This window comes from Heteronotia binoei, chromosome 21 (genome assembly GCF_032191835.1).
Source record: "Heteronotia binoei isolate CCM8104 ecotype False Entrance Well chromosome 21, APGP_CSIRO_Hbin_v1, whole genome shotgun sequence".
Classification (NCBI taxonomy): Eukaryota; Metazoa; Chordata; class Lepidosauria; order Squamata; family Gekkonidae; genus Heteronotia; species Heteronotia binoei.
In genome coordinates this window covers 144,390,199-144,511,595 of record NC_083243.1, presented here as the reverse complement: position 1 = coordinate 144,511,595, position 121,397 = coordinate 144,390,199, and the positions used below count along the sequence as shown (strand labels likewise).

Sequence of the window (121,397 nt, the reverse complement as noted above, 5' to 3'; positions counted from 1 at the left end):
AGACGAATTAAAAACTAATAAGTCACCAGGTCCGGATGGCATACATCCAAGAGTTCTGAAAAAACTCAAAGGTGAACTTGTGGATCTTCTGACAAAAATATGTAATCTTTCATTGAAATCTGCCTCCGTTCCTGAGGACTGGAAGGTAGCAAATGTCATCCCCATCTTTCAAAAGGGTTCCAGAGGAGATCCGGGAAACCACAGGCCAGTCAGTCTGACTTCAATACCGGGAAAGTTGGTAAAAACCATTATCAAGGACAGAATGAGTAGGCACATTGATGAACACGAGTTATTGAGGAAAACTCAGCATGGGTTCTGTAAGGGAAGATCTTGTCTCACTAACCTGTTACATTTCTTTGAGGGGGTGAACAAACATGTGGGCAAAGGAGACCCGATAGATGTTGTTTACCTTGACTTCCAGAAAGCTTTTGATAAATTTCCTCATCAACGGCTCCTTAGTAAGCTTGAGAGTCATGGAGTAAAAGGACAGGTCCTCTTGTGGATCAAAAACTGGCTAATTAATAGGAAGCAGAGAGTGAGTATAAATGGGCAGTCTTCGCAGTGGAGGACAGTAAGCAGTGGAGTGCCGCAGGGCTCAGTACTGGGTCCCATGCTCTTTAACTTGTTCATAAATGATTTGGAGTTGGGAGTAAGGAGTGAAGTGGCCAAGTTTGCAGATGACACTAAATTGTTCATGGTGGTGAGAACCAGAGAGGATTGTGAGGAACTCCAAAGGGATCTGTTGAGGCTGGGTGAGTGGGCGTCTACCTGGCAGAAGAGGTTCAATGTGGCCAAGTGCAAAGTAATGCACATTGGAGCCAAGAATCCCAGCTACAAATACAAGTTGAGGGGGGTGAACTGGCAGAGACTGACCAAGAGAGAGATCTTGGGGTCGTGGTAGATAATTCACTGAAAATGACGTGTGTGATTACAATAAAAAAGGCCAACGCCATGCTGGGAATTATTAGGAAGGGAATTGAAAACAAATCAGCAAGTATCATAATGTCCCTGTATAAATCGATGGTGAAGTCTCATTTGGAATACTGTGTGCAATTCTGGTCCCGCATCTCTAAAAGGATATTATAGCATTGGAAAAAGTGTAGAAAAGGGCAACTAGAATGATTAAAGATTTGGAACACTTTCCCTATGAAGAAAGGTTAAAATGCTTGGGGCTCTTTAGCTTGGGAAACGTCGACTGCGGGGTGACATGATAGAGGTTTACAAGATTATGCATGGGATGGAGAAGGTAGAGAAAGAAGTACTTTTCTCCCTTTCTCACAATATAAGAACTCGTGGGCATTCAATGAAATCACTGAGCAGTCAGGTTAGAACGGATAAAAGGAGGTACTTCTTCACCCAAAGGGTGATTAACATGTGGAATTCACTGCCACAGGAGGTGGTAGCGGCTACAAGCATAGCCAGCTTCAAGAGGGGGATAGATAAAAATATGGAGCAGAGGTCCTTCAGTGGCTATTAGCCACAGTGTGTGTGTGTGTGTGCGTGTGCGTGTATATATATATTATTCTTGGCCACTGTGTGACACAGAGTGTTGGACTGGATGGGCCATTGGCCTGATCCAACATGGCTTCTCTTATGTTCTTAATGAGATCACTCATACATGTGTGCACGTGATTTTGCCGACGCCTCGGTAAAATTTGGAAGGACAGTGGGCATGCCTAGAGCATGCTTGCTACCCTGCCACGCCCCCCCTCCCACTTTGCTGCGGCCTCCTGAGCCTCGGGAGACATCAGCAAAGTTTGGAATGGTAGTGGGCATGTCTACTCGCTGCCCTGCCATGGCCCCCCATGGGTCCTTGCTGCAGCCTCCTGAGCCTCGGGACACCTTAGGGATGTCAGGACGGCAGCAGCACGGTCGCAGGGTGTGGGGACAGGGGGCACCTCATGGCAGCCCTAGACCAAGTGACACCTCAAGCAGCCACCCACTTGACGTACTCCCATGTGTCGGCCCTGCAACTAGGATTCTGGAAATTAAAAAATTTAATAGAAAAAAATATATAAGTACTGCTTATAGAGAAGCTCCTTAAACATGATTGGGACTTCCCCCAAAATGATGCAAAAAGAAAATGCTCTCCAATTCGTCTGGGAAACAAGTTTCCTACCCAATTTGATCTGCCTGACTACCTCAATGTACTGACTGTTCCAAAAACTTAGGCAAACATACATGATAGCATGCTGTAACACACTACCAACAGCACAGATGATGGGCTGTTTCTTTAAGATACCTTCAGACCAGTGCTTCTGTGACTGCATTTTGACAGACCTCTACTAATTATCCCACATCTTCTTTTACTGCCCAAGGTATGCAGCAGCTTGAGAGAGATTTCTCAGAAAATGGATATGAAAATATCTAACCATTCCTGATACCCAATGAATTTGATTACTTCTCAGCAGGCTCTGTGAAAACTGTATTGTTGATGTAGCAAATTTCAGTTTATTGTGATTCTTAACTCTCAGTTTTTTTAACTAGTGTATGAGCTATGTGTAGAGGAAGCTAAAAAACTATTGATATTGTTTCATGGATGGCAATATCTTTGGGGAAAGGCTTTGGGCTCCTGGAAAAAGTTGGTAAAGCAAGTAGATAGAACGTCTGGTTTCTATCACATATAAAGTTGCCAATCCCCAGGTGGGAAGGACAGAAGCTAAGCCTCCGTGTATACTGTCTAGATACTAATAATAAGAATTTCTTAATCAAGTACAGGCAATAGAAATGGAAAGATTATCCAGAGGTTAGTTGTAGTTCAGAATTGAAACCTTGATGGGAAGTGTAAGAGTTTGAAACACTGGATCGGCTGGAAGTGTACTGACATGTCTTAAAGCTTGGATAAAGCCCTTTCGAGTGAAAGCAAGGTCTAAACTCCCCGGGAGGCCCGTTTAGCTTGCACAGCCTGTACATAGAATATTGGAAATCACTGCACATTGAAGAATCTTCTTTCGGACTGGAGCATATTTTTCTGCATCCTGAAGTCTGTCTTAATATCTTCATAAAGTGGGTGAAGTGAACAGTCAACCTGGAAAAAAAGGGGCTTACCTGTTGAACTATGAATTGTATGAGAATTGACTGTTGCTTTCCCTTTAAAATGTCGCTTTTCCTTTAAAATGAATGCATGCATTTTTGTATGAATGATTTAATAATAGGTATTTAAATTTTTTCTATTTCTATTGTCTGTGCTTGATTAAGAAATTCTTATTAGTAGTATCTAGACATTATACACTGAGGCTTAGTGTCTCTCCTTGCCACTTCTATTTGTGGGTCTCACTCTGGTTGCCAAATCCCCAGGTGGGGGCAGGGGATCCCCCTGTTTGGAGCCCCCCCCCATTTCAGGGTCATCAGAAAGCGGGGGGGAGGGATATTTGCTGGGCATTCCATTATTCCCTATGGAAACCAATTCCCATAGGGCAGGGGTGGCCAAACTGTGGCTTGGGAGTCACATGTGGCACTTTCACACATATTGTGTTGCTCTCAAAGCCTCCCACCCCACTGGCCAATTTGGAGAAGGCATTAAAGTCTCCTTAGATCATTTCTCTAAGCCAAGCCAGCTGGTGGCTTGGATAATTAATTTAAAATTAAAGCTGCTTTATTTCCACCTCCACCTCCCTCCTGTTTGCTTCCTTCCTGTCTTGTGGCTCTCAAACATCTGATGTTTATTCTGTGTGGCTCTTATGTTAAGCAAGTTTGGCCATCCCTGTGATAGGGTATAATGGGTATCTGGGGCTCTGGGGAGCTGTTTTTTGAGGTAGAGGTGCCACGTTTTCAGCATAGTATCTGGTACCTCTCCCTAAAATACCCTCCAAGTTTCAAATGGATTGGACCAGGGGGTCCAATTCTATGAGTCCCAGAAGAAGGTGCCTCTATCCTTCATTATTTTCAATGGAGGGAAGGCATTTAAAAGGTGTGTGGTCCTTTTAAATGTGAGGGCCAGAACTCTCTTTGGAGTTCAATTATGCTTGTCACAACCTTGGACTTGGCTCCACCCCCAAAGTCCCCAGATATTTCTTGAATTGGACTTGCCAACCCTAATCACATTTAATGAACTGATGAGTGAGCCCAGCAAAATAATGTGACAATTAGTTGAGAGATACTCTATTTTTTAACGAGATGTCAAGATGGGACTAATAAAATTTATAGAGCAGTATACAGTTGAAATCTTTGTAACAGAGAAAAGAGTTTTTGCAAACTCCTGTTGGCTGATTAATTCTAAAGTTAATTAGAGCTCTTAATATGCTGTTTATAGCCATTTAACATTTTGCTAATAGCTGAAAAATACTGTTGGTTTAGAATTATAATATGGATTAGGGCTGCCAAATTCCCAGGCCAGGTGAGGGTTCTCCCACTTGGGAGGTTCCCAACTCGTGGGCCCACATTGGGCCGGTGGGAGGATCCTCTCCCAACATCACCAGCACAATGATGTTACCTAGGTTTGGCCTGGCCTGGCCTGTTTCCATGCTCCAGGTGTCCCTCTTCAGTCATCTGTTGCCTGGTTTAGGCAGGCGGCCTGTTCCTTAGCACTTTCCCCTCCCTCTGATGGCTGCAGTCCCTGCAATCCAGGGGAGGGACAGTGGCTTAGGGGGAGAGCATCTGAATGATAAGCAGAAGTTCCCAGGTTCAATCCCCGGCATCTCCAACTAAAAAGGATCCAGGCAAATAGGTGTGAAAAAACTCAGCTTGAGGCCTTGGAGAGCCACTGCCAGTCTGAGTAGACAGTACTGACTTTGATGGATCAAGAGCCTGGTTCAGTATAAGGCAGCTTCATATGTTCATATATAAGTATCCCAGTTCTGGGGCCTTGGGGGAGGGGGGTTGAGTCAAGCATGGGCTTGTGTCTGGACACCTAGCCTCCCATTTTGGGATATTATGAGCCATTAGGAACTTTAGCAGGCCAATTTCATCTTTTCTGTTTTGTTTTAACTTTCAGCTTCCCTCAGCATTTCGTAATTACTGGAACACAATGGATGTGTCTTGGGATTTTTTAAAAGGAGGTATTATTAATTTACCAACTAATATTTCTCTTCGTGGTTAGGGTTCAAGTTCAGCCCAATTAATGTGGTTGCTCTTTTCTCCCATGCTGCCCTTGTAAGGTCCAGAAAAGTAGCAATGTGGATAGAGACTCTATGATGTCCCTGCAGAATCCAGGATGGATTCGAGGTGGCACTTATGCAGCCTGCACTGGACTCAAGTGGTGACATGGAAGAGGGGTAAGCCTCCTCTCATCTATAGAACTGTGGCAAAGTCCAGGATGGATTCCAGAGGGAATATTTTTAAAGGTACTTCATCCCATCCTTCCATTTAAGACAGTGCTCAGTGAAGTTTACTATGATAAAGGATCACAGATTAAATACAGTTACAGCCATTTGATATTAGTTTGTCTTAAGAGCCTGGGATAGCAGGAATTGTCTGGCCCCTAATGGATAGTACAGACAGTGCCAGGATATTATGGCCTTTTCTGCCTTAGGAAGTTGCCCTTGCTTTTGTGATGCCTGTATCCATTAAAAAAATCCACAGCCTCATCTCAGTCCTATTTGCATATAAGGTAATACTCCTAGAGATGCCAGATAAGTGTGAGAAAATACCTGGAGACTTTGGGGGTGGATTTGGGAAAGGGCAGGGTTTGGGGAGGGGCCTCATGCCATAGAGTCCAAAGTTCAAAGTAGCCATTTTCTCCAGGGAAGCTGATCTCTGCCAGCTGTAGATCAGTTGTAAAAGCAGGAGATCTCCAGGCCCCACCTGGAGGCTGGCTACCCTTATATTCCTTGCCATGCCACATATAATAGGCAAGAAAGAGAGGGATTAAAAATTAATGTGAACAAGCAGAAGTAAGCAGCAACCAGTACTGCTACTGTCTAGCACACTGGTTCCCAAAGTGGGTGGTACTGTCTACTAGGGGTTGGTGAGAATACCTGAGAAGGTGCTAAGAGGCAAGGGAGTGAGGCTCCTGATAAGTGACTGCAAACTAGACATTGGGAAACTGGTATAATTTCATCAAGGCCATCCATTGCATCAATAATTTATTGAATAAAGGTAAATAAACTGCGCAAGCACCAGTTGTCCCCCAAGTCGGAATAAAGAGACGGACACAATTAGATTGGTGAAACTATGGGCCACTTTTATTAAAATAACCAGCAACAGCAAGGGCAACCGAACTGCGGCCAGGTCAGGGCCAGGGGTCTCCTCAGACCGCTCCCCTGCCTTTTTCAGCGGGCGAGAGACCCGGCCCCCCGGCCGGAGCTGTGAGCCACAGCTCCCGTTAGGCAGGCCCAGCAGGGAGGCTCGCACTGGAGGGCCCCAAACACCAGACGCGAGTCTCAGCGAAAGGCACCCATCCAATCGAGTCTCCAGGACAGTCTGCATTCACACACCTCGGGCCACACCCAAGGTTGATCCTGCCAGACCCCTAACTCCGCAAAAGGGGGAGGCTAACCGGTCCTCCCCAGGCCGCATGGTGCCATAAACCCCGTAAAACCTGCCCTAAAAAGTGACCAAACTCTACCAAGGCACCAACCCAAAGCCAATTCCTCAATCCACTGAAATGCTATGCAGGGTAGGCAAAAAACACCCCCCAGTCACGTGCCAAATAGGCGGGGAGTAAAAAATTCCTACCCGGCCCCTCCAAACAGAAACGACCAGCAATTGCCTGCATAACAAACAGGGCGGGCGGGTGGGCTGAAAACGCCGGGAAGACTGCCGCGGCGTCAAACGGGGCTTCAGCAACAGTGCTGAAGCCCCGTCCCCTCAGGACACGCTTGGAAGCGCGCCGCAGATTCTGCTCTCCCTCCAGGGGGGCAAAAACTTCCCCTTCAGCCACGCTGTGAAGCAGCGGGCTTCAGGAGGCTTTGTTGCCCCCCAAGTCGGAATAAAGAGACGGACACAATTAGATTGGTGAAACTATGGGCCACTTTTATTAAAATAACCAGCAACGGCAAGGGCAACCGAACTGCGGCCAGGTCAGGGCCAGGGGTCTCCTCAGACCGCTCCCCTGCCCTTTTCAGCGGGCGAGAGACCCGGCCCCCCAGCCGGAGCTGTGAGCCACAGCTCCCGTTAGGCAGGCCCAGCAGGGAGGCTCGCACCGGAGGGCCCAAACACCAGACGCAAGTCTCAGTGAAAGGCACCCATCCAATCGAGTCTCCAGGACAGTCTGCATTCACACACCTCGGGCCACACCCAAGGTTGATCCTGCCAGACCCCTAACTCCGCAAAAGGGGGAGGCTAACCGGTCCTCCCCAGGCCGCATGGTGCCATAAACCCGTAAAACCTGCCACAACTAAGGCCAAGTCTCTACTTAGGGCTTAGCACCCACAGAAAGGCCCAAAACCAACAAAAGCCGTTGCCGCAAATCTCTCAGGAAAAGCATATTACCCTTTTTCGAGAGATGCACACCATCCCCTCTGTAGAGGTCGGGACATTCCTTAGAAATATCCGGATGGGGCAAATAGTGGCCCAAACCACCCTCCAGAATCTTGCGAATTTCCTTATTCACTCGGTAATGAGCCCTTTCTAACCCCGCTGGATTCGCACTGCGCCACACCAAGCGCGGAATCATGGCCGACTAAACTATAATGGTACCAGGCCATCTGTTCCTAATGTACCTGAAATCGTCTTGGGCCTGCAAGATCAACGCCTTGCCCTTAATCAGCCCGAGATCATTCCCTCCCAGGTGAACAATCAATACCTGTGGAGGAGGGCCCCCAGCCCCATGAAACAAAAGGGGAAGCAAGCCAGGCCACTGAAGACCCCGGCGCCCCCTCCATTCTATCGTAACATGTTTGCTGAGCCCCAGCTGAGAGCCAACAGCAGTTCACCGAGCTTGATGTGCCGCCCAAAACACATAACTGTGCCCGCAGATGAGAACTCTGCTCCTCCGGCCAGGAACAACAGCATCTAAAAGGAAGAAACAGACAAGTTATACAACTCGAACCTTAAAATACCCTAGCTCCTAACCAAAACTTATTAGCGGAGCAAAGGGCGAATATAACCTTTGTAAGCCTGAGAATGCCAACGGCCCAGGCGTTGAATGGATGAAGTAGGATAACCCAAGGCAGCAGCCGTAGAGGCTGCACCAATTCTGAAGGAATGGGTACCAAACCTCAATCCAGACAAACCCAACAAGGCTAAAGCCTTTGACGTCATGGCCCAAAATTGATGCTTTGTCAGCGGACTGCCCCCAGCGTGACAAAACAGCAATCCTTCGCAGCCCCCCCACACAGCCAAATAGTCGGCCAATGCGGAAACTGGGCAAAGCTCCACTTCCAAACATGAACCCAACTCTAGCACAGTCCCCGTGCCCTCTTGGTCAGTTTTAGATCGCCGGATAGTAAGGACCGCCTTACCCCCCAGCAACGTAATGTCCTTCAATAACAACGCCCTACCCAAAACATCACTCTTGGAGCTTGCCACCAGTTCACTAACCTTCAGAGCCCCAAAAAAGGCTACTAAAGAGGCTGCGTGGAACAAAACTGCCTCGAAATGAGATGCACACACTGCGCTCCAAACCCCTTTCAAACCCCGAAGAATCTCAGGAGACAAAGGGACCCTAGTAACAGGCATAGGCCCAGCCTCCCTGGACCACCCTTCCAGCATCTTTCGAATACGAAAATCTGCTATTTCCTTTTTAAACCCCAAGGCCTTGCTAGCGAAGGCCAGCGCAGACATGTGTCCCCGAATTGATCGCACGGCCAATCCCTTACCTCTCAAGGAAACACAATAATGGAGCAACTGCTCCAGTGGAAGGGGCCAAACAATGCGATACCCTACCTCAGCCCTAAAGTCCTCAAACTGCCGCACAGCACGCTCATAAGACTTCCTGGTGCTAGGTGCAATGGCTAAGCCTATCGCTCTGCAGGCCTCAGCTCTCCAATCAGCCATAGCTCCTGGGGCATTGGCGCCGCATCCAGATCGGCGTCTGGGGCCAGCTGACGAAACCTCTCCATCTGTTTACGAGAGAGAGCGTCAGCCACCCCGTTATTCACCACAGGAACATGCTTGGCCAAAAACAAAATGTTAAGCCGCAGGCAATGCAGAGTGAAGGCCCTCACCAACCTCATAACCCGCTGCGATTTGGACGAAAGGGAATTAATAACATGAACAACCGCCATGTTATCGCACCAAAAATGAACAGTGCAATTAACCATATCACTCCCCCACAGCCAAACCGCAACTAAAATGGGAAAAAATTCCAAAAACGTGAGGTCCTGGCTCAAACCGACCTGCACCCACGACTCCGGCCACTCTTCCATGCACCAATGTCCACGGAAGTAGACCCCAAAACCCAATGACCCAGCAGCGTCTGACATGATCTGAAGCTCAGCCTCAAGCCTCATGTCCTCTCTCCAAAAAGAAATCCCATTAAAGGATTCCAAAAACTCCTGCCACATCCTGAGATCTTCCCTCATGCTGCTAGTAACCTTGGTCCTGTGCTGTGGCGAACGAAGGCCCGCCATAGCGTCACAGAACCTGCGAAGAAAAGGCCTACCCGGGGCAACCACTTTGCAGGCAAAGTTAAGGTGCCCCACCAGCTGCTGCAGCTCAAGTAATGAAACCTTCTTTCTGCACAGGAAGGAATTAATCCTTTCCTTCAAGTCCTGTAGCCTCTGATCAGGAATCCTAGATGACTGCTCTAAAGTATCTAGCTCGATCCCCAGAAACACAAGGCATTGGGCCGGGCCCTCAGTTTTTTCCTCGGCCAATGGCACACCCAACTCAGCGGCCAACTCAATAAAGCCGGCTAACAACTGAGCGCAATGACCCGAGCCCACAGGGCCCACAAACAGGTAGTCATCCAGATAATGAACGACATCCTGCAAACCCACTTTCTCGCACACAGCCCATTCCAAAAAGGTGCTGAAACACTCGAACGCGGCACATGATACAGAGCAACCCATAGGCAATGCCCTGTCCATGTAAAATTGCCCTGCAAACGAAAAACCCAGCAGCTCAAAATCATCCGGGTGGACAGGGAAAAGGCGAAATGCCGACTTGATATCGCATTTCGCCAACTCAGCCCCCTGACCACAGCGTCGCACGATGCACATGGCCTGATCAAATGAGGTGTACCTAACGGAACATAGCTCCTCGGGTATGCCATCATTGACAGAGGAACCCTTGGGGTAAGAAAGATGGTGAATCAAACGAAATTCGCCAGGTGCTTTCTTTGGCACAACCCCCAACAGGGAAACCCTAAGATTAAACACAGGAGGACTGGCGAAAGGGCCCAAAATCCTGCCCTCCGCCAGCTCCTTAGCAATTTTTGCTTCCACTATGTGCTCTAAACCCACAACTGACTTAAGGTTCCTGGACCAAGTTGGTACTCGAGAACCTTGAAAAGGAATTCTAAAACCCAACGTAAAACCGTTCAACAAATAACAACTGTCTTCCCTACGTGGGTACCTGCGAAGCCACTTCTCAAGAGGCCCCACCTTCATCGGGCTGGGACCTTTTTCCAGTTTGGGAAGGACCCCTGCCTGATCTTTTCTGACCCTTACGTGGTCGAACTCTAGGGCAGTTGTTGAAGGAATGTGGGCCAGCACTCAGGGGGCATTCGTGCTTAATGTGGCAGTCTTTACGACTGCACGCCCCCTGGGACCCATACTCCCAGCAAAGCAAGCGGGGTTGAACTGCCTGCCCCGCAACACTGCGGGAGGAGGAGGACGCACCAGAAGGAGAAGAGGAAGCCCTAGTCACTAGGTGACCACTGTCAGATTGGTCCCCCAAATTGGGCTGAGCAGGTGACATCACCTGCAGCCACAACTGTTGGTGAATCTGATCCCAAGGGAGTGAAGGGTACAAAGCGGCCCTCATCCTGAACTCCTGGTCGTATTGGATCCAGGCCGGGCTGCTGAACATCGTATACCCCTTGTATATGATGTCCATATATTGAATCAATGCGGCGGCCCGCCAGGGCTGCGCACGTGGTATCACTCCTGCATATATGAAAAACCCCGGGAGCCAATTTGCCCAGGTCCGATCAACCTTCCTCTTCCTGAGCTTCTCCTTCTCTTTATCGTCCAGCTCCTCCTTGTCCTTCTTCTCCAATTCCATAAATAAAAGGGAGAATACGTCCACGTATTCCCCTTTTAAGATTTTCTCCCTCGTGGCAGGCAGCAGGTGATCACCCAGCGGCAAAGCCACCTCCCCAAAAGGCATAGCACTAAAGGGGACCGCCCCGTAGGAGATGGGAAACCCCAACCTCCAGGCCAAGTCGCTGCTGATCCCTGCTGCCCCACTCCGGGCCAATTACCAACGGACCGAACTGACCCTGCGGCCACATCCAGTTGCTCTGCTGCTCTAAGCCTAGAGTAGAAGGAGCCCCAGCACCGCCTAATGGAGCACCCGCCCCACCAGGACCAGCAGACCCCCAAGCCCCCCAAGGCCACACAGGCCCAGTATGAGGCAAAGAGCTGTCCCCAGACTTACCAGCAGATAAAGCAGGCACCAAAGCTGATCCAGTACCACCCGCACCAGACGACAGGCCCGCTCCAACATCAGAGCCAGCAGGCCCCACAGCTCCTCCAGCAGCAACCGCAGCAGATCTGCCCTCCAAAAGAGATAAGCGAGTCAATATATCTGCCTGCAAAGCACGCTTGGACAACCGCCTCTTCTTGGGCAACTGAGAAGGTGGAAACCCCGATGCCTGCTCAAGTGCCCGCAGCCTCTGAAAAATGGCTGCATTAACTTCATCGTCCCCTTCATCGTCCGGAGACGAAGTGGGGGGGGGGGGCGGAGGCTTAGAAGGAGGCTTAGGAGCCTTAGGGGCAGGCTGTTTCCCTTTTGACTTTCCACTGTCTTTGCGACCCAACATGTTCGCTAAAGAGCACAGCACAAAGCAGAATTTCTTTAATTAGCTTAGCCAAGCCTGAGGCAAACAAAGGAATAAAGGGGGGGAAACAGCCTTCAAAATGTCCACCACCCCAGTGAACTCTAAAATGGCCACCGCCTAAACACCTCGTAAAATGGCCGCCCCAAGAGCAAGGGTGTGGTGAAGAAGAAGCAAGGTCAAAATGGCCACCAAGCACCAGGGAGAAGTACAGCACCTCAAAATGGCCGCCCCAAGCACAAGGTATGAAGGAGAAGAAGCAAGGCTAAAAATGGCCACCCAGCCTCAGGGAGAAGTACTCTTACCAGCACCCCTGAACTTCAGCCTCTCAAAACGGCCGCCCAGCCCTGCTGTTCCCCACAGTCTTGGTCAAATGGCCACCCAATCCCCTGACAGCACCACAGTCCTGAATAAGGCACCTAAAAAAGTCTGCTGTGAAAACGTTGTGAAAGCAACGTCACCCCAGAGTCGGAAACGACTGGTGCTTGCACAGGGGACCTTTCCTTTCCTCCCATCCAAGTGCTAACCAGGGCTGACCCTTCTTAGCTTCCAAGACTGGGCTAGTCTGGTAGCAAGTAAGAAAAGAGAGGGGGATCCAAATGGACTGCTCTTTACCCCAAAAGGCGATGTTCCTAGAGCCCCTGTAAAAGACCAACCCAGAAGACACTCTGCAACAGCCTTCAAGACAAAATTGCTCCAGGGCACACAGCAAGCCCTGGCAATCAAACTGTTTAAGGGAAAATGCTCCCGCGACGCGCTCCGCTCTTCGCAGCCGATCCACCCGACGCTCCACCGGCTTTACGGCCCAGACAGCCCCGACGCGTCAAGAGCTCACAAACACGCTCTGAGCCCTCCGAAAACGCCGGGAAGACTGCTGCGGCGTCAAACGGGGCTTCAGCAACAGCGCTGAAGCCCCGCCCCCTCAGGACGCGCTTGGAAGCGCGCCGAAGATTCCGCTCTCCCTCCAGGGGGGCAAAAACTTCCCCTTCAGCCACGCTGCGATGCAGCGGGCTTCAGGAGGCTTCGTTATTTCCGACTTTGGGGTGACATTGCATCACAACATTTTCATGGCAGACTTTTTGGGGTTAGTGTGGCTCCGGGGATTTTTCAGAGCATAATGAATTCTCTTCTCAAAGGGATCCCCGGGGTGCAACCGTTTTTTTGATGACGTTTTGATTGCCGCCTCGGACGCTGAGGAGTCCAGCCGTCTGCGTGAGGTACTCCGCCGTTTCCAGGTGGCGGGGCTTAAAGTAAAGCAGGAGAAGTGTTCCCTTGGGTTGTCGAGGGTAGAATTCTTGGGGTTTGCAGTAGACGCTGCAGGGATCCACCCGATGGCCGACAAGACCAGGGGTATTGTCCACGCCCCGGCCCCCACGTGGAAGATGGAGTTACAAAGTTTCTTGGAATTATTAAATTTCTATCATTCATTTTTGCCCCACAAAGCGGCCATCGCAGAACCCCTTCATAGGCTCCTTGATAAAAACGCCCCATGGGTCTGGGGAAAGAAGCAGGCCGCCGCTTTTCAGGCAGTCAAGGACCTACTAGTTTCCAATGATGTGCTCCACCATTTTGACGAATTCTTACCAGTGATTCTGGCTTGCGATGCTTCCCCGTACGGGGTGGGCGCCATTCTGGGGCACCAACTCCTGGACAGGAGGGAGGTTCCTGTGGCCTATTATTCAAGGACCCTGACCCCCGCCGAGCGCAACTATGCGCAGATAGACAAGGAGGCCTTGGCAATAGTGGCGGGTGGGCATAAATTCAACGACTACCTGTACGGTAGGCGTTTCACGATTGCCACGGACCATAAGCCGCTACTGGGCCTCCTCGTCCCTGACTGCCAGACGCCGCAAATTCTGTCACAGCACGTCCTGCGATGGAATCAGTTCCTCAATTCATACACATATGCCTTGGTCCACTGCCCTGGCAAAGCTATGGGACACGCTGATGCCCTCAGCCACCTGCCGCTGCCCTCTATGGACCTGGACCCCGCCCCGGCCCACCATGTGATGCTGATAGAGACTCTACCAGAGAGACCCCTCCACGCCGTCGAGGTAGCTAAGGCTACGGGTAGAGACCGCATCCTCGCCTGTGTTTTAGATTGGGTGAGAAGGGGATGGCCTGTGGGCAAACAGGACGCAGAATTCAGGGCATTTGCATCACGTAGAGAAGAACTGTCCATGCACAAGGGGTGCCTTCTCTGGGGAAGCAGGGTGGTGGTTCCCCCCACATTGTGGAAACAAGTGCTGGAAGCCCTATACGAAACACATCCGGGGATAGTGCGGGTGAAGGCCCTGGCACGTAGCTATGTATGGTGGCCGGGAATGGACGAAGAGATTGAAGGGTGGGTTCGAAGGTGCCAACCCTGCCAAGAGTCCCGGCCTGATCCGCCCAGTGCCCCTGTCCACCGCTGGGAGTCCAATAGGAGGCCGTGGTCCCAGTTACACCTAGACTTTGCGGGGCCATACCAAGGCCAAATATTCTTTATTCTTGTAGATGCATACACCAAGTGGTTGAAAGTTATTCCCGTAGCTTCAACCTTCACTGCAGCAGCAGTCAGAGCCTTGCGTAGGGTCTTTTGCACTCATGGGATCCCCGTTACCCTCGTCACGGACAATGGGATCGCTTTTACCTCCCGGGAATTCTGGGAGTTCTTGAATAGATACCTCATACAGCACATTCGGTCTGCCCCCTTCCATCCGGCCACCAACGGCCAAGCAGAGCGCATGATGCGCACCTCTAAAGAGGCCCTGGGGCACATTGTACAGGGAGATTGGGACCACCGCCTGGCAGCCTTCCTATTTGATAACAGAATCACCCCCAACCCCGTCACCGGGTTAAGCCCTGCCGAGTTACTAATGGGGAGGAAGTTGATCACGAGGCTAGCCAGGTTGCATCCTGACCGGGCCACGGACCTCTGCAGTTCCCCCGAAACCAGGGAAGCCGCTAGGGGGTTCTTTCCAGGGGATCTGGTGTACACTAAGAACTTTGCAAGCGGCCCAGAGTGGCTAGCCGCCCGGGTGCTGCAGGTCACCGGGTCCCGCTCCTACGAGGGGGGCCAGATCCTAAGGAGGCATATCCACCAGCTGCGCCGCCGCACTTTGCCGGAGGAACTGACAGCAATCGGGGGAGGGGGAGCGGGGGAGAACTGACAGCAACACCCCCGGGAACTACCCAGCCTATGCCGGCCGCACCGACTATACGGGCGGAAGAGCACCTCAGCGGTGGGAACGACCCCCCCAGAGAGGAGATTCCGGAAGAGCAACAAGCGGCGGACAGTCCTCTTCCGGCGTCACCCCAACACAAAGAACCAGCTGCCCTGCCAGCCTCGGCGGCCGCTCCAGCTCCCCAAATAACCCCGAGGTCGACCAGGGAACGCAGGGCGCCAGCCTACTTAAAAGACTTTGTGTCCTGAACTAGGGGGGGAGGGGAGGAGTGTTATGTCTTGCATTTCAGTCTTGAAGTTACAACACAGCGAACGCTACAGAGGCGACCACTGGAAGCCCACTGGTCCCCAGATGTAGCTCGCTAATATGCTCCGCCAATCAAGATCTGTGGCGGGAAGTTTAACCGGCCAGGATTGGACCTGGCCAGACGGAGGGTTGTTCCAGCATATGTATATACCGTTAGCAGGAAAGGCCTGTGGCAAATCTTGGAATGTTTAGGATGTCCCCCAAGGTTCCTCAGCATGATCATCCAGCTACATGAAGACCAGCGAGGCCAAGTCAGACACTGCAACGACCTCTCGGAGCCCTTCCCAATAGGCACAGGTGTAAAGCAAGGCTGCGTTCTCGCGCCAACTCTCTTTACATGATGCTTCAAAGAGCCGCAGTTGATCTAGATGATGACGATGGTGTCTACATCCGCTATCGCACTGATGGCAGCCTGTTCAACCTGAGGCGACAAAAGGCTCACTCCAAGACAATGGAAAAACTCATCTGAGAGCTACTATTTGCTGATGATGCTGCACTCGTCTCCCACTCGGTATCAGCTCTGCAGCATATGACGTCCTGCTTTGCAGAGGCTGCCAAGCTATTCGGCCTAGAAGTTAGTCTGAAGAAGACAGAAGTTCTCCACCAGCCTGCACCCCAGGAAGATTATCACCCTCCCTGCATCACTGTGGGTGAATCAGTTCTCAAGACAGTCCAGCAGTTCAGCTACCTGGGGTCCATCATCTCCTCAGATGCCAAGATCGACAAGGAGATTGACAACAGGCTGGCAAAGGCAAACCGTGCATTTGGCCGACTGCACAAAAGAGTGTGGAGCAACAAGCATCTGAAAAAAGGCACAAAGATCAATGTTTACAAAGCGGTTGTGATGACAACCCTCATCTACGGCTCCGAATCGTGGGTTTTATAACGTCATCACCTGCGACTCCTTGAGCGCTTTCATCAGCGCTGCCTTCGCACCATCCTCAACATCCACTGGAGTGACTTTGTGACCAACACTGAAGTCCTCAAGAGGGCGGAGGTTACAAGCATCGAGGCACTGCTGTTGAAGACACAGCTGCGCTGGGCAGGGTATATTTCTAGGATGGAAAACCACCGTCTTCCCAAGATTGCTCTGTATGGCGAACTTTCCACCGGCCATCGAAATAGAGGGGCACCAAAGAAGAGGTACAAGGACTCCTTGAAGAAATCCCTTGGCACCTGTCGTATCAACCATCACCAGTGGTCTGACCTAGCCTCAGATCGCAAAGCATGGAGGCACACCATCCACCAGGCTGTCTCTTCCTTTGAGAACGCACGCATAGCTGGTCTTGAGGACAAAAGGAGATTGAGGAAGAATCGCACTGCTACAGCATCAACCCCAAATCAGACTTTTCCCTGCAGCCACTGTGGCCAGATCTGCTTGTCCCGCATTGGTCTTGTCAGCCACCAGCGAGCCTGCAGCAGACGTGGACTACTGCACCCTTCTTAAATCTTCGTTCGCGAAGTCAAGCCGAGAGAGAGAGAGAGAGAGAGAGAGAGATAATTGGGACCCGGCCCGCGTTTCCTTGCCTTGTGATGTACTCGCCAATAAAGTATGTTGCCTTCAACACGTCTCGTCACTCAGTACATTACAGCCTCCCCAAAAGTTTGGGAAACACTGGGCTAGAAGCTCTAATAGGGATGCAAGGAGGGAGCTGGGGAGAACCAGGGACAGATTCTCCAAGGATTCTCACTCACCTCTAGGCCAAATTATACATATTCCCACCTTTTGATGAACATCTTGCTAATGACTACATGAATGGGTTACAGTGGAGTAACACTGAAAGGGGAAGAAGATAGGTGAAGGAAAATTTCAACAAGAGTCCATAGGGACTGCAAAAAGGATGGACAGTGTAAAGGGAAATATGACACCAATTATAAAGAGGATATGAAATTGGCAGTCCCACTTCCATTTTTTTGAACACATTTTTGTATGCATTCCTACCATTTGGTATTTTGCTAGTAACCTTGCACTTTCTGAGTTTGTGAAAAATGTAAATACCATAGAAATCAATTATATATTAATTTATGTACAATCAATACTTTGTTCTCAATCTGTACTTTCATATAGATTTTAGTCTAATTGATTTTGTTGTCAAATCTCAAGATGAGGAGCAAAGGTTGAACTATAGCACTTTGCAAAGTGTCTGCTCACAAATTGGGGCGGGGGCAAACTCTCTTCAATGTTTGCTGCATAGCCCAGTGATGAGGGTTTCTTTCTGGTGTTTCAGTTGTCATGTTTCTTTGCATGAGACCAGAGGTTGTTGCCAGGCACTAATGCAGACTGTGGAGTTAAAGTAGTTGACCTCTGGGCAGCTAGAAGGGAAACTGACAAGGAAAAGAAGCGCTTCATGGTCACTACCTCATTTCCTGTGGATACACACACTGCCTTAGTATAAAGATCAAAGGAAAAATAGGGATGCTCTCCTCCAAGTGAGACTTGGGGATCCCTTGGAATTACAGCTCATCTCCGGACTATAAAGACCAATTCCCTCAGAGAAAATGGATGCTTTGGAGAGTGCACTCTGTGGCATTGTACCTAGGGTTACCAGCAGTGGTGGGATTCAAATAAATTAACAACAGGTTCTATGTCCTAATGACCATTTTAACTATATCAAAAGATATACCGAAAGGTAGTTTAATAATTCACGCATTAAATACTGCAATAAGAACAGTAAAAGAGGTAAAAACAACTAGATTATGTTTAAAGAAAGATTTATTGAAGATATTTCCATATTGGGAGTTCTGGCCCTCACATTTAAAGGGATGGCACACCTTTTCAATGCCTTCCTTTCATAGGAAATAATGAAGGATAAGGGCACCTTCTTTTGGGGCTCATAGAATTGGACCCCCTGGTCCAATCTTTTTGAAACTGGGAGGGTATTTTGGGGAGAGGCACTACCGTCCTCCACTGCGAAGACTGCCCATTTATACTCACTCTCTCTATTTCCTATTACTCAGCCAGTTTTTGATCCACAAGAGGACCTGTCCTTTTACTCCATGACTCTCAAGCTTTCTAAGGAGCCTTTGATGAGGAACTTTATCAAAAGCTTTCTGGAAGTCAAGGTAAACAACATCTATTGGGTCCCCTTTGTCCACCCCCTCAAAGAACTGTAACAGGTTAGTGAGGCAAGATCTTCCCTTACAGAACCCACCCTGAGTCTTCCTCAATAACCCGTGTTCATCAATGTGCCTGCTCATTCTGTCCTTGATAATGGTTTCTAACAACTTTCCCGGTATTGAAGTCAGACTGACTGGCCTGTAATTTCCCGGAAATCCTCTGGAACCCTTTTTAAAGATGGGGGTGACATTTGCTACCTTCCAGTTTTCAGGAACGGAGGCAGATTTCAATGAAAGATTACATATTTTTGTCAGAAGATCAACAAGTTCAACTTTGAGTTCAGCCCCCAGGTCAGATGGTTGACACCCCGGCTTTGCAGAACGAAGTGTCACTCTGGCAATGTGAGCTTAAAAGGCTGGCCTCCCTAAAAAAGCAGTGTGCCAACCAAAGCTGGTTATACAAGCTTGAGCAAACACGGGTGGAGGACTCACATGTCCAGGCAGAGGGGTTTTTTACCATCACCTGAAAGCTACTACAGTTGGGGCTCCCAAACGCATGCCACAGAACCCATCTGAACAGATCAACCATTGGCTGGGGAAAAGCCCAGCTATCAAGCCTTGTTTTGCATACATGGCAACACGCTCCAATATTTATCTCTCTGCAAAAAAAAAAATCTGTCACCTAATTTGACTGCCATTTGCAAAAAAACCAAACAAGCCCGACGCCCCCACAAGCGTTTGCAGCCCACAGACCTTCGCCTACTCATCCTTCCAGGAATGAAAGTGGGCGGGGCTTCCTGACTCCGCGAGCGCGCACGAGCAAGCGGAGCCCTTCTTTGCCAAGGGGCATGCCGGGTCTGGTAGTCTTTCGAGCCTCCTGCCTGCTGCGCTACCGAGCGCAAGGACTACGAGTCCCAGAAGGCGCCACGGTGGTTAGCTTGAGCTGCTTTTTCCTCGGCGCCTGGGTTTTAATCACACGTGGGAGTGGTGAAGCTGGAAGGGGCTGGAGGGAGTGAGACGCAATTCCTGGCAGGGCGCGCGTCTAACTTGTTCGCTTGGGCTTTTTTGCAGTCTGGTGGGGGAAAGAAACTGGTGAGTTTTAGGCACTTAGAGGGGAAAGTCCCCGTTGATCCGAGGGTGCCCGACCAACAAACGGTTCTATAGAACCGATAGCGCATTAGGTAACGGTTCCATAGAAGTGGTGCGAACCTGCTGAATCCCACCACTGGTTACCAGGCCTGACTCAAGAAATATCTGGGGACTTCGGGAGTGGATCCAGGAGCCTTTGGGGGTAGAGCCAGGAGCAAGCACAATTGAACTCTGAAAGTTCTGGCCATCACATTTAAAGGGACCACACACCTTTTAAATGCCTTCCCTCCGTTTGGAAATAATGAAGGCTAGGGGCACCTTCTTTTGGGGCTCATAGAATTGGACCCCCTGGTCCAATCTTTTTGAAACTTGAGGGTGTTTTGAGGAGAGGTACCAGATGCAATGCTGAAAATGTGGTTACCTCAAAAACCAGCCCCTATAGAGCTCCAGATATTCATGGATCAATTCTCCATATCCTATGGGAATCGGTCTCCATAGAGTATAATGAAGTGTTCAGCAGATATTTCCCTCCCCCCTTCCCACTTTCTGATGACACTGAATGGAAGACCTCCAAACCAGGCGATCCCCTGCCCCCACCTGGGGATTAGGAAAAAGGCTCCGTCCACTATATGCCTGCTATTCAAATGTTCTTTCTTGCAGTACCAATGAAAGAATATTTTCACCAGAAAAAACTGTAAATCAGTTTCTTTACTAATGGCAGAAAACTGATACATCTGGATTTGCACAAAGTATGCAGAGGATACTTCAACAACAGTTCAAAGTACGAACACCAGTCTACAGGCATAACTGGTCTGTATTCCTGTTTTGCATCACTGCTTTGTTCAAGCTTCCGTTTTGTGCCAATATTTTGCTTTTCTCTTCATACTTAGTTCTAATTCTCATCACACTCACTCCAACAATTGCCGATTTACAAATTTTTCTGGTGAAAGTATTCTTTACTGGTACTGCAAGAAAGAACATTTGAATAAGAGACATATAGTGCAGGAAGCTGTTGCCTTTTTCCTGGTCTCCTGTCCGTGTGACTTTTTTCTGCTGTATCCCTAATTGCACCCCACTGAGGTCCCTCTCCTCCCCAGGCTTCATCCCCAAACTTCCAGGAGTTTCCGAACCTGGAGCCGGCAACCTTTCCCAGCTGGTAGCCAGATGGTTCCTGGCAATCTTAGTAGACACAAAGTGCTCAACCCTGTGATATATGCTTTCTTCTCTTCCTGTAAATAAGTTTTGTTCTCTTTCCTACACATATGGTGGCTAACCAACGCCAAGTAAGGAACACCATAAACTCCACCTGTATCACTACGGGCCGGAACGCAGGCCTCTGTGGCTCTTTCCCGCTCTCCCTCCTTTGAGATGAACTACAAATCCCGTGATGCCACTCAGCGGCGGCAAGAGCACAGCGGAAGACGGCGGCCTCCCACTGGCGGCGAAGAGCAGCTCTATCCGGGGCCTTGGCGCGTCTCTCCTCCTTTCGCGCCGCTGGCTGCCGCTGTGGAACGGCGGGTCCATGTGCGCATCTTGCGGCGCTGCTGCCTCTGCCCTCGTCCGCGTAGCCTAGCCGAGCCTGCCCTGACCCCCGGCCATGGACCCCAACACCATCATCGAGGCCCTGCGGGGCACAATGGATCCGGCGCTGCGGGAGGCAGCCGAGAGGCAGCTCAACGAGGTGAGGGCGAAGGCGGCTGCGCGGCCCAGCCTGGGCCGGCTCGGCCTGGGCCGGCAGTACAGTACCCGGTACAGCCCCTATTACAGGGCCGGGCGCTGGTTGCGATAGCCGGCCCTAAACCTGGGCCAGGGATCGGGGAGGCAGCTCTTGGCCGTGGGGTTCGGCGGCAGCTTGGGGGGGGGGGGCGACACACGTGTGGTTTGAGTCTTGTGAGGGGAGCAGCATGAAGGCGACAAGGGAGGTCACCTCCAGGCTTGAAAAGAGCGCAGGGTGGGAGAGGAAAGGGCAAGTGCTGTTGTCTGGGGCAGGTGGCGGTGCGGTGCGTGTGACTCTCCGTTTATAGGCAGGCGTCCGCTGAGGTGGAAGGCCGGGAATGAATCTCCGGCCGTATGGAGGTCCTTTGGAAAGGGAAACGTGGGCAGGAAGAGGGAAGTAGGCGGCAGCGTGAGACAGGAGGCCTTCTAGGTAGGGGTTTACAGGGACGGAAGGGAAGGCCTTGACAATGGCCGATCGCACTGTCAGGCCGCCTTCCCGCTCCCTCAAGCATTGTGTTCAGGCACATGGCACCCGCATCCGCACTAGAAAGCGCGGCAGGAGGAGCAGGGGCTGAAGTTGCCGTCCCATCACCACTTCCGATGTGTTTTGCAGACAGGGAGGGAGTTTAAAACTGCCCTTTTCGAAAAACCGATGGCTAAATATTCCAAAGCAGTAGGCTGGGATGTCATTAGTCCATATATGGTCACAATTTAAGAGTTTTTAGGTTAGCCAGAGTAAAAGTTGGTGGTGGAAGAGATAAAAAAAGAGTGGTAAAGGAGATTTGATTTGTGAATCTGAGGATTATTGTAATTCTTAGTAAAATAGTTCCATAAGTAAGAGTGCAAACTTCTACTACAGTCTCTTAGGGAACTGGTTAAGAGAATTTTGTAGCTTAGAAACTGTTTGAGATCATGTTTATAGCTTTTCCCCTTATGTGGTTTCACCTTTAATTTCAAAATCTCCTGAGGTTTTGGAGAGAATGTTTTATTTATTTTTATTTTATTTTAGTAAATTTCTATTCCGCCCATTCCCCGTAGGGCTCATGGCAGAGTACAACATATAATAAAACAATAAAATACAATAAAAACATTAACATTAACAAAAGCAAGTTGTCTCTGAAGTCTGCTTAAAAGTTAAGAGTCACAGCCGTATTATAGTTATAATTTGCTCCTTAAAGTGAAAAGTATTCACAGAGGATTGTCAGTATGGAATTAAATGTTTTGCATGTTTACAACAATTGACAACAGTTCTGAATAACATTTTTAAATTTAGAATTGTGTGAACTTCAGCCCTTATTGGATAGAACCCTTTGAAAAGTTTGCAGTCTTGAAGCAGACAGTATACAAATGTAACTTGAAAGTTGTGATGCAATGGAAAATAGTTTGAGAGTGATAGATGAAGGTTCACTCCCTGTTTTGTGTTACTTCCTTAAAATGCAAACATGCAAGCAATGCTTTCTCCTTATTTGTTGTTTGTTTGTCCTGTATAGGTTTACCTGTATAGACCACTGCATATGAGGAATAATAAACCACCTGGGAGAGCTGTATTTTAAAGATTAGACCACATGAAGAAACTGTTCAGACTTGGTTGAGGAAATAAGTTATAAAGAAGGCTTATTAGAACAATTCATTTATGCTTGAGTATGATTCTTTACTAGTTTTGCTGTTAAATTTGTATTCACCTAGGAGTATATTTTTAGCTAATAAAATAAAATTTAGCCAAATGAGCTATCTTTCTTTTTAATAGACTAATTATGCCGCTTTATAGCTTTACTCAGGCTGACTTGATGGCATTAGTAACACTGATTTAGGTCGCCATGGCTCAATGGTAGGGTTCATGATTTATATAAAGAAAGTTCTAGGCTTAATCCCTGGCATCTCTAGCTAAAAAAGATCCTGGGTAGCAGTGCTGTGAAAGATCCTTTGGATAGCTCCTGCCAAGCTCAGGAAACAATGCTGGGTTTTAGATCAGTAATTCAGCAATTTGTGCTGGCTTCATATGTGACTGTAAAGTTTCGGTTAGGACATGGGGGTAACTGTTGTCCTATCAGAGGGAGAAGAGTGTCTACTGTGCAGTTAAATACTTGAGTATGCTATATCATCTGAGTCAGAATGGATTATGGTACTTTCATATAAAATAGGTTATTACTTGATGTTTGTGGTGTCTGGAAATGGTAGAATAATGAGTCAACACCATATAAGTGAGTCAGTACAGTTAACAGTTTTAGAGCTCAGAAAATGCAAAAAGTGACATCATTGGGGGTTATATTAGTTGCCAAATCCAGGCTGGAGCTTGGATTTGTCAGCAGATCAATGGAGTGATTGTGTCATGGTTCCAAGAGAAAGTTTATCAGGGAGGTTGACTTCTCTAGATCTCTTATCTTCCAAGTTTTAAAACTCTTAAAGTGTGTAAAAATATTTTCTTGTATTTATTTATTTTAAAAAGATATACATTTTGTCATAGTGTGCTTGGTCAGTCTTAAAATGTGCTTTCACAGTAATACCCAAGCTCAATTTTGTTTCCTGTTTAATAAAATGACAGTTTCATACAATTCTGGGAAATATGCTGATGTACAATATTTTGATATTTCTGGCTTTTTTTGTAACTTTTGATTCTTTTACATTACAGAGTTATATACATTACAGAATTATATATAGTTGTTAATGGATATAATACCAGAAATTTAACATCAGTGTATTAAGCATATTCACTCAGTGGGTAAATAACAGAGCTGTTAGAGGAAATATACAAGGAGTAGAATAATAGTGCTACAGCAGAAATCATGCTGGTTATTAGATTTAAAACTTGCAGTAGAAAGTAGAATAAGCATATTCTGTTTATTTTGAAAGCACAACATATTGTTGTCTGTACATGTCTTAAAACTAAGTTCTCATCTCATGAGCAGTTATACTGAGATGGGGAAAATGTTAAAAATTATTTTCCAATTATGTGCTCCTTTTTTACCTGTTAGGATTTTAGTCCTGATAATTAGTGCTACTGAATCAGGTTATAATTAAGTGGTATATGCACATGATATAGGTGACATCTGAAGAAATGGTGTCATCTTTTATCATGCGTTTAATGCATACTGTATAACAGCTTCTTATGTTTTTTAAAAAAATCTAGGTACTGGTTCTAGTTAATAGCTAAGTGGTGTATATACCAAAGTAGAGTGTTAACTGCATATGCAGTTTGCTTTGTTTTTTTCAGTTTTTATGTAAAGTTTTCTGATGCACCAACATTATTTATGTAGATATTCATCCTCCACATTTCTCTGCAATGAAGACGCAAAGCAACTTATAACATCACTAGTAATAAGGTCTGTTGTGGAGAAAAATACAATGGGCGCTAGAAATTTGCTGTGGGCGAGTATTGTGGTGTTAGTGGAGGGGTGCTGTTGGGAAAGGAAAGGGGTTAGTTTATCAAAGAAGGGGGGTAGATTGAGAAAGAAGAGTTGGGGCAAAAGAGATGGGGGTAAATTGCTTTCTATTTCCTCCTCCTTCTCTGCAGCCTCTACCTAGGAAAAATACAGTCTTTCTCCACCGTGGGGACCAAAGAAGGGGGGTAGATTGAGAAAGAAGGGTTGGGGCAAAAGAGATGGGGGTAGATTGCTTTCTATTTCCTCCCCCTTCTATGCAGCCTCTACATAGAAAAAATATAGTCTTTCTCCACTGGGAATCAAACAGCTTACATCATTCTCCTCTCCCCCTTTTGATCTTCACAGCAACCCGTGAGGCAGGTTAGGCTGAGAAAGTCTGTCATTGGTCCGAAATTACCCAGTCAGTTTCCACAGCAAGAAGCTGACTCTGGCAGATCCTGTTCTGAAGTGCCAGTTCCTACGTCATACTTGCTACCATGAGGTGTGTGTGACCTAAGCAGGGTATAATGACTCAGAGTGTGCCATTTGCTCCAGAGGAACTGATATCTGTCCATCCGGAGAGCAGGTGTAATTCTGAGTGATCTCCAGGCCTCATTTGGAGATTGGCAGCAATAGTTCCCCAGGAGGAAATGGCTGGTTTGGAGGTTGAAGTCTATGGCATTGTACCTATCTGAGGTCCCACTCCTCAAACTCCACCTTCTCCAGGCTCCACATCTCAAATCTCCAGGGTTTTCCTAACCTGGATTTGGCAACCCTCTCTCCTTCTCAGCCAACCACCAGCCTTTATCTATCCCTCCGTCTTTAGCTTTGCATCTCCTCCAACCTCTGTGCAACCTCTGCCTTGAAAAAGAACAGTCTTCCTCTGCAGTGGGGACCAAAGCAGTTTACATCATTTTTCTATCCCCATTTTGATCTTCACAACACCCCTGTGAAGTAGGTTAGACTGAAAGTCTGTAAGTGGTCTGAAATCACCCAGTCAGCTTCCACAGTATGAATCTGGGTCTGGCAGACCGTGCTCTGAAGTGCTGACTGCCACATCATAGTGGCTGTCATGGAGGTCTGCTGCTGAACAGTAGCAAGCAACCAGGTCTAGTTAAGTCATGCCAGTCAGATGACATCAAGTCACCCAGCCAGGCATAGGGTAGAAAACCTCCAGGTGGAGGCTGAAGATCTCCTGATATCACAACTTAACTCCAGACAACAGATCTATTTCCCCCTGGAGACAATAAGTGCTTTGGAGGGTGGCCTCTATGGCATTATTTTTAGTGAGGCCTCTCCCCTCCCCAAAGTCTGACTTCCATAGGCTCCACCACAAAATCTCTAGGAATTTCCCTACCTGGAGCTAGCAACCCTAGTCAGGACTGACCCTTATGAGCTCTCTCTCAAAGGCCAAAATAGGCCTGGAAAGGGCTTCCTCCCTTCATCTTCTACTGACAGAACCAAGGCAGGTCCAACTTAGAGTTGAGGGTTGTCAAGTACAACTAAGAAAATGCCTGGGGACTTTGGGATAGAGCTGGGAGACTTTCCCATTTCCCTCCAAAACAGAAATAAAAATACAGCAGTGCCTTTCCCCTGAATACATTCTTCATTTCCTTGTTCCCCAGCAGCTGGATGCACTTCCACTAAATGAAACTGAACATGTGTGCACGTTTTTGTTATCTCACTAGGGCAATCAAGTCACTGGAGCTGCTGAATGTATTTGCTGTATTTCAACCAACTTCTTCAGACTAAACGGAAAACAAAAGCAGAGCAGCCTGGGGGGTGGAATTTTCCTCCAAACAAACAGAGGGACCCTGCTGCTTTTCTTCCTTTTACACACTAACCAGGAAGACCCAGGTGCCTCTGCTTACTCACCTCACTCATTCAGCTTTCCTCTTGTTATTCCAACCAAGCTGGCTGCATTTCCACCAAATGAAACTGAATACACACTTTTGTGATCTCACTGGGGCATTTGATTCACTGAAGCTTCTAAATGTAACCATCTGCTATATTTCAACCAACTTCTTTAGACTAACAGGAAAACAAAAGCAGAGCAGGCTAGGGGGTGGAGTTTTCCTCCAAACAAACAGAGGGACTCTGCTGCGTCTCTTCCTTTTACACACTCACCCGGAAGACCCAGGTGGCTCTGCTTACTCACCCCACCCATTCAGCTTTTCTCTTGGTCTCCCATCCAAGCCAGCTGCACTCAGCGAATTGACGGAAGGCTTTCTTTATCTCCGCTGTGAAGCAGTGCCAGTTGAGGTAAGGCTTTCTGTGGCAGTTTCCCTTTTTCCATCAGCCAATCAAGGGGAGGCTTTCTTTCTCTCCTGCAAAGCAGTGCCTCAGTCCTCAGCCAATGGAACGCAACAGACCTTGAGTGGTGGTTGACAGGCCAAAGGTTGATGGAGTGCACACCCACAGCCAGTGGGAGAGCTGGAAAGCTCCACTACCATTTTTTAAAATATATAGGATTCTCCCTATTCCATTTTACCTTTATAGCGACAATCCTGTGAGGTAGGTGAGGCTGAGGGAAGGTAACTGACTCAAGGTCTCCCTGTGAGCTTTCAACTTGGGTCTATCAGATTCTTGCTTGGTGCTGACCTCTACATTGGCTCTCGGACATCTGATAGGGCTTTGCTCATTTGTTGAGGACAGTATTTTATTCTAATACACTGATATTAGCAGTGTGTGGTGAGAATTCTGTGTTTTGATGATGGCGTTGTGTGGTGATGCTTGGAAGTAGTAAAGCGAAACTGCAATATATTTCTAGCAAGCCCAGTAATAGCTCTTCAGCTCTCACATACTACTGGGAGCTTAAGTGATATGCTATGTATAGGAATAATGTCCTCTTGACTTTGACCTCATATCATTCTAAATGTTCTGGGGGGTGAAGCAGAGGCTGGAGTGAGATTAGAGATTATAATCTCTGATGAAATCAGAGATTAATTTCTTTTTCTATCTCAGCAAAATGACATGGATGGATGATACTTAAAATACACAGAGAAAATATGCTGTGCGCAATTCCAGTGAATGCCGATAGATGACCTGATACGGGGGGAAAGAATGTGGCAAAAAACGTAGAAGACTTCATATTTCAATTTAAAAAAAAATTAATGAAGTATTGTGTCCCATAATACAAATTATAATGAAGACCATTATTTAGGCATGGCATGGTTGGTTTATTTACTTCTTGTATCCTGCCCCCTCCTTTTTTTTTTAAACCCAGGGACTGAAAGTGTCTTACACAGTATTCTTTGCTTCTCCATTTTATTCTCAAAAATCCCTGTTAGGTAAATTGGGCTAACTGTGTGTGTGGCCCAAAGTCACCCAGCAAGCATCCATGGCAGAGGGGATTTGAATCTGGTTTTCCCAGATCCTTGTCCAACACTAAGCACTCTTATCGCATTGTGTGGCCCTTCTCTTAAAAAAAGAAAAGTTGCTTTTAGTTATGCCTTCCTGTACAAGATCTTTACTGTAGGTGTTCAAAAGCAAAATAATTTCAAATCATAAAAGATTAATTTAATTGCCAAGTTTATAAGAGCTTTACTAAATCTGTTTGCTCTTTCAATATCTATAACCCCATGAAACTGCTGTAGATAATCTGTTCAGCTCAGTCTACCTAATAGCAGCTGACTGGGATGTCAGGTAGAAGTCTTTCACTTCAGTGGCTATCTGATCCTCCTTTAAGGCATCAAACATGGAATCTTCTTCATGCAAAACGTGCCCTGTACCACTGAGTCACAGCTCCTTCTCATCTTTGTGAGGCAACTGGGAACCAAATTTCCGTGTTAACTTTTGATGAACAATGTCCAGTTTACACCATCTCTTCATGGCTGATATCATCATTTTGGGCTCAGCCATGTGACAAAATCATGTATTATGTATGAAAGTGGGAGGCATTTACAGCTGGGGTAGCTACATCTCTTCCCTTTGCAGCCCTTTAGTACCTAACCATAATTCTGTAATATTGCTGTACTACCATGGAAGACCTCTTTCTTTCTGATGTATCAAGTTCCTGCTAAAATATATATATAGAAGAAGACTGCAGATTTATACCCCGCCCTTCTCTCTGAATCAGACTCAGAGCAGCTTACATTCTCCTGTATCTTCTCCCCCCACAACAGACACACTGAGAGGTAGGTGGGGCTGAGAAGGCTCTTCCAGCAGCTGCCCTTTCAAGGACAACTCCTGCGAGAGCTATGGCTGACCCAAGGGCATTCCAGCAGCTGCAAGTGGAGGAGTGAGGAATCAAACCCAGTTCTCCCAGATAAGAGTCCGCACACTTAACCACTACACCAAACTGGCTATAGTTAAAGTAGTACGTTAAATTTGGGTTTTTAATAATGCATCTTGTTAGTAATAGGGCTGAGACCAGACCGCAGACCGAATTTTTCCGCAAATTTTTTTCCCAGTTCATAGTCCATGAGCCCTGACTATGCCATCCCACCTACATCCCACCCTGACCATGCCATCCCATCTATTGTTAGTAATAGGGATGAGACCAGACCACAGACCTAATTTTTCCACAGATAATTTTCCGAGTTCATAGTCCATGAGCCCTGTCCATGCCATCCCACCTACAAAGACTTCCCATGATCCTCCCAGGAGCTTTGTAAAGTCACTGTTGGTGAGACTTGCAAAAACCACTTAAAGGGAACATGTTCCCTTTAAATGGCTGTTGCAAAGCCATGCAGCATAAGAATGAGTGCCACTCAGCTTTGCACAAAGGTCATTTAATTTTAATGGCTTCTGTAAAGCTGTGTGGTATGCAAGTGAAGGCCAACCCATGACTTCACTCACCTGGAAATGGGTGAAGTTGCTATTTGCCTTCACTCACCTGGAAGTGGGTGAAGTTGCTTTCCTTTGCTTGTATGTGGCTTTGCACAAAGGCCATTTAAATTTTAAATGCTTTTGTATGGATCAAACAGACCATAATCCAGTCCATAGAATGTGGAGGCTTGTGGTCTGGGGGTCCATAAACCCCATGGACCTTGATTCTCCACAGTCTTTTTTTCTGGACTATGCGCATCCCTAATTACTAATGTGTTGTGCATGTTTGGAACTAATGCTGAGCTGCCTGGTTATTTAAGACTGTAGAGGGTTATCAAGAAGTGGGGCATTCCTCTGTACATATTTGAGATCAGGCTGTGGTTCTGCATTGTGCTGTGGAAGAGGTTGTAGAATTAGCTTAGAAAAGTTAATGTTTGTGGCAATGGCTTCAAATATATGTTATATATTATGGTAGTTCCCTTGGAACCAGTGACATTGGCATAGGAAGGAATCACTTAATTTGCCCTGTGAATATGGCTCCCATTTATAGTACTGCTGAAATATCATGGATGCAACATGTGGAAAGAGGTAACTATGCTACGCTGGTAACTATGTATTGGACTATGGAGAAACTCAAGATCATATTGTCATCTGCAGAGTGGTATTGTCTTTGTGCAAGTGCAGTCTTTTCATGCAGCAGCTAACTTGTACTGGTTTCAGGATGGTGTCTTGATAGTGATAACACTGTATGTAGTGCTGTAAGCTGTAAAGAGAAAATATTGTGACATTGGCATTCTGTATATGTCTAAAAGGGAGAAATTAACTTAGGAAAGTAATGTGGAATAAACGGTGCTTGTATTCAAGCAAAAAGTACTCATGGCTTCCTGTTGGAATTGTAAGGCAGGCTTCCATACCTAGATATTCTGATAGATGATATCAGTAGGATTGGTAACTGGCCTAAAGAAAAAATGTTCTGCCCCTTTAATAGAGGTGTAATGTGTAGACATGGGCAGCTGAATCTGTTCAATATTTTTTTACACAATAAGTGATTAAGATGTGAAAGTTGCTGCCAGGGAATGTAGTGATGACCACAGGCATTGTCAAATTTAAGAGGGGATTATTAGGCAAATTTTTGGAGGACAGGTCTGTCAGTGGCTACTAGCCATTGTAACTAAAGGGAACCTCAACATCTGGACACAGTGAACCTCTAGGTACTAATATCAGGAGGCAACACTAGGGGAAGACCTTGGCCTCTATGCTCTGTTGTTGGCTCTCCCAACTATCTGGTTGACCAAGATGCTGAACTAGCAGGGCTGTGTTCACAGCATGGAGGTTAAAAATATCATCTGGTAAATAATGTCCTGTTAAGCCTCACTTAAAGAGAAATCGCCCTCACTGCAAGCTCGCCAGGTCAGTGACCAGATCAGGCTTCATGGCTTACAATGGCAGCCATTTTGAGTCAATTTACTCTGCAGGAGCCCCTTCTTAGGAGAGCTGCCTGGAGGCTGCAGTGGTCACCACTGAGTTCCATCCAGGCATTCAGCCAGAGTGCGATCCAGCCTCCCTGTAAGATGACCAACCCAATGTGGGAGGTCCTACCAGTTTCAGCAGTAAGTCCAGCCTTGGTAATGTTAGACCCTCTGGGCCATATCAGTTTGTTCTGGATCTTATGTCTTTTATTAAGCAAGCTATGTGAGAGGAACTTGAGAATATCTGCCAGAGCCTCACTTCTAACCTTACTAGGGGGCTTAGGAGATCCCCCATCGTGCCTGGTTCTCTTCTTCTTCCCCCTCTCGTGACCTGAGGGTAGATATATAATAAAGGCTAGATATAATAAAGGTTTTGGAGGGTAGATATAATAAAGTACCATACTCAAATATAGCATGTAGATGTTCATATGACAAAGCAGAAATCATTGAGCATATGATTATATACAACAAGTTGCAGGCTAATATAATCACCCCTGTACGTAAAAATATGGAATTGCTTGATGCGGGAACCCAGGTGACATGGCTACTATCAGACACAAATGATATTATCCTTTTAGTGACAAAAGTTTTTAGGAGCAATAATTAAATACCAGGGAAATAACATTAAGGCCTTTTCTATTTTAATTTTAATTTCTGCTTAAGACAATAGCTATATGAGCATTACTAGATAGATAGATACCTATATTGCTAACTGGAAGCCCTTTAATGACTTTCTACTTGCAAATGAAAAAAGGGAATTGGTGATCTGGATTTGATGAGTAAAGAGAACTTTAAATTTTAGAAAACTAGGATAATTGGTGGATTGGTTACGAGTAAGTGATTATGTATTTATTGTAAATGTAGCAACAAGTGATTGTATTTGGCTTTGTTGTCAAGACACTTTTTGAGATTTTGGAATCTTTAAGCTATGTCTGATTTCCATTTTCTCTTATTGTTTGTTTTGTTGCTTCCTTTCTGCTTTGTCCTTTTGTTGGGAGCCAGTTTGGTGTAGTGGTTAAGTGCCCGGACTCTTATCTGGGAGAACCAGGTTGGATTCCCCACTCCTGCACTTGCAGCTGCTGGAATGGCCTTGGGTCAGCCATAGTTCTCGTAGGAGTTTTCCTTGAAAGGGCAGCTGCTGTAACAGCTCTCTCAGCCCCACCTACCTTACAGGGTGTCTGTTGTGGGGGGCAGGTATAGTAAAGGAGATTGTGACCTCTCTGAGATTCAGAGTCTAGGGCGGAATATAAATCCAATATCATCATCATTATTATTGGGAAAATCCTCAATAAAAAGTAAAAAAATATGGTAGTATGTCAGACATTTTCACCAACAGGCAAGGGGAGTCGAGATCTTCTAGTCTCCACAAAGAAGCCCTGAAAATAAGGTACCATCTGGTATCTGACCTCACCTTGGATGCACTTGACAGCTTGGAGGTTGAAAGGTACTTTCTATAACTGGGATATAATCCTAATGTGAAGGAGACTCTACTGGCATCCTGAAGATAATCCAGCAACAGAATATGTAATATGGCTTGGAAAGCCTCATATGATGATGCAGAAGAAAGGGGGTTAACCCATTCAAGTCATCACTCACCTCAATTTTAACATTCCTGCAAGAAGGAGGCACTCACACTGAAATAGCAGATAGCTGCCTTAGCAACCATTCTGCCCTGTATCAAAGGAGTACACATTTCTTGTCATCCACACATCATCTGTTTTATTTGAGGCATGGCTCTGAAGGACCTACTGCAAGATCACAGATTTCCTGTGAGGAAACGTCACATCATCCTCTCAGCTCTCGCCAGACCGCCATTTGAATAGTTTTGGGATGTCTCCATCAAATGGCTAAGAATGAAGATTCTATTCCTTGTTGCCATCAGCTCAGCCAGCGGATTGTCTGAAATAGGTTCACTTTCAGTGAAAAATGACCTTTGTGTCTTCCATAAAGTCAAAGTGATTCTTAGACCTGATCCCACATTTATCCCCAAAGTTAATTCTGCATTCTACGGGTCCCAGGAACTGTGCCTACTGTTGTTCTGTCCAGAGCCTAAGCATCCAAAGGAAAAGACTTGGCATACTCTTGACATTAGAAAAGCCCTAAAGTATTAGCTACAGCGAACCAACTTCTTTAGAAAACAAGTTCTATCTTTATCTCCATATCCCCTCCAAACAAGGGCCAAAGAATGTTCAGGTTGGCCATAAGCAACACCATCAAGGCTTGCATCATCAAGGCCTTACAAAGCCCATAATGGAACAAAGTTTGAGTCCAGTGGCTCCTTTAAGACCAACAAAGTTTAATTCTAGGTATAAGCTTTTGTGTGCATGCATACTTCTTCTGATACCACCATAATAAGACCATAATAGTCTGGTTCCTTCAGGGGTTACAGCTCATTCCATCCGGAGTGCTGCCACCAACTCAACCTTTGTTAAGCATGCTACCTTAAAAAACAAACAAACTGTAAAGCATCAGGTTAGTCTTCGCTATCTACCTTCATCAAACATTACAGAATTAACACATATAGTTAAGCCAGTGCTGCCTTCAGTAGAAGAGTGTTGCAGAGCATCATAATTGATGATGACTCTAACCTGCCCAATATTTGAAGATACTGCTCTGGGAGGTCCCTATCAAGAAGTCCTCAGCCTCAGAGGGAGAATGGACCATTGGATACTTGCTGTGAAGGGTCCTTCTCCTCTGAGGAAAGGAGGACATCTTGTCCCTCCTGAAATCATCATCAGACAGTAAATCAAGTTTTTCTTGTTTTAGCCTTTGTTCACTCACCTTGTATATACTTCTGCTGCTGTTCTGTTTTTTTCCCTGCTACTGTAGAGGTAATAGCTTAGTGTCAACTGCTGATAGAGTTGTCAAATTGGAGAGAGTGACTCCCACAAGGCTGAAGACAGGAAGCTGAAAATTAATTCTTGCCTCCCTTTATGGGGTGGTGTACTCCTTTCCTCAGAGGACAAGGCTCCTTCATGGTAAGTATCAAATCGTCTGTTCTGCCAGGTTATAATACATATTTTAGAATATTCTACTACCAAGCTTCATTAATGTGAATTTTGACATTTATCTTATTTAGAGCCAGTTTGGTGTAATGGCTAAATGTGCGGACTCTTATCTGGGAGAACTGGGTTTGATTCTGCACTCCTCCACTTGCGCTTGCTGGAATGGCCTTGGGTCAGCCATAGCTCTTGCAGGGGTTGTCCTTGAAAGGGCAGCTGCTGTGAGAGTCCTCTCAGCCCCACCCACCTCACAGGGTGTTTCTTGTGGGGGAGGAAGATAAAGGAGATTGTGAGCCGCTCTGAGATTCGGAGTGGAGGGTGGGATATAAATCCAATATCATCATCTTCTTATGTATTTGTGTATTATGTTAGCCTAAAATTGGCATGTTCCAGGGTGAGCATGGTGGTCTTCTAAGTGGATAAATTTAGATAAAGATATGTAGATTAAGTTTTGCTTAAAATGTCAAATGTTAGCCTTGGAAGTGAACTCTTATTAATAGCGACTCGTATATTTCAGATAGACTTTTATATCTTGAGAGATGATAATGTCTGCAGATTTTTCTCTTTGTATGTGGTTAATGAGTAAATGGTCCAACATAAATCTTGAGTGATCTTTTATAGGAAATACTTCTATGAAATGCCTTCAGTTGCTGTCAGAGTAGTATAACATTTGTGGACCATTCATGAAAACAGTTAATAAGACTGCATTGGAAATATAGCTCTTGGATGATGTCACTGATTTCTTTGGCTTTTTGACAGCACGGAAGTTGTACCTATGATCTAGCACAGGGTTTCCCAAACTGCCTCAAGCTACAACCAAGCTTGCTTGGTTTCAAGGAAATCTTTTGACAGCTATTTTTCATACTTTCCCTTGACTGAAACACTGGGAAATTGCTGTGAAAGGTAGCAGAGAATTGTACTGCAATTAATGAATTAATTTCAAGTTATATAAAGTTCATACAAGCTTTTCTGCAATTATCCCAAAAAGGATATTTATGAGGGGCTTGCAGCTTTTTACTGACTGTGTTTCCCATGCCTTTAAAAGCAACCTGTTGTGCAGATATTTAGCCAGTGAACTTCTTTCATCCTTTTTAATATCTACAGGAGGAGTTTAATTTTGGTGTCAGACAGCTGTTAAAAGCAGGACCAGTAAAATGGTGCCACGTTCATAGTGCCATCACTTCCAGTGCTGTTGAGATATACAGCAGTAATCTCCAATAATCTCTTTCTGCCCCACACCTCTCACTCTCACTCACTCACACAGAAATCTCATAGAAAGGCCAGCTGGCTACAACTGGGGGTGCCAATTTTTCATTGGCAGAGCTCCTATGTCTGCAGCAATAGTATGATGAACAGAAAAGTTTCATCCAGTAAAAATGGAAGGAAAGAAAGGGAAAGAATGAACATATGAAGCTGCCTTATACTGAATCAGACCCTTGGTCCATCAAAGTCAGTATTGTCTTCTCAGACTGGCAGCGGCTCTCCAGGGTCTCAAGCTGAGGTTTTTCACACCTGTTTGGCTGGACCCTTTTTTGGAGATGCCAGGGATTGAACCTGGGACCTTCTGCTTCCCAAGCAGATGCTCTACCACTGAGCCACCGTCCCTCCCCTAATGAAATGAAATGGAAGGAAAGGAAAAGAAAGACATGGAAAGAAAGAACAAAAGAGAAGCCATGTTGGATCAGACCAGTGAACCATCCAGTCCAAAATTCTCTCATACAATGCCGAAGAAGCAGCAGAATGTCCACCAGTGGGGCCAGGACACTAGAAGCCCTCCCACTGTTGCTTCCCCCCACCCCCAGCACCAAGAATACAGACAGAGCATTCCTTGCAGATAGAAAAAGAAAGAAGAGGGGACAAAGGGGAAAAAAGCCTTACTCGCCATCAGATGACCCCAGCCAGCAATAATTCTGCCCAGGGGTTGTTTGGTAAAAAAATAGCTATTGGAGTGCCCACTCCCCGCCCCTCCCACCTGAAAAACACACACACACCCTTCTTTGCTGCCCAGGCCTCCCGAGAAATCTCCCCAAAAGAACATACTGCAAGGCACATGAAAGCTCATACCTTGAAGAACACTTCATGGATCTAAAGTGCCAATGGACACCAGCTTTTTTCTCAAACACTGGGAGAGAGAGAGAAGGAAGGAGAGGCAGGCCAACTTCTGCACAACATAGATGGGGGAAGGAAGGAAACCAAATGGAGCTTAGGCTTTGCAGCCTGTGTCAGTCTTCAAGGCTAGCTTTTCTCTGCACAACACAGAGATGAGGGAAAGAAGGAAGCAGAGCAGAAGTCATGCTTTGCTGGGGGCAGGGCTAGCTTTTGTTTTTCTTGTGACCTGGTAGTTGTCAGGCGATGGAGACTCAAGGCTGTATTCATTTGAAATAATGTAATACTTTTATTGGAAACTCATAGCTTGAAACAGAAATTGAGACTAATACCTTGGCAGGGGTGTTTCTGTGTCTTATTGAATCTACATCAAAGCAACATCTGAACAAAGGCATTATTCTCAAAACAACAGGGAGTGAAGGTGCAAACTTTCACACGAGAGCCTCTGCTTATCTTCTAGCCTCTGGGAAGATGCTGGCCAGCGGCGGTATCTATTAACGGTCACATTCCTTTGCTCTCTTCACAACCTAAACAAAGTTAACACTTCAAACGTTCCCTTTGATATGTATGGTAACTACAATATCACAGAGGCTAAGGGTTAGTATAGAAAAGTCCATTTGGTTAGTATTGTATAATTTCAGTATTATAGAGTTACAGAGCCTGACAGTAGTGAGGCTTCCGTGGCCTGGTACCGGGTCCCGACCCTGCAAATGGGAAACAATGATCTAGCATATAATGCTGAGAGAAAAACTGTAGGGTAGTTATCTCTGTAACGCTAAGAAAGAAAAGCAGGCTTTAGAATGCATCTGTTAATCTAAGATGTCTAATTTTCTTCTTGTGAACAATATTCCAATATGAAAGTCCTGTCTTTTTACTGATGCCAAACTTTAGAATAATAATAATAATAATAAATTTATTTTTATATCCCGCCCTCCCCCGCCAAAGGCGGGCTCAGGGCGGCTTACAGACATGGCATTCCATGATTCAAATAAAACAATATACACAACAATTTAAATATAATCAGTTACATAAATAATTAAATAAAATAGATAAAATAGATAAAATAGGTGCTATAAATACTATAAGTTATGATGTCCACAAGATGGCTAGGTAACTACACGTCAGTTTAGCCGGGTTCTATTTCAAAGGCAAGCTGGAAAAGAAATGTTTTGCAAGCCCTGCGGAATTGGTTCAGGTCCCGCAGGGCTCGTATCATCTCTGGAAGATGGTTCCACCATCGAGGGGCCATTACGGAGAAGGCTTGCTCCCTGGTAGTCTTCAGTCTAGCCTCTCTTGGCCCAGGGATTGTTAGCAGATTTTGAGAACTGGATCTTAGTGCTCTCTGGGGGATATATGGGGAGAGGCGGTCCCTTAGGTAGGCAGGTCCTTGGCCATATAGGGCATATAAGAATGCTACTTTCTTCCAAGATTTATGTGTTTCATTAATGCTTCTTATAAACATGTCTTTATATAGTATATTGTGTGTTTTCTTTTCTTCTAAAAATTTTATAGTATACTTCTTGGACATGACATGCTACTATAAATAAATACTAGTTTATGTATAGAGCAAGTTTGATTGGACAGAAGATTTTAATAAAGTGGATCCCATAACTGTTCATCACTGTGTGAATTACGATACACTAATTGATTGCCTCCTGAGTACACCATAAAAAAACACATATTTCAGTTTCCCCATTTCCTATTGACTAATAATGAATACACAAGAGTACAAAGAAGAGAAATCCATTTAGAAATATGCTGGGATCTAAAATTCTGGGCAGCAGCTGATATGATTGAACATATTTATTAGGTTAAAAAGGTAGTTCCCCTGGGCAAGCACCAGTTGTTTCCGACTCATTATTAGATTACAGGAGGGGGGGAAAGCTGTGGAAAGTCAAAGATAGTAAAGGAAAAAGAAAATGGGGGTGGGAATAAAGATGTATCCCGTGTTGAAGTCTGGGTTTAAAGTTGGACTGTGGCTCTTAAAAGTTGAAGACACCTGCATTCATACATCCTTCCTCTGCAGGCAGTTTCACCTGTTAATGATGTGCTGTCTTGTAGATGCCAGGCTATGCCTCTGGCTTTATTAATGTTTAATATTGATGGGCTGTGATCTGCTTCTTATCAGTTATTTATTGCATTTTACTTCTGTCTGACTTTGGTTACTGTTTTCGACAGTATTAATGACAGCATAATTTTCTGTTGCGCTAATGATTTTGTAAGCCACTTCAGGGCCTGTTGCAGCAGAAAAGTGAAATAAGTTGACATAGCAAATTTTCATACTGATGTTCCTGAACAGTGGAAGTAAACAGTGTCAGAATGGAAATGGAATGGTTGCTCTCAACTTTTCTTTCTGTTTTCCATTTTCAGGCAGGTATGTGGAGGGGAGGTATGCAAGTTTGCTAAAGGTATTGTGGTTATGCCACTATGTGGCTGAAGTGTCTACATATGAGCTTTAATTCTTAATATAGCTGAGAATGTCATTCTGCCCTATTAAGCATTTTGTAACTCAAGCTTTGTGTACGCTTGACACAAATAGCAGTTGATACAATAAGATATATCACATTTTTTGCTTGAACTGAGTGCATTAATACAACAGTGTCCATGACATGGCATTTTGTACCTTTCCCTAAACATGTTCACTGTTGAGTTTTCCAGTTTTTGTTTTGCAAAGGCATTGTTGCCAAGGACAATTCCAAGAGCCCAGAGTAAAGCAGTACCTTGGAAAAGAAATGTTTCCATTAAGATACAGTTTACAAGCAGTCCCTCATCCTGCCTTGCTATACTTGCACAATCCTGGGTGGATTTGTAACCTGAAAATTCCAGTGGATTTATTGAGGGTGGATACATTTTAAGTGAAAAGCAGAGATACTTTGCATTCAGTCTTCAGCCAAACTTACATCAGTAACTTTACTCTTTTCAGGTTGCATGTTTGAACAAGGATTTAAGCTGTTCTTCAGTCATGCATTTTTGTTGAATATATTTCTTTCTATGTCATGCCTTTATTGCCCATGAAATGAGTCACCAGTGAGCAGAATATTAAGTGCAAATAACTTGAATTGCAATAGGTTCCTAGGATGACTCAGCTTTGTCTGGAGGTATTGGGAAAATATTTTATGAGTTGCCCTAGTTTCTCTACACACATGTGCTCACTTCAGTGAGTTTTAGTGGTGAGTTAGAAGACTTTATGTATCAATATCTCTTTTTAGAAACATTATTGACTGTACAGTAGATTCTTCGTAGTGATCCAAGCATACATTGAGAAGTGCAGGTAACCATGGTTTGTGTATTAGGAAAAGAAACGCAAATAGCGACAAAAGCACAATACCTTTATTAGAACAAAAGTAGTAGGCTAGCTTTAAAGTGTACCACAACTATTCTACCTGGATTAAGCAAAAAGGATTGGGCGAAGGAGCAGGTTCATGAATGTGATGGAAAAGCTCGAGTCTATTGCTTGTAGTAGAAATAAGATGGAACCAGAGATATTGTTGTTCTAGATTACTCTTATCTGCTCTGATTCAGATGTAGGTGTGCATTTAAGAAGCTCTCGGCCGGGGGTGTTAAACTCATATTGTTAGGAGGGCCGGATCTGTAAATGGGACTTTGTGGGGCCAAGCCATGTGTCCTAAAATGTAATGCCAGATAGCAGAGATATAGACTTAATAGAGGACACAAGCCAACATAATTAAAGATATTTTAACTTAAAATACAAACATGCTTAAAACTCTTGCAAGATTTTGTTTAAAACAGAAAGTAATATTATTAAAGAATTTCTGCTTCCATTAAGCATTTAATTAAAACATAACTACTGTATTATTAACATTGACTAAATCAACGATAGTGCTGGTAAATGGATGGTAAATTATAACATCAGTCCTCGTTATGTAGATGAGTCCATAACAGTTTCTTAGCCCCAAAATAAACAAGTCACAGGAAGGGAGTCCCTTCTGAAAAGAAGCTCTTGAACATTTCAACTTCTCACATTTATAAGTTTTTTAAAACATCATCATCTTACAATAGCTGCCAGTTTCACTTGATAAGGGTGTGCTTTCTCAGCTAACTCATAACTTCAAAAACCATACAAAGTTATCTATACTTGAAATGACTTATTAAAATATATTAAAAACATTATTTCATTCTTGCTACTTTTAAAAGAAGTCTTATTTATCAAATTTCTCTTGCTCCCTTTTCCTGAATGGAACTTGAGGTGTCTAACAATGTATAAAATACTCCAGATAAAACTACAAAAAAATCCAGTAAATAAACCTAAAAAATATTAAATGATTAAAATGGTCATGGTTGAAATCTATCAGTTATCAATTTCACAAATTTCTCACATAAATGGCCCTCACATATTTTGGCTCTCAGTCAACATACTTTGAACTATATCTCAGACATTCTTGCTGTACTCAGATGCTTCTGCACTTGGACCTCAACACGCTTAATATCTATTGATATAAATTAGGCAGCGTCTAGTCTACAGAAGGCCATATGATTATGTTACTACCTTGTTTCCTTGCTCCTCTCAAAGCTATTCTGTTCTGGATCTCTGAATTCCTTTTTTGGCATCTTTAATGGCTAGGCGGCCAGGATAGCTTTGTTTTTGTGCAGAGGCATCTTCTGTGATTTCTTTAGTCAAGCCTAGCAGCTGTTCCTCTGTAGTTCTGTAACAATGTTATAAGAGCAAGTTAGACTGGTCCTAAAAAGGTCGGTGATTCCACTGTAGGCTTTTAAGACAAAGAAATTAGGGCTGTTTACCTTTTAATTTATGTATTTTATGTATTTATGTATTTTAACTTAACTGACTGGTTTTTATATGTTTAATTTTAATTGTTAAATTCAAAGTCTTATTATTTATGTTAACGTGTAAGTTGTTGTTAGCCGCCCTGAGCCGCCTAGGCGAGGAGGGCGGGATAGAAATAAAAGTTATTATTATTATTATTTAAAAATATAAGCACCAATGGTTATTTGTGCTATGACTACGACTAATCAGAACCTAAAGCTTCCTTCTTGGCTGACAGCAAGAAAAAGGAACATATGATATTCCTTCATATTAGCAAAGCTGGACATAGATTTTAGGTCATACATTAGTGACAGAATCAATTCAGCTAATTTGGGTAGTATTACCTAATTGCTGGACGGCAAAGTGTTTCCTTCATGGACAAACTACCATAACAAGGTGGCAAAATTGGATTAATCACAGGAATTCCCCCTCCTGGATGGCTAATTCTATAATGCTCAAACAAGAACTGAAAGGAGAAGAAAACTGATCTGTATTTCTTCTAGCTTAGTATAAGCAATAGCTACAGCCTGTTAATTCTAAAAGGATGACCTATCAGTAGCATTTTAAATACACTTGTAGTTGGAAATGTAAAAACCTAGGGGGAAAAAGAGCCTTTCTCCATTTTTTGAAGACTTAAAAAAAAATTCTAGTGGAAAAAAATGAAATTTTTGGAAAGCATTAAAATTGAAATACTTTCAATATGTTGTCGAAGGCTTTCACGGCTGGAGTCCATTGGTTGTTGTAGATTTTCTGGGCTGTTTGGCTGTGGTCTTGCCATTGTGAGACATGACATTTTGCGATCAACTTTGACTGGCATTAGAGGTGTAACCTCAGAGGTGTAACCTAGAAAACTGGAGTTCTCTGGATCAAATTGCAAAGAAGTTGGTAGGCAGAATTTATATCTACTCAGGCAAGTGGGGTAGGACTGAGTCATTATCTTGTGGGTGCTTCCTGGGCTATGACATGCTAATGGAGGAGCTTACCTGCGGGGGTTCTTTATATATATGCACCAGTGTTTCCCATTTGCAGGGTCGTGACCCGGTACTGGGCCATGGAAGCCTCACTACCGGGTCACAAGAAAGTCCATGACCTCTGCTCTGCTTCCTTCCTTCCCCCGTCTCTCTGCCGTGCAGAGAAAAGCTAGCCTTGAAGACTGACACAGGCTGAAAAGCCTGAGCTCCATTTGGCTTCCTTCCTTCTCCTGTCTCTGTGTTGTGCAGAGAAAAGCTAGCCTTGAAGACTGACACAGGCTGCATAGCCTGAGCTCTGTTTGGCTTCCTTCCTTCCCCCGTCTCTGTGTTGTGCAGAGAGAAGCTGGGCTGCCTCTCTTTCCTTCTCCTCACCTCCCAGTGTTTGAGAGAAAAACTGGAGTCCACTGGCACTTTAGACCCATGACGTGTTCTTCAAGGTATGAGCTTTCATGTGTTCTTTTGGGGAGATTTCCTCGGAAGGCCTGGGAGACAAAGAAGGGGTGTGTGTTTTTTTCAGCCAGAAGGAGTGGGAAGGGGGGGGGCTTCTACTGCCCTGGCCCCACTGGTGGACATTCTGCTGCTTTTTGGGCATTGTGTGAGAGAATTTTGGACTGGATGGTCCACTGACCCTGATCCAACATGGCTTCTCTTATGTTCTTTCTTTCCATGTCTTTCTTTTCTTTTCCTTTCCTTCTTTCCTTCCATTTTTACTGGATGAAACTTTTCTATTTATCACACTGTTGTTGCAAACATAGGAGCTCTGCCAATGAAAAATTGGCACCCCCAGTTGTAGCCAGCTGGCCTTTCTATGAGATTTCTGTGTGAGTGAGTGAGAGTGAGAGGTGTGGGGCAGAAAGAGATTATTGGAGATTACTGCTGTATATCTCAACAGCACTGGAAGTGATGGCACTATGAACGTGGCACCATTTTACTGGTCCTGCTTTTAACAGCTGTCTGACACCAAAATTAAACTCCTCCTGTAGATATTAAAAAGGATGAAAGAAGTTCACTGGCTAAATATCTGCACAACAGGTTGCTTTTAAAGGCATGGGAAACACAGTCAGTAAAAAGCTGCAAGCCCCTCATAAATATCCTTTTTGGGATAACTGTAGAAAAGCTTGTATGAACTTTATATAACTTGAAATTAATTCATTAATTGCAGTACAATTCTCTGCTACCTTTCACAGCAATTTCCCAATGTTTTGGTTACGGGAAAGTATGAAAAATAGCTGTCAAAAGGTTTCCTTGAAACCAAGCAAGCTTGGTTGTAGCTTGAGGCAGGGTTCCAGTAGTAGCAGCTGAAGGAAGGGCCTACTAAATGTGTCAGCATATTTTGAGGTACAGCAGCTGGCAGGGCCCAGTGTGCGTGGTACATAGTGCTGGCATTCCTGATAGCAATGGCAGCAGAACTCCCAACTGCATACATTGGCCAGTGCTGTTGAGGAAGGGGTGTGTAGGTGGTGCAGGCAATTGAACATGGGCATTAGGAGTGCTTGCAAGCTGGAGAAGAACACACAAACAGGTGCATGCAGGTGTGGGGGTGGAAAGAGAGGACCCTGGGAATGTATGAAAGTTGCAGACCACCCACTTTTCACCCCCATTTTGGCTCAGCATGAGTTTCAGAGAGATTTTCTGAAAATGAAGTTACTTCAGAAGAAAAGGCAGGTTTGGGGGAGTGGCCTGGAAGTGACATCACAGGAAAAGGTGGAGTTTTGATTCAGTGTGCGCTGGAAGTGACATCACTTAGCCCTTGACCTGGAAGTGACACCACAGGAAATGACATAATTCCTATCTCCTGGCTTCACCCCCAAAGTCTCCTGACTCCACCCCCAAATTTTAGTGGGCCACAAAGGAGAAGTGTAAAAATAACCGGGCCACGGGAAATAAAAATTTGGGAAAGCATGATATATACAATCCATATACAAAAGAACCCCCTCAGGTAAGGTCTAACTTACTTCCTTCCTTCCTTCCTTCCTTCCTTCCTTCCTTCCTTCCTTCCTTCCTTCCTTCCTTCCTTCCTTCCTTCCTTCCTTCCTTCCTTCCTTCCTTCCTTCCTTCCTTCCTTCCTTCCTTCCTTCCTTCCTTCCTTCCTTCCTTCCTTCCTTCCCACAAGAAGGTTCAAGGACAACTAACAAGCTAAAATGGCATCAGTACAACAAAGTACTCAATATAAAACAATAATTAAAACTGTGTAGACCATTGACTAATTGAGGCAATAACATTGGTGCTGTTTCCAGATAGAGTACAGTATCAGAAAGCTAGACAGCGTTCCCATCGTTTCCCACAATTTTCAGAATTACAATGGACTGAGGGAACAACTGGCCCAAAGTCACCCAGCAGGTGTTTTGGCTGAGTGGGAACCCCCAGTTCTTTTTGTCTAGCTTTGGTTGAAGAACATAGGACACCCTAACTTTAGTTGTCATGATTTTCTGAAGATTGTGTTTGTCTTGACCACTTTGCCTATTTTCATTTCACAGGCTCACAAGACAGTGAACTTCGTTTCAACTCTTCTCCAAATCACTATGTCAGAGCAACTTGATTTACCAGTGAGACAGGCAGGTGAGTGTAAACACACATGGCTTTTTATTTGATATTTAGTAATTGAACAAAATATGTAGTAGAAACTAGATGTTGAAAAACAAAACAATCAGCATAATAAATCCTTTACAAGTAAAACTACTATAGTCTCAAAAATGGAGCAAAATAATTTTGCAGTAATGGACAAATAAGTGTAATTTGGATATTGTGTCCAAAATTATCCTTCATTGTGTTTATAATTACATGATAACTCTGCATTCATAATCAGAATTTCCTGAGAAAACATGTTATGGCAGCAGAAATAACTTGCCAGTTAGAAATTGGATGCTGGAGGACAGCAGACTTTCCAAGATATCATTTCTGATGAGTATTTGTTACTAATCCAACAGATTTGGTATTTTGTCATATATAGGGACATTATCAGGTTGGTTCCAAAGTACTGTCAACAGAGCTCTGCTTACTGTGTGTAACATCTGTTGATGCCTTACTCCCAGCACCCTAAAGTCAGTGCAAAAAATAAAATGCTATATAGTCTGAGTTAAGTGGTGCTCATGAAAGTGAACTCCCTCTTTCCAAGGTTGGTGCACTGTTCAATACTGTGTGCCTTGAGCTTTTGGATTGCGACTGAAAATAAAAGTGGCAGAGCTCTAAAGCAGGCTCAGAAAGAAAAATTAAGGCTAATAAATTGGGAAATCAGAGAGACTTTATTAAGGAGAGACTGGGTTACAGGATTATAGTCAGAGCTACATTTATGCACAGTAGCTGGCTCAAGGTTGACTCAACCTTACATCTTTCCGAGGTCAGTGAAATGAGTACCCAGCTTGCTGGGGGTAAAGCGTAGATGACTGGGGAAGGCAATGGCAAACCACCCCGTAAAAAGTTTGCCATGAAAACATCATGATGCAACATCACCCTATGGATTGGTAATGACTCAGTGCTTGCACAGCGGACTTTTACCACACATGAGTCAGTACCAATACCCATTTCTGGCATCCACACAGTAATGCCCTAACAGAACAATGCATACCTCAGAAAATACAAGTTCTGCAAGGAATAAATAGAGAAGGGGAGAAAAGATCTGTTGCCTATATTTTTTCCATATTGAGAAAAGCATTAGAGGTGACTTAGCTGTGTTCAAGACATGCAGACCTGCTATGGCTTAGAGGGAGGTTTAAAGAAGGGTAGTTCAGCAGTGGGATTTAGTGGGCAGTTCAGCAGTAATACCAGATAATAAATCCAAAGAGAAAGCAAGGCTCAGTCTGATTAGTGTGTCAGAACCAAGGGCGCATGGATGGCAAACGAATTATAGGGATCCAAAAACAAACATTGATTTCTGTGGGCTTGCCAGGAGATGGAGGAGTCTGTGGAGATCAAATTTGGCATAGGAGAAAATGCAAGGTGGATTGGGCGGCCTGCTCCTTCAATTGGAGAAAATGAGGAGAGATTGGAAATAGGGGGAAAGTGCCTGCTATCCTGTTGGAATGACAACTGGTACAAAGGAATTTAGGCTGTCTGAAGATGATGAAGGCAACTATTGCCTAGAGTAGACCAGTGTTTCCCATTAGCAGGGTCACGACCTGGTACCGGGCCACGGAAGTCTCCATACCGGGTCACAAGAAAAACCAAAGCTAGCCCCGCCCCCAGCAAAGCCTGAGCTCTGCTCTGCTTCCTTCCTTCCCCCATCTCTGTGTTGTGCAGAGAAAAACTAGCCTTGAAGAGTGACACAAGCAAAACTTGAGGCAGGGTTCCAGTAGTAGCAGCTGAAGGAAGGGCCTACGAAATGTGTCAGCATATTTTGAGGTAGAGGAGCTGCCAGGGCCCAGTGTGGGTGGTACACAGTGCTGGCATTCCTGATAGCAATGGCAGCAGCACTCCCAATTGCATACACTGGCCAGTGCTGTTGAGGAATGGATGTGTAGGTGGTGCAGACCACCCACTTTCCACCCCCATTTTGGCTCAGCATGAGTTTCAGAGAGATTTTTCTGAAAACAAAGTTATTTCAGAAGAAGAGGCAGGTTTGGGGGAGTGCCTTGGAAATGACCTCACAGAAAGAGGTGGAGTTTTGGTTCAGTGTGCTCCAGAAGTGACATTACTTGGCCTGTGACCTGGAAGTGACACTACAGGAAATGACATAATTCCTGTGTCCCATCTCTACCCCCAAAGTCTCCAGGCTCCACCCCTGAATTTTAGTGGGTCACAAAGGAGAAGTGTAAAAATAACTGGGCCACGAGAAAGAAAAGTTTGGGAAACCCTGGCCTAGACAATAGTTTTGATTCCTTGATTAGGTCAAAATATACAATATAAAATCCAAATGTCTGTATATATGGAGTTGGTTCTGATTCTTCTAAATTCTTCTGAAGGTACACATGCCATCCACGCAATAATGCCCTTCCTTGATGATTCATTTGTCATCTCAAGGCAACTCACATGGATTTTACCAGTTCAGAGATTTCTGTAAAATCTGGCATATCATTCTGAATCTGGTCAAGACATTTGGCGGAAATGTCAGCAAAAATAGAGAGTAATTCCAACAAATATTATCCATCACATTTATGTATTATTACATTTATATTTCACCATGTGTCTGATGAATTAATTGCAGATTATATAATGTTTGTCCTATTTATCCTTGTAGCAAGCCAGTGAAACTGTTGAAGGTGAGGTGGGTTAGGCTGCTGGTGACTGGCACAAGGTCATACAGAGAACTTCATGTCTGAATAAGGTTGAAGTGCAGGTCCAAGTCCAAAAAAATCTGCCATGCTGTACTGGTGCACTCAACACAGCAGAGGTGGCAGCAGTTTCTGGGGTATTTTGATCCTAAACCATTTCTCAGTCCACAGATTATGTTTTTGTGTGTGTGTGTGTGTGAGTTTATCTATAAAGCTTCAGAATCAGAAAAATGAAACTGTTGAAGACAAACTTTAGCAAAAGAGTGCAGAACAGGTGGTATTTGATATGGTATCTTCCATGAAAATGGGAGCATCGAAGAGTTTTCAAGGAACAGATTGAGAAATTTTATTAATGTGCAATTGTTGTTCATGTAGTTAATCTGATCAATATTTACATTCTTTATACATATGTTTTGGCTATATTAATATTTAGATGTCTCTTGACAGGTGTTATCTACTTGAAGAATATGATAACTCAGTATTGGCCTGATCGTGATTCTACACCAGGGGACATCCCACCTTATTCAATACCTGAAGAAGATAGACACTGTATTCGTGAGAACATTGTAGAAGCCATTATTCACTCTCCTGAGCTGATTCGGTATGCCTGTTTGAAGTATGGTCACTAAATGTTCTTTCCGTATAGAGGACTTCCTTAGGTTAGGTTTTCATTGTCATTAGAATTTAACATCAATAGGATCTGTATAACTGGAGAAAACGGCAAGTAATTCATCTACTCTCAGACTTCAAGGGATCTGCGTATCTTGCCAGGTGTTAGATATTTGGACTGTTACTGGCCTTTATGTTTCCAGTGCGGGAGTTCCATTTCTTACTTGCTTCCTGAAAACCAGGGGCACATCTTGGCACCAGCACCTTTTAAAATCTGCATGTCTGCTCAGCATTTTGCACAGGATATTCATAAGACCAGGTCTTAAGATCATGACTTGAGACATCTGTACTTCCCCTTTTATTTTTGTCACATCCAGCTTAATGAAGAATTCTGGTGAATTTGAAAGTTTGCATGGTGTTTTGGTTGATCCTAATAAAAGGTTATCTAGACATGGGGTTGCATCTAGATTCAGCTTCCCCCCACTGAGACTCCAGAGCTGGAATACTTACCTGGCTCATGGCTGTCTGACAGAAGAAGAACAGAATAAGATCTGCTGAGGGAGCAACTAAAGGGAGCCTTTTCCTGGTCCCAATGAACAGGCTGCTTAAATTGCCTGAGGCCTGCCAGCAACTGATTAAGGAGGGCCATCTGGCCCAAGGAAACAAGCAAGGTCAGGCTAGACCCAGGTGCAGGGGCCCCTGGGGAAGGGTGGTTGATTGGCTCCTTGAGGGTGGAAGAGGCAAGACAAAGTCAGAAGGGACAAATAAAAGGAGGGCTCCAGAGGGTATAGAGGAAGGAGGCAGCACGGTGCCAGGCAGTGAGGTTGAATACTGCTCCAGGAGAGGAAGGACTTGTGGCATACAGCTGTCGTCCTACTAACCCAATTCTGAGGCCTGAGAGGAACCAGTGTGGAGAATGTGACAGCAGGGAGGATGAACTCTTAAAAGGCAGCACTCAAAAAGGTATTATATAGATGGGGAGGCATTACAGTTGCAATTTTTATGATACTAAGGAGAAAAAGTAGGCCTGTCAGCTTTTAAATTTTAACACCACCCCCTTACATTAGATGATTGAAACTTTCTTGAGTTGTTGCAACCCCCTGCCTTTATTTCAAATACATACAAGCTGCTTCTTCCACACATGAAAGAAATAGCAAAACATGTAACCGCGTGTGTTTTGTATTCTAGAGTACAACTTACTACTTGCATTCACCATATTATCAAGCATGATTATCCCAATCGTTGGACTGCAGTCGTGGAGAAAATTGGTTTTTATCTTCAGTCTGATAATAGTGCTTGTTGGCTTGGAATTCTTCTTTGCCTTTATCAGCTTGTAAAGAACTATGAGTAAGTTCCCTTCTTGTAGTAATCTCCTAGAAGCGCCACAGCAGGGATGTGCTATACTAGTAGCTTATGCAGCTAGTTTCTAAACAATAGGTCTGGATGAGTCACTCATTCTGAATAAGCTACGAGTGGGCCCCTGCTGTGATGATTGTATGGGAATTTGTCAATGTAGAAAAAGCTCCTATCAAGATTTGTGTGCACTGGCATTCTTTTAAACTGCTGTGGAATTCAGAACTTCTTTTTCAAGTTTTAGAATGCTTGTTGTGTAGAAATGTCTACAACTGTGCTCCTTAAGAAGTCACAAGGCTATTTTAACAGCATAATTTTTGGCACAGAGATTAATGACCGTTGTGCTACTGAAGCTGAACAGATGTAGTTTGGATAAAAATCTGTTCAGCAGTCTTCTGTAGGCTGCTCTGAAGTGGAGGGAGAGTAAGCCATAAGGTGAATGATTAAAAAGTTTACATTTCAAAAAATTACTACACTGCTTTTTAAAGTAGTGCTTCTTCTGCTGTGAAGGGGATTTCCCAGAGTTCAGAAAGTCTTGGATAGGGGTTCCCAGTGTGGTTTGTGCCAAATGTTTTTAGAAAGTGGGTGGGGCCATTGAGGCTTTTGCCCAGTCTCATTGCCACTGGAAATGTGATTGGCTACTCAAGCATCTTTACTGTGTGACAAAGGTGAGCTGTGTGTATGCAAGAAAATATTTTTAAACAATATGTTCATTTTAAAAGGCATCCTGTAAAACAGAGCTTCTGCCTGAAAGGTTGAAGAGTTACTGTAGAAGTTACGCATAACCTCAGTCGCTGACATACTATGGTTGGCTTTGACCGATTCCATGTTAGCCTTTGTCCTGGTTTTGTTCTTGGCTCTTGAGTTTGCACAGGGCAGGAAGCAAGCAGGGAACATGCAGACCTGCTCCAGAGTTGCCAATGCAGAATCTGGGAAAAAGAGCCACTGTGAGGAGGAATATTCCCTCTAAACTGCAGAGTCTTCTGAGCAAAAATTCTAGTTTGTGAGCTACTGGCAATTAAAGTTGTGAGCTACTGCATAAATTAGTGTGCTCTGGGGTCACCTTCCTTGAACTAAGACAAAAATGTGTGAGCTGGAGGCTAAAAATCTGTGAGCTAGCAAACTTAGCTTGGGGGGAACACTGGTGAGGAGCCCAGCACAGAAGGGAGGCAAGTCCGAAATGCGAAATCTGTCTCCCATGACAGACGTTTTTTAGTTGCACCCACCAACCTGTCCCAGAATTCTGAAGGTGCCTGCAGGTTGGGGAACTCCTGGTTTTGGGTCTTGCTCCCATATGCCTTCTACTACACCCCCATTTCCAAGTTAAGGGTTTTCTGCCTAGAAATTATCTCTATGCCCTTCCATTATTTATTGTAATGTTAAGTTAGTTCTTGAAACCAAGAAAAAAAAATAACAACTTCCCTCCTATTTTTCATATTCTCCTGAGTACTTCTTTCACACAAACATGGCAGAGCCATGTAATTCTGTATTGTTCTCTAGTTCTTGTTCTGTATTGTTCTCCAGTATTATTCTTGGCTTTGATAAAAAATTTACACTCACTGGGACTGGATATATTTTTTATCCGTAGGTTAGGTAGTGGTATCAAGTTTTAGAAGCATTAAAATCAGACAGCTGGAATGCCTCCAGCTCTGGTGTACATCAAGAAAGTTCTGACCTTAATTTGTATTTATTTTGCACTGTGTGCATGATATAGTGTTTAAAGAGCCAAGTTTTTGATGGATGTGTTAAAGTAACTACATTTTTTGTTATGGAGCAAAAGTGATTTATCTGTTTCCTGGCATATCACAGTTATGATAAATTAATAAATTGCATTGTCTCCAAAGGAATCAGCACAAAAAGACAGTGATAAGTTTTGTGCTTTTTTGGATAAGGACTTCTTCTTGAAACTTCTTGTCTTTTTTTAAAATTAAAGTTGCATTTAAAATCGTTAAAAAATCAGTTCTTCTTATTAAAGGTATAAGAAACCAGAAGAGCGGACACCTTTGATAGCTGCAATGCAACACTTTTTGCCAGTTCTGAAGGACCGTTTTATACAGCTTCTCTCGGATCCTTCTGATCAATCTGTGCTCATCCAGAAACAGATCTTCAAAATCTTCTATGCCCTTGTCCAGGTGTGAATCAGTTTATCTTCTTAAGAGGTAGTATGTGTTAATGATGCTGTCCTGTGCAGAATTACTCCAGTTGATTTCATTGGGCTAAGACTGGAGTTATGCTGTGCAGGATTGTAGGTATTTTCAGAAATTGTTTTCCATCATTGAAACCAGGGGTATATGTGGGGTCTGTAGTGGATTTTATAATCTAGTTTAGTTTTTATGTACCATTTACTTACTTGGAACTCAAGAAAGGAATTTGTTGGATACTTGTACTGTTTCTTTTAATTAAAATTGTGATATTTACCTTAAGCCTTCTTTGCCCTGTTAGCATGGATTGTAAGAGATGAGTTCAGTGCATGTGTAGTGTCTTTTAGTGACAAATACCACTGTCAGTTGTTGAGGAATATTTTTTAAAAAATTAATACAGGTTGGATAAATCTTTGGACTTATCATTCAGTATATATAGCAATGTTGTTACTACTCAAGTGGGCTAACAAAATTAATAAAACAATAAAAAATATAAACTATAAAACTGTAAAAAGACAGCAGTAAAATTATTAATAATAAAGCCCCCCTCCAGATTTTTGGTTGAGGCAAGCGGGCATCCTTACCCTATTGCTTATACCATCTGTTTGCCCTCGCCCACAGTGACTTATCATTTTACCATCCTGACTATTATATCTCGAGCCAGTTTTAATCTGTAAAATGTGTCTGCACTGCCTAAACTGTATTTTTCCTTATTGTTTCTGTTTTGATATTGTTTTATTATTTTATTGCTGGGTTTTAATTGCCATTTATTTATGTCTGTTGTTCACCCTGAGCCCTCCTATGGGAAAGGGTGGAATATAAATCTACTAAAATAATAAAACAGCACAAGTAGCATGAAATAGCAACTGATAGTTCTAGAAGTTATTTAAAATGTCAGGAGTACTCCTGTGGAAAGCAGGACATAAAACAGCCAGCTAAAAATGATGAGAGAAACATTAATGAAATGTCTTTAATACACACAATGTGGAGATCTGTCTTAATGTGCTTTCACTTTGGGTTGATTCTGCTGGTGCTTCGAGGTTCTTCTGTCTTATACTTTGTATTTCCTAGGGCTTAGACACTCCTAGTCAGCCTTCTCCAAATGCCTTCCTCTTTTTAGTCTTCTCTGTTGTTGTATGCTCACTGCCAGTGTCTCAGCTCTCATAGTCCATTGTCTGCTGTGCTGTGGATACCTTTGGAGTCCCATCAAAGCTTGTTCAAAAGAGTTCTTCTTTTCTGCAATATCCATTTCTCTCCAACAGCTTCCCAACTGACTTTTTTTTTAGTTGTCATCCTCCTTGTCTGTCACTCATTCCCCTGGCATTCTGTAGTCTCCTTAGCAACCACAGTCTTCTCAGCCTCTTTCATCTGGCTGTTCCTTATATAAAGTTCATTGCAGATCTTTTTTCTGTTTTCTGAAATTGCCATCTCTGATATCCTAGGTATAAAACAAAATAGTAACGATAGAATTTGATTTAAAAAAAAAACTGAGCTGGTCTTAAGTTATGTATTGCCTATTTATTTAGTCCAGCAAGAAGAACATCATTGCCAATTAATCTGATAGGATAAAAGACTTGCATGGTACAAAGGCCACTTTTTAAGTTGAGTAATAACAAGTAGAGGGTTTATTATTTATTTATTTTTGTACTTATATCCCACCATCCCCGCCGAAGCAGGCTCAGGGCGGCTAACAACATTTTAACATCAAACAATAAAACAGTAAACAAGTAATTACAATAATCAATTATCAATTAAGCAGTTAAAACAATTTAAAGTAGTTTAAAAGAATTAATACAATTTTAAAACAATTTTTGACGCTAAAGTTAATACGGTGCATTCAGTAATGTTGGGCATCTATGTAGCTTGGCTGAGGCCAGTCAAAATAATGTTGTTTTGCAGGCCTTGTGGAACTGGGGGGGGGGGGGGGGGGGTCCTGCAAGGCCCTGACATCTTCTGGGAGTTGGTTCCATCAGTGGGGGGCTGCAATTGAGAAGGCTCTTTCTCTGGTAGCCTTCAATCTCGCCTCCTTCGGCCCGGGGATTGACAGTAGGTTTTGCGATCCAGATCTAAGTACCCTCTGGGGAACATATGACATGAGATACATCCGTTTAAATCAGTACCAAGAGGAAGATACAGGATAGTGCACAGGTATTGCCTCTTTTTTCCAAAGGTGCTGGTGGGAAATCTCAGTGAATCTAAATGGTAATGAAAGAACCTTTTGAGGACAGGAGCTGCAACTCTAAAGAAGGAGCATGCATGTCTTGAAAAGAACTGTGTATGGAGCAAGAGCTTCCACTTCCTACTGTATTTCTGTAGCAGCTTATGTTTATTTGCTATGTAAAACATTTGAACTCTATTTTGGCTTACAGAGTAAAGTTAATGCAGTCACAATAAACTCATCTAGATAAAACATAATAGATAAAAAATTTGTGCCTTTGCAATGAAACAAGCTGCTGGCCATTTAAAAGGGGGTATATTTTCTGCTGCAGTGAAAATAGTAATGGTTTGATTCTTTAATGTGCATGCATATTCCTCCTTTGGGCTATAACTGTGTACTATGTCAATAATGCCATTCTCCGTCATATTTCAAAAAGTCAATAAGGTGCCTAATAAAAGTTTAAGAAGAGATTCAGATGTGTGTGTAATGTTTTGTCTTTAAAACCAGATTAATTTGTATTCTTAATAGTATACATTACCTCTTGAGTTGATCAATCAACAAAACTTAGCAGAGTGGATAGAAATTCTGAAGACTGTTGTGGACCGAGATGTTCCAGCTGTAAGTACTTGTTACTTTTAGTGTGTCTTGTATACAACAGTTGGGTGTTCAGTTCGCTAAATTTTAATAACTTAATATGCTCAATGAGATTTAACTTTGGACTGTAATTGGTGGGCAAGCAAGTGTGGTGTAGTAGTTAAAGCTCTCAACTAAAATGGAAGAGATTGGTCTTCAAATTCCTACCCAACCATCATACTCCATGACATTGGACAGCCTGTCTCTAACCTTCTAGGGTTGGTATAAAAATACTGGAGGGAGGGGGGAGGAATTATGCTGTGTATATTGCCTTAATCTCCTCCAAGGAAGGGTAGGTAAAGTATAATAATTATGAGTATACAAAGGAACCATATTTTGCCTTGATGGATCCTACAAAAACTACGCAAGTTTCTTTTTAACCAATCACTTGTCTTGAAGCTTTTTCAGCCTTGGTACCTAGCTTATCAAAAACTCTCCCCCTGTGGTCTTACTGGCACCTGCTCTCTTGACCTTTGAGTGACTGTCAACTATTTCTATTTGACCAGTCTTTTATATATGCTTCGGCCACCTTTCAGTTATTTTATTCAGTCATTGAAAATTGTGTATGTTAGAGTTTGTATATTTTTCACTGTGTTGGTTGGGCCTGATTTTATGACTATTTCAGTGTTGCTCTGAATTTTTGGGGGGGGAGGGGAAGGGTCTCTTCTGCTGTTTTTTGCAATTTATGCTTGAGCAAAGCTGTTAATGATAGGATGTTTTGGAGGTTTAATAGATAGGTTGCTATAAGTGATTTGGCAGCATATAACACACACACACTTCATTTGGCTGAGATAGGTCATATTTTGTTGTTAATCAGGTGGGTTTGATGTTGATTAATTTTGTTATTTTTTCAGTGTTTTAATTGTTATTGTTACTGCCACCTTGAGAGTTCTCCCTGGAGAGGCAGTAAACCAACGTACTCATAAATTGATGAACTTAACTTTTGTAAATGTACTGTTTATTCTTAAAGGAAACCCTTCAAGTTGATGAAGATGATAGACCTGAATTACCTTGGTGGAAATGTAAAAAGTGGGCATTACACATCTTAGCTAGGCTTTTTGAAAGGTAATGATTTTTCTCAGTATTCCTTTTATTGTAAGAATATAATGGTATGAATAAAATTCTGCAGCATTATCTTGTTTGTTTCTAATAATAATAGGTATGGAAGCCCTGGCAATGTTTCCAAGGAATACAATGAATTTGCTGAAGTTTTCTTAAAGGCATTTGCTGTTGGTGTTCAGCAGGTAAGATATTCTTGACATTGCATGTTTGAGAAGTGTGTTCTGTGTAAGTGTTAGTTAATCCTTTATTGTTGGTATTTAGTAAAAGTTATTTTTGGGTTACCAAGCAGGTCTTTTTAATGACACCCTACATTACGTCTGTATTTTAAACTGATTACTTTTAGCATTTAACATCTTTGCATTCTCTGTACTCAGCACTTTATGCTATATTCTGGTGAAAGTCTATCATCCTATTTAGTTTAAATGTTACTGAGCCATTGATTTATTGGTTATTTTAGTTTAATTAGCATTGCTGTTTAAACTTATAGAACTGAGGGAAAGATGGAGGGACTCAATTTAATTAATTAAATAGTATTGAGGGTGGAATTTAATTAATTAGTGGAACTGAGCTGTTCACCTAAATTGAGACCATTTAATTGCTACTTTATAGATTAGTTAGCTGATTGACTGAGTTTAAATTAATTTGGGAAGGACTTAATCATTTAGATTAAGGGAGGGTTTCTTTGATTCAGAAATTTTTGTATTAATTGACTGTTAAAGGTCATAATCAGTAGTTGGGATCAATTTATTTGTATAAATTATATAATTAATTGGTTCGGTACTAGCTCTAAAAAACTGTGAAGCGATATTGTGGTTGGGCAAAGGCTAGGTGGACCAGTGTGGCCCAATAACATCGTGGCCCAATAGCATCTCCCCACATGTTCCCCAGAGAGCACTGAGGTCAGGAACACAAAATCTCCTCACTATCCCCGGGCCAAAAGAAGCCCGCTTGAAATCCACCAGAGAAAGGACTTTCTCCATTATGGCCCCCACATGGTGGAATCAGCTGCCGGAGGAGGTGAGGGCCCTGCGGGACTTGGTTCAGTTCCGCAGGGCCTGTAAGACGACCCTCTTCCGGCTAGCTTACACCTAGCTAGGATGAAAACTTGATGTAACTTGGCCAGCCATCTGTTTATATGTAATTGAAATGTTATTGGTTTTTAAGGTTTTAATTGCTTAAATATTTAATTGTTTATACTTAAAATTGTTTAATTTTCATGTTTGATCAATTTTGGAAGCCGCCCTGAGCCACTTGTGGGAAGGGCGGGATATAAATCTCGAATAAATAAATCAATCAATCGTGGGAGGGAGGCCGTGATTGGGTCAGGGATCCTGGTCATCTGGGGGCAGGGGAGATATGGCGGTGGGACTAGGTCTCAAGAGATTTGGAAGAAGTCAGAGATATGGGAATGCTCGGACCCCTTCCCACCTACATCCCATCCCAAGGCATGTTGGCTGTGGGGCGAGGATAACCTCGACTCCGTCACTGGTGTTGATTAATGCCAGGTCTACTAATAATAAGACCTATACTCTACGAGATTACTTTGTCGAGCAACAGATAGACCTGGCATGTGTGACTGAGACCTGGGTTCGGAAAGGCGAGACTGTCGCCCTGAACCAGCTTACCTCATCTGGGTTCTCAGTCCTCCACCAATCTCAGACAAGCAGGGGAGGGGGGTGTTGCAATGCTCATTCGTGAATCTTTTTCTTTCAGGGCACTCCCTGCCCCAAACATCACTGGCATTGAATGTGTTGGCCTGGTATGGGAAGCTGAGGAGAGTTTGGGTATCTGGGTGGTGTACCAGCCGCCGAACGCGTCTCCAGAGAGCCTCCCTGCCCTGCTGGATGCGGTGTCAACCTGGGCATTGGACTTTCCTAGGTTGCTGATCCTGGGGGATTTCAGTGTCCATGTTGATGATACAATATCCACGTGGGTGCAGGACCTGGTGTAATCCATGGAGACAGAAGGACTCAGTTTATTTCAGCTCCCACTCACCAGGGCAGCCATACGCTGGATTTGATCTTTGGGGTCGGGATAACTCCGGATCTGATTGCTGTTGATACAGTTCCATGGTCAGATCATTGTGCCCTGAAAGTCCGATTGGACTTGCAGCCCTCCTCCGGTTCAGTGGCAAGCAGAACTGGATCCAGAGCGGCTTCGGGAGGTCTTGCGGGATCTGATACCCCCTGGCAGATCGTTGGATGAGTTAGTGGAGGACTGGTACTCCCGGCTCTCTACAGCCATCGACGATATTGCCCCCCTGGTGCTCCCTCTTCACTGCTGTACCAAAGTGGCTCCATGGTATACCCTAGAGCTGCAGAGGATGAAGCGGCAGCTTAGATGGCTAGATCGAGTGTGGCTGAGATCTTATGACGAGGAGTCTAGAACTTGTTATAGAACGTTTATGAAAGTCTATGAGAAGGCAGTGAAGTCCGCTAAGAAAGATTTCTATACGGCCTCTGTTGCATCTGCGAAATTGTGCCCAGCCCAGTTGTTTAGAACAATTTGATCGTTGATCACGGTGCCGACAACCAACCAAAAAACTGGGGAATTGGACATTGATTGTAAGGCTTTTGCAACTTATTTTGCAGATAAGGTCTTGACTCTCCACCAAAACCTTCCAGCCACAGTTGAGACAGTACAGGAACTGTTGTCCATCTTCAGGTCCCATGTTGGACCACTTCAGCTGCCCCACTCAGGAGGATGTGGACAGGATCTTGACTGCAGTGAAGCCCACCACTTGTCCTCTGGACCCATGCCCATCTTGGCTTGTTAAAGCGGGTGGAGATGGTATCAGGGGTTCCTTGGCTGAGATCGTCAATTTATCCCTGTTATCAGGGATATTTTCCAGCCAAGCTTAAAGAGGCAGCAGTTCACCCGCTTTTGAAGAAGCCATTTTTGGGCTCAAAGGTCCCAGCCAATTACTGCCCAGTCTCGAACTTACCGTTTCTGGGCAAGGTAATTGAGAAAGCGGTGGAAGAGCAGTTCCAAGTCTTCTTGGAAGATAAGTCTGTGCTTGATCCCTTCCAGTCCGGCTTCCGTCCTGGTCACGGGGTGGAGACTGCTATGGTCGCCCTCACGGATGACCTTAGAAGGCATCTGGATCAAGGCGGGTCAGTGCTGCTGCTGCTCTTAGATCTTACAGCAGTGTTTGACACGGTCGATTACAATCTAATGACCCATCGCCTTGCCGACATTGGAGTTTAGGGGGTAGCCTTACAGTGGTTTTCCTCCTTTCTCTGTGCTCGGGGACAAAGAGTGGTGATTGATGAGCAGACCTCCCGGCGTTATCCACTAGAATGTGGTGTTCTGCAGGGAGCTATTCTCTTGCCAGTGATGTTTAACATCTATATGTGATCCCTTGCCCAGATTGCCAGAAGTTTTGGGCTGGGTTGTCACCAGTATACAGATGACACCCAGCTTATCTGCTGATGGACGGCCATTCAGACTCTGCCCCAGACCATTTGACCAGGGTGTTGGAAGCAGTGGCTGGTTGGTTACAGTTGAGCCAGCTGAAGCTTAATCCAGCCAAGATGGAGGTCCTGTATCTGAGCCATGGGGGGCTAAGATCAGGCATCCAACTTCCCACGCTGGATGGTGCACCTCTTGTGCCAGCTCAGAAGGTGAGGAGTTTGGGTGTGATGCTGGATGCCACCCTTTCTATGGAGTCCCAGGTCACAGCAGGTGCTTTTTACCACCTCCGGCAGGTCAAACAACTAGCGTCCTATCTGGCTCCCCGGGACCTAGCCACAGCAATCCATGCAACGGTCACTTCCAGGTTGGATTACTGCAACTCGCTCGACACAGGCTTGCCCTTGGGACTGATCCGGAAACGCCAGTGGGTGCAGAATGCAGCAGCATGATTGCTGACTGAACTGCCTGTACGGGTAGGCAGTTGGCCATTGCTGCACAGTCTGCACTGGCTACCAATCAAGTACCGGATCCATTTCAGGGTTCTAGTATTGACTTTTAAAGCCTTAGGCGGCCTGGGACCAACATACCTGCGGGACTGTCTCTCCCCATACGAGCCCTGAATGTCATGCCTGCACCAGACCCAGCCCTTGCTAACCCAGAGCAGGAGCCACCTGAAACTGATCAGGCCACACCAGGCCCTAGCTCATCCCCTCCTGAAACTGATCAGGCCACACCGGGCCCTAGTGCATCACCTCCTGAATCCCCGCCACCTGTGAGCCAGCTCCGTGAAAGGAGACGGCAGGAGTTCAAAGACAGACGGAAAGAAGCACGCATGCGTGGGAGGAGAGATCTAAGCCCGGAGTACTAACGAGTTAACAAGCCAGCACAGTATATCTGTAGTCCTGGCCTTAGGGCAAACTGTGCTGGCAACGAACGATCCTCCTCGGACGTGACCACGCCCTGCACCCTCTTTCCTGCTGAGAGAACCCATTTGCTCCTGACCCGGCTTGAATCTTGGACTTGGAACTGGACTCTGCTTTTGCTCTGTGGACTGGCTTAGGTACTTTGAATAGATTCGGCTTGCTTCCTCTGGCTTTTGACCCACTGCATTCCTGTGACGACGCGCCCTGCTTCTCCCTTCGGCTGGACTGATTTATGGTAGGGACTAATTAGGACTGCTAGATAATGCTTGTGCTGCTCCTTGAAAGCACCGTAGCCGGCTGCCAGCGTCCTGGCCGATTGCCAGGGCAACAGCAGCCGCCCGTCTCTACCTGAAGGTCCGGGTCGCGACACTGAAGGCCACTACGATTGACCAGCCAACATCTTCTGACTATCCCTGGCCCAAAGGACGTCTGGCTTGCCTCGACCAGGGCTGGGGCCCTTTCGGCCCCGGCCCCTACGTGGTGGAATCAGCTCCCCAAGGAGGTTCAGGCCCTACTGGATCTACTACCATTCCGGAGGGCCTGCAAAGCAGAGCTGTTTCGCCAGGCTTTTGGCTGAGGCAGGCAGGCGTCCTCATACCATCTAATTGGCCTCCCTACACTTACTATCATTCTGATAACCAGGGACCAGGCCGACACTGTTGATAATTGACATCCAAGACACCTATGATTCCTGTGTCTCAATCTGTGAATGATGTTTATATCACCAATGCCGCCTTATTTCATTTTTATCTAATGGTTTTAACTGTTTAATTTTTAACTGTTTTATTGTTCGATTTTAACTGTTTTATTGTGTTGTAATCTGCCCTGAGCCCATCCTGGGAAAGGGCGGACTATAAATTCACTAAAATAAAATAAAGTTATTGGTAGGTTGCTTACATCTTTTTTTGAATCTACTAATCAGAGTTTATCTTCTTAGGTTTTATTGAAAGTATTATATCAATATAAGGAAAAGCAGTACATGGCTCCTAGAGTTTTGCAGCAGACACTGAACTATATCAATCAAGGTGTGTCACATGCAGTCACTTGGAAGAATCTGAAACCTCATATCCAAGTAAGTATTTTGTTTCTTTGTGAATGATACTTATCTGGATGAAATCATCCTGTTGAATAACTGTAGACTACTGAGAGTAATTAACTGAGACCCTTTTGTTATGCTTATTTGTTGTTCAATCGCACAGTCGAGTCCGACTCTTTGCGACCCTATAGACGAAGTCACGCCAGGCCCTCCTGTCTTCCACCATCCTCCACCATACTTATACCTTGAATAAGACTTTGTTGGTCTTAAAGATGCCACTGGAATCAAACTTTGTTAAACAGTTATGGTTCAGGATAAAATAAAGCCATGTCTTCACCATATTTAAGGACTCCCAACTTCAAATTTGCCCATCTTCTTCCTTTCATATATTTCACAATAAGTCTAGAACCCAGTAAATGCTGGATGTTTCTTTGTGCTATGCAGGTGAAATGCACAGAAGCCAAATTAAAGTTAAATAATCTAGAATGCAGTTCCCTTGGCCTCTGTATATTATTCTCCATTATGTTATTGTTCCAGAGGTACACAATAAAATGTAAACTGTTTTCTTATTAAATACAGGGAATTATCCAGGATGTTATTTTCCCATTGATGTGCTACACAGATGCTGATGAAGAATTATGGCAGGAAGATCCTTATGAATATATACGTATGAAGTTTGGTAAGTAATTCAGATTTTTAAATACATATCTGCAGAAAAGCATTTGTTTTTTAATCAGACACTTAAATGAGAAGAAGCTGAATATAATGGTTAGAACCAGTGCAGAATTTTCACTATTGCTTGAGCTCTTGTGGAAGCAAAAACACAAAATAAGACAACAGCAGCTGCTTGTGCTTAGTCTAATGTATTATACCCCCACGTGCAAGATCTTTTGCAACAAGTTTCTGGGCACTATAACAATATACTGTGCAAGCAGAACTTCACTAAGTCTGTTTCTGCTTGCACACTGCTGAATCCCTGCCGGTATAGGGGCAACATTTTGTCCCTTCTGCAGCGGTTGCAAACTGAGGAGAGACTCATGCCAGTGTTTGTTAAGGAATCCTGTTTGAAGTAAGCAAAATAAAACCGATTGATATTCCATGCCTCTAAAGCTAAGGAAATACCTTTCTGGTACTCCTCCTTAGTTATAGCTCATGAAAGGCATACAGTTGTGCACCAAGAACAGATAGTGACTTCTCTTTCTGTCCTGCACTGAAAAACCATTTTGTGCCATTGTTATGCCATTGAAGTCCCCACCCCAATACAGAAGGAGCAGTTCGGACAGAGGTGTGTAGTGATGGAAGCCTAACGTTTAACCCTATGTTTTGTGCAGCAAAACAGGGTTGGGCTTTATGAGAGATCCTCTGTTACATTTACTCAAAAGTAAATTCCACTTTGTTCAGTAAAAGATACAAGGAATGGGCACAAGCCTGTCCATGTCCCAAAATTTGCAACTAAATTTAAAAATAAAATTGCCTGGGTCACGGTTTGCAAGCCAAGGTCTGTGTGATCTTGCTTCAACAACTCTCCACATGGTTTTCAGAGGTTCAGGTGTCTCATGGTGAGGCATGTGAGTAGTGTCTGCAGCGCTGGAGACACCAGTAGTAGCCCTCCAAATCTCAACAGACGGCGCTGGACACCAGTAAGAGAGCTCCCATTCTACTCTATTGGGGCAGAATGATATATACCCCCAACTCACACACAGCCATTGTTTTCTGTCAGAAGTAGGCATGCTATGCTTTAGTTAGAGGCAGAGACAGGGAGGGAAGAGAACTGGAAGTCATTCCTCCTGTGAACACTGGAGTTGAGGGATTTTGGTGCTTACTCCAGGCTCTGAGGCACCTGTCCTACTCACACTGAGCAGAGGGGTTTAGCTTTGTTGGTTCCTCAGCTGAGGACCCACTGGGCTCTGACTACCAGCTCTGGCTGCCTGGGATTGTGTGAGGTGGAGTGGACTCAAGACTCTAGTATGGTTGCTAACCTCCATGTGAAGAAGAGGAGATTGGATTTATATTCTGCTCTTCACTCAGAGTCTCAGAGCAGCTTGCTTTCACTTCCTCTCCACACAGCAGATACCCTATGAGGTTGATGGGGCTGAGAGAGCTCTCAGAGAACTGCTTTTAAGAGAACAGCTCTGTGAGAACTTGTGGCTGACCCAAGGTTACAGCTTCTTGTGGAGGAGTGGGAAATCAAAATTGGTTCTCCCAGATTAGAGTCTGCACACTTAACCACTACACCAGACTGCACCTGGAGATCTCCTATTATGATTGATCTCTTGGCAACCAAGATTACTTCTAGAGAAAATGGCTGCCTTGGATGTTGGATTCTATGGAATTATATCTTGCTGAATTTCCTTCCCTCCCCAAATCCTGCCCTCCCCTGGCTTGACCCCCAAAATCTCCTGGTATTTCTCAATCTAGAGCTGGCAATCATGAATAGAGAGAAGTATAAATGGAAATTCCCAGCAGTATTTAAGTCACTGGTCCTGGTTGCATTACATCTGGTCTCCAGGTTATAGAGATCAGTTCCCCTGGAGAAAATGGCTTTTATAAAGTGGACTCTATGTTGTTATATCCTAGTGAGGTCCCTTCCCAAATCCCATCCTCCCCAGGCTCCACCCTCACAAATCTCCAAGAATTTCCCAACCCAGAGCTGGCAACCTAGCGCTGAGCCACCTGTCTCCCTGCTCATGCTGAGCAGAGGGGCTTAGCTGCTGGTTGTCTTGCCAGAACATCCCCCTCCCCTTCATACTTATTTCTGAACACACCTCCCTGATTAGGGTTGTGTTTGGTGCTGGCCTCTGCCAGAGGGGCTTAGCTTCATTGGTTCCTCAGCTGAGGACATTCCCCCCCCCCTCAGTTGGCAAGGTGGACTCAGGGCTCTGAGCCGCCTGACTCTCTGCTTACACTGGGCACTTCTTCGTGGTCTCTGTGCAGTCCCACACATGGGTCTTGCCGCAGGCAATGGATCCGTACCTCGGAGTCTCTAATAGCTCGCCTAGAGCGCTTTTTGGTGTGCTTCCCACTCGCTCTGGGGAGCAGGCATCGACTGCGCATCCCTGGAGCGAGGGGGAGGCACCATTCCCACTCAGTTTCTTCCTTTCCGCCGCCCGGACAACACCTACCTTGTTGCGTTCCTCCTCTCTGGCTTGTCTCTTCTACTGTTGGTATCATACTTCTTCTCCCTCAGTTTAATCACCACCATGGCTGCAGCCCTTAATATTCCTCTCCCTTCCGATTCTCCCAAGGTCTCAGATATTGTCCATGATCTTGTTCAAGTAGATTTTCCAGCAGGGTCAATTCTACCCATGTTGCCTGTCCACCTTGAGGCTCTACGCGAGTCCTGGGACAAACCTGCCTCCATACCACCTACCTCCAAGCGCCTCGACTCCCTATACAGGGTACACACGCCTGAATGCAAATTTTTAGCCTCTCATCCGGCTCCTAATTCAGTAATTGTCCATTCGGCTACTAAGGCCAAACCATCACGACATCCAACACCACCTGATCGTGAGGGCAGGAAGCTGGACACACTGGCTCGTAAGATCTACAGCCTGGCCTCCACAAATTCCAAACTTAATAATTACCTAGCTTATTTTGCAGCATATACATACAACCTTGCCAACCAAATTACACCCCATATTCCATCTATGTCCAACACCTCCCGGAAAGCTGTTTCTAATCTAGTCTCAGAACTATCACGCGTGTCCAAGCAGCAAATAAATTCCTTGAGACACGCTGTATCCTGCTCGTCCAAAGTTTTTGCCTCATCAGTGGCTCTACGTCGTCACACCTGGCTGAGGTCGACTAACTTACAGCCCAACATCAAGCAAAAGATTGAAGACTTGCCATTTGATGGCCTTGGCCTGTTCAGTGCCTCAACAGATGAGGTCCTTATGTCTGTGGATGACGGTCGTAAGAGGGCAAAACGCCTGGGTGTTTCCCAGCCGGCCTCCCAACCTTTCAACAGACCAAAACCCTGGAGACCATCTTTCCAGTGCCGTCAACGTTCTCCCAGACAACATGATTATTGGAGGAAGAAGCCTCCACAGCAGAAACAACCTTTCCAACAGAGGCCACGCTCTCAACCTGCTAAGAAGTCTGCTCAACCATCCAAGCAGTCTCTTTGACTCCCCCCCGTGTTCCATTCCACAAATGAATCCCCTCTATCGCACACATCTCCTCCCATTTTACCCAACCTGGAGTTCAGTCACCACGGACTCTTGGGTCCTCACCATAATCCGCCTCAGATACACAATCGAGTTTGTTTCACCACCTCACCACCACTACTTCACCGTTACTCCACCCTCCCCTCACCTCCAACAAGAGATTCTGGACCTTCTCCACAAGGCTGCCATAGAACCTGTTCCTCCTCAACATCGTGGGACGGGTCTCTACTCAAGATATTTCCTGGTGCCCAAGAGGGATGGGGGCAAGCGACCCATTCTGGATCTCCGGAGGCTGAACAAGCGGATAGCCTACAGGAAATTCAGAATGATCTCCCTCCAATCCATCCTTCCCCTAATTCCACGGGACTCCTGGATGGCATCCCTGGATCTCTAGGACACTTATTTCCATATGACCATCAGACCTCAGCACCGCAAATATCTTCGATTCGCCATGGGGCATCATCATCACTTCCAGTACCGGTCTCTCCCATTCGGGCTCTCCACCACACCCAGAGTGTTTATGAAGTGCATGGCAGTAGTCGCAGCTGCCCTGCGTCTCCAAAATATTCCAGTGTTCCCGTACATAGACAACTGGTTGCTTATTGCCCCTACAGCGCACCCACTGACGAGAAATCTCAAAACAACTCTCTCTCTCCTCGCCTCCCTGGGCCTTTGTGTGAATGTCACCAAATCGCACCTTACACCAACTCAGGACTTGCAGTTCATAGGTGCTCGTCTATGCACATCTCCTCATCTTGTCTTCCTTCCAGAGGATCGTGCCTGAACCATAATCTCCTTGGCTCAGCTGGTCCGACATACTCCTGTGCAGCCTGCAATCACCATACAACGTCTCCTGGGCCTCATGGCTGCAACCACGTCGGTCCTCCAATTCGCAAGACTGCGCATGCGACACCTCCAACTTTGGTTTGTTCGTGCCTACCATCCACACGTACAACCTCAGAATACTGTTCTCACCGTCCCTCAGAATGCTCTGCTCTCCCTCGTTTGGTGGACAGTACCAGACAATCTGCTTTGCGGGATGCCCTTTGTTCTCCCTCCTCCATCTGTCATTGTAACCACAGACGCCTCTAAGTGGGGATGGGGAGCCCACTTAGAGAACAAAACTGTCAGAGGGCTGTGGACTGCGTCCGAGAGGGCTATGCACATAAACTGCCTAGAACTTATTGCCGTACACAGGGCCCTTCAATCGTTATTTCCATCTGTCAGGGATCGACACGTCCAGATCACTACAGACAATATGGCCACAGTGTTCTATGTGAACAAACAGGGCGGCACCAGATCTCTCCGGTTGTGCCGCATAGCCATACTGCTCTGGGAATGGTGTATCAAAAACAACATCTTCCTGACTGCCATTCACCTCCCAGGCATAGAGAACGTTCTGGCCAACTCTCTCAGCAGAATTCGCATAGACGACCACGAATGGTCTTTCAATCCACTCTACCTGCATCGCATTTTTGTTTGCTTCAGAGCCCCCAAAATAGATGTTTTTGCTTCAAAGGACAATTCGAAATGCCCTCTCTTTTATACCAGGAGAGGCAACGATGCTTTCCTACACATCTGGAGGGGTCCTCTGCATTATCTCTTTCCACCGAACCCCCTTATAACTCGATCACTGCTCAAGATTGCTCGGGACGGCACAGACTGCATTCTGATAGTGCCATGGTGGCCACAGCAACCGTGGTTCACAAGACTTCTTCAGATGTCCTGCCACACTTATCGTCGTCTCCCCCTGGCAGACGATCTCCTGACCCAAGCTCATGGCCAGGTGCTGCACCACAACCTTCAAGTTCTGGCCCTCACAGCTTGGAGAATTCGACCACATCCCTATCTTCAAGAGTGGAGGAGGTTATACTGAATGCAAGAAAACCTTCCACTAGGCGCTCTTACCAGTGCAAGTGGAAGCGCTTCTGTTCTTTTGCATCATCCCACCGCCTCCATCCAGAGTCAGTACCCCTGCCTTCAATTCTGGAATACCTACTGTCCTTGCAAGTGTCAGGCCTCAGCTACTCCTCTTTAAAGGTTCACCTTTCAGCCATTTCTGTTTTCCATGAACCTATTGATGGCCAAACTGTCTTCTCTCATAGACTGTCCAAATCATTCCTAAAGGGCATGTTGCACCTTCACCCTCCTACCAAACCGTTTGTACCAGTTTGGAGTTTGTCGTTAGTGCTCTCACATCTTATGAGACCCCCGTTTGAACCCCTGGCCACTGTGGACCTCAGTTTGCTGTCTTGGAAAACTGCCTTATTGGTTGCTCTCACTTCAGGCAAACGGGCCAGTGACCTGTGTGCCTTTCGTTCTGACTCTCCTTATACAGTCTTTCATAAGGACAAGGTGGTCTTAAGACTGGACCCTTCCTTCTTACCCAAGGTCGTGTCACAATTTCATTTGTCAACCTCCACTTCGTTGCCCACGTTTTATCCTGATCCTAAGGACCCTGGGCAGAGAGCTCTACACGCCCTCGACGTTAGAAGAGCATTGTCCTTTTACCTCTCTCGTACACAACCGTTCCGTAAGGACCCTAACTTGTTTGTGGCCTACGGCAATCCTCACAGAGAACACAAAATTTCTACCCAAAGACTATCTAAGTGGGTATCCAGTGCAATTAGGTTGTGTTACGTTGCTAAGCAACCTTTACCCGAAGGCCTTAAGGCTCACTCTACCAGAGCGGTCTCGACATCTTCGGCCTTCCTGCACGGCGTCTCTCTAGAGGACATCTGCGCTGCTGCATCGTTGTCCTCACCGTCCACATTCGTCTCCCATTATGCCTTGGACGTTCGTGCGAGACGAGACGCCTCCTTCGGCCAAGCGGTCCTCAGATCCATCTTCCATTGAAGTGACTGGTGAGTGCATCCGCTTCTTTCTACCATTTACATGCTGTGACTAACACTTCCTTTTTCTTGCCAGCACTCACCTCCGTGACCTTTTAGCTGGCTAGTCACTCATGTGTGGGACTGCACAGAGACCACGAAGAAGATAAACAGGTTGCTTACCTGTAACTGATGGTCTTCGAGTGGTCATCTGTGCAGTCACACACGCCCACCCAGCCTTCCCCGCTGCTGGCTTCCTCTGCCTAATGTTTACCTCTGTAGAGTGTCAGTGGCGGCTGGAAGAAACTGAGTGGGAATGGCGCCTCCCCCTCGCTTCAGGCATGCGCAGTCCATGCCTGCTCCCCAGAGCGAGTGGGAAGCGTACCAAAAAGCGCTCTAGGCGAGCTATTAGAGACTCCGAGGTACGGATCCGTTGCCTGCGGCAAGACCCATGTGTGTGACTACACAGATGACCACTCGAAGATCATCAGTTACAGGTAAGCAACCTGTTTTTGCCTTGCCAGAACGCCCCCCCCCCCACACTTGTTTCTGAACACCTCTCCCCAGTTAGGGTTGTGTCAATTGAACTCAGGGCTCTGAGCCACCTGTCCTTCTGCTCACACCAGAGGGACTTAGCTACTGAGCTTCTTGGCTGAGGACCCACACCCTCCCTCACTTGGATTTGTGAACACAACTTCCTGGCTGGGGTGGTGTTCAGTGGACTCAGAACTCCGAGTCACCTGTCGTTCTTCTCATACTGAGCAAAGGGGTTCAGCTACTGGTCTCCTTGACTGAGGACCCACACTCTCTCTCATTGGGATTTGTGAACACCACTCCCGGGCCTGAGAAGGGTTGGCCACCCCCAGAATCCATGTTCACCTCCCAGACACGAGGAGGAGCGTGATGGGCCACCCCCCAAAACCCTGTCACCAGGGATATGCAGGCAGGTGACAGTCTCCCCTGGCTACCCCCTCCAACACCCATGTTACCCTGTGGAGAAGGTTTGTCTGTCTGCACCAACAGTGTCTAAGATGAGGATGCGGGCAGTACTCAGCCCCCCCACCAAAAAAGTCAGTCCTCACCAAACTTGGAGGACAGGTAGAAGGGCATTCCAGGAAGGTCTTCTGTGGGTTTGTTTGTTCTAGTTTGCATGAGGTCCATTTGACACACTCCTGAATCTGCAGCTGTAATTTCCCCAGAGGACACTTGCTCTGGAAGGTTGTAGCTCGCCCCCCCAAATCCAGTCCTCACCCGACTTGGAGGGCAGGTAGAGAAGAGTCAGCTGGAGATTCCCTGCAAGTTTGGTGTCTCTAGCCCACAGCAAGGCTGTTCTGCTGCATCACGAACCTCGTGAAATGAACTGGTTCAGTAAATGTGAAGGTTTGTGGCACCCCATGAACGGAAGCAAACCTCCATTTTCCTGGTTCCTGTCCATCCTTAAAAGAGTACTGCCAAAACAGTAGAAATAGAATTAGTTTTAGGAAGTTCTATAGGCAGGTTTTTCCTCCTTCCAGTAGGACAACAGTTATTTTTCCTGTTCGTTTATTTTCCTCTGAAGTTTCCTGGAAAAATAATCAGTTGGAGATGGTGTTGCAATAATCAATGGGTCATTTACTTTATAGGCTGCCTTTCTCACAGAAACCTGTAATGTATTTTTAAAGCACATTATATGAGTACAAATTAAAAATTCCTATAGTAACAAAAATTGGGGAAGGGAGATTGAATTGGTTATGAAGTCTGAATCAATTTATTTTCCATTAGACAAACATTTAGACTATATAATGTGTTTGACAGATGTGTTTGAAGACTTCATCTCCCCCACGACCGCTGCTCAAACATTGTTGTCTACAGCGTGTGGTAAAAGAAAAGAGGTATTTTTAATAATTAATTACTTGTGATCTAGAAATAATAGTTGTTCTTCTTGTTCTATGTGTAAAGTTATATATAGGATTAGTTCTGTATTTATTTGTATAACTTCAATTAGCAATATAAAAATAAGTTTCTAGATTCTGTACATTTTCAAGTTAGTACTTAGGTAACAGTTTGTAGTTCATAGAGCCTTCCTTGATTCTGCTTTCTGGCATTCACTGTAATGTTCATGATTTTAATGTAAGAATACTAAAGTCATATTTATTTATTTCAGTTATACATTGCCTTACTCCCCAGTGAGGACCCAAAGTAGCTTGCATAATTCTTCCCTTCTCTAGTTTATCCTCACGATAACTTTGTGAAGGTAGATTACATTTAGTGTATGTGACTGACATAAGGTCACTCAGCAAACTTCCCTACCCAAGAGGGGACTCAAATCTGAGTCAACCAGATCCTAGCCTGACACCCTCACCATTGCACACAGTGACTCTCCAGTGTGGCTGACAGAGTATAATATTTTAAAATTAGGAAAAAAATAAGATCAAAACTGATATCACTTTGTACACTTTGTAATATTGAGATTATTCTCTGAAATATAAACAATCTCTCTTAATCTCCCACTAGGTTCTACAAAAGACTATGGGCTTTTGTTACCAGATCCTCACAGAACCAAATGCTGATCCTCGTAAAAAAGATGGTACTCTGCATATGATTGGCTCTTTGGCTGAAACACTCTTGAAAGTAAGCATTCTTGGAGCAGATCTTTTGATTATCTTACCCTTTTCTTCTCTATCCCAACTACTAATAAAACTGTATCCAGACATGCACTTCTTAATGACAGTGAGTACAGCTGATTCTCATCTTATGGCAATATCTGTTTTACTGCACAATTTCAAGTGTCCCATTATTTAGTCTACTATATTGTCTGGAGGTGTTACTAAGAGAACAGACTTTATGAATTCCCAGACAAAAGATTTATGCGTTGGTAAGGATGATGGAGTGAGATCACTTTCTCACATAATGCTATAATGCTTTATCTTGTCCAGTACCAACATGAAATTATACAAGGTCCATGTATGTCCTCATAGGCTCTGGGGGGGGGGGGGGTTCTCTATTTTGGCACCAGATATTTTAGAAGCTGAAAGCAGTAAGAAACCGCTTCTTACTCTTTCCAAAGCCTGATGTTGAAGGGTCCACATCCTCAGCATGCCAATAAACTAGAAAGGATTCAGTGCAGAGGAGAGTGTTCAACCAGGGAAGAGGGTCAATAAGAATTACTGGTGCTTTTCTTTGTTTTGGTCACCAGATGTTTGTATCTGAGAATCCTAGTATCTGAGAATCAGTAAGGTCAGTTTATTGACTTCAGTTTAACTAGCATATAATCCCATTTGAAAACTATCTGTATAGCAGAGTTTAAGTCTTACTTCCTTAATAGGGTTGGGGATTGGAAAGAATTCCTATCTGACTAGCTAGTTTTATTTGTGCAAGGTAAGAAAAATCTGACCTGTTGTCTTAATGTTCCAACAGAAAAAAATATACAAAGATCAGATGGAATATATGCTGCAGAATCATGTGTTTCCTCTTTTCAGCAGTGAACTAGGCTACATGAGAGCACGGGTAAGAGCAAAGTTGTTTTTCTGGCTCAGCCTCCCCATCTCTTTTCCCAGTGCTGCTTCCTCTGTGAAGCTACGTTGCCAAAATGCAGACTATGCATATACTGCTTCCTTCACAGGATTAACCGTACAATTACAGAGTTGGAAGGGGCTATACAGGCCATCTAGTCTAAACCCCTGCTCAATGCAGGATCAGCCTAGAGTGTCCCTTACAAGAGCTTATCCAGCTGCTGCTTAAAGACTGCAGTGAGAGGAGCTCGCCACTTCCCTAGGTAGATGATTCCACCATTGAACAACTCTTATTGTAAAAGTTTTTCCTAATATCCAGCTGGTTTCTTCCCGCTCTTAACTTAAACCCATTATTATGAGTCCTCTCCTCTGCTGCCAACAGGAACAGCTCCCTGCTCTCCTCTGAGTGTCAGCCCTTCAAATATCTAAGAGAGCAATCATGTCCCCCCCTCAACCTCCACTTCTCCAGGCTGAACATTCTTAAGTCCCTCAGCCTTTCCTCTTAGGGCTTGGTCTCCAGGCCCCTGATCATCATCATCACTCTCCTCTGCACCTGCTCCATTCTGTCCACATCCTTTTTGTAGTGAGGTCTCCAGAACTGCACACAATACTCCAGGTGTGGCCTGACCAATGCAGTGTACAACAGGACTATAACATAACATCTTGTGATTTGGATGTTATGCTTCTGTTGATACACCCCAAGATGACATTAGCCTTTTTTGTCACTGCATCACACTGGCTGCTCATATTTAACTTATGGTCTACCCATACCCCAAGATCTTGTTCACATGCACTGCTACCAGAAGTGTATCCCCCCATCCAGTATGTGTGTTCCTGTGTAAATTGCTGAATATGTTATAGGTGGCAAGTGATTACTTTGAAGGCATGTGGGGTGAAGCCAGGGTTCTTGTAATAGGCAGGAAATAACATCCTTGGGATGGATCAGTGGTCCCTTCCCTTCTTTAGGTTCCCATTATTTTCAGAAGTCCAGATAAAAAGTGACTTAAGGGCTGGGTAAGGCCAAAATTTTATAGGCAGTGTAACCCCCTGACACTTTGAGTATTTTAACTTTTTTCCTCAGTTTGTCTTTTATAACTTAATTATATTAACAAATTTTTCTGTAACACAGTGAACTGGAAGTGACTTTAGCTATCATCATCTAAAAGAAAAAGTACATTTCTGTCTCTGAGGATGGGGAAAGATTAGTGGATTTTCAATTACAGTAAGGTGAATTTTGGTTAAACATTAGTAACAAATCTCTATCTGTAAGACCAGTTTGGCAGGGAAACCATGTAAGAGATGAAAATTGGTGGTTTTCTGTACAATTTGAATCCCCAAATGATACTTTATTTAAGTGACTATTATGCAGTTGGTCATACAGCTGACATCTTCCCTTTAGGATGAAATAAATGGCTGCAGTCATGTGTGCATAGTTTCTAATCTATGTCTAGTAATACAGTCCATCTGTGTTCTGCATTTAGACTGTATTGCTCACATACAACCTGTGGCCAAAGAGCAACTTGAGATCATAGTACTGGTCTAGTGCTGTTGAAAGACAAGCTTACCACTGACCAGCCTCCAAACTCTCAAACAAATTTTGGGAAAAGAAAATCTACCATTTCCATGCAGTTCAAACACTGATGTTTTGATTCATGCTTTGTTGTGTGGGTTTAGTAATCCCCTAAAGTTATTTACTGTATTTTCCAGGCTTGCTGGGTTCTTCACTATTTCTGTAAAGTTAAGTTTAAGAGTGATCAGAATCTGCAGACAGCCCTTGAGTTGACAAGAAGATGCCTGATTGATGACAGAGAAATGCCTGTGAAGGTGGAAGCTGCTATAGCACTACAGGTTTTGATTAGCAATCAACAGAGAGGTACTTCATCTTGCTCTGAATTACCAAGGGACCTCAGATCTAGTGAAATATAAAGAGTCTAAATCAGGTCTAAGTCTAAAATAATGTACCTGCTGTAGTTCCATTGCTGCAACATGTAGCTAATTCTTCCCTCTATATTATAGTACCCAGAAATTAGTGACACAAGATCTTGTGGAGAGATGTGGAAAGGGTTTAAGGGTGGCTGTTGCCTTCTGAAACAAAAAGGCAGGGACGTACAGTGACACAATAAAGATTCCAGTGGGTATGTGGTTAAAAATATATATATATAGTTCAAGGTCAATAGAAAGATTTTGGATTAACTGAATTTAGCTTGAAACAGCCTTTTCAAAATGTGGTTTTCAAAATATGTTGAAACTTAAACAATGTATTGTTTTGCTATGATTAAGTGTTTTTGTTTCTTGCTTTCCAGCTAAAGAATATATTACTCCATTCATTAGACCTGTCATGCAGGCTCTTCTTCATATTATTAGAGAGACTGAGAATGATGATCTTACCAACGTAATTCAGAAAATGATTTGTGAATATAGTGAAGAGGTTACTCCTATAGCAGTAGAAATGACCCAGCATTTGGTACGTTTACCACAAAATTTTAGCTTTTTCATTGCCTTCTGGTCTCAATATCCTGATGACATGTTCAAGTAGCATTTAATCAGGTTGTTTTGGTACATTAATGGTTAATATGTACACAGTATTCTGTTACGAGTGCAGCAGTTTTGTGCGCTAATGATAGCACTTAGTATTTTTCTGCTCCAATAGTTTCAAAGTGGGTATTGTTTTGGCTAACAATATATTTTGTGTAGTGCGGTAGAAATAGGACTTTAATTTGATTTGACTTGGGAGGTAATGACACATTGTTCATAGTCATATCCCTGACATCCAGTTGTGATGCACACACCATCAGTGTCAAGAGCTGAGTCCCCAGCCTAATTTAAGAGACTCAACAGCCAGAGATCCAAGTAAGTTGATCCAGAGATTCCTTTATTGCCACCAGTGACAGGAGGAAAAGCAACACTCCCTCTCTGTACCAATATCCTTCCTGCGTTTTTCCTCAGCTTTCCTTTACAAAACATAGCATATTTATACAATTTTGATAACAAAGCAGGTCTAGTTGATTGGTTACAAAGTTCTCGCTTTTGGCCTTTTAGCTCAGTTTATTGGCTTAAAGAAACCAGTCTCTTTCAGGATGAGATGATTCCTTGGGGATTTCTTTGATCTGTACTCCCAGTCTCCTGCTTTCCTGGCATCTAGCATCTGGATGGAACTCTGTGGTTAGGTGTTCCTCTAAGAATGTACAGATGGCCAAGGGATGTTGTTTTTAGATTTTGGACTTGATTCTAGAAAACGTGTCAGTAAGCAGAATCTCTACTGCGTGGGGGTCATTTTGTACTCCAAGCCGGGCTTTAACTTGGTGGTAGGAGAATTGTTTACTTTCTCCTAGAAGATGTTTACAAAACATACTCTGATAACATATTCTTGCTAGAGAAAAATGGCTTCCTTTTGATATCCAATGTGCTTTGCAAAGATTCTAATAAGCTATATTTTTCTTTGTTCCCAAAATCACTAGGCCTAAAGGTGCTATTTTGAAAGGTGCTATTTTGTATATTTTAAGACAGGTTCTGTGATCAGAATTAGTGCAAATATGTTCTATGATTAGAGTTAGTGCAGATCTATCTGGCACTCTGCGCATGTTCTAGTGCAAATCTGAATCTACATTCTACAGTCGTGTACATCAAATTCTGTTATGTGTACATTTTTTTTAAATGCCTGGTACTATGTAGGTGAATGCTTTTTGTTGTAATGACTTAGCTCAGGGGTGTCAAATGTCTGGCCTGTCCAGGACTTGAATTGGACTGCAGCTCTTTTCTCCCCCCTCCTTCCCCTCCTGTCCTCACCCTTTGAAGCTCCAAGGCTGCCAGAGTTCCCAGCTCCTTCTGCCTTGTCTTTGCCTGATCACAGGAAGCTTTTCTGGGCTTGCAAAGCTGCAAAGAAAATGCAAAATGGATTTTCCATTGAAGTCTTTGTGCCCAGATAGATAGTCTGTCTGGACCCAGAGACTTTAGTGGAAAATTCATTCCACATTTTCTTTGCAAGTTTGTGCTGCAATGTGTTTCAGTGGAGTGGAGCTCAGTTTCACTTTCCAGCTTTCCTATGGCCGTTGAAGCTGTTGCTTCCTGGTGTTGTGTCCTTGCAAAGAAAGGGTTGACGTTTTGAGCCAGCTTGTGTCTGCTGAATTGTGCCTAGTGAGGAGAAGTTTGTAATGCCCAGTCATTTCATGTTTTCCCAGTCTCAGAGCATTTTATATTTTTAGTTTCTGCTGTGATCCTTGTGTTTTTTCTTGATGTTTTATTTTAAAAATTGTATTGCCAAATCCAACTATTCCCACACCTTTCTATTTTAAACAAAATTTTGCAAGAGTTTTATGCATGCTTGTATTTTAAGTAAAACAATATATTTAATTGTGTTTGTGTCCTTTATTAAGTTTATATCTCTACTACCTGGCATTACATTTTATGACATGCGTGGGCTGGCCCCACAAAGTCCCATTTATGTCAGATCTGTCCCTTGAAACAAATAAGTTTGATACTCCTGACTTAGCTTAATTAAAGCTTTCTTTTAAAAATTAGAATTTATTTGTTACTGTTTCAGCATTTTTAGGAAGCAGATTTTTGGCTCTCTTCGTCTCTCCCCCCCCCCCCCACAGCACCCTCAGTGTTGTCAGTTACTGATTGCATTTTTTCAGGTGGAGAATTGAAATGGTGTTTTTGTCCTAGACCATCTGCAAAGTCCTTAATTTACTAGGAATTACACAGGCTTAAAAAATGAAATAAGCCCATAATTCTTATGTTGGTAATATCTCCAAAAAATCCCCTTCCCCAAAACCAGTAATGTTTATTTGTAATATGGTCTTGAAAACTGGGCCAGTTTTCTTCACTCTATATTTCTTTGACCTTTATTGAGCATAACAGATACTTTATTCTTCCTGTGTGTAGGCAATGACGTTTAACCAAGTGATTCAAACAGGACCAGATGAAGAAGGTAGTGATGATAAAGCAGTAACAGCAATGGGCATCTTGAATACCATTGATACACTTCTCAGTGTAGTTGAAGATCACAAAGAGGTAAAGTCTTTTTGTTTGCCTTAAGTGCTTAATTACAAGAAATTCTATAGGAAGCCAACATATATAAAGCATAAGTACCATTGGGTTCATTCAACAAATTATTCTTCGAAGAAGCTGGTTGTTTAATTGTGAACCATAATAATAATTTAACTATATACATTACCCTGGTGTTTGAATGTGCCGAAAAGTTGTAATCTGACATGTCTAAGTATGTAGAAATCAAGGACATGCAACATTTTTTGGCATATAGGACTGGACAGCTATGTTTTCCATTGTTGTTGACACTGTAATGTGCTATGACCCTGCCTTGAATGTTTATCTAGACCAGGAGTGTCAAACATGCGGCCTGAGGGCCAAATCAAACTCATGGAGGGCTCCTATGAGGCCCTCAAACAAGTTTGCTTCCTTCTCCCTCTCTCTTGCTTCCTTCTGCATCATAACGTGCTTTGAAAGGCTTGTTTAATCGCACAGGAGCTACAGAGCAAAGCCTCTAGTTTCTCCATTGGCTGAGGGTCTTTCCTTGGGGAGGAAGGGGGGAGGGAGAGCTTGCTTTGCCAGGCTCTCTGTCGCATAGCACAGCTACTAAGCCAAGCCTTTGAGGCTCCTCCCGTTCCTCATCCCCTGAGGAGGAAGGAAAAGAGCCAGCGCTTCTTTTGTCCTGTTCCCTGGATCTCACAAGAGAGATACAAAGAAAGCTTCATTTCGGACATATAAACTTCATTTATAAAGTTTATATGTCCGCTACCTGGCATTACATTTTATGACTCACATGGCCCGGCCTAACAAGGTCTCATTTATGTCAGATCTGGCCCTCATAACAAATGAGTTTGACACCCCTAATCTAGACAATGCATGCTGGCTGCAGTTTCTGAACCAGGCATGCAGATTACCCTGGTCTTATCACAATGTTATTTCTCTTGTAGTCCTGATTATTGAAACACCAGCTGTCAAGAGCTCCTCTTTTACAAAGCTTTATTTTCAGTATGAGATATCAGTTTTAACATCTGATGAAAGGGTCATTTCTAAAAGCATTCTCCGCCCCCCCCCCCCCCCCCGGGTATGGTATCCTGAGATCCTTATTCTCCATTAAGGAAGAGGAGCAATCAGAACATGCAAGATTTCTCTTGTGTTCCTGTAAGTTCATTGTATAACTCACTTGTTCTCTGGGCTTCTCCAGGTGAACCACCTTAGCTCTACCATAACAAATGTGGTTACTAAGAGCCAGGAGCTTCTTGCACTGAACACATCCCCACATCTTTTGTCTATTATTCAGTCATACATGTAATGCCCATTGCAAAATACTGAATAGTCCCTGCAGTCCTGCTGTCTTTCTGGCTTCACAAGTGCTTTTAACATCAAAATGTTCTCAAAAAGTTAAGACATATGAAGTCAGGTTAATTTTGCTTTAAATTAAAACTTTAAAACTACCCTTGAGGTGAATTAGCTACCATGGTTGTACTTTTGGGGGCAGAACGCAGAGCAAAGTGGATTTCTTTGGACATAGTTGTCTGAACAGTAGAACACATTGTCCCTAAAGTATAGCCAGTTACCACTTACAGTTTACTTTCTATAAACTGAAAAGCACTTTGGGTGAAAACCCATCCCAGAAATCTATACTTTTTACCATCAGGGTAATTTTGCTGTTCTATGAGTTTATCTGAGGAACCATGTTTGAGTTCTCTGGGGAGACACTGTTCTTCTCGAAAACCTGGAGAATATTTACCTTGAGGTACAAAAAACTTAGAAGTTAATGCTAGATGTTTTCCTTTTAAAATCATAGAAGTAGTTACTTGTCTAATATCTTAGGCAACTACAGAGGTTATACAATGAAAACAGAAGGTTTTTGCATTTTTTAAAAAAGCTATAGCTTTGTAAAGGTATGAGTGTGAGTTACTAGTGTGCATTATTCAATGTGCAAAATGGATGAATCTATAGAAAAAGAACATTCTGCCTCTTATTAAAGTATGTTTTCAAGCTCTGGATTTGTAGTAATTTCAAACACCTCTGATGGCAAATAACCTCTGGCACATGCACGAAAAAGATTGTGGGACTTTTAAAATACTAGATACTTGCATTAGAAATATACCCCAGTGCATTATGTGTAAGTTTTTTTGCAGGTTAATTTAAAGCTCACTGGTGGTAGGCGGAGCTTTTATGTCTTTGGCTGCTTCACATTGAGACCAGAGTTTATTAGGTGTTGTCAGTAAGCTCATACCTTGACTCTTGGTTACTTATAAAAGTAGTTCCTTTATAATCTACCTATAAATAAATATATGTGGTTGCATCTCATACCATTTATTGCACTTGAGCAACTGTGGTAGAATGGTCTAGATTCAAAAAAAGCATTGAGGGGCTCTCCAGCAGTCAGAAAGGTATTTATCCCTGCCGGATCTCTACTTCTGTTGAATGCAAGCCTCTGCAGATATGACTAAGATAACAGCTAGTGGAAATTAAAGGCCAGTTTAAACAAATATTGCTTACATGTTTCAAGGCTGATTTTTTTTTCCAGGCACATAGACTCTGTTGTTTTGCAGATAGAAAAGGCACACACAAATGCTGAGGCTGGGTGTCACTACACAGACAATCAGATTTCCACACATTTATTTTTGATAGAGCCAGGGGATTTCACAATTGTGATTTGTGCTTTCAGGCTTTTCAGTCTAGTAAATGTATTCAGCAAAATGAGTGAAAGCCCTTTGTTGAAGATGTATAAACGGACAGTTTTCACAGTGGAAGGTGGTAAGCAATGGAGAACTGCAGGGCCCAGTTACTAGGTCTGGTAATTTTTAACTTGTTCAGTAATGACTTGGAGTTGGGAGTAAGTAGTAAACTGGCTATGTTTACAGATATTAAGTTCATGGTGGTGAGAACCAGGGAGGACTGTGAGGCACTCTAAAGGGATGTGTCGAGGCTGGGTGAGTGGGCATCAACATGGCAAATGAAGTTCAATGTGGGCAAGTGCAAAGTAATGCACATTGAAGCTCAGAATCCTAACTGTAATTACACATTAATGGTGTCTGAACTGGTAGGAACTGTCCAGGAGAGAGATCTTAGAATTGTGGTAGATTATTCACTGAAGAGGTGTGTGACTGCAGTAAAAAAAAGGCAACTGCTATGCTGGTGTTGCCCAAGGGAAGGTCTCCTAATTAATACAGGAAATTAGCTGAAACAAGACAAGCGAGAGGGGGTAACGAGATCTCTACCAATGTATGTTAGGTTTTTCCAGAGAACTTTCAAACCAGACAGATGTTCAACTGGTAAGGTTTTTATTGAAAAATAATACAAAAGTAAAATATACACACAGAAAGATACACATACACTCAGTGCTAACTAAGGTGGAAAGGCTAACTAAGGCTAACAAGGAGGAAAGGTGGGGGGGGGAGATAGATTTTTTGGGAGGGGCTATATTTTGGAAGAGCCTGTATTTACCATTCTGAAAGAACCAGGTCCACAGAGAAGGCATCAAAAACAACCAGCGTTTCTCAGAAGAGAGGTGAGAAATTCACAAAGTGGGGATGCTCTTTAGCGCTGAGAATACACACAAACAGCTCTGAAACTGAGTGCTGGCATTTATAGGAAAAGTGTTCCCTGAGGTGATGCTTAGATGATTGCCTCCATGCTTTGCTTGATTTGTCCTGTGAGGACTTTGATGAGATGTCCTGAAAAGTGTATATAGTTATGTATAACTGTACCTGAGAAGCAAATGGCTGATCTATGACTCGGGAGTTGTTGGATGAGAGAGGATATTGGGTTTGTGAATGGAGTTAAATGGTTGTAAATTAGAAGAAGAGAAGAAGAGATTGGATTTATACCCTGCCCTTCACTTGGAGTCTCCAAGTGACTTACAACCTCATTTCTCTTCCTCTCCCCACAACAGACACCTTGTTGAGGTAGGTGGGGCTGAGAGAGATCTTTTGAGAACTCTTCTTGAGGCATCAGCTCTTTCAAGAACTGACTGACCAAGGTCACTCAGCAGGTTAATGTGGAAGAGTGGGGAATCAAACCTAATTATCCCAGGTTACAGTCTGTGCACTTAACCACTACATCAAACTGGTTCTTATTAGGATAAAAGAGCAGGAAGGAAGCCTCCAATGAGATGAATTTGGATTAAGCATTATTACTACTACTACTACTACCAGTACTACTACTACTTTCGGTTAATAAAGTGCTCAGTCTCTGAGAACATAAAATATAATGTTCATAACAGTATTAAAATTACAAGTTAAGTTTTAAAATACTTGCTATATTCATAAAACAATGTCCAGATGGCACATAAATTTATCCTGATTCTGTTCTGGACTGTGTCTCTTTGCAGGCAGGGGAAGGAGGAGATGGTCGAAAAGATGGAAGAGAGAAAGGGGGGGGGTGCCTGTCAGAAAAAAAACATTACTGTCCTCAACCAAGTGGAACATCTCTGTCTTGCAGGCCCTGCAGAATTGCCGCAGGGCCTTGGTATCATGTGGCAGAGTGTTCCACTGTGTCAGAGCTAGGACTGAGAAGTCTTTAGCACCAGGAACCACCAGCAGATTGTTTTTAGCAGAGTGTAATGCTCTTTGGGGGACATACCAGAGGGAGTTGTCCCAAAGATGCACAGGTCATTACCATAGCCTTGAACCCAGGCCCATAGCTATGGGGCCCACAGGGTCCCGGCCCCACCTATTTACCTTCAAAGCAAAAGTTCCCAGCCCCACTAAACACAGTTCCCCATTGCCCCCCAAGTCCCCTGGATAGTCTCAGCTGGCTGGGGCAGTTTCTACAGTGGGCCTTGGCTGAAGCTGAGAAGCCACATCTCCAACACCAGGAATGAGGGGGTTGAGGGCAGTGCCAGGAATGCTCTGCTTGGGGTGGAGGGGAGGCGACTGGCTGCCTTGCCCACCTGCCAGCCCTTGTACAGTTCCTCCGTCTCCTTGGCCAGCAGTTGTCACTTCTGGCTGCCTGGGGCGCCATGGCACACTTCTTCCCCACAGTGGCCCCCATGTTCCCAGCTAGTCTCAGACACAGGACTGAGTGGCGCCACCTGTACATGGCTTCCCAGACTGCTGTTGCCTTTTAAGTGGGAGGAGGATGTGCCATAGGGTTGGTAGCTACAGCTGCTGCACTCACCATCAACCTGATGACCCGGGTGTCCTTGGGGGCCTGCCCAATGTCTTGGCCCCTGCTGCGCACCACTGTGGCAGATGCCGTGAATGTGGTTGCTTGCTCCTCTTCCCCAGACTTGAGAAAGAGCCTTATTTGGAAAAGTGCTACCTTGACTGACTGCATTTCTTATCCCCCCCTCAAAAAAAAGTCTGTTTCTTGTACTCCTCTCCTTGCCTTTTGCACCAGCCTTATAGCCTCTGGTTGCAGCCTCGCTCACCTCAAGGTGGCCTTCCCTCCTCCCAGCAAAAATCCTGGTTATGTGCCCCACCATACTTCTGGCTACAGCCCTGCTTGAGCCTAACTTGGTACTCCAGTAGGAGCCAGTGCAGCTGGTGCAGGACAGGTTGAATGTGTGCCATCATTGGTGTTCCCTTCAGGACTTGCACCACTGCATTCTGGATCATTTGGAGTTTCTTGGTCAGTTTCAGGGGCAGGCCAGCATACAGTGAGTTAAAGTAGTCTAACCTGGAGGTTGACCATTGTATGGATAACTGTGGCTATATCAGGGTGCAACAGGTAGAGGGGCTAGTTGCCATGCTTGGTGTAAATGAAAAAATGCCAGCCTGGCGACATTCATGACCTGTGCCTCCATCAATATGGAGGTTCCTTGAAAAATCCTTTGTGCCACAGTTTGCATCTCCATGTGGGGTCTGTTAGTTAGCCTTCCACTTGATTTCTCATCTTTCAAAAACAGTATTTCCCCAGGCTTGTCTCTGGTTTGACTCCCCATTTTTGTGTGACATTTCTTGTCTGTGCTTACACTTTTGCTGGTGTCCATTTTGGGTGACATTTCAGGCCAGGCAGTGTCATTTTGGAGGTGATCTGACCCTTCTGTGGGAGGAGGGGGTCTGACTGCTAACAGTTATTAGGTAGGGGATTGAACCCAAATCACCCAGTATCAATGGCCTCATTTGGAATACTGTGTACAGTTCTGGTAATCGTACTTTAATAAGATATTATAGCATTGGAAAAGGTTCAGAAAAAAGCAACTAAAATGATTAAGGGGATGGAACACTTTTCCTATGGAGACAGGTTAAAGAGGTTAGGGCTTTTTAACTTGAGAAACGATGATGGAGGGGGGACATGATAGAGGTTTACAAGATTATGCATGGGATAGAGAAGGTAGAGAAGTACTTTTCTCCCTTTCTCACAATACAAGAACTCATGGGCACTCAAAGAAATTAATGAGCAGCAGACTTAGAACAGATACACGGAAGTACTTCTTTACCCAAAGAGTAATTAACATGTGAAATTCACAGCTGTAAGAAGTGGTGGTGGCTACAAGTGTAAACAACTTTAAGAGGGGATTGGATAAACATATGGAGCGGAGGTCCATCAGTGACTATTAGGCATAAGTTACAGAAAGAACATTATGTCTGGCTATAGATGGAACACTGTATCTGGGGGAGTGATGCTCTGTATTCCTGGTGCTTGGTGGGCAATGGTAGAAGGGCTTCTGGAGTTGGTGGACCTTCTTATGGCACCTGGGTTTTGGCTACTGTGTGTAGAGTGTTGGACTGGATGGGCCATTGGCCTGATACAACATGGTTTCTTTTGTGTTCTTAAGTTTCTGTCATAGAGCCAAATGTTTGATGATAACCTGATATGCTTAACCATTCAGTAGACAAAAATTTGTTAAAGTATGAATTTGCTGAAAACATGAAGTTACCTTTGTTCAGAGCTTATAAAGAAATTCTATCATGTGATGAACACTTCCAGGAATATCCTTGTCATTGTCTAAGTAGAATTTATTCTGCTGCCAATTTGTTTGGTGGATCAAGGCAATCATATTCCAATTATTTATTTAAAATTCACGGTAAGTGATAGGGGTTCTTTATAGTTTCCTGTCCAAACTAAACAAAGGCACCAGGGAAAGGAGAGAGTTTGTTGTGTCTATGTGTCTCCTCCCTTCCACACCAGTATTTTATAATCATGTCATATCCCGCTTTCTGAAGACTTTGATCTACCCCTTGTCAACAATTTGTAGATGGAGCAGAAAAGCAGGTTTATGGAAACATCTGAGCTGTGCAGAGTCTTTGGACTTTTTCCTAAGTATTTTTAAAATAGGGACTATTTATTTGTAAAGAAGCATTTAGTACCAGCTCTTCAGTCTGTGGTAATTTTCATTTATTTTCAGATTACCCAGCAGTTGGAAGGTATCTGCTTACAAGTAATCGGAACAGTTTTACAACAGCATGTGTTAGGTAAGAGTTGTTTCAAATATTGTGACTCTGCACATGGAACTTAAAATTTAATAAGGCGCCAGCCAACTTTATTGACATGTTTCTGTTCTAGAATTCTATGAAGAAATATTCTCATTGGCTCACAGTCTGACCTGTCAGCAGGTATCAGCACAGATGTGGCAGCTTTTGCCTCTTGTCTTTGAAGTATTTCAGCAGGATGGTTTTGATTACTTTACAGGTAAGCTTAGCTAACTGTATTATGTTAATTTAATTGAATACACAGAAGGACTGCATTGCAGGAATGAAGTACTGAATATAAACCTAAATTTGGAATGTAAAAATTAACATATGTGGTTTACATGAGGTGAAAATACATGTAACAGCTACTTATTCTTTTTTAAACACAGATATGATGCCGCTATTGCATAATTATGTAACTGTTGATACAGATACACTCCTGTCTGATACAAAATACCTAGAAATGATCTACAGTATGTGTAAAAAGGTAGGTAGATCCCTAGTTCTTGTTTCTTAAAATATGGGTATATTCTGTAGAAACCTTCCACAGTATAGATCTAAGGAAGACAAATATGTGCCTTTTTATCAGCCCATCTATCTGACATTCATGAGACAGTAAGGACCAATAACTCAACAAGCTCTAGAACAGGGTTTCCCAAACTTTTCTTTCTTGTGGCCTGATTATTTTTACACTTCTCCTTCGTGGCCCACTTAAAATTTGGGGGTGGAGCTGAAAGACAGGAATTATGTCATTTCCTGTGGTGTCAAGGGCCAAGTGATGTCACTTCCGGAGCACACTGAACCGAAACTCCGCCTTTTCCTGTGATGTCACTTCCAGGGCATTCCCGCAAACCTGCCTCTTCTTCTGAAGTAACTACATTTTCAGAAAAACCTCTCTGAAACTCATGCTGAGCCAAAATGGGGGTGGAAAGTGGGCGGTCCTCTCTTTCTGCTTCCACACCTGCATGCACCTATCTGTTGTGTGTTCCTCTCCAGTTTGCAAGCACTCCTAATGCCCATGTTCAGTTGCCTTCACCACCTACACACCCCTTCCTCAACAGCACTAGCCAGTGTATGCAGTTGGGAGTGCTGTTGCCCTTGCCATCAGGAATGACAGCACTGTGTATCACCCACACTGGGTCCTGGCAGCTGCTCTACCTCAAAATATGCTGACACATTTAGTAGGCCCTTCCTTCAACTGCTACTACTGGAACCCTGACTCAGGTTATAACCAAGCTTGCTTGGTTTCAAGAAAATCTTTCAACAGCTATTTTTCATAATTTTCTTTGGCTGAAACACTGGGAAATTGCTGTGCAAGGTAGCAGAGAATTGTACTGCAATTAATGAATTAATTTCCAGTTATATGAAGTTCATACAAGCTTTTCTGTAGTTATCCCAAAAAGGATATTTATGAGGGGCCTGCAGCTTTTTACTGGCTGTGTTTCCCATGCCTTTAAAAGCAACTTGTTGTGCAGATATTTAGCCAGTGAACTTCTTTCAGTCTTTTTAATATCTACAGGAGGAGTTTAATTTTGGTGTCAGACAGCTGTTAAAAGCAGGACCAGTAAAATGGTGCCAAGTTCATAGTACCATCACTTCCAGTGGTGTTGAGATATACTGCAGTAATTTCCAATAATCTCTTTCTGCCCCACACCTCTCACTCACTGACACAGAGATCTCATAGAAAGGCTAGCTGAGAGGTGCCAGCTTTTCATTCGCAGAGCTCCTATGTCTGCAACAACAGTATGATGAACAGAAAAGTTTCATCCAGTAAAAATGGAAGGAAAGAAAGGGAAAGAATGAAATGGAAGGAGAGGAAAAGAAGACATGAAAAGAAAGAACATAAGAGGAGCTATGTTGGATCAGGCCAGTGGACTTTCCAGTCCAAAATTCTCTCATACAGTGGGGGGAGGGAAAGCCTTTCTCACCATCAGATGACCCCAGCCAGCAACAATTCTGCCCAGGGGTAGTTTGGTAAAAAAAAATAGGTACTGGAATGTCCACTTCCTGCCACCTCCCACCTGAAAAAAACACACACACCCTTCTTTGCCACCCAGGCCTTCCGGGGAAATCTCCCCAAAAGAACATACTGCAAGGCACATGAAAGCCTAAAATCAGTTGCATGAAATTGTATGCATGTTTACTGTGTGAAGGTGGCTGATGAAAGTATGGTGGCTCTAACCAGATAAGAAAACAGTACACTATAATCTGCACTTGTGCAATGAGCTGACAGTCTCCTTGTACCTGTTTCAAAAATAAAAGGAAGTTAGACCCCATGTTAATTGGTTCATTAGAAGAGATAAAATGAATTGGTTCATTAGGGGAGCGAGAAGAGTCAGATGTGACTAGACTTCCCATGTGGTAAGCAGACATCTGATATGTTTCCCCTCATTGAAAATCGTTTCAAAAGTCTGCTGTACAGCTAGGTATGAGTCCAGTGGCACCTTAGAGATTAACAAGATGTTTGGGGTATGAGCTTTTGAGATTCATAACTCCTTTCCCTAACTCTTGAAAACTCATGCCCTGAAAAACTTGTTGATCTGTAAGGTGCTACTGGACTTGAATTTAGATGTTTCCCTCATTGCAGTGATTGCAGTTGTTTGCATAATTACTAGTCTGTGCCTGGTGGTATGGTCTATTTCCATTCTGCATTTCGATAGTAATACCCTTGTGAGCAACCTGTGGTTAGTGAGCAACTTGAGATCACAATACTGGTTTTGTGGAGTCCAAAAGTAAACTTAGTGCTGATAGCCTCCAGATTCTCAAACTCTTAGAAAAATTAAATTGTTTCCATGTGATTTGAGCACACTTGTTTATATTAATGTTTTTGATGACTGCTGAGTGGAACAGGTGTACTTTTGAATGATAATGTAGCTGCAGAAATCACCAGTTCAGGTAAAGACTTTCCATACCAATAAGCTGTTGAAGAGTTGAATATAGTAGAAGATAACAAAATCAGACCAAAGGTCCATGTAGTCTAATGTCCTGTTTCCTTCAGTGACCAGCCTGGGGTTCCCAGAAAACAGGATATATTGGCCAGTCTCCTCCCTGTTATTGCTACTGGCAACTAGTACTCAATCTGTTTTGCTGCATCTCACTTAATTGTATAGTAATAAAAATGTGAGATGTTAAATTGAATTTTGAATGATTGCATACACTGTTGAACCCATTTTTTACACACACACACACACATTTTTGCGTGAGATACTTGAGAAATCTTTTGCTTGACTTCTGAGTTTTGGCATCTTGAGATTGGTGGGGTCCGCGGAGCTCGCTCTCGGGAGCCCCCAAACCGGGCAGTAGGAGGGGTGCCACAGCTGTGACATCTCAAGAGAGACCCTGGTGGGGTCTTCTGACAGCAAGGGGCTCTACAGGAGCCAGGGAAACAGTGGCGGCTGGTTCCTGTTCCTCCTGTCTGCCCCGATGCTCCGCCATCGTGGCCGCCATAATGGCAGCAAGAGATGAACGCCCGACTGTTTTCTTCTTTTAACAAGCTTCTATCACATCATATTTCTGCCTTAATCATCTAAATACTATCATGCAAGTAAGTATTTCTTTTTTACTACTACCAATTAATGGATCTTTTGTTAGAACGCCAATTGGGACTGTTCAAAAAAAAGGGGGAAGAGGAGGATATCCCCCAATTTTTTCTCCCAAGGGAGGCTTCAAAAAGACAAACTTAATAACTTTCAGTAATTTAAGTTAGACTGAACATGGATATTCAAATGGATTTGGCTTACAATTAAACAAGCTATAATGAGCATTATTTTATTTCAATATGGTCTGACTAAAAGTCAGATATATCTTTAAGAGAAATGCTTTTGATACCGGACTGGGACTGAAATGATTACAACCGGACTGTAAGAGAAAAGCACAAGGCTGGAGGAGATTTAGAAAGAGACTATCTGGGACTTGGAGTTGCTTTTTAACTTTGATTATCAGACTGAGTTATACTGTGGAGAAGATGGCGAATCAACCTGAAACGTTTGATAAAGATGATAATATAGTTGCCATATCCTCAAAGCAGGAAATCGGTCTGCTGACAGAGTTGATACAAGACAAGGTGGAAACCGTTATTTTAAAACACAGCGAAACTGAAAATTTACATGAGCGGGGTGGTGTAGGGATCCCAGTGATGTCTACGGAGATGAGAGAGGTGCATAAGGATCCAGTGGGAAAGGAGTCGAAAGAAAACAAAATGGAGACATTGTGCGCAGTTACAAAAAGGAGGCGGAAATCAAGCCTAATTAAAGTTTTTGCAGCAGAAAGTGACAGCGTGGAGATCTCATCACTTTCAGTAAAACGGATCTATGTGCCAAAAGGAGAAAAGGCAGACTACTTCAAGAAGATCAAGGCTTGGAAAGCTTTCAAAAAGAAGGGATTATAAACTGTTGCTCTTTCTCGTAATTGGTCAACATGGAATTAATAAAAGGAAACTGACATGCAGCCTTGAAATGACTTTGAAATGACAAGTGAGACTTCTAGAGGCATGTGGCTTTGAAATGGCAAACGAGACTTTTAAAACCTGAATGCTTCTCTTCTATTTGTTATTTTTGATCTATGGATCGTATATTTTCAAAGCTAAATAGAGCAATTTAATAGAGAGTGGGTTATGGAGGTGTATGATTTTTTCCATAGACAAAAATAAATGTGTAAGAGAGGGGACTGTTTCCATTTAGGGATCCTACTTTTTTTTTATATAAAAAATAGAGCAATTTAATAGAGGGTTATAGAGATTGTATGATTTTTGTTACTTCAGTAAAAATAATAAGTATGGGAAATGAGGCTGTCATTGTTTATTAAACTTGTGCTTCTTAGAGTAATATGAAAATAAGAGCTATAGGTCGTTTTCGCACTTCCCTTATTCCGGAGCGACATCCCTCTTCACCACGCAGCGTCTGCACGGTGAAGAGGGATGTCGCTCCAAAATAAGGGAAGTGCGAAAACGACCAAAGTCTCCAAAAATTTAATGAATCTTAAACATTCAATTTAGACAAACAATTAATTTGGGTCAATTTATAATAAGGTAGACAACACAGGTATTTGAAAATTTTAAAGATTTGCTCCTGGTTCTCCCCCCCCCCCCCCTTTTTTAGCAATAGAACTTGTTGATATTGAAATAGATAAAGTATTGTCTGCTAGGTTTTATTTTGGTCTTTTGGGGTTTTTTTTTTTTCATTTTTTCTCTGTTGGAAGCGATTAAGGTAGCATTAAGGATAAAGAAATTATATTCATCTTCTCTGCTTATGACTATTGTCAATATTGTTAAAGTTAGTGCTTATCCCTAACATGGTTAAAATTAACCAGTGGGGTTTATTTTGTGGTTGGTTTCTTTGCTTTTCTTGTTTGTTTGTATTAAAGATGAATAACTTAGATTTATACCATAAGCAATAGAATAGTAAAAATATATATAATAAAATAATGACTGTATAATGTAATGGTTGTACTGGGTTAAAATTTAAGACTTGCAGCTAGAAAGAATTTAGTATCAGGTTTGGAAGTTAGAAATGTAACAGCTATATTTACTGCTTTTCTTTTTTTTTCTGTTTTGTTCTTCCCCCAATTCTTTCCCTCTTTTGCTTCTGTATCCCCTCATTATTCCTTTCTCTTTATACTGAAACTTAATAAAAAAAATTAAAATTGAAATCTTTTGCTTAACCTAAACAAGGAGCTCAGTTTTGGGGATGTGAAATAATGTTCAATAACTTTTGTGCCAGTAATATTTTTCATGTCTATGCAAGTCAAGTAGGAAAGGTCTAATCTTGCAAGAGTTCATTTCTTTTTGAAAAGTGTGAAAAACTATTTAATATTTAGTGTAGGGGTTAACAGAGAATGTGATGTTTCTTAGGTTCTGACAGGTGTAGCAGGAGAAGATGCTGAATGTCATGCAGCAAAATTGTTAGAGGTGATCATTCTACAATGTAAAGGCCGTGGTATTGATCAGGTAAGATTTTTAGCTAATTTAAGAAAACTGTATAAAATTGTATCTTTTGGAAGTAAGACAGGACAACAGTCTAGTATCATGTGTGTAATTAATAAGCAATTAAAAATGTGAGAAGTCCCAAAATCACTGATAGTGGACTCTTATACTTTTCGCTTAATGTATAGTTTTTTTGCTTATTGGCAAAGAGAAATTCAAGTTGTATTAATACAGCAGAGCACCCTAAAGAGACATTTCCAGCCTTTGCTGGATGACTGTAATTAAAAAACTGCATCAGAAATAAAACATTATTTGAGATAATTTATTTATTTTTATTTTATTTTAGTAAATTTCTATTCTGCTCATTCCCCGTAGGGCTCAGGCCAGAGTACAGCATATGATAAAACAATAAAATACAATAAAAACATTTTAAAAACAGACAGCTCAACAGCACTCAGAGAAGTTTACCATATCACATATTGCCCAGCCTGGCCATCTCACATCATGATATCTCATAGAGATGGCAGATGATAATCCATTTTGTAACACAGGTAACAGTGCCAATAGGGGAGGCCAACCAGATCAAGAATAGACGCCCGCAGCCTCAACTAAAACCTTGGCGGAACAGCTCCATTTTACAGGCTCTACAGAGGGCTAATAAACCAGGTAGGGCCCAGATCTCTGTAAGGAGCTGATTCCACCAGGTTGGGGCCAGGACCGAAAAAGCCCTGGCCCTAGTTGAGGCAAGGTAGGTGTCTCTTGGGCCGGGGATGGCCAACAGATGTTGGGAGGCTGAACATAACGACCTCCTGGGCATATATGGAAGGAGACGGTCCCGCAGGTATGTTGGTCCCAGGCTGCGTAAGGCTTTAAATGTTAGAACCAAAATCTTGAAGCGGATCTGGTACTCAATGGGCAGCCAGTGCAGACTGCAGAGCGCCGACTGAATACCCACCCGTAAAGGTGGTGCAGTCAGCAGACGAGCTGCCACATTCTGCACCCACTGCAATTTGCGGATCAATCTTTACTGTAACTTGCTCTACGCTGGTTTACCCTAGTCTGGAAGTGACCATTGCATGGATCACTGTAGCCAGGTCCTGGGGGGATAGATATAGCGCTAGCTACCTGATCTGCCGAAGATAAAAGGCAGATCTGGCAACTATCGTGATCTGGGCCTCCGTGGAAAGGGAGGCATCCAAGGTCACTCCGAAGCTCTTCACCTGTTGGGCTGGCACCAATGTGGCACCATCCAAAGCTGGGAGCTGGATGCCCATACCGGCTCCACCCCGACTGAGATACAGGACCTCCGTCTTAGCTGGATTCAGCTTCAGCTGGCTCTGTTGTAACCACCCAGCCACAGCTCCCAATGCCTCAGATAACTGGTCAGGAGCAGCGACAGGCCGGCCACTCATCAACAGATAGAGCTGGGTGTCATCAGCATACTAGTGGCAACCCAGCCCAAAACCTCGGGCAATCTGGGCAAGGGGGTGCATATAGATGTTAAATAATATTGGCAAGAGAATGGCTCCTTGCGGCACTCCACATATAAGTGGATGCCACAAGGAAGTCTGCTTGCCAAGCACCACCCTTTGCCCCTGGAGAAAGGAGGAAAACCATTGTAGGGCCACCCCCTGAACTCCGGCAACGGCAGGGTGGTGGGTCATAAGGTTGTAATCGACTGTGTCAAATGCTGCTGACAGATCAAGAAGTATCAGCAGTGCTGTCCTGCCTTGATCCAAGTGCTGTCTTAGGTCATCTGTGAGAGCGACTAGGACAGTCTCTGCCCCATGGCGTGGGCGAAAGCTGGACTGGAATGGGTCCAAGGCGGATGTCTCATCCAGGAAAACCTGTAACTGCTCCGCCACCGCTTTCTCAACTACCTTACCCAGAAACCGTAAATTCGAAACTGGGTGGTAGTTGGCCAAGACTGCAGGTCTAATGATGGTTTTTTCAAAAGTGGACGAACCATTGCCTCCTTCATTCTATAAGAGGTTCTTCACTCTTCGTCATGAGCACGTCGCTACACTCACTCTAGCCGTCTAAGTTGCTGTTTCATCCTCAGCTCCACAGTATACCAAGGGACAGCTTTGGTGCAACAACGAAGAGGGCGCCAGGGAGCGATGTCATCGATGGCAATGGAGAACCGGGAGTACCAGTTCTCCACTAACTTATTTAATGGCCAGCCAGGTGGCATCGGATCCCACAAAGCCAACTGAAACCGCTCTGGGTCTATTTGGCTCTGCGGGCAAGTATAAATCCCCCAGAACTAATAGCCTAGGGAAGTCCAATGCACTCCAATACCCACGTGGACACCGCATCCAGCAGGGCGGGTGCAGTAAGAACATAAGAGAAGCCATGTTGGATCAGGCCAATGGCCCACCATGTTGGATCAGGCCAATGGCCCATCAAGTCCAACACTCTGTGTCACACAGTGGCAAAAAATTTTATATACACACATACACTGTGGCTAATAGCCACTGATGGACCTGTGCTCCATATTTTTATCTAAACCCTTCTTGAAGGTGGCTATACTTGTGGCCGCCACCACCTCCTGTGGCAGTGAATTCCACATGTTAATCACCCTTTGGGTGAAGAAGTACTTCCTTTTATCTGTTTTAACCTGTCTGCTCAGCAATTTCATCGAATGCCCACGAGTTGCCCAGTAGGCGGTTGGTACACCACCCAGATTGCCAAACTCTCTTCAGCTTCCCACACTAGGTCGACACACTCAATGCCGGCGATGTTTGGGGCAGGAAGTGCCCTGAAAGAAAAATAATCCCAGACAAACACAGCAACTCTTCTCCCCCCCCCCCCACTCATTTGTTTGAGACTGGTGGAGGACAGAGAACCCGGGTGGGGTAAGCTGGTTCAAGGCAACAGTGTCGCCTTCCTGCACCCAGGTATCTGTCATATAGGCCAGGTCCACCTGCTGCTCCATGAGAAAATCTCGCAGAGTCGCGATCTTATTGTTGATGGACCTGGCATTAATCTACATCAGTGTCAGAGATGGGGTCTTCCTAGCCCCACAACTAATATGCCTCGGGATGGGACATAGGTGGGAAAGGGTCCGAGCATTTCCGTATCTCTGGCCTTTTCCTTGTCTTCGCACTCTATGCCCACTGCCATACCTTTCTTGCCCCTCAATGACGGATATCCCTGACTCTAACATGGCCTCCCCAGCATAGTGCTCAGGTCAGAAAGTGATTTCTTTTTTTTAAAGGAACTGGAGAACCATTGGGGAGGTATACATTCTGAATGCTCATAAGATGTGGATATTCTTGGTATGCTGCCACTTACAGATTGCAGTCCATTGTACATTTCAGGTGCTGATCTTCATTAACTTTATAAGTCCTTTACTGATTAATCTGCAAAACTTTGCAGTCTGATAACATGAACACAGAAGCATAGCTCCCCCCCTCCCTTGCCCCAAAGTACAAAAGCTGCAGTTGTTCTTGGCCATTTTCTTCTGTGATTGGTCATCTGTTTTTACTTGCTGTGTGGCATATGTGGGTTTCTGGTGATGAGCAGGACTAGAGAGGAAACAGATGAAGACCTGCTTCTCCTTTTCCCTGTTGTATTAGGGAAAATATCTAGTTCTGAGTTGAAAAGTGGCAGCGTAAATAAAAAGTATGAACTCTGGGTGGTGTTTTAATGGGTTTTTTTAAAAAACAAACTTGGGGTCATTATTTTTTTCTTCTCCAGTGTATACCTTTGTTTGTGGAAGCTGCTTTAGAAAGGTTGACTAGAGAAGTTAAAACAAGTGAACTGAGAACAATGTGCCTCCAGGTTGCCATTGCTGCACTCTATTACAATCCACACCTGCTTCTGAGTACTTTGGAAAATCTTCGCTTCCCCAATAATGTGGAGCCTGTTACAAATCACTTCATTACACAGTGGCTAAATGATGTAGACTGTTTCTTGGGGTAAGTTGCTTGTCTCTTGGAAATTATTGCCCTGACCCACTGAGCTCCCTTACACACAGGCAAGGAACTGCATATGCACAGTGGATCTCTTATATATCTTTTCCACTTCTGTGTAATTTGTAAAGGTACATCTCTTTGGGGAAAGTGACTAGAAATGTGGCTGTGTGTATCAGTCGTCTTCTCCTTGTATTTATCTGGATGTGGACCCATCTTGGGTAATTTGCCTTATTTTTCCTAAAGTTGTAAATAATATAATAGGAACCTTATTTTGTATTTCAGACTTCATGACAGAAAAATGTGCGTACTTGGCTTGTGTGCTCTTATTGATCTGGAACAGATACCACAGGTTTTAAATCAGGTTTCAGGACAGATCTTGCCAGCTTTTATCCTTTTATTTAATGGCCTGAAAAGAGCATATGCTTGCCATGCAGAGCATGAAAATGATTCTGATGACGATGACGATGAAGCAGAAGATGATGAGGAAGCAGGTAAAGATAGCCAGTATGTTGCTAATGCTGCTCTTGCTGTGAACTTGACCCTGGCGCTATTCTGTGAAATATGTTTCTGTCGTCTATGGATTTTTGTTTGCTTTACTTCCTTGCTTTCTTGTTCATATAGCAGAGTCTTCTGTCTTGTGTCAGAGTTGTTGCTGTTTTGCTCCCATACCTAATCCTTTTTTCCATTTGCTTTTGAAATTAAATCAATCAATCTTAAACATTTCATTAGTGTTTGGAATGTAGCCCACCTAAGCAGTTTCTTGGTGTTTTGCTTCTGTGTTTCTCTGTGGGTTATTCTTTTCTCTTTTGTAAGCTGTGTAGTTCATATACTTCATTTTGTATTCAGTGCATTGGTGGGGAAACAAATACTTTGTTACGTTAAATTAGAGCAGGGGTCCCCAACATGGTGTCTGTGGGTGCCATTGCACCCACCAGCACCTTTCCTGGCACCTGCCAAGTGACTTTAGAAAGTGAGCAGGGCTAGGTGGGCTTTTCCCCAGTAGGGCTTCTGATCAGCTGTGAAGATAAAAAGATATCCTGTTAAACAGACTTCTGCCTGAAATGTTGAAGTTACTGTTAGAGTTTTATTGTAGCCTAGATCCCTGACATTTTGTGGTTGGCTGCACTTCCTGCGGCTATCGTTTTATGATTGGCTCTGCCTCCTGTGGCAGCCATTTTGTGATTGTGCCCATCACCCTTTGTCAGAATTCCAAAAGGTGCCCACAGACACAAAAATGTTGAGGACTCCTGAACTAGCACTGGGATAAAAAGTTGAGAGACTTGTAGAATATAAGCATTACAAATAGCAATGGGGAAAAGAACAATATCCCTTGCCGTCCTGGAACCACTTTTTTTTTATTCCGTGTCTTCTTACAGAAGAGCTTGGGAGTGATGAAGATGATATTGATGAAGATGGACAAGAATGTTTAGAAATTTTGGCAAAGCAGGCTGGGGAAGATGGAGATGATGAGGACTGGGAAGAAGATGATGCTGAAGAAACTGCCCTGGAGGAATATTCAACAGTTATTGATGATGAAGATAATCCTGTTGATGAATACCAGATATTTAAAGCAATTTTTCAGAGTAAGAGCAAATGTAATATACTTGCACCCAGGGCTTTTTTTGTTGCAGCAACTCCTTTGCATATTAGGCCACACACCCCTGATGTAGCCAATCCTCTTGAAGCTTACTGTAGGCACTGTACTAAGAGCCCTGTAAGCTCTTGGAGGACTTGCTATATATCAGGGATGTGTGGCCTAATATGCAAAAGAGTTCCTGCAACAAAAAAGCCCTACATGAAACTGTATGTGTGTTTGGAATGGTGAGAAATGGTGAAAAAGAACACGTGGCTCATAAACAGTCAGGACATGTTTTTACAGGTAGAATTGGTGTGTACTGATGATCCAAGAGATTCAGGGAGAGCAGTGTGATTAAAACCTGAAGCAGGCAGTTTATAACATCATGCATAATTTGTGACACCACTTGAAATTGTTTCCCTTCTCGTAATACTTTTGCAGGAACTGTGCCAATCAGGAAAGAGGTAGGTGTTTAGGCTTGAAAGAGGAAGCCAGGTGGTAGTCATGGTGCACAAGATGATATGCAAGCAAAGAAATCCCATTCCCATTTCTGAACTTTCTTTCTCTAGCTTTCTATATTGTCTAAAATGGACAAATGCAAATAAAACCATTCAAAATCTGGAGTCAAGTTTATGTTTAAGGCAAATTGAGTGACTGGATGTGGGAGAAATAGTAGTGCTTTTAATTAAGATACAATAATAGTAAAAGTGGCTCCTAAGAAGTAATAGTGAACTGTCTTCAGTTTGCCTCATATCTGCATGTCTCTTTTTCCATAGCAATTCAGAATCGTAATCCTGTTTGGTACCAAGCTTTGACACGTGGTCTTAATGAAGAACAAAGAAAACAGTTACAAGACATAGCAACTTTAGCAGATCAGCGAAGAGCAGCCCATGGTATGTGTTTCTCCATTAGGCTTTATGTCATTATTAAGTACTGGCTTGTCAGCTTCTGTTTTACAAAAGAGTCTATGACCAAATCACTCTGAAAGTGCTTTATCTCATTTGATCTCAGAAACTCAGATATCAGACCTGATTAGTAAGCACTTGCACAAAAGAAAACACATCAACAAGAACTAAAATTAAAGGGAGAGCAAGGATAATTACATTGGCAGCAACAGTGTTCAGGCTAATAAAACCTTATGAGCAATTGTCTAGTAAATTAGTGCTGTTGTACATTAGAGATCCTCTTTGGTTTTTCCCAGTCAGCATCAGGTGCTTATTTCAGTACAAGTGCCTTATTCATAAGAACACACCAGGCTTGCTGAATTGGACTTGTGTTCCATCTAGTCCAACATACTGTTTCTGACAATGGCCAACCAGTTTTCCTGAAGAGCCAACAAACAGAGCAAAGAAACCAAGGGCTTCTAATGTTGTTTCCTAGTGTTGACAATTACAGTCTCTGAATATGGAGGTTCTCTTTAGTCACCATGGCTAGTAGCTATTGATGATCTGTCCTCCATGAATTGAATGAATGCCCTTTTAAAGTAATTGATGTTAATCACCATTACTGCAGTGAATTCCAGTTTAATTATTCATGAAGTAAAGAAATATTTTTTTTTGTATATCCTGAATCTTGCCCATTAACCTCAGTGAGTGCCCACAAGTGCTAATATTATGGGAGAGGATGAGAAGGTTTTCTTTATCCGCTTTCTCTACCCATGAGAGACACGAGAGCCAGTTTGGTGTAGTGGTTAAGTGTGCGGACTCTTATCTGGGAGAACCGGGTTTGATTCCCCACTCCTTCACTTGCACCTGCTAGCATGGCCTTGGGTCAGCCATAGCTCTGGCAGAGGTTGTCCTTGAAAGGGCAGCTGCTGTGAGAGCCCTCTCCAGCCCCACCCACCTCACAGGGTGTCTGTTGTGGGGGAGGAAGGTAAAGGAGATTGTGAGCCGCTCTGAGACTCTTCGGAGTGGAGGGCGGGATATAAATCCAATATCTTCTTCTTCTTCATGAACAATTTTATAAAACTTTGTTCTCCCTGGTCTTATGTTGGCCAGAAATGTACATAGTACTCCCAAGTGAGGCCTCACTATGCATCTAAAAAGGACACTATAATATCCGCCATTTTATTTTCAATTCCTTCTTTCCCAGAATGGAGTTTCCCTTTTTTTACTACTGCCATACTCTGAGCCAATATTTTCATTCAGCTGTTCACTAAAACCTTATGAGGGCAGAAAGGTGGGGTATAAGCAAACCCCAAGATCTATTACCTTCTCAGTCTCCATCAGCAAAGTTAGGATTTTTGTGTTTCAGCATGCATCACCTTATATTTGTTGAAGTTGAACTTCATTTGCCATGTTGTTGCCTACTTTACTCAGTTTAGAGAGATCCTCTTGGCACTCATCCCTATCTGCCTTGGGTTTCAACATCCTGAATAATTTGGTATCCTTTGCAAACTTGGCCACTTTCTGTCCCCCTCCCCATTCCAGGTGATTTATGAACAAATTTAAATAGCACTGGTCCCATTACCAGTACTGTAGGACACCTGTGCTCACTTTCCTCCATTGCAAGAACCTTCTGTTTATTCTTAGTCTTTTTTCTGTCATTTAAATAATTTTTAATCCATGAGAAGGCTAAGCTTACTCAAGAGTCTTGGTGAAGTTATTCTGTAAAAAGCTTTTTGGAAGCCCATATGTATAATACCTACTGGAATATCCTCAGGGCTTTTTTTGAGCAGGAATGCAGTTCCGGCTGGCTTGATGTCAAGGTGTGTGGCCTAGTGTGTAAATGAGTTCCTGATGGGCTTTTTCTACAGAAAAGCCCTGTGTGAAACAATGGTGATGCCAGGGTGTGAAGTCTAATATACAAGCGAGTTCCTGCTGGGCTTTTTCTACCAAAAAAGCCCTGAACATCCTTATCCACATGCTTGTTAAACTTCTCAGAGAACTCAGAAGGGTTTGTTAAGGAGGACTTCCTCTGCAGAACCCATGTTGATTTCTCCACAAAAGGCTTTGTTTTTCTATGTGCTTAAGAATTCTGTCTTTAATAATAGTTTCTATTAATTTACTTGGGATGTTAAGCTCAAAGGCCTGTAATTTCCTGGATCCCCTTGGACATATTCCATTTGTCTTGATACCAGGGCTGAGTTTAATTCATCTGTGATGTTTCTTGCTTGATCCCAGGCAGAGATTGGTTCCAGTATAGCACACAAAATAGATTTTGTTTTCACCATAGGAATGTTTAACAATATATGCTTTTAAAATCATATTCAATATAAAGCCTGCATTTATTGAGAGCAGGCTTCTAGTGTCTCTTAAGAATACAGTGTTTTGATAAACTGTTTAGCGGAAGCTAAGAATAAGCAGAAAAAACATGATAATGATTGACACGATTTGTAACTGAAAATAATTTCTCTTTTCCCCACCCTTCTTTCAGAATCCAAAATGATTGAAAAGCATGGTGGATACAAATTCAGTGCTCCAGTTGTGCCAAGTTCATTCAATTTTGGTGGTCCAGCCCCAGGAATGAATTGAATTATCACTACTTTTTCTCCTCCTGTGTGATTGTAGTGAAGAGCTTGTGTTCCTCCCAATAGTGGTTCCAGAACTGGTTCATGTTATCTACAGCTCACTCTAAATGATAGATTGAACGTTAAAAAAAAGAACCACCACCAACCCAGGAAGTGGACTTGATCATGCAACCTAATACTGGAAAGAAGGATTTATGAAGATAGGAAGAACTTGACACTTGAGCTTCAAATGACACGCTGTGGAAATCAAAAATCAAGAGGGATTGTCATGAAGGCAGCTTTCTTTCTATGAAGAAAAAATAAGGCATTGGCTGCAGGACTGTTGAAAAGGTTTATTTACAGTACACAAGCTAGAAGGCCAATTTAATTTTTTCACCTTTGGGACTTATGAGTATTTGCCCAATTTTCTTCCCTTCCCCTTCACCCTACTGGGAATCTGTTCTTTTAATGTACATAAAGGTAATTGGGTAGCCTTACTTAACACTTCATCATTTCCATTTATCAAGATTGTTCATATGTAGAATATCGGACACTTATTATAGCACTACATAACTGATAAATCTGTAAATGATTTAGCATTTTCATATTGAAACAAGCCTGCTAGCCTATGTACAAAAATAGCAAAATGTTTGTTTATAAAAAGGGATGTTCTGGGGAAATTTCAAGTTATTAATTTAAAGCAAACTAGCAGTTTTGTACCTGGTGACTTTGTGGTGCAGTCACCGTTGGTTGTGACTTGAATTTGGTTATGTAGAAAAGGGTTAGTAGTATTTAATTGCTGCTAAAAAGAAAAAAAATGGCAACACCCTCTGTGTCCTTTGTTTTTTTTAAAGCTGTCAATGTACAAGTGGAAATTTGGATACAGACCCCTTCATGTTTAAGTGCTGAGAATGGAGATAATATTCTCAGCAGAATGTGAAATCTGACATGAAGTTCTTCTCTTATAGAAGTGTTTTTTGAAGTGCGGTGGTGAAAGATCTACATATGCAATCTATTTAAAAAAATACATAATTTGGCTGGCTTGGGTTAGAGATCATTTAAGGTTGTTCCCTTATGTGGGAATATGAGAACTCTTACTGTGTTGTTTTTTTCAGCACTTGGATAGAGGCTTTAACATCTCCATTGTTCCTCCTCCCCCCCATAGTTCCAAAAATAGTGGACATTCTTTCATTTGCCTGATCCAGATGAGTTACCAAGCTCTCATTTCTGAAGCCACCATTCTCCTTTATACCTTTGCCTACAGGTGGTATAGTAGCTAGTATTTTAACTAGAAAGACAAAAAACCTCCTCCCTTACTGGGACCACTATTAAAACCACTCAGTGAAGAAGCCAACATCAAAATGATGTGACTGGACTGGCTTAGGGCCCCATCTTTATTTCTACAAAACAAATACATAAAACAATGTTGAGTTTCTTGATCTTGCCTTGAGATCACTGGTGTCAAATCTTTTTAAGTAAAAAGTTTCTTTATCCTGGCTGTTTTTATATTCAATGTCATCTGCTGTTACAATTGATGCTGAACAAGCTACCTTAATTTAAATGTTAGCCTCCAAAAATTCAAAGGCAGGTTGAAAAATGAACTGAATTTATATCTGTAAAAAAATGAAACTGAAATGAACATATATATTATGATATTCAAAATGCAGTCTTCAGAAAATCAGTTTGTGTGATGTGTATTTATTTGTTTGCATCAGCTTTTGGGGCTGCTCAGAATTTAAGGTTTAGCTTCTACCTCTTGCTGAGCTCCTGACAGCCTAACAGGCTGTCTCTTTTCACTTATTTTGTTCTTGATTCCCCCAAATGTGTATTTAATTAGAAGTAAACCACTGACACATTTAAGTGCTAAGAACAGGAACATCTTCCTTCCGTCCATCCTCTTCCACTTAGCTTTTGGCTAGGTAGCACAATGAAGTTGGATTCTCAAGTATGACTTGCTATCTTTTTTGAAGGTCTTGATTTCACGCCATGTTCCACTGCAGGTATTGATGGATTCTCCAATGGTCCCAGGAGTGGGTCAGTCCTTCACTCCTGGTATCTACCTCCTCTCCATAGGCAAACTTTTAGTCCAGGAGGGGAGGGGCTTGCTCCCTTCTCTCCAGTTTTGCCTGGCCCTGCCTCCAGAGCAGAAGAAAAAGAAAAGGAAAACTCAAGTTGGGGAAAGGGAGGATGGCTTGAATCTTCCAACATTCCTATCAAAAGCGCCTCAACACAGTCTGCGACAGCCGGAGTCCTCTTCAGCAGTGGACTATTAGAGGGACCCCAGTCGACCGCACTCCCTTCGTGGACACCAGCGACATCTTTTCCAGCTCTGGAAGCTGTGCTGGCTGAAACGTTGCTGGCTGAGTCAGCACTGGTGGGGAGGATGACAGGCTTCTGTGCCCCCCAGCAGCGGCTTTTTCATCTCTCCTGACATGGCAGTGTGCTCAGGGCAGGTAGAGCAAACTGACTCACTCCTGTAGATCGACCAGATAGGGCCCCTATTTGGAGTTCCCTCTGGACTGGGGCTTGCGGTCAATGCTGTGGTGAGGCAGTCCCAGGGTGGCTCTGGGTTGCCTGCACTTTGCCTCTCTCCTCTTCATTCCCCTTTCTTGTGTCCCTAGGCTTCCCATAGGCAGGGAAACAACCCTTGAATAGATCTGAGAGGGGACAGTCCTGGTTATTATTTGGATGGGAAACTACCATTGAACTCCAGGACACCACAGGGGAAGGCTAGAGTATAGGACTGTTGCCCATTTTGTGGAGATTGTTATTTCAGTGCAACTCCTCCAGCAGCTGTCCTTGATAGGGTTTATTTTGGCGGGAAAGCAGACATTTTGTCCCCTTTCCTTCACTTTCAGTATCTCCTGAGCCCTAAGATGGCCTCCCCTTCAGAGTTCCCTAAGGACAAGACTGAGCTCTGCCTCTTGCTACCTGGATCTCTCTGACTTCTCAAGGGAAGATGCCAAGGCCAACCTGTTTGCTTGGATCCAGCAACTAGTTAGAAGTGAAATCCAATCTGCTTCTCCTGCAGACCCTTCATGAGAATCTCAGGTGAATTCTAGGAAACGTTCCCACAAACCTAGCCATGGCAAGAGTGGGGGGAAAGCTGAAGCATCTTGGACCCCTGAGAATAAAAAGAGACATATGGATTCCTTTAGTAGCAGGGGTCAGGAGACTGCTTGCTCAGACCAGGAAGACTACTCTGATGCATCAGAGGTCTCCTCTCTTAAGAAGGAAAGGGAACTCTCAAAAGAAGACGAAATGGTACAGACCAACCAAAACAGGTTATTTCCACCAGACATTTATTCACGTGTCTTCCCAAAGATTACCAGGGAATTGGAGTTGTTTTACAATCCTAAAACTAAGCAAGAGGACTTGGGTTCTTGTTTGGAGACAGCCTCAACAGGTACGTTATAGAGGACAGATAAAGAAAGTCCTCCCATACAAGCGGTATGACAACAAAGGAAAAAAGATATTCCAGTCCTTTCATGACTCCAGAAAAGACTCCAAGCCTACTTATAACAAGTCATTCCGTTCCAGGTGGCAACAGAAACCCAGAGACAGGTCCTCATCCTTCAACAACAATAAGGGCCAATTGTCCAAGAGTTCCAAGAAAGGTGCCTCCACATTACTATGCCAAGCACAAAGACTCCGCTCTCATCATGGGTTGTCTCCAGCTTTTTGCCCAAGAATGGGAGCAAACTATGATGGACAGGTGGGTCCTGGAGACGATCTCCAATGGTTACACCATAGAATTTTATTTGCCCACCTCTTGACTGTTTTCTGGCCATCAGCAAGAACAAGTCTCAGAAACACGCCTTGATTCAACTAGCTATCCAACACCTCTTGGAGATTGGGGCAATAGAACCAGTTCCCCCAGTGGAAAGATCTCTGGGAGTCATCGTATCCAAAAAGAACGGGGACGGCCAAGCTATCCTAAACCTCAAGTGGGTCAACAAAAGGGTAGTGATGAAGTTCTGAATCGAAACCCTGAGATCAATTCTGCTAGCTATTCAGAAAGGTGACTTCCTAGCCTCAATAGTCTTATCCAAGGCTTATTTACATATCCGCATTGCTCTCTGTCATCATAAGTTTCTGAGGTTTGCCTAGGACAGGGAACACTTCCAGTACAGTACTCTTTGGCCTGAAGAGTTCTCCCAGAGTGTTCACCAAGGTACTAGTAATACTTGTAGCTGTGTTACGCCTACATGGAGTCTCACTATTTCCTTACCTCGACGACATTCTGGTGAAGGCCCCCTCCCTAGCCCAGGCTCATCTAGCCCTGGAACAAACAATAGTCATGCTGTCTTCCCATGGATTTGTGATAAACAGGGAGAAAAGCTCCAGCTCAGTCTATAGTGCATTTGGGAGTGAGAATCCACACCTTAGCAGACAAGGTGTTCATCACTCAATAAAGATGCCAAAAAATCCTTCAACTACTGTCTACAATTTTACAGGCAAGACTGGAAAAACTAATGACACTGACACAGCTTCTAGGGATGCTGGTCTCCTGTCAGGACATTGTTAAGAACATAAGAGAAGCCATGTTGGATCAGGCCAATGGCCCATCCAGTCCAACGCTCTGTGTCACACAGTGGCCAAAAAAACCAAGTGCCATCAGGAGGTCCAGCAGTGGGGCTAGAAGTCCTCCCACTGTGCCCTGCCCCAAGCACCAAGAATACAGAGCATCACTGCCCCAGACAGGGAGTTCCAACAATACGCTGTGGCTAATAGCCACTAATGGACCTCTGCTCCATATGTTTATCCAATCCCCTCTTGAAGTTGTCTATGCTTGTAGCCGCCACCACCTTCTGTGGCAGTGAATTCAACGTGTTCATAACCCTTTGGGTGAAGAAGTACTTCCTTTTATCAGTTCTAACCCAACTGCTCAGCAATTTCATTGAATGTCCGTAAGTTCTCATATTATGAGAGGAAGAAAAGTAGTTCTTTCTCTACCTTCTCTATCCCATGCATAATCTTGTAAACCTTTATCATGTCACCCTGCAGTCGGCACACTTCCACACCCGCCCTCTTCAAACCTTCCTGCATCCCTTTCAAAAGGCCATAGTTCAGAGGAAATCCCTGAAACTTTGCGTCCCAAGGTCTTTGAAGATGGCATTACTTTGGTGGATGGTCTCTAACAGGCTCACCTCTGGCCAGTTCTTGAGGGAACCACAAAGGATAGTAATAATGACAGATGCCAGTTTATTGGGATGGGGGGCCCACTCAGAGGGAATGGTGATGCAGGGCCGCAAGTCCAGTCAAGAATCCTCCAGAAGCATACATTTCCTGGAACCTTGAGCAATCTGGTTAGCCCTTGTTCAGCTGACCTTGAAACTGGAGCATTGCCATGTCCTAATTCAGACAGACAATATGACAGCGAAAGCCTACATCAACAGGCAAGGCAGGACAAGTTGAAGAACTTTTCAATCCGAGGCCAACCTCCTGTTTCAGTTGGCAGAGATGCATCTTCTGTCTCTGAAAGCTACACACGTGGTGAGTAAGAAGAAAGTCTTGGTGGACTGGCTTAACACCAAAACGCTTAGGAGACAGGTGCAAGGGGTAGTAAGAAAGGGGTGGCACTCTTAATCCACCTCAGAGTCATTGGTTTTCTTCATGGAATTTGAACACTGTGGTAGAAGCCCTCCCCCTCCCGCCTTTTGAATGTATGGCTTCCTGTAATTTAAAACAATTGACATTCAAAACAGTATTCCTAATGGGGATTACCTCAATGCACAGGGTCTCTGAAATCAGAGCCTTGTCCATCCATAGAGATTTGTGCGTGTTTCATCAGGATAAAGTAGGTCTACATCCTGATCCAGCATTCATTCCAAAACTTAACTTGACCTTTCATAGGCCACAGGATATCATTCTTCTGTCATTCTGTCCAAACCCGAAGCATGATAAAGAAAAACTTTTGTACTGTCTTGATGTCAGAAGAGCCTTAAGCTTTTATTTTGATAGGACCAAAGCCTTCCAAACTACTGACTCCTCATTTGTTTCTTTCCATAAGGCCTGCATGAGTAAGCCTATTTCTACTCCCACCATTAGCAGGTGGATGAGGGGCTGTAGCATAGAGGCTTACAAGGCTAAGGGTCTAGTTCCATCGCAAGGAATTACTGCCCATTCGCTCACAGGAGCAGCTATGTCAGCAGCCTACAGATCCTTTCCATCCTTAGAGGTGATCTGTAGGGCAACCAATTGGCGTTCTAGCCATTCCTTTACTAGACACTATAGAACAGATAAGGTAGCTTCAGCAGAGGCAGCCTTCGGTAGTAGAGTGTTTCAGCACATCATTTGATCCAAAAGACTGTACGTACCCACCTTGGGGTCATTGCTTTTTTATGTTCCAGGAACAAGGACCAACCCACTCCTGGGACCACTGGAGAACGGAAGATTATTTTCACTTACCATGAACTCTTCCTTCTCGGTGGTCCCAGAGTGGGTCAGTCCTGCCCACCCTCCTTTGGAGACGTACCGGTACCTGGTTCTAAATGATGTTTGGTCTCAAGGGACGTTATTGATCCTGTTTGCAGAATCTGAACTTTTCCAAATGGCGTGTGTTCTTTTTCTCATTTGCACTCAAACAGTTGTGATACTGTGTTCCTTTCAATATGATTAAAGCACGTTGTTAGTTCACTGCAGACATGTTGATTGTTTCTTCACTGTCCGGGAGGGGAATGTTACGCTTTGTACAGTTTCTTTTCCATGTTGGAGTTACCAGTAGGCATTCTGTGGGAGTTACGGCTTGTGGACATACTGAAGAGAAGGGAACAAGCCCCTCCCCTCCTGGACTAAAAGTTTGCTGACCCTGCCTATGGAGAGCAAGCGCTAGATCCCAGGAGTAAGAACTGACTCATTCTGGGATCACCAAGAAGGAAGACTTCACAGTAAGTGACAAGAATCTTCCATTTACAGATGCTTGGTGCAATTTAGACTATTACATCAAACTAACTTAAGGGCAAGGAAGCAAAGTTCACTAAATTAGTGTACTTTAATCTATTTTAGTTCATAATGATTCACAATGTATAGTTGGTTGGTTTCATAGGTACAACAGAACTTTACTGTTTATGACGTGGTTCATCATCTTGACTTCTCTGCAGGCACACACGAGACAGCAAGATTGCATGCCTGCTACAGAACAGCTTCCAAGCCTTTAAAGAGTGCTCCCCCTCCCCCTTTCATGGCGAAAGTGTCACATGACAGAAGCAGGCCAAGCACTCCTCCCTCAGTTCTCCTCTTGCGCCTGTGAGGAAAAGACATGCTTCCAATGAAGCTGCTTTGTAGAGCCTCAAAGACAAGTTCCAGTGAGGTCTTCCACAAAGAACTTCAAAAATTCTTACCAACAAATTCAGTAGGATGTCTTTTAAAAAAGTGTAAGGATTGTAGACCAGAATGACAACCATAGATTGCATTTTCTGTCTTGGGAAGGGCTACAACACAGCTGCTTGTCCAGCATACCATGGACTTACCCCTAAAGCCTGAGAGGACAGAGTGGCAAGACTAAAGGTTGCTTTATGGAAGAAAGCCCTGGGTGCAGTCCCAATTTGATAAAGGAGCAAGGGCCTAGTCTGTGATTTTGGCACTGACACCCTCAACAATAGAGGTGCAAGTCCAACCTGCTGTTGTCAGAATGGCTTCAGAACCATCTCCCAAGAAAGCTAAGAAAAAGGCAAAACATTCCCACTGCAGTCTGGCTCAATCACCGTCACACTGATGTCATTCAGTCTGGCCTTAAGATTCACAGACTCAATTCCCACAGGGCTGAGCATCACCATCCTCCTTGAATGGACAATCCTCCCTGTCTCAGCAACACCAAGCTAACTCCCCTCACTTGAGGTCCTCTCAACACCAGAGCACACTATCAAGAGTCAAGATCACCCCATCCTCACATCTAAAGACATCTTTGCTGCTGAGGACGGGCTGTTCAGTATCCGAAGTTGTCAGAAAGCAAAGTCTTTGAAGTATTGCCATAGGCACCATCAACGTTCCAAGAAAGACGGCAGCTTGATCAGCAACCATCAATCCAGAGGCCATCTCAGCAGAATCTATAGGGTCTGTTCCCATTCATACTCCTGGCTACTTCCAAAATCCACCACATCCAAAGGAAACCATTGAACCCAATGCCAGGCTGAGGAAAGAACCTCCCATCATGGGTCAGATTCCAAAGATGTTGGAAGTGGGTTCCAACAGCACATCAGTGCCATCTCCCGAAGACACAGTTCCATCACCCATGGAGGACCTCAAGATGTATTCTAAGTAGCTTGTCCAAATGGCAAAAGCCCTGAGGTCATAGTTCCACTCTTCAGAACAACCATCTGACCCTATAGTGGAGGTGTTATACAATCCTGACTCAGGACCCTTGGCTCTCTCCATGCTATGCGGGATGCAAGATATATCCATGGACATTTGGGCCAAGCCAGCCTCATCAAAGAATTTAGAGAACCTATACAGGATCAGAGAAGAGGGCTGTGATTACTTGTTTTGCTACCCCCAAACAAACCTCCCTGGTTTTGGAAGCCTTTCCTGCTAAGGAAAGGGCAGCCAGCCATTCATCCCCTCTGGAAAGGGACAGCAGGAGACTAGACTTGTTGGGAAGAAAGACCTACTCATCTGGCTCAATGGGACTGAAGGCAACTAATTTCACAGCAATCATGGGCCGCTACCAAATGTTACTATAATGGGGAAAGATGGCACAGTTTATAGAAATGTTACCTGATGATAAGCAAACCATAGCAAAGACCTTCATTTCAGAAGGCCAAAAGTTAGGAGTGCAGCAGCTGAATGCTGCCAGACATGGAGCTGATTGTCACAGTAGGTCAATGGCCTTTGGCATTGTCATAAGGAAACACTCTTGACTCCATTATTTAACCCTCCCATGGGATATGAGGACAAAAATAGAAGACTTCCCATTTGTGGGCTAAGACTACCTTGGACCGAATTAGAAAGAACAGATTGACAGCTAAGTCTCGGCATAACTTGCAACCCAACAACACCATTTAAGCAAAGGTATTTCCCAAGGCATGGTCAGATGTATCGCCAGCCAAGGTCCTGTTGTACCCCCAGATGATTGATTCCAGGCTCCTCCACCCCCTCCAGCAGGGCTATAGACCTCCTTATACCCAGGAACCTAAGCCCAAGAGGCAGGGTAGACAATGAGGAAGGAGCTTCTCCTGGCCATCAGCCTGAGTTCAGTAAAGTTCAGAAAGGTTATCAAAGTTCTTTTGCAGTTGGTGTCAAGTCACTAATGACTGGTAGGTTTTGTCCATAATAAAAAGGTTACTTTTTGGAGTTCAGTGCTCATTGTTCCCCTTCTGCAGCCCATTACCCTTCTTCACACAAGAGGTCACTTCCCTCTTGACTAAGGGGAACATTACAAAGCTCACCTCTACCAAAGACTTAAAAGGTTTTTTCTCCATTGATAAAAAGGGGGAGGAAAGAGGCCCATTCTGGACCTAAGATCTCCAAATAAACATCTGCATGTGTCAAAGATCTGAACGTTATCCCATTCAGGAAAAAAATGTCCCTCAAGAGTCCAAATGTCTGGTTCACTACACTAGACTTAAAAAATGCCTATTTCCATGGGACCATTAAAAAAAAACCTGCAGAAATTTTGCTACACAGGCTGCCTGTGAATACACTGTGCTCTCACTTGGCCTAGCCAGAGCCCCAAGGGTGTTTACAAAATGTATTGCTGAGGCCATTGCCAGTTAAAGGTTAAGCTGTACAGTATATCCTTATCTAGATTATTAGCTGTGAGTTTAAAGTTCACTAGACCTGGGGTGGCCAAACTGGCTTGTGCTACATGCAGCTCTTTTGCACACATTGTGTGGCTCCTGGAGGAGGAACTAATAAGGCTTAATCTCAAGTAAGCATGTGTAGCATCAGGATCTCAGTCAGCCTCTGAGCACTAACACATAGGTAGGCGACTATATTTTCTGTGTGTAAAGTGCAGAAGAGGGGAAAATAGGAGGCTTGCAAGCTCTTATCCACCACAGAGGTTGCCCAGAGATCTAGAGCAGGGAAAGAGAACACAAGAGAAAAATGAGCATGTAGGGGAGGGAGGCCACTGGACATGCACTCAAGATTCCTGCCCTTCCCTGCTAGATGGATGAAGTGATCTGAATGCGACCACCAAGAAGGGCAACAAGTTCAAGAGCAGCAAGTGAGGGAAGGAATATGAGAGGGCAAGCACTAGTTGCAGCCCTTGGCTCAGTGAGTGATGACGATAGGACTGGGGGGAGGGTGATGGTTACCCTCACCCCTCTGCAAGGTGCAGCATGATTGTCAATGGTGCAACATGGTCCCCTCTTTCAACATTCATCAAACAATATTCAGTGGCCGTGGACTCCAAAAATAAAGCTACAGTGGGAAAGGCAGTGTTACAGGCAACGTTTCACTGATCAGCCCACACCCTCTTCTAGTGAGCTTGCTTTTTACTGAGAAGCCTTCTTTGGAGGCACACATCTGTCAAGTGCGCTTATTTCTGTAACTTAATTGTTTGTTAAACAAAGAGCAGGTCACCAGCGCCCTATTGCTCCCCCTTATTTACAACCGTTGGGCAAGTTATAAATTCATCTGGCCCAAGGATGTTTATGCTACAGCCTGGCTGGTACCACTTTCAAGTCGCCTCTCCCACAGGTTCACACAGACAACTCTTATCTTCTGCTGGAGAAGTGTGAGAATGGGAGATGTTTTTAATAGCCTAAATTCCTTAGTAATAAAAGAGAGAGTGTTTAGTAACCTTTGAACCCGTGACTCAAGTATGCATCTGTAATGTAACCTTTGAAGGTATCCTATATAGCAACTGTGTAACCCTGTATACGTCATTACTCCCAAGGCTTGTGTCCTTGGTACAGCTTCTGAATTTCTAACAATAAAACAGCTTTGATTTAAAACACAAGACTGCTTATTGAGAAATATCGGCACTTGACATTTTTGGAGTAATCCTACTTGGGGATGTAACCGACTTGGAAACTTTCTACCCAAATGGTGGAGAGAGCTCCAGATAACAGAGAAGCCCCCGAAAACCCAGAACGGCCAATTGACGAAGATCAAGGACCCGACACAGCCCCGAGACAACCTCTGTGGCACGTACTTGACGCCAGGAGGCCGGCAGGGCGAGGGTCTCCGCTGCACATATAGTGATTGGGGCCCCAGAAGGTCCACCAGCCTAATGGACGAAGCACCCACTCGGAGAGAGGCAATCTTGGCACTACCTCCCCTATGCACACGGATGGGAGACGACAGTGACCAGGACGCCTCGGAGGTGAGTGGGGGAAATAGTCGGGAAGAGCGATGCCCCAATCTGATCCCATGAGGAGGAGGAGGAAGAACAAAACCCCGACCCACGGGACTTCCTCCAAATGTTGAGATTAGAAATGGCAGAGATGGCCAAAGGCTTAAGAGAAGAAATGCGAGCCAATAATTCATTCATGGCCAAAGAGGTGAGGAAGCAACTAGATCAGGCATTGCAGCCACCGTTGCAAAGAGGGGGGCAACCACCACAACCCCCCCCCTTCCACTGCTGCAGCTGCCCCAGCAACCTCAGCCACTGGTACCGCCACTGCCGCGAGATTACAGATGAGGCTGCGAGCTGGATGCCAACCTTCGACAGAGACCCCGAAGAGGTGGAGTACTTTTCAATACAAGCGAACAGCTTTATGTTCTACTGGGGGCACACCTTTCCCGATGAATTTAGCAGAGTGGATTACTTGGACTCGAAACTGAAGGGGGCTGCCAAGAGATGGTACGTAAGCCTGTACGAGACCAGGAGCCCCGAACTGGACACGGTAGCGGCGTTCCTATGAGCCCTACTGACGCAGTATGAAGATCTTTTGCAAGAGACCCGAGCACTGACCACCCTGAGGGACCTACAACAGGGGCCCAAAGCTGTGAGAGTATGCAGCCGAATTCAGAGCCAATGCGGCCAAAGTGCGAGGGTGGAACGAGCAGATGAAGACAGAGCAATTACAGAGGGGCATGAATGCCAGCGTACTGGATCAAGCCCTCCAACAAGCTTGCCCTACTACGCTGGTAGGGTTGGTGCAACTAGCGGGTGAGGTGGAAACCAACATGAAGAAAGTGGCTCTCCAGCGTCAACAGCAGCAAGGAGGTAAGGGGGGACATGAGTCTCAACCGGGGGCAAAAGCAAAAGGAAGGAAAGCAAGTCAGTCTGGGGGGACAGCTAAACCACCCACCCCTAGAAATTGCTTTTGGTGTGGCGACCCCATTCATATGGCAGCCAATGGCGCCGAGCGGCCTTGAGGCCCCCCCTCACCCCGAAGACCAGTGCACCCAAGGCAAAAAAGGCGGAGGGACGAGCGAAAGAACAAGCTAAGAGCAGCTCAGCATCAGCAACCCCACAGGAGGAAGAAATCGTGGTTGACGAGCTGGGAGAAGACACTTGGGAAGACGAGCCGGCAGGAAACGAGGGCGACCTGCACTGAGAGGTGTTGAGCAGCAGGTTGTGGCATTAACGGCGCCATTGAGGGTGAGAATTACTGGGACCCTGTTTTTCATCCCATTGACTTTCATCCCATTGACTTAAACGTTTTATACATGCCTGAGCACTACTAGATTCAGGGTGTACCAGAGACATAATCACACCCAAACTAGTAGAGGCTTTTGGACTCCCTACGAGTCTACTGCAACACCCCATACAATTTGAGCAAATGGATGGGACAGTGATGAAGGGGGAACCCTGTACGGAGCAAACCCAGGGGGTGCCAATGGGAATAGAAGACCACTGGGATACAGAAATTTTTGTGGTGGCCCCTTCTTCGTCATTTGACATTGTCCTGGGAGTGGGATGGTTAGCATGAACACAACATCAAATAGGGCAACCAAATCATAGACTTTAGAGACGGGGGATGTGAGCCTCACCAGTGGAACGTGGAGTGGGGTCCAGAACCACCCCCCTTAAATGAAAAACTGTGCCTCACTATAGAGGAGGTGAAATCAATTCCCCATGAGTACAGAGACTTAAAAAAAGTGTTCAGTGAAGAAGAAACTAATAAGCTTCCCCCCAATCGAGATACGGATTGTACTACAGAATTGATTCCGGGGCAGAGCCTCCCTCGAGCTTAAATATACTCCATGGGGTGGGCTGAAAAAGCAGAACTTCGCAGGTTCCTAGACAAGAACTTAATGTGGAGGTTCATCAGACCGGCTACGGCCCCCCATACTGCCCCCTTCCTGTTTAGGAAGAAGGATGGGGTGCTCAGGCTATGTACGGATTTTAAGAGAATCAACACGATTTCAACCTCGAATGCGTACCTCATACCCCTCATAAAGGATTTATTGAGCACCGTGTCAGAGGGAAAGATTTTCACCAAGCTGGATCTAAAAGACGCTTATTTCCGGGCATGCATAAAAGAAGGGAATGAATGGAAGACGGCGTTTAACACGCCGATGGGACAATTCGAATATTTAGTTATGCCATTCGGGCTACAAGGGGCCCCAGGAGTTTTTATGAACTTTATAAATGAGGTCCTACAAAAACATTTGTACTGAGGGGTAGTGGTGTACCTGGACGATATAATTATTTATTCAAATGACCTCCCCTCCCATGTGAAATTAGTGAAGGGTCTTAGCAACCCGCTATGAAAACCAACTTTATGCAAAACTATCCAAGTATGAATTCCACAAGACCGAATTGGATTTCTTAGGTTACAGAGTGTCAGGGAAGTGTTTGGCAATGGACCACACCAAAATACAAGCCGTACTAGATTGGGAACCCCTGAGGACACGTAGACAGCTCCAATCCTTCATTGGATTAGCAAATTTTTATCGTAATTTTATACAAGGGTTCGCACACACCATGCTCCCTTTGACAGACCTTCTTAAGATGAAAGGGAAAGGTCCAGAGGACAAGTGGCCTGGAGCAAAATTAAATTAGACAGCAAATTGTCAAGAAGCCTTCAACAAGTTAAAAAGGTTGTTCACCAGCTAACCCATCTTAATTCACCCCAACAAATTAAAACCCTTCGTGGTTCAATGCGGTGCCAGCGATGTCGCTGTGGTGGCAATTCTCATGCAACCAGATGAGGGGGGGGGGTGTCCCTAAAACCATGCGCTTACATCTCTAAAAAATTCTCTCAAGATCAGAGGAATTGATCAGTGTGGGACAAGGAAGCTTTCGCTGTAACGTTCGCACTAAAGACATGGTGATCTTGGTTAGAAGGGACGAGGATCCCGTTCGAAATATGGACTTTCCATAAGAACCTAAAAGCCCTTACTGGTCGCAGGAAACTAACTGAAACAGATCCGGTGGGTGGGATTCTTTGCTAAATTCAATTTTAAGCTGAAGCACGTCCCGGGATCTAAGAATTTTCTTGCTGATGCACTATCTTGACTGCCTCAGCACAACAGCCAAAGGGAGGAGGTGATGGATTCACTCATCTCCCCCAGCTAATTGGGGGGAGTAGTAACTACCCACGCACAAGCAAAACGCGAAAAGTTAGAAGAGAAGTGTGGGGGATGAAAGACTGATTTTCGAGGTGGAAAAGGAGGGAGCTGCAATACTTGAAGGAGTAAAAAAAGGAGAGGGAGGATTCTGGTACAAAGACAGTAAACTTTACGTACCAGAGAGCCTCCGAAAAGAAGTGCTTCAGTTGTGTCACGACAGCAAGCTAGCTGGGCACTTTGGATATGTAAAAACCCTGCGTGTAATGAATAGACAATTTTGGTGGCCATTTATGAAAAAAGACATCTCTAATTATATTGCTTCATGCCCAATATGCTTGATGGCTAAGAGAAGGGGGGGAAAGCCCCCAGGGTTGTTACAACCACTACAAACAGCAACCAGACTGTGGTTGGTAGTCTCATTGGATTTTATTGTAGAGCTTCCTCCTTTGCAGGGAAAGACCATAATTCTTGTAGTAGTGGACACTTTTTCTAAGCAAGCCCACTTCATTCCATGCTCTCAAATACCCACAACTAAAAGACTAGCTCAATTATTCTTCCAACATGTGGTGAAACTACACTCATTTCCGGATAAATTAATTAGTAACAAAGGCGTACAGTTCGTTGTGAACTATCAGCAGTCCAACTGGACGGAGTTGCTTCCATTTCCAGAATATGGCTATAATAACAGCATACAAAGCTCCACCAAATCATCCCCCTTTCTAGTAGTGAATGGGTATGAAGGGAAGTCCTTTCTGCAGCTACCGGGAGGAGCGATGCCTAAAATCCCATCAACTTTTGAACAATGGTGGGGAAAGTTGGGGAAGGCTTGGAACAATATCCAAGAAAATTTGGAATTGGCTAAGGAGAACTACAAAAAACATTACAATAAGTACCATTCACCCGCTTGGGATTTTAAAGTGGGAGATACAGTGTTCCTATCTACCAAGAACTTGCCTCTACCACAAACTGCTAAAAAAACTGGCATACAAGTTTTTGGGACCGTTCCATATTAAACGTGTAATCAATAAAGTGACTGTAGAACTCGAATTACCCAAATTGTTTAGTAAGATACATCCCATCTTTCATTGCAGTTTGTTTCGGAGGGATCCTGGAGCCACATCTTGGCATCCCCAGCCCAAAGCTCCCGAGCCTATTCCAGTGGGGGACCAGAATCACCATGAAGTAAAAGAAATCTTAGATGCTAAACTGAAGTGGGGTGTATTATATTTTCTGATTAGATGGAAACATTTTTCAACAGCGCACAATGAGTGGGTAATTAGCTCAAATGTGAGAGCGCCAGCACTGATTAAACAATTCTATGCTAAATATCCTTCAAAACCCCAGAGAGGGGCTTGGAGGGGGCAGTATGTCAAGCACGTTTATTTCGGTAACTTGTTTGTTAGACAAAGAGCAGGTCAGCTCCCTACTGCTCCCCCCTTATTTACAACCATTGGGCAAGTAATAAATCCATCTGGCCCAAGGATGTTTATGCTACAGCCTGGCTGTATAACCCTGTATACATCATTACTCCCAAGGCTTGTGTCCTTGGTACAGCTTCTGAATTTCTAACAATAAAACAGCTTTGATTTAAAACAAAAGACTGCTTATTGAGAAATATCGGTGCTTGACAACATCCCTCCCTCTTTTCCCCACTGTAGGCTGCTGATTGCGGTGAAGGGAACTGATGGAGGAGGAAAGGGATCTCTGCAGACGGGGGAGGGAGAGCACTCCTAGCATCTAAAAACTTCTTGAAAGGCTTGGAAGCTGTTATCCATGGCAGGTCTACAGTCCCATGTGTGCCTGTACAGGCCACTCAATGAACAATGGTTAGAGGTAAATGCAATCCCGTTATTCACTTATTCTTGGTCTGTTGCCCAAACGCATGATACAGGTATTCTCCAGCACATGCCTACTTCACCTGCTGGGAGAGGAAGAACAGGAATAAACAAGCTGTGTTCACACCCTGGCTCTGCACGATTGGCAACTTCTCAGAACTGTAGTTTGAAAAGGGAGGAAGTGTGTGAGTTGTGCAGCACTCAACTTGCTTGCACAACCAGATGTCTTATGTGGTGTGCCCATTAGCAGTATTGTGATGTGCCAGACCAGGTAGGGCACGTGGCCACTGATATGACTCAACTTGCATTGCTGCAGCCAAGCTGAGCATAAGCTGAGAAAGTTGTTTTTTGGCTTCCCAGTCTGCACCCGAAGGTGCATCCTCTACCTCCAGTATTCATGGATTTCACCATTCATAGTTATCCCAGGAAGGGAATGGTGGGGGTCTGCTGTTTTTAAGGAAAATTAAGATCAAATCAATCTGCTGGCATATCTTTGAACCTATAGTAATAATTCTCTTATCGCCATGGCCAAATTGAAGATGGCCATTGGCTAATATTTATATTATATAGCTGAAAATTAAGAAAATTAAAACAGAATGATAGATTTAGGTCAAGCTTGTCCAACCTGCAGCCCAAGAGCTGCATGTGGCCCAGGATGGCTTTGAATGCAGCCCCAACACAAACTCATAAACTTTCTTAAAATAGCACCTGGAACTGTGCGCTGCAGCGGCAGCAGATCCTGGGACTGAGGCTACATCTGGTTGCTTTTTCCTCCTGCTTGCTTTCCTCACCCTACCACCGGAGAGGGCTCCAGAGCTGACTCAGAGCATGTGTCTGTGAGTGTTCTTCCTTTGCTCCTGGGCACTCTCCAGCTCTTCTTTCTTCCTGCTGTGGCACCTCTGGATCTCCCACCCAAGAAAAGAGCCCTCGGCTGTGCTCTGGAGGTATCAGGGGTGGCCCCTCTCTGAGAAAGTTAGGGAGTAGCAGAGCCAGCCTCCCAAGCTCCTGGGTTGGCTTGTGGGGTGAGTTTACCCTGTCAGGGGGCTGCTGGCCCCTTTGTGAAAGTTGGAGGTGGGGTGTATACAGCGGAGCTGGAATTGCTGTCCCCAAAATGGAGATGCTCTACTGCCTCGTGTGGATTGTGTTGCATTCTCCATCTCTTCACTGTGGGAGTTCCAGAATCTCCTTAACCTTCTCTGTAGCTGAGACTGGAAAAGAGACACACAGAAACAGGTGCCCCCCCACAAAAGCCTTTGGAGAGGGTTTTTTTAAAAGCATGTAGTAAAAGCAGGCCTCCTGCTTTAAAAAGAGGGGGGGTAGGTCTTGTGGAAGTTGTTGTGGTCACTATAGTTGTTTGGGCTTGTGGTAGGTCTTGCTGCTGTCTGGCCTGATTGTTTGCTTCTGGCAGGCATCATATTGGCACATTTTCTGATGTTATGCTTATTATTATTATTGGGGTGGGTGACTGAGGTAGCCTGGTGGTCTGCTGCTGGCTGCCGCCTACCTCAGGCTAGACCTTTCCCAGTCCTACTCCTGGCTTAGTGCATTGCCTGGCTTGGTTCCTGTTTCAGCTCTGGGCCATCTGCAACAGGACTTGAAAGCAGAAAGGACATTAAGGGCTTGTGTTTCTGGGAGAGATGGGATGATTTTTTTTTTACTGATCCCGCCCCCCCCTCCTGCTTATATGTGGTGGTGGATATCATGAAAATTATGCATGGACCTTTTTTTTAGCTCATCATCAGCTATTGATAGTGTTTGTGAAGCCAAATGGTTGGCCAAATGGTTGTGAAGCCAAATGGTTGGCTATTGTTAGTGTTTGTGAAGCCAAATGGTTGGATATACGTAATACTGGTTTTATAATCGAATTATTAACTATGAAGATAAATGGAAAGGACAGAATAAAGATATCTGAACAGATATGAAATATTAAAAAGTAAATTTAAGCAAGTTCTACATTAATGTATGATATTAAATATAAATGTATTGTTTATAATTTATAATTGTATTTTTGTAAATTGAAATAAAAATGTATTTTTTAAAAGTAGTTCCATACCCAGGACTTTTTTTTTTGTAGAAAAAGCCCAGCATGAACTCATATGCATATCAGGCCACAAAACCCTGACATCAACCCAGCCAGAACTATGTTCCTGCTAAAAAAAAAAAAGACCTGAACATTCCTACTATGCTACCACCCTGTATTATGCCTCTCTGAAGGCCCAAATTCGTGTGAACTGAAGTCAATTTGGAAACTCTAGCTGGTGCAGAGAGCTTAGCTATTATTGGGAGTTAAATAGAGCATGCATACTCCCATTCTGCAAGTACTTCATTGGCAGCCTCTCCCCTTATGCTCTGCTGTTAACAGCTTCGTTCATTGGATCAAGGCCTTCTGCAGGTGCTAACATGCAAACAGGCAAAATCAACAATGCCCACACACATTGCTTCTCTGTTAAGAATGTAAGAGAAGCCATGTTGGATCATGCCAATGGCCCATCCAGTCCAACACTGTCACACAGTGGCCAAAAAAAACCAGGTTCCATCAGTGGGGCCAGAACACTAGAATCTCTCCCACTGACTGTTGCCCCCCACAAGCTCCAAGAATACAGAGCATCACTGCCCCAGAGTTCCAACAATACACTGTGGCTAATAGCCACTGATGGACTTCTGCTCCATATGTTTATCCAATCTCCTCTTGAAGCTGGCTATGCTTGTAGCCGCCACCATCTCCTGTGGCAGTGAATTCCATGTGTTAATCATCCTTTGGGTGAAGAAGTACTTCCTTTTATCCATTCTAACCCAACTGCTCAGCAATTTTATTGAGTGTCCACGAGTTCTTATATTGTGAGAAAGGGAGAAAAGTAGTTCTCTACCTTTTCAATCCCATGCATAATCTTGTAAACCTCTATCATGTCACCCCTCAGTTGATGTTTCTCCAAAGCTAAAGAGCCCCAAGCATTTTAACTTTTTTTCATAGGGAAAGTGTTCCAACCCTTTAATCATTCTAGTTGCAATTTCTGCACTTTTTCCAATGCTATATCTTTTTTGAGGTGTGGTGACCAGAACTGCACACAGTACTCCAAATGAGGCCGCACCATCGATTTATACAGGGGCATCATGATACTGGCTGATTTGTTTTCAATTCCTTTCCTAATAATTCGCAGCATAGCGTTGGCCTTTTTTATTGCAGTTGCAACTGTCTCAACATCTTTAGTGAGTTATCTACCACGCCCCCATGTCTCTCTTGGTCAGTTGTGGCCAAGCTATGGAATGGCCTGCCTTAGGTCAGGAAGGCTCCCACATTCCTGGCTTTCCACACACTATACAACTTAATTATTCAAAAGGACTTTTTTACACAGGCAATTGATTCAGACTGTACTGTTTCACAAAGGTACTTGGATAAATTGATAGGGACTGCATACACTACTGTGTAGAGTTACTGTAAGTAGGATCCTACAATGTAAGTGCTGCATTATTTAATGTATCATGTTAATAGTTATGCTTTGCTTCAGTTCTAATTCTTATGCATTGTTAATTATATATCCCATCCTGTTGATTGCATTGACTCACTCTATGTAATCCACATTGAAGTGAAGTGAGAAAGATGAACAATGTATAAATAAAACACTGCAGCATTTGTATCTGAAGCTGGGTGTGCTGGTAAACTATCATTTTGATTCTTTTGGATAAAAGTTTAATAGAACATTTAATCTCATAGTGGATCTACTTGCTCTTGCAGCATAACTACAAACCCAAACCCTGAACATCATCATATAGGTCACTGATGTGCACCCGAAATAAAAAGGAAAACAATGCACTAGCATTCTGCAAAACTACCAAGAAAGAAGCAGGTTTCCTAATGACTTTAACATGACTGTATGTGATTTAGCTTTATGGAACAGTTTGCTTCCACTCTCCTGGCTTTCCACAAACTATGCAAAACTGAACTATTCAAGAGGGCTTTTCTGCACAGGTAATAGGGTTGTCCTGCACAAAATGGTTTTACACACTTGCTTGTATAGCTTATTGAAAGTAGGATTCTATTTATGTATGTAATTTCTGTATTGTTTAATATGTCATGTGGATACTTATGCTATGCTTCAATTCTTTTTTGGTGGTTCCAGATTTCTAAAAATCTTAATGCACTGGGACAAAATTTGAGTTCAGTGGCACCTTTAAGTCAACAACATTTTATTCAAGGTATCAGCTTTTGTGTGCGCACACACTTCTCCAGATACATTGAAATGGAAGTTATCAGTCCACATATATAGGTAAGAGAGTGAGAAGCAAATTAACATTCGACAAGTTTAACAGATACATGGACGAAACAGGAACAACAAGCTTAATTTATATGGTTACTATTTGTTTGGATTTAATTCCAGGAGGGAAACATAGGCTGGTTACAGATGGGTGGTTTAAGCCACGCCAGATGGCAGGCGAGCACTCCCCAAAAATGCTTCTACATGTGCACATCTGCCTTCTGTCCCCATCCTGCACCTGACTTACCGGGAGCTGGCTTTCAAAGTGGTGGCTTTTCACTGGGGAGCCTCCAAGGCGCCTCCCTGGCCATCTGGATGGCTGGGAAGCGCCCAGGGTGTTGCAGACAGGGTGCATGAGCGTTCTTGACTCTCCCCGGGGAGCCCACAGCCTGTCAGGATGCCACGGGCACTCCTTTTCCAGGCAGCTCACTTCCAAGTCACCTTGATGCTGCCCAAAGCTGCCCCATCTGTAAGCAGCCCATAGTGAAACAAATAAATATATCAGAAATTGAAGATGTGAAAATGTACCCTTCTTACCTGTGGAATGCTGAGACTAATTAATCGAGACCCTATTGTTATGTTCCATCCATATCCTCTCAAGCGATACCATTAATCTGAAGGTACAGGTACAGGTTCTTACCAAATCTGAAGTAGTTGTGGCTGAGAACACAATGACAGATTTTTTGGTGGCAAGGTCAGCTGTGGTGGTCCCACAGTATGCTACCATCTTCATGGCTGACTTGGAGAGACATTTCCTAAACTCCTGCCCCACTCACACCTCTCCTATACCCACATTACACTGATTACATCATTATTGTCTGGACAAATGGTAAAGAAGCCCTGGACATATTCCACCAGGCATTCAATGACTTTCACCCCACCATCAAACTGACAATGGACCAATGTATGCAAGAAATACATTTTCTAGACAATACTGTACAAATATGACAAATGTATAAACATCACCTTATACCAGAAACGTACTGATCAACAAACATATTTACATGCACCCAGCTATCATCCTAAACATACCAATCAACTGTCTACAGCTAGGCTGTATGCTACAACTGCATCTGCTCCAATCCTAGATTCTCACCTGAAGGATCTGTAACAAACCTTTTTTTGGAACTAAAATATCCACTTGATGAAGTTAAGAAACAAATTAATAAAGCCAGAACAATACTCAGAGAAAGCCTGTTAGAAGACAGGCCCCAAAGAGGCAATAATATAACACCACTATGGGGAGGGATGGTGGCTCAGTGGCAGAGCATCTGCTTGGGAAGCAGAAGGTCCCAGGTTCAATCCCTGGCATCTCCACTAAAAAAGGGTCCAGACAAATAGGTGTGAAAAACCTCAGCTTGAGACCCTGGAGAGCTGCTGCCAGTCTGAGTAGATAATACTGACTTTGATGGACCGAGGGTCTGATTCAGTATAAGGCAGCTTCATATGTTCATATATGTTCACTAGTCACATACAATTCTCAACTCAAAACAGTTCAATGCATCATCAGTGACTTACAACCTCTATTGAATGAGTTCTTTCATAAGCACCAGGGAGCAAACCTTTCCCTGCACACAGACAGCCCCCAATTCTTAAACAACTCCTCACCCACAATAATACAACATCTAACCTGAATGGACACTGGTACGAGAGCTCACAATAAATTCAGATGTCAACATTGCGGCCTCATAAAGCCAGACAACACGATCACCTGTACCTAACAACATAAACTACGCTGTCTCAGGCTCATTCACTTGCTCATCTTCTAACATCATATATGTCATTAAATGCCAACAATGCCCTTTTGTTCTCTACATAGGGCAAACAGGTCAAATCCTGTATCGGGGGTAGTCAAACTTGCTTAACGGAAGAGCCACATAGAATCAACATTGGATGTTTGAGAGCCACAAAAGAAGGAAAGAAGATAGATGGGGGAGAGGTGTAAAAAAGCAACTTTTATTTAACTTAATCTGAATTGTATTTAACTATTTTAATTGTTTTTAATGTATTGATGGATTTTAGTGTAATCATGGTGTAAACCATGTCATGTGAGCCGCCCTGAGCCCGCTTTGGCGGGGGAGGGCGGGATATAAGAATAAATTTATTATTATTATTAAATGCATTCTCCGAGCTGCTGGCTGGCTTAGGTTGGAGAAGTGATATAAAGAGACAAATGCCTGCTCCAAGCCAGTTGATGGGGTGGTGGGGGCTTGAAGAGCCACACAATGTGTGTGAAAGAGCCGCATGTGGCTCCGGAGCCACAGTTTGGCCACCCCTGCCCTATATCAAAGGATAAATGGACACAAAACTAACATCAGGAATCACAAGACTGAGAGGCCTGTAGAACACTTCAGCCTTCCAGGACATTCAGTGGGCAACCTCAAAGTAGTTGTTTTATTGCAAATGAACTTCAGGAATAGACTGGAAAGGTAAAATGCTGAATTACAACAATCAGAGCAAAAAAATGAAGAAACCAGGATTTACAGGGATAATGGTTTATCTCACTACACATGCTAATCTCATTTAGTCCTTACATCTTTATTATCAATCCTCTTTATATTGTATTTTAAAAAATTAAGAATAGTAGAATGGAATACTAATTGTAATGTAATGTAATTTGGAATAGTAGCTTGGAATGTTATTTCTGTGATCTGGTAACACAACACTGCACAACCAATCATCTCATTTAAAAGAAAAGAATGCTTTTAGTTACCTCCATGTTTGAGAGGAGAGGGATGGAGCATAACAACAGGGTCTCATTACTTACTCTTAGCATTCCACAACAAAGAAGGGTACATTTACACATCAGTCTCCAATTTTGATATATTTATATGCTTCACTATGTTCCTCCCAGAACTGGATTCAAACAAATGGTGACAATATAAACCAAGCTTGGTATTCCTGTTTGGTCCTTTCATCTGTTAAACATCTTCCTTATTTTGCATGCTAATTCTTCTACTTTGTTGCTCACCCTCTATATGTATGGACTGGTAACTTCCATTTCAATGTCTTTGAAGAAGTGTGTGCACGTTAAAGCTTA

The 121,397-nt window shown here is 44.0% G+C and overlaps 1 protein-coding gene and 2 non-coding genes across 4 annotated transcripts; all 3 read left to right on the top strand.

The window, feature by feature from the left end:
• The first annotated feature begins 20,848 nt into the window (after window positions 1-20,848).
• IPO7 (importin 7) lies at window positions 20,849-99,541 on the top strand. Of its 2 annotated transcripts, none has more exons than XM_060263045.1 (25): window positions 20,849-21,124; window positions 44,097-44,178; window positions 47,274-47,427; window positions 48,624-48,782; window positions 50,764-50,920; window positions 53,616-53,705; window positions 54,691-54,785; window positions 54,880-54,964; window positions 60,057-60,191; window positions 60,735-60,834; window positions 68,947-69,023; window positions 69,646-69,762; window positions 70,549-70,638; window positions 72,351-72,516; window positions 72,947-73,107; window positions 75,528-75,656; window positions 82,933-82,999; window positions 83,091-83,216; window positions 83,386-83,483; window positions 88,845-88,940; window positions 92,619-92,839; window positions 93,119-93,327; window positions 94,213-94,419; window positions 95,189-95,305; window positions 97,788-99,541. In XM_060263045.1, the coding sequence occupies exons 1-25, from the start codon at window positions 21,041-21,043 to the stop codon at window positions 97,883-97,885; spliced, it is 3,120 nt and encodes a 1,039-aa protein (XP_060119028.1). In that variant the 5' UTR covers window positions 20,849-21,040; the 3' UTR covers window positions 97,886-99,541. The 2 variants fall into 2 exon arrangements, with proteins under 2 accessions (XP_060119028.1, XP_060119029.1); XM_060263046.1 differs by having other exon boundaries at window positions 20,883-21,124; window positions 94,216-94,419.
• On the top strand, window positions 72,059-72,239 carry LOC132590346 (small nucleolar RNA SNORA23). Its single transcript, XR_009556686.1, has one exon. It is a non-coding gene; the product is annotated as a small nucleolar RNA SNORA23 (small nucleolar RNA).
• On the top strand, window positions 85,587-85,768 carry LOC132590347 (small nucleolar RNA SNORA23). Its single transcript, XR_009556687.1, has one exon. It is a non-coding gene; the product is annotated as a small nucleolar RNA SNORA23 (small nucleolar RNA).
• Window positions 99,542-121,397: the final 21,856 nt, after the last annotated feature.

Excerpts from the sequence above, each read along its gene's own strand:
- IPO7 (XM_060263045.1), top strand. The coding sequence starts at position 21,041 with ATGGACCCCAACACCATCATCGAGGCCCTGCGGGGCACAATGGATCCG. Across the intron at positions 54,965-60,056 it reads TTGCTGTTGGTGTTCAGCAG|GTTTTATTGAAAGTATTATA; the intron begins GTAAGATATTCT and ends TTATCTTCTTAG. Across the intron at positions 93,328-94,212 it reads AGAAGATGATGAGGAAGCAG|AAGAGCTTGGGAGTGATGAA; the intron begins GTAAAGATAGCC and ends GTCTTCTTACAG.